At 36.3% G+C, this 144179-nt stretch overlaps 4 pseudogenes across 4 annotated transcripts; 2 read left to right on the forward strand and 2 right to left on the reverse strand.

The window, feature by feature from the left end:
* Nucleotides 1–33142: 33142 nt before the first annotated feature.
* LOC309657763 (nucleophosmin pseudogene) lies at nucleotides 33143–36708 on the reverse strand (annotated as a pseudogene). Its single transcript has one exon. The product of its transcript is annotated as a nucleophosmin pseudogene (transcript).
* An 812-nt stretch (nucleotides 36709–37520) lies between these two features.
* Nucleotides 37521–61197, forward strand: LOC309658004 (cytoskeleton-associated protein 2 pseudogene; annotated as a pseudogene). The gene has a single exon. The product of its transcript is annotated as a cytoskeleton-associated protein 2 pseudogene (transcript).
* A 2989-nt stretch (nucleotides 61198–64186) lies between these two features.
* LOC309657706 (bolA-like protein 2 pseudogene) lies at nucleotides 64187–68757 on the forward strand (annotated as a pseudogene). Its single transcript has 2 exons — nucleotides 64187–64214; nucleotides 64783–68757. The product of its transcript is annotated as a bolA-like protein 2 pseudogene (transcript).
* A 17976-nt stretch (nucleotides 68758–86733) lies between these two features.
* On the reverse strand, nucleotides 86734–99357 carry LOC309658859 (putative large ribosomal subunit protein eL32' pseudogene; annotated as a pseudogene). Its single transcript has one exon. The product of its transcript is annotated as a putative large ribosomal subunit protein eL32' pseudogene (transcript).
* Nucleotides 99358–144179: the final 44822 nt, after the last annotated feature.

A 144179-nucleotide genomic window follows, 5' to 3' on the forward strand; every position in this document is an offset into this window, starting at 1 on the left:
TGGTAAGAAGTGTTGTACTAGACAAAATCCTGCCTTGTGTAACAATACCTATATTACTAAGTAATATTCCTGAGTTTCTCTTCTGTCTGGGAAATTGGAATATATATTTAAGATCCAACCTAAATATCTGAAACATCACAAGTAACTTCTGAGCCATTGGTGCCTCTAGCTATCATAACCATAGGGGAAACGGGAAAAAAATGACCATAATTTCACAATCTAAAGGAACCAAAAAATTAAACATTCATTTGTGAGTAGTCCATTCCCAAATGTGCTTTCTTATCTACATTAGATTCATCTGTTCCATTTTTCTGTTATTTTGCCTCAATTATGCTTCAGAACATAAGTTGGCAATTTTTTTTCTGTGAATTTGCAGATATTTTAGAATTTGCAGATCACATACATTTTAGAATTTGCAGATATTTTAGAATATTTTAGAATTTGCAGATCACATACATTCTATCTCATATTTTTATTTATTTTTTTTTAATAAGGCTTTAAAAATGTGAAAACAATTCTTACCTCGAGGGCTGAATAGAAACAAGCCACAGGCCACAGTCTGCAAATCCCTGCTTTAGAATAAACCGTTTATTTACGTTCTTTGGGAACTCATCAATTGCTACGGACATTAAGCACTGCAAAGGCAGACATACAATATTGGGTATGGTAATATACACTCAGCATGTTTCCTTCTTACATTTCACCCAAATACATATGAGGTAAATATTCGAAATCTTTTGCGTCTATTCAGTTGGCAGAGAGTGTGAATTGACACGTTAACATTTTAGAGGCTTACTTGAGTTCTAGGCTCGGCTTTTAAGTATTTGTAAGTTAATGGAAACCTTGAGAAACCTTGAACTAAGCTAAAAAAAAGTCAGCCATTGTATATGCAGACATACTTGTAAGCTAAATGGAAACATTAGATTTGCATAGTTTTCTTGTAAATTAAAATCCATTACTTCGTCAATATAAATGAGGTATAGTAAGTCCTCTTTTCTTTCGGAAGCTACATGATTTTTTAAAATTTGCATTAAGGGTGTATTTGCAAAGGCTAACAAAAATATGTAAAACATTTATTCCTATAGTGCACAAGTATTTTTAAAACTGTCTCACTCAACCTCATTTTATTTGGGTAAATGTGTCAGCGTTATTATTCATACATTCAGCAGATGTTTATTGACCATCTAACTTGTCTACTTAGAGGAGACTGGAAAATAAGATAGGCATGGGTCTTACCATGATGGAGTCCTTTTTTTTCTGTAAGACTGAGGTGATTAAAAAGATGTAAATAACCAAAATAATTACAGACTATGAAAAGTGAAGGAAATATACATGACAACCTTGCATATATAGAGTAACCTCCAATATGAAGGAGGTTACCTACCAAGGAGGTAAAGTTGGAAGAAAAGGCAAATTTTGAAGACATAACCCTAACCCCAAGACTGAGGAAAGCCAGTGAAACGACATCAAATGGAAATATTTTAGTGTGTTTAAGGAATCATTAAGAGGTCAATTGTCTGACGTAGGTGACCAGGAACAAGGGCATGAAATAAGGCTGTGGTAATTGGGAATAAGTCTCACATTGCTACTTGGAGACAAGACTGGAGGAGGAAACAGTGGAAGCAAAAGGACTAGTAAAGACTCAATATGCCCCCTTCCCCTTAGGGAAATTATTCCTCAGATGAGAGACAACAGTGGTTTAGAATATGTTAGTGGCAGAGGGATGAAAAGGAGTGAATGGACATACAGACATGGAGCAAAGGCAAGATTGATACCCCAGTCCATTTGCATATCTGTAGCAATGATCCAACAGAGACAGAGAGAAACTAAGGAGGCAAAAAAAAAGAAGAAATAAAGATTCAAAGTGCTTTAGAATTTAAATTACACTATTTTATTTAGCATATGTTTTTAGAATAATGAAAATGAGGGGGAAAGTTGCTAGCTAGTTGTTTAAACTCATGAAAAATTTAGAAGTGGTGTTTAAAACTTAAACCATAAACTCATCCTATTCATCAAATATAAGTATTTGCCATGTGCCAGGTCATATGCCAGATACTGAGAATACAAATACAGAGATACATGACCTTGACATCTCTGAGCTTATATTTCTGACATTACTTAGTTATCTTCAGTGAAACTATTTAATATTTTTCCTGTATGTTTTCTATTGTATATTAACCAAGTAAAGAAATAAGATGCTTTAAAACCGTGCAACGACACTTCCTCTTCTTCCTCTTCCTCTTTCTTTCCTTTCCTTTCATGAATTATTCACTTGTCCAACTGTTAAGTGAAGCAGGACAAGGCATATCTGTAGTTGGGGTGGGGATGCTGTGTTTTTCCAGCACAAGATGTTGGAATTAGAGCAGGATGACAAAGACATCTACCTAAGAGTGAGGGTGGAGCTGGGCAGCTTGACATGGGAAGTCAGAGCTGGAGGAGGCAGAGGAGGGTACCCATGCACTGGGGCAGTCCAGTGCAGAGGGTCAGATCTCAAGCAGGATGAAGACAGAGTCTGCACTTGAGAGTAGCCCCGTACAGGGTTTTGAAGCCCAAGTGTAGAAGATGAAGTGACAGAGGTATCCACACAGGGAATAGCCCTGTGTGTGCAATCAGAGCCCAAGCAGAATATGGATGGCATCCATTCCAGGGTCAGCCTAGCTGGGCGTGTCTAGGAAGGGTAAGGAAGGATTCCACGTTTGGGGGCAGCCAGATGTAGAGATTCAGAGCCCAAATGGGGCAAGGCAGTCTGGTATGAGGTTTCAGAGCCTGAGAGGAGTAGGGAAAGCATCTTCATAAGGCAATACAGCCCAATGCAGTGAGGGCCAAAGCCATGGGAAACTAGCCAAAGCCTAGTTCAGATAGGGTTCAGAGGGGATGAAATGACCATGGAGATGGGAGACTCATTATATACATGGGAACTGACTGAGTAAAGGGTAATGGGAGCCAAGATTCTCACTCTTAGAGAAGAAATGGAAAGAGAAAAAAACTAGAATGAACACTGAGGTGTTGAATTAGAAGTAGGAATACCACTGTGAACTCATGCCATACAATCTTTATAGATAGACATAGAATACATATAAAAGTACATATAATTTGCCCCAAGCAAACTGTAGCACAAGAAAGGGAGTGCTTACAAAGTGCATGCGCCCATCCACACACCCACACCCACACATATACACACACTAGCTTTGTCTATTGAAAGAACCTGAAAGTAGGAACACCCTACACAGCTAGCATACCAATTGTGGCTTTTGAATATATTCTCCTCTAAAAGGAACTAGGGTTCCTTGGAGACATGGCTAATTCCACTTCTGGACCAGGGAAAGTATGAAATAAACTTGGAATCCACTGCTGTGTCAGAAAGCAAACAAGTGCTTAAAGAAAGACACAGTCATGCCGGAAGGACATAGAAGCCAATTTCAAGGGGTTTCCACTGGACAGTTCAACAACCACATGACTATCATTTAAAAAATTAAGCATGGGATTATGAACCACTTAAAATGTCATAAATCTATACAGATATAAACAAAAATGTATAAATTTAAAGTTTGAAAAGGAAAGAGATATTTATATAGTTTCAAAGTACCTCCCCACAAAACTCATACTGTTTTAAAAGGAGGAAAGAGACCCTTTATAATAGAGAAACCAGGCAAATATCCCCTTAATAATCAAGTGTTATTATTTTAAGTAATAGGGCAAATCAAAATTATGCACCATCTGGTAGGTTGAAATAATAAGAGCAGAGCATCACTCCTTGTGATATTCCTCCCAAAGGTACATAATCTGAATCCAGTCATAAGGAAACATCACAAAAACAAAAATTGAAGGACATTCTAAAAAAGAACAAATAAACTGGTCTGTAATCTTCAAAAGGGTCAAAGTCACCAAAGCCAGAGAAATGGTAAGAAACTATTCCAGACTGAAGGAAACTAAAGAAACATTACAACTAAATGCACTACTTGATTCTAAACTGGATCTTTTTTTTGCCATAAATGTGTTTTTATTGAAATAACTGATGAAATTTGAATGGCATTTGTGGGTTGGATGGAAGTAATGAATCAATGTAAATTTCCCTGATTTTGGTGGTAGTAGTGTGGTTTCATAGGAGTATTCTGGGATGGCAGAGCATCAGAACAGTAGTTACTTTCAAATGGTTCAGGAAGCAAATATTCTTGTACAATACTTACAACTTCTCTGTAAGTTTAAGCATATTTCAAAATTTAAAAAAAATAGTACCAAATGCAGTGTTGGGGTTTTGATTTCAAATCATGATCCCAACCCTGTACATATACTATTTAAAAATTTTTTTAATTAAAAAGTGAAACAGCCTATTTTGATTAATTCATTTATTTATTTATCTTTATTTTACCTATTAATGCAGTAATTTAACACCTACTCTGTGTGGCACAGTGTGGGATGGGCGTTCAGACATTTTATATACATTTTTCATTTAGTAATTATAATATCCCTGCAAGTTATGAACTATTATTATAATTTGTACATGGAAATAATGCTCAGAGAGTTAATTTGACTAATGCCACATACAATATAGGAGAGCCTGAGTTTAAGTCCAAGCCTTATATATGCCACTCAACAGTTAACACTTGACTCAATTAAAGACATTTAAAGACAAATCATTTATCCTTTTGATTAAATGGCCAATTAACTAATAATTGTGGTGTTATATAAACAAACCTTAAAACCATAGAAACATTAATCTTCTTTACTCAGTATTACTGCTTCACAGTAACTCCCAGCAAAGAAATGTGACCAGAAAAAAACATGGAAGAAGCTGAAATGCTTATTATTATGTGAAAGTATACAATCTGAAAAGTCTACATAGTTTATGATACCAACTTGATGACATTGTGGAAAATGCAACAACATGGAGACAGTAAAAATGATCAGTGGTTGCCAAGGGTTAGTGGGGAGGGAAGAATGAATAGATGGGGCAAAGAGGATTTTTAGGGTGGTGAAACTACTCTGTATGATACTGTCATCAGAGATACATGTTATTATTCATTTGTCCAAACCTATAAGACGTACAACACCAAGAGTGAACCGTAATGTAAATGATGGCCTTTGGGTGGTAACAATTTGTCAGGTGTGGGTTCATCGATTGTACTAAAATGTACCACTCTGGTGAGAGATGTTGATAATGGGGGAGGCTACGCATGGGGGTGGGCAGAGGGTATATGGGAAATCTCTGTACCTTCCACTCACTTTTACTGTGATCCTAAAACTTCTCTAAAATTAAGTCTCTTAAAAAAAAATTGTGATCAGAAACCCAACACAGAACTTCTGTAAGGTCACCCGAACACTGTTAAATCCTGATACTTTGGCCTCATATCTGCTGCTAGCTGCTAAGTCCCAAAAATTCTGAAAACACTACCAATATGAACCAGGCAAAGACACCGACAGAGATAAGGAGAAGATTCCCAACCAACTTCCCAGGAAAATTAGGAAAGGATCAGGGTCATACTGTGAGCCAAAGGAAACTCAGCTACAACAAATAAATGTCCTTAATGACTTTTTGCCTCTCCTCTGAGAAAGAAGTTATTGTGATATCAATTTTTTTCAGGAGATAAAACGGATTGATTGCCACTGAAAACACCAAGAATATAAGAATGACTACAATTCCCAGGCAGTATATGCAGCAATATGACTGAGCTAGAGCTCAGAGACAGAAAGAATAGATGGAGGGCCTGGGGATGAGGGTGAAGTGCTGTGTGGGGCTGTGAACAGATCTCTCCCTTGTCACCCACTGACATTCAGTAAGCTGGCAAGAGAGATCACGGTGCTATTGTTGTTTAAGTTCTTGGGGAAGCTGAAAAGAGACAAAGAATGGTACCAATCTGTTCTTGGGGCAGAGATTATAGGAAGGTACTAAATTCACACAGGGTGGGAAATTGTGTCTCCCTAAATCTCCAAAGGTCAGGAAAGCCTCAAGGATCCTTGGGTTGTATAAAAAAATGGTCCATACACATCATCAGATGACCATATCAACACATATTTAATGGATGAGGGCAGGGGAGAAGCTAAAAGTAAAGCTTGCTCATTCAAATTTTCAGTTTTTCCAAATGTGCTTGAAGAATTGAAATTTTCCTCACATGCAATTTGTTCAATGAAGTTATTGATCATATGTGAATAATATTAATATGCCTATACATTTAACATGCCTATACTATCACAGATATATACTTATTTATTTTTATACATGTAATACATACCTATATGTAGTAGATACATACAGAGAACATAAAGTCTCATTTTATGATGAATTAGGTTCCACAAGAAGGAGTCAAAAGCTCTTGGAAAGGCAAGTGCCACATCATAAAACATACACCTATGCTCCTTCATTATTTATAAAACAATAAAGTTTCCTAAATTAAGAATAACTCATTATTTCTTCGATTTAGGACCATATGCAGTTGGCTGACATCTCTAAACTGGAGAATCACACTTACCATGGTGGGTTAAGAGAAAAAATGTCAGAAGAGAGACTGGCTAGGAGATAGCAGATTCCCAACTCCCATCCCTCCCTTATGAGCTACGAAGAGAATAATCTGTACTATTTAACTTCTAATCATTTTTCTTGTTGCGGGGAAAGTATGGAAATATAGATTCACATAAGTTTAATATACATGATAAAACTATATTCCATTAAAGTGTTTGTATGTATGGATTCTGTCATAAGTTAAAGTATATGTTATGAAAATCCATGAAGAAAACCTTTTAAAAATACAACAGGAGGACAATTGTTTTGAAAAAGAGTTTTACCCTGTCACTCACTTCAACAAATAATTATTTTGCACCAATACAATACTGCACACCTAGTACTGTGAAAAGTCTTTTTCCTAAAGAAGTGTTTTGATGTGAGAATAAATTAAGAGAAAGAGGGAGAGAGGGAGGGGAGAAAGGAGGGAGGAAAGCTAACTAAAGGAGAGAAGCTCTAGTTTATAATTTAAAAAATACTCCTTAACTTTGCTTTCATGGTATTTATAAATTATATTGTGTGTTTAAAATCACAGAATTGTTATTAATTCAATAAACCTGGAAATTCTGTAGGCTCATTAGGCATTAATATAAATAAGAATCTGAAAGAAAAACCACATTAGAAAATTGAAAACATAAGCGGTGGGTTAAATAGTGGGTTAAGTGGAATTAGATTGAGCATGTCTGAGTACAGAACTGAGGAACAAAGGAAGTTCCGTGCTCAAAATGTGTTTATGTGTGTAACAATATCCACAGTATCCATGCAGCTTTGCGTATTGGAAATATGTATCTTTTAAAATCAAACTCTAGGCACAAAAACCTTATTCCCTAATCAGAAAACAGACCAAACATAAAACACCAAACAAACAAAACTCCAACTTGGAGCGCTGCCTGCAATCAAATCCATTTCATTTCCCTTCCCCTGCAGCCCCACAGAGCAATTCCCCCAGGCAACAAGCCCATTGGTGAGGTCTGTGTGGCAGCAAGTGACATTATAATCCTGTATAAATTCTCCTAAGGGCAGATGAATGGTCATCAAATCACTGCTGAGTCATATCTATGTTCATCTTATAGAGATGCAGAGACAAGGGCTATGGCCAGTGACCGTAAGTTTCTGGCTCCAGTTCAGTAATTCAACAAAAGGCAAATCCATCTTGTTTATTGCAGACAATATCAGAGGGTAAGAGAAAACTCTGCCACAGCAGTTACGCCTACACACACATACAACCTAAATGTTAGCTGGGGCATTTCTGGCCCTCAAAAGCAAGGTAAGATTATTGTGAGACCCTGTGCAGAAAAATGTAAGCCTCATCAAATTTCTGCTAAGCTGTAAGAATAATCCCTATCCCCAATTTCTATAGTTACACATGTGTTTCTCTTTCACAGTACGGTTTTTCATTCATCTTAAATATGGGTGTCCTCACAAAGGATACATTTCAGTAAACTTTACTAGCAAAGATAAAGCATGGAGAAAGTGGCCTTACAGACACCTGCCCTCTGAATACATAGACCCCTCTCTCATCTCTCTCTTCCCTACACCTTTCTCCCACTCAGGATTCAAAACAAAAATTCTTATCACCTGGAGCACAGATTCATGCCCTTCCCCATAAATGCAGGTATTATCTGACACTCAGGCTCACAACGACTCAAATTCTATCTCAGTGAGCTTACCAAGAAATCACTCTCAAATAAATAGTGTGCACGGTAGGGGGATTTCTTGTAAGTGGAATGTTCTCCATCCTATTACCTGTAATACATATAGATGTCAAGTCACATGTACTTCGTGCAAGTATGAAAATCTGTACATGTATGACAACTATCAGGAATTTTTTTGGAAAACCAGTTGATCTCACAAAGGGCTGAGCAGAGTCAAGAAGTTTAACTCATGACTTCTGTCTCCAGTGAGCTTACTGACATGTTAGGGCGACAAAAGCGGCCTCAAGTTTGGTAGGCTGCTCTTCACACTGTATCTGTTCCTTTTGGAAGCTGAATTTAGTCAGCCTTTTATATCCAGAAATACTGTAGACTAAGTAATCCAAGAAATTCTCTTTGGACAACACCTATTTATCAGTATTGTTAATGCCTGGCTGAGTGCATGGGATATTAAAGGAAAACCTATAATAGCTACGATGTTCAAACATTCCAGTTGACAGTCAAGTGTTTATAAAATATGGTTCCAATTTGTCTCTTAGTGATGACCACTAAATAGAATTAGTGTCATGTTAGAGGGTGATAACCATTACTTTGGAATCATGCTTTCATTAGATTTTTCTAGAATAACACTACTGGCCTCTCTCTGCCCTGTTCCTAGACTCTGCTCCTGATGGGTAAGTTTGGAGAAGGAACTGAGTAAACCCTGAATGCAACTAAGAGCCCCTCTGTTTCTCCACTCTCCTCATTCTGGTTGGTGCAAATAGCTTGCCCCAGAAAAGACCTGAAATTATCCAGTTATGCAATAGTTTGAACATGTTTATGAGAGAAGTAAAGCATAAGGTGTCCATCTAATGCTTTTAGTGCCCATCTAAAATTATATTCTCCAGTTGGCTTCATATGTATAAAGTGGATAACGTTACACCTCTCTCCCTGTCTTTTTTATTGATGTGTTCGAAACTCTGAGAATCAGAGTAGAATATGAAGACAAGCTTACTGCTCTCTCCAAAATGCCAGCATGATAGAATGTAGATTCATGAAAAAAGACCAATTTACTGTGACTATCATCACTGAGCTGATGTCTGGTTCTAAGTATCCCAGAATTTTCGAAGTCTACAGGCTCAGTAAAATATATTTTATTTACAAGCCAGGCCTAGCTTCATACGCTCTCTAATCACAAACTACTCCTTTAGTGGATATTTGCCATGTTTAGCCATCCAGGGTACTTAGAAAATCCATTTTGTGTTTAGAGAATTTCCTAAATTCTAAGTTTCTGGGTTAGTAGGCTCTTCCTTGGTGAACCAATACCATCAGCCTCTAAGCCTGGTTTTTTAACTCTCCTGAAATGCTGTAACCTTTGCACTGTCCTTTAATTGAATCCTTTACTACTTGAACTACAGTAGATTCTGTTAAATACAGCAAGAACCAGAATAAATTCTAACTTTTTCTAGGTAGAGTTGGCCAGAACTACCCTATCCCTGCCAGCTATAGCAGTCTTCATTAACCTGTGGCTTTGCCCCTTATAATATCATTAAATTCAAGAGAGAAGCTTTTAACTAAATTTCAATATATGTTAGATGTTATTTTTACTTTTCAAGTCTTAGAAGAGTTTCCCATCTTCAAAAAGTTCTGCTAAATACATCGAACTCTCAAGTTTGTTTCTTATTTGAACTCTGAAAACACTAACTGCCTATACAATGCAATTGCCGTTGCTGAATATAAATTGCTTTTCCAAGTGAACAGAGGGAGCTAATCTTTACTCAGTATGCACTATGGGTTATAAATTGAGATAAATGCTTTATGTACATTATGCCCTTTGATTTTCCCATTTTAACTCCAAAAATAACATGAGTTTTCTATTTTTATTTTATAGATGAAGAAAGCAAGGCTCACAGAAATTATTTAATTTTTCACACAGCCAGGACTTGCACACAAGTCTGTGGGATTTCAGCTATTTTCATTCCTATACCGCACAATACAGATCTCATTTTTTAGATCCATCTTATAAAATATTGAGTACTATGTCAGATATGTTATATTTCAGGCAAAGCCTCAGGGCAAGATGGTTCCCATGGAAACATGGGACAGCAGAAAAAGAAAAACTCTGAAGCTTGAATGAGCTCACACATTGGAATAGGATAGGCCTGGTTGGTAGGTCCTTAGCAGCGGGCTCCTAGGGGTACCACCTGACACATAACAGCCTCATTCACAGGGCAGAAAATGGTTTGCATTATTCTAATGATGGCCACTAGAGCAATTTTTTCATTGCCTAGCAGCAAGAAACCAGAATTATAGCCAGCCATAAATAAGCCATAAATGGACCATGAGGTCACTTCTTCTCATTCATTAAACTATTATTAGGTACTGAGGATAGAGAATAATTGATGTTTGGGATTCTGACCATCAGTAGCAGAGATCAGCCACTGAGTCTTGAAATCATAGCAGAATAAAATTTCTAAAATAAGGGGAGATACAGAGAATCAGAGTAGAAAACAAGTTGTAACCTAGAGGTAGGAATTTAGGTACAATATAGGCAAGAATTGGGGATGATGGAACAAGTACTTGTAGCACAATGATAAGATTCAGTAGTCACCATCAACACCAGGCTCTACAGCTAGATATACACCTTATGGGAATTTCAGTAATGACCCCTTTACTTAGTTCCATGGTCTTAGATTTTAACAGAATTCCAGAGTCTCAGATTCCAGAAGAGAACATATGGTTCTCTGTAGTGTATTTCATAACTTTCCACTAAACTCACTATAAAAACATAGTACTGAATAATTTACTGTTCAATTCTGCTTCCAACTCTTAATGTACCTCCTAAGGCCAAGATTGTTCTTAAACAATATATAATAATATTATCTTATCAAACTACTGAATTTGGTCTTTTTTCTCGGTGGGGGAGAGTGAATATTTTATTTTAAATATTTTGAATATAGGTTTCATATTTGGAAGTGGTCACTTATCAGCATAACGACTGGTTATCATTAGAAGAGTAATCTTTTTGAAGACAACCTTTGTGCTTTTTAAAATAAACTTGGACCTACTATATTGCTGTTGTGTGTGAAATTTGAGAAGACTGTAGAGCTCCTTATGGGTAATAGGTATGTTTCTAATGGATTTTCACATACTTTTAGATTTTCGAAGTATCTATTAAATTTCCACACAGATAGAGGTGTCAAAATCTGGGAATCAAATTGAATGCTCAATCATCATCACATCAAATGGTTAAGATCTCTCTTAATTTATTCTTATCATCCCACCCCCAATATGCAAACACCCCTTATGTAGACAATGCCCAATCACTGATTTTATACTGGTCCCTTTTTTTTCTCTACTTCTTTCTGTAGTGTATAGTGATTTCTGCAAAAATTACCAACACAGATCCCACATCTAAGACACATGCGCCTTTCCTCGGTACATACAATACTCTAATTTTATGTTGTACTGAATTATAAAAGTGATAATAATAGTGAGAAATTCAATAACATGCAAAGAGAAATTATTTAGACCAGGGATCAGCAAACTTTGTTTATAGAGGTTCAGAAAAATAAACATATTAGGCTTTGCAAGCCATACAGTAACTGTCACAACTACTCAACTTTGTTGCTGTAGCTCAAAAGCAGCCACATACAATAAACAAACGAGGGTGGCCATGTTCCAATAAAAAGTTGTCAAGCAGATTTAGTCCGTGGGCCATAGTTTGCTGACTTCTGATTTAGACACCACCTACAAGAACATTGCAGTTTATTTAACTGTAATAACTAAAATTACAGGATGTTTTGACTAGAGATGAAAGAATGAAATCAAAAGTGCCAATTATTCCACATTTAAAGACTACTAAACATAATCGAGCCAGACACAGTCCCTGAGGGTCTAACAAGGGTCAATAAAATCTTCACTACTACAATTATCCACATCTTCCTCTCTCATGGCTCCCTGCCACCACTTTACACTCCACTTCCTGATTAACTTAAGAGGAGGGGGAATAAAAAAAAGGAGAGATATAACATAAATGTAAAAGCTTTCCACTTTATGGGAACTATGTCAGTGGTGAGAAAAAGTGTCCCTCTGGATAAAGTAAGGAAGCATTTCCCATCTCCTCAAGTCAAGTTTCATGGTAGGAAGGTCTAGCTTAACCCCTCACAAAGATTTGAGGTACTAAGAAGAAAGGAAAATGATCACTTCATCCCTGGCTGGGTAACTCATGTGCTGTAGAATCCTGAGTTCTAACCTGTACCACAATTACAGGGAGGTTGATCGTAAGGAGGTAGTTCTTAAGAGCACTTGACATATAACCATTGCAATTTGAGGCAGGATATAAACACTGAGCTCAGTATCCATTTCTAGTCTATGAATTTCTAGGACTTGAAACTTCTTGGAAATGCCTGGGTTAAAAAAAAAAAGAATAAAGGAACCAATTATAGTATTCTTGTGAAAAAGAACAATCTTCCTCCCCATCTCAATCTTAGTTATTGGAAGCCTTCCCTCAAAACCTGCAGAAAAGGAACTTGGCACTTTTGTAAAAGGGTCACAAACATCAGAAGAGGTGGCAAGCACTAGAAAACACCCAGGACCATCAAATCTATTGAGTAGACAATTTACCCAAGAATAAGCTGGAGACATGAAGGAGAATCAACCAATCCTCTCTGAAAAGTTCCTCAGTAATCAAAGGGAATTGGATGAAACGGAACACTATTCCCAAAGAAACTTGCAAACTTCCCACACAAAAACAATCACAGGGGGACTTCCCTGGTGGTCCACTGGTTAAGAATCCACCTTCCAATGCAGTGGACGAGGGTTCAATCCCTGGTCGGGGAACTAAGATCTCACATGCCACGGGACAAATAAGCCCACGCACTGCAACTACTGGGTCCACACACCACAACTACTGAGCCCATGTGCCATAACTACTTGAGCCCACGTGCTCTGGAGCCTACGCGCCACAACTAGAGGAGCCCGTGTACCAAAATGAAGCGAAGCCCAGCACAGCCAAAATAAAAAGCAAACAAACAAAAAAAACAAACAATCACATTGGTGGAGGTAGAATCTACCACAGAAGATGAACTCTGACAAATTGACACTTCCCCATGATCAATACAAATTCTCTTATATTAAGAACAATATTCTCTCATGTCTGTGTGATTCCAAATCTGGTAATAGCTGAAAGATATGAGGGATGTGTTTATCATAGGTGTCCATGCTTTCCCCCTTTACTCCAAGCAGACATACAACTCAAGCCTATGATTAGGAAGAGAAGGAAGATAAATTTAAATTCAGTTCAAGACTAAACTCTCATAATGACTTAGACTTTTATTGCTTAAAGAAGAAATGAAAATTCTTCTGTTAAGGGATATGAAAGGACATACTTTTTATGTCATGCTTGGAAACAAAAAAATTAATATTTCATATTTATTCCTAATAGACCAACGCAGTATAAAACCCACAGAATGATGGTCAGTTCATTCAGAATATTCAAAACAATTATGATGATCTACAGAATACTTGTTTTATAACAAGAAAAATTTCAGCTATAGTTAAGCTTAATATATATAATAGACATATATATTTTACCTAGACCACCAACGCATAACATGGATCTCAATTATGTACATTGCTTTAGTGTGTTCCTTCAAGAAAGGAAGAAAATTGTGAATGTATTTCTGTTCCACCCATTTATCATGATTTCTAGAATATCCAGGATAAATTCCCCTGAAAATATTTCATTTACATAAGTCACCTAAAACTCAAGTAAGAGTCAAGGAGCAGTCTTTGAGATCTGGACATGCTTGAAGTAGCACTGCATTCTCAAACTATAAAAGTAGCTTATTCTGTGACTATATAACTAAGGCAATAATACCATCATCATGTACCAAGGTGATGAGTATACCATAGCCATTGGTTATTCACTATTTGGTAGTTCACAATGAAGTTTCAATTACTATGGGATCAGTTACTCAATATGAGGGCAGTAAAGAAACCAGACCTTTTAAGTACCATGTGAGTATTAAGTACCTTGTCTCATAAAATCCTTTAACCAAACAGTTCTGCTTTTAAGAGCAATGTTAATTCCAAACACTGCAATTTATTGCCCTTAGGACATGATATAAAAATTATATATGGTACCCAGCAAGGAAATGAAAGATTTTTATAACACAATTTAATTCTTTCTATTAGTCAAGGGAACCATTTTAACATAAAGTATTATCCTGAAGGCATCTAGGAAAAAACAATCCTATGTTAAAAACTGAGAGGTACATAAAAGCAAAAATACAACCTTATTTTTCAACATACCTCAATATTGTATGACTCTATGACAAGTAAGGGTATTCTAGAGATTTGAGAAAAGATATAAGACTGAGTTCTAAGGTAAGAGTAAAAGACAATAATATATTGAGTAATCTGATAGATGAATGTCTTCTGAATACTTAGCATAGATATATAGAACACAAAGCAAGAAACAAAAAAGCAAACAACTTTAGCTACAAACGTAGATGCCATGTGATACAAAAACGTTGTGATGATAATATATGGCCATTAGCATGAAGCTTTCAATAAATGTGATTGGTTAAACTTCTGTTTATTTCTGTTTCTTTCCATATTTAAAAGATATAAAGTTACATAGACAAAACAACAAGAAGTTGACAAAATGACAGCAGGTTAAAGATATCAAAAAAAGATAGCAGACTAAAGTTTTAGAAAACAGGAAGCAGAATAGCTAGAGATAGCTGGCATGTCATAATAGAAAAAATATATATATAATTGCCTGCAGATCAGTAAGCCAATCAGAAGCAAACTCATAGCCACAGCATATTTTGAGGACTGGACACTCCAGTACCTCTGAAGAAAGGGTGTCAGGTTTGTCTCAAAACAGGAGAATTTTTTGAAAACTCATATACATATAAACATCTTAAGATTTTTTCCCCAATTCCACCCAACACAGGACTACTTATCATCCATCCTGGCAGACACTTAGAAACTCAATCTATGAAAGTTAGATCTAGGAATTTTCTGGACTTGGGGATACTGGGCACAACTGAGTATGAGGCAGCTATACTAAAATATGATAATTCATTGTAAATATAGATTGTAAAGAGGGAAATGTTCCAATTCCCTATGCAACTCCTAAAACAGATTTATCTCCCAGGCTGGAAAATGAAAGACTTCCAAAATATCTGAGTGACCCATAATAGAATTAAAAAATTAAAAATAGTGTGATTATGTTAGGACCTGGCATGAGAAATTGTACCTTGTCCACTGTGACCCTCCTTATACTGTAGATGGCAATACTCACTATGTGATTTGATTTGTTCAGTAAGAAGTAACCAGAGGTAGCACTTCCCAAAAGAAGTAGTTAAAGCCATTTCTTGATTTAGCATATTTCTTTTTCCTTTGTTGTGAGATCTGGCAGACTAGGTACCACAGTAAAGACAACATTGAGCAGAGCCACCCAAGAGCAGCTTTGGACAAGTGACATGAGTGAAAAAATAAGGATATGACTTGTAAAAACAAAAATCAAAATAAAAAAAAACCCAAAAACAAACAAAAAAACCCCCAAAAACACAGAGCCACACCAACTCACAGTACAATGGTATTTCAGAATCCAATGAAAAAATGAAAGGTATAAAAAATGTCCAGGGCTTCCCTGGTGGCGCAGTGGTTGAGAATCTGCCTGCCAATGCAGGGGACACGGGTTCGAGCCCTGGTCTGGGAAGATCCCACATGCCACAGAGCAACTGGGCCCGTGAGCCACAATTGCTGAGCCTGCGCGTCTGGAGCCTGTGCTCCGCAACAAGAGAGGCCGCGATGGTGAGAGGCCCGCGCACCGCGATGAAGAGTGGTCCCCACTTGCCACAACTAGAGAAAGCCCTCGCACAGAAACGAAGACTCAACACAGTCATAAATAAATAAATAAATAAATAAAAGAACGTGAATTTCTTTAAAAAAAAAAAAAATTTCCAGAGAGTAAAAAGGGGAAAGAGGTGACAGCTAAATATCATACTAATAATCAGTTTTGTGAAAGGCATCTGATTATTCAACTAACTGGAACATTGAAAGCTAGAAGACAGTGAATCAATGCTTTGAAAATCTTGGTGGGAAATTATTTCCAAACTTGATGTCTATACCCAGTCAAATTATCCATAAAATGTGAAAGAGAGATACATTTTCAGACAGTGTCTCAGAAAAACTCCATTCTTCGGCTATTGAATAAAGTTTGTGCTGTTCCAGTCTCAGAATCGGTTTTTGTCACTGGCTCCTATGAACCATGGAAAGCTTCTAGAAGATGCATTCCACCAAAATAATATAATAAACCAAGAAAGAGAAAGACATGGTGTTGTATAATAAAGAATTTGACCTTTATCTCTGGTTGCTGAAAGGGAGACTAAATCCTTGGAATTTCTCAAGTAATAGGAATGTCTTTGTTAATCATGAACCCTTAGATCACACCTCAGTTTATGTTAATGAGATGAGTGCTGGGGGCTAGTCAGTAAAAAGGCCAACCATGTAATCAGAGGGTTTGGATTTTGAGATAGCCCAAATTCCCGGGAGGGAAAGAGTACTGGAAAGTGAATTCAATCATGAGGCCAATTATTCAATCAATTATTCCTACATAATGAAACCAAAAAAAAAAAACACTGTACACCAATGCTTACTGGAATTTCCTGGTTGGTGAACACCTTGATGTGTTTGGAGAGTGATGCACCCTGATTCCATGGGGAGAAGACATGAAAGCTCTGGGTTTGGGACTCTCCCAGACCTTGCCCATTGTATCCTCTATAATTAAAATTTAATAGTAAACAAAATAAACAAACAAAAAAAAAAACCACTATCCTGAGTTCTCTGAGTCATTCTAGCAAATCATTGAATCTACTGAAATTGTAGACAGTTGGTCAAAGTTGCGAGTGGCCTGGGGACCCCCAAAGTGCAACTGTTGTCTGAAGTGAGGACAACTGGGAACCACGTCCTTTAACTTTGGGGGTCTGTGTTAACTTAGTGATTATCAGAATTGTATTATAGCACACCATTTGGTGTCACAATGGCACCACGGTTGTTGCCCCAGAGTCATACCCCTGCCCCTCCCTTGAGTGGAAACCAATTACTCTTATCTAAGATTCAGGAGGAAGCTGCAAAGAGAATAAAATAAGAACTGGTTAGAACCAACAAGGCCCAAGATGGCAGAATATGTGACTTCCAGTAATCTTTGAGCCTCATTAGATGCTCACTGTAATACACTGCCCTGCCAGATGACACACCCACCAGTACCACAACAGTTGACAATTGCCACGACAACAACTGGAAAATCCCATACAAGGACTAAAAAGGAGAGTTGCATCAGTTCTAGGTTCAAACTACGCCCCTGTTCTCAGACAACTCATGAATATTCCTCCCACTCTTTGCAATTCCCTCCCTTTTACTTTGACCCTCCTATATATTTGGTGTCTCCACCCGAATTGTGTTGAGAAGTTCATTTGTGAACTCACTTCCCACTTCTCCATTCTTCAGCCATTGAATAAAGCTTGTGCTGTTCCAGTCTCAGAATCAGTTTTTGTCACTGGCTGCATGAATATGATTGGAAAGAGAGGCTCCCTGGCCGAGACAAAGGGTCTTGGCCCAGGCTAGAACCTCAGTGCAGGTCTAGTCGATCAGTTTGGTAACAAGAATACAAAGAATTCAGGAAATACAAGAGACAACATAAGAATTCCAAGGTTGCTTATATGAGGAAGCTCTGGGGTTGGCAGCTTGAAAAGGGTTTAAAGAGAAACCATCCCAGAGCATAGGATGAAGGAGGGCTCCAAGAAAAACCAAACTGATAGATGACCTGATGGTTTGGATTATATACAGAGGATATTCTTGATTCCTTGATAAATTTTGATTGAATTGGTGAATGTTACATTAAAAAAATTAGCAAATAATAAAAGGCAATTATTTACTCCAGGTAAATCCTAAAATTATAGAGAATAAAAATCATAATATATTATGTGTCTCAGCACTAAATGACAAAGGCATTAAATTTAATAAGCTCCCAATCCGTTTTAGAAATATGGAGAGTAAAGTTTTGAAACGAGAGAAGTAAGTGCCCATCTTTCACCTCTTTATTAGTAAATCAATATGTATTGTCCAAAATTAAAAATTCTATAGTATAAAGCACATTATTTTGAAATATGAAGGTAAAAACCATAAATACTAAGTAAAAGAGCTGAAAACACCACCTCTGGGAAATGAGTCCCAGAACTGTGCTACAGTGATTTAGAGCATGGATCTCTGTAAAGATCCAAAATTCATTGGTGATTCAGAATTCAAAACTTAGAAATTTTCCATTTAGAGAAGCAACAAGGTACAAAAATAATAAATATTATGTAACACATCCAAAGGAGTTTTGGGCAGCATCCTATAACCATATATATTCAAACTTCTGAAGTAAAACATTTGAATGTTCACAGTTCATGGATTACAAAAAAAAAAAAAAAAAGGTTATAAATAGCTTCCTTATTCTTTAAGTAAGGTTTAGGTATGGAATTAGTTTTTAAACATCTTGCATTTTTCTAAGTTTTTTGAAAATTGGAATTGTAGAGAGGAATTTCTTACCTGTTTGGCTGAAACTTTTATTTTTAAAACCATGTATCAATACATCCTATCATTTGCTAACAATTCAGATCTTGAAAGACAAATGGGTAAAGAGTAAATAATGATACAATTAGAAAAAATGAAAATGGTGTGGCTACTCATTTTCAGATAAACATGCAGGCTTATAAAATAGGGTTGGTGAAGAAATGGAAGGAAAGGCAAAGAAAAGGCTTGAGTTTTGTGTCCTTGATGCTAAAGGAGCCAGATAAAGCGTCAGCCCATTTAGTGAGTATAAAGGATAGACAGATAAAATAATTTGAGTGTGTAAAGGTACATTTTTAGAATAATACAATAAGTTCTATTTATCTTCAAAGAAAATATTACAATAAGTTAATTGCATTATATATATTAAACTTATAAAAGATTCCAATGATCAATATGTACAGACCACTTGAACAACTTTACAATGGTTGAGAGGAACCTGGTTTCAAAGAATATTTCTTTAATGATTTTAGTGTTCCTACATTAGGATAGCATAGCGTGCAGGAAAGGGTTAACCTAGCAGGCCAGAGTTGCTCAAACCCTGCACATTCTCAAGAAAGGCTTTCTTTTCCCCCCAGGACTGGCCCTTAACTGGCTCATGACTGCTGAGCTTTGGAAGATTTTGCCTGAGAACGGTGTTTTTGTATGCTTGTAGCTTCAGGCTATTCTGTACAAATTTGACCAGAGAGTTTATGCTAACAATGTGATTTATGGTAAACACCTATTTTTCTTTGAGGTTCTGGAGTCTGAGTAGCAGACCAGCTGTATATGTAAGTCACAGGTAATGAATGCCTGTCCACCTGCCTGACCACTAATAAAAAAAGGCTGGGTACCAAGGCTCAGGTGAGCTTCCCTGGTTGGCAACACTTCCCACATGTTGTCATACATCATTGATGGGATATACATCATCGATGGGATGATTAAGTGATCCTGTGAGACTTCACTTGGAGGATACCTAGAAGTTTATACCTGGTTTCTCCCAGACCTTCCCCCATGTGCTTTTTCCCTTTGCTGATTTTCATCTGTATCCTTTCACTGTCATAAACTGTAACTATGAATACAAGAGCTTCTGAATCCTTTGCGTCCATCAAGTGAATCATTTAGTCTGAGGGTGATCTTGAGGGGCCCTGACACTTGGGGTGTTAGAGATTATCCTAAATAACAAAAATTTAGCCATGCTTAAGTGTGTGTTTGATTCCAGAAAACTAGGTTAATATGACCACTTTTTTTTGTTAAAGTTGCCAGCTACTGTTTCTCTTCCTATAAGTTTCTTTTAACTTTAGATATATTTTGCTGTTGCCTTACATACTAATAGCCTCCTTGGAGTCTAAAGCTCTGTCAGTAGAGCAGGAGTCATCCATGAGCTGTACCTCTAAGCAGATCCATTACCTCACCAATCTTCCAGATAAAATTTATTCCCGAGTTTTGCTATGATTGCTGATAAGTAATATGTACCATAAAGGAAAAACTATTAAGCCTTCCAGCTGGGTTCCAGCAGAATCTCATTTTTGCTACAAGTAAGGTAAAACTGGTAGCAACCAGTACCAAGAACAAATACACATTTCTTTTAACTCATAGTGCTGTTTAGAAGACTGACCAAAATGAAGTATATGAGAAGGGCTTTCGTAAACTCAATAATGTTGTTAGTTATTATCATTACTATGTGTCTATGGATTAAAGCAGTTGCCAACTTGTTCAATTGATTTCTTTCACTCACATTTGACTCCCTCTTTAGCTCTATAATGAAGAAAGGATCATCTGAGATTTGTGTCTGGATGATGTCCCAGTGACAAGGAAAAGGATTTTCAGAGTAATATCCTGCTTAACAAGGTAGCACGGGTTTCCACCTTGTGCTAACAAGGTCTGCAACGAGGTTTCCCAGAGTCAGGGTCAATAAATTCCTCCTAAGCTGTGTGTTATCCGATGGATGGAATGGCCCATGTTCTCAAAGGAATTTCTAATTGGAAGCGTAGTTAGAAAAAGATTCTGACTAATGAGCCTATGTTTTCAAGGTTGAGCCCAAAGTGTGGGGAGACTAAATTTGTGTGTGTAAACAAAGCTGCATCTGTGTGATCATTAATTGAAACCTTTCTCTAATACATAATTGATGGTTTATATTTTTTGTCTTTGAGCAGTTGTTTCTCCCAAGCATGCCCCGCCCCTTGCTGTGCTGTCTGGTCCTTCAACATCCTGTGACAGTAACAAGAAGCAAGCCTGCAGGGAGCGCATCCAGTCTTCCCGTCCTGCTGAGTTTTCAAAGCCAGCTTCTCTGAAAATGTATGTTACATGTAGAAAAAGATTATCGTAAACTGTGAAAATCATGCCTTGAAAATAATATTCTAAGTGAAATCACTGTTTTATTTTCCTGGATAAAAATAATAAATTGTAATTTGGAAAGGAAAACGATTCTAAGTTCTCTACAAAGCACCTACTTCTTTCTTTCTTTCTTTAGCTTGTATCTCACACATAGAAGCCTCTTAGCATTAAGGGGAGTAGAGTTCAGCCCACCTTCCTCAGCAGGACATAGAAAGGTATCCCTTATAAAGACAGATAAGAAAGTGCTGGCATGAGTAAAATAGAGCAACAAAGAGCATTGGTCTATCTTCCTCCTCTTCCCCGTATATTTTCTCCTTTCCTCTTCCTCTCCTCTTCTATTTGCATTCCGCAGGACTTAATTTAAAAAATGAAAGGTATTATTGTGGGAGACGCAGAGACTATTACCAATGCAAATTCAGTGAAGAAATATGATCGTGGATTGTTTACATCACCTAGGACTATCCTATTAACATGAAGAGTAGCCTAAGAAAAGCAAAACGAAATCAACTTTTTTCAACATGATTATACAAAGGTGAAAATCCAATGCTAAAAGCAATGTTACGGATTTTATTTTCCTCTGCCAATACTCTGTCATAAATTCAGCATCTTATTTTACTTCCAGAACAAATTCCATGTGTCAATTTGCATCCTATTTCTTCATTCAACAGTGGTGTTTTGTGTTGTGTCTACTACATGCCAGACACTCTTCTATGCACTAGGGATACAGCACTTAACAAAACAGAGAACATTCTGTCACGGTAGAATCTGTGTTCTAAGGGAAAGACTAGACAACACACAAAAGGAATAAACAGGTTAGATAGTTTACTTGAAAGTAACAAGTACTTTGCAAAGAAAGAAAGCAGGTTGATGTACTGGAGACAGGAAGGGAAAGAGCAACAGGACCTGAGTCAAAGAAGTAACGAAGCTCAGCTCACGGTGGGCTTTGCCAAGGAATCCTTAGGACTCTGGCTTTTACTGTGAATCAAAGGAGACATCCATTGGGCTATTAAACAGGTGAGTAACGTTATCTCAACTAAGAATTTTTAAAAGATCACTGTGACATGAAATTACAAGAATGAAAATTATTTATAACCACGAGTCGTTTATCCTTTTAGAAGCCTCAGGATCTAAATTCTTTATGGTGTTAAGTTGAATGTCACGGAATGGATCAGCAGACTGGATTCACAAAGTCTGGAGGCAAAAGTTTGGGTCCAAAACTAAAAAAGGCTGAGGCAAGCAAGTCATTTAGAAAAGTGTCCCTGCAGTATCAAAAATTTGCTTGAGGAAATAAAACACCAGTGGAATCATTCCATCTCTGCTTTCTTCCTACAAGAGTCTCCTGTATATTTTATTCCTCTCACCTCACACATCCCCCTAGTGGCTGTTGTTCATCCAGGCTTCATAGTCTGAACACACCTGTTATCAAGAACATTCTGTGGTCACGCCACCTTAGAAACACATTATCCCCTCGTCTCTGCTTCAGGCCAACTTAATTCATATACTGCAGTTCCCTTTGATGTAGTCATTTTTCTAAAATGCTGTTTTAGAGACTTCTCTCGCTTCTATTCCACAAGTGTTTTGAAGTACTTATTGTGCCTTAACCTCTTCATAGATACTCTTTAAAATAGAGGATCTTAAGAAGGCACAGTCTCAATTGCTAATATCTAGAATAAAGACATGCAGCACACTTTTCTACCCTTCCTAAAAATGTTATACGAAATAAAACTATTTTATTAATCAACTAATTAGGAAAGTTTTCATGTACTGCTTAATAAATCTACATGCAATCACTGTTCTAGAGTTTTAGACTTAAAAATGATGCACTTTTTTAAAAGCTCACAGTCCAGTGAAGTAGAAAGACAATAAACAGACAAATGCGGATCAGAGAGATACAGAGATGGGAACACATAGGATTAGTACAAGTTCCATGAGACATCAGACAGCTTAAAGAGTCTTTGGATTAAATTGTGCCCCTCTTCAAAATTTATAGGTTCAGTTCTAACCTCAAATATGACTGTAGTTGGAGATAAGGGCTTTTAAGGATGTAATTAAGGTTAAATGAGGTCATAAAGGTGGAACACAAATATAATAGGAGGGGTGTCCTTATAAAAATATGAAGAGACACCAGGCGCGTGTGCACAGAGAAAAGACAATGTGAGGACACAGAGAGAATGCATGTCCGCAAGCCCAGGAAAGAAGCCTCAGCAGAAACCTAACGTGCCAGCACCTTCACCTCAGACCTCCAGCCTCCCGAACTGTGAGAAAATAAATTTTTCTTCTTTAAGATACACAGTTTGTGGTATTTTGTTATGACAGCCTGAGCTGACTAAGACAAGGAGATCAAAGACAGCCAGGACTTCAGTAAATAAGACTAGAGCATAGGATGTGGGGAGACATTTGCAGAATGAGGACAGGCTAGCCTTAACTCTGGTAAGATTGGCAGTTGTCAAATCATGAAGATAGTCTGTAAGTTTGGGCTGAAGCCTTAGAGAGAAGTCAAACCAAAACAAGTTTAGGAAAAGAGTACTAGTTAGGTGCAACTGGTTATGGATTGCATGCTTGTGTCTCTCCAAAATTCATATGTTGAAACTCTAACCCCCAATGGCATATTAGGAGGTGGGGGATTTTAGGAGGTAATTAGGTTTAGAGGAGGTCATGAGGGTGAAACACTATGATGGGATTAGTGTCCTCTAAGAAGAGGAAAAAGAGACTAGAACTTGCTCTCCCAGCCCTGGGAGGAGACAACTAGAAGGCAGCTGTATGCTAGGCAGGAAGGGGGCCCTCACCCAACACCAGATCTGCTGGCATTTCCATCTTGGATTTCCAGCTTCCAGAACTGTGAGAAATAAAAGTGTTTTTTAAGGCCACCCAATGTGTGGTATTTTTGTTATAGCAGCCCCAAAATGCTATCGTTATGTGACCGAGACACAACTATTTATAAACATAATGTAAAAAAAGAAAAGTAGGCTTATTTTAGATAATTCAGTTCTATAACCTGTGCCCAAATAGACAAGATAATCAATTCCAGTGAAGTTTAACAGTATATAATAAATGCAGATTTTTCATTTATGAAGCAGGAAAGATACTTCATCTCTTTGAACTTCAATTTCTTCATCTACACTAGTTATCACAAAAGTGTCATTCTTTATCATCTCCATAACAACTAAGCAAATGAATGTATCTGTATGCAATGAACAGTATGATTAATATTTTGAAGAATCTGCATAAAGATACAGAAATAAACAACACTCAGACAAGATAGAAACGTTAGAGTCATCTGGCTCAACTCTCTCATTTTACAGACAAAAATAAGATTGATGTAAAATAAAAGGTTAAAGGACCTGCTTAAATGTTGTGAGGCAGTGCAGTGATTAGAACTTAAGGGGGCTTATGCTTACCATATCTGTGCTCTGCTTATGGACTCCATAAATGCACACACATTGCAACAATTCTTATAATTCTTACTGCTAAATGCTAAATTGTTGCATTTTAGAGACAATATTTTAGGAACTGTGTAATCTGACTCTATATCACAGATGCGAGAATTGAGACCTATAATATTTAACTGACGGGAGTAATCTCCTTATCAGTACAGAGCTAGAAGTGAGGTATATTGCCTAACAGCCCTGTTGGCTAATACAATGCCTGGTACCCAAACTAGTGGTATAGTAAGGACAGGTGGTTAGAATAAACAATCGTAGGATGCGTTGTCTGCAGAAAAATTAAGAAAAGTTAACTACAATTTGGTCTGTTTTTAATTATCACCATGTACCATTAATCCTAAACAATTTCAGTGATTAAAATATACTACCCTGAAAGAAATCTTATTTGTCAACATCCTAAATAATGTTGAAAATACCATTTAGTTTTTTATAATGTCTACATAAGCTTCAAATTTGCACATATTTATTATTTATCCTTTAATAGGCATCATGTTCTACATAGAAGGAATTTTGGAGAATTCCCAGTTATACACCTACAGAAGGAGTTTCTGATGCACCTGGAATCATTTTACGTATCAAAAGCACTTGAGGCTATGTTCAGCTATTAAGATGGTAATAATGCATCTTGGTTAACAACTCACCTATAAAGATAATTTGAGTATATTCCTTCCTGCTTTTATTTGGCTTTCATTATGTAGCATATATATTATACATTATATATATACATAATAAGTGAGGTTGGAAAAGGAAATTCAACAAAAAGTTCATCAAGCATTTTTGGGGATAGAACATTTTACTATAAAATATTGAAAAAAGATGCATTTTCGGAGATTAACCAAGATGGCGGAGTAGAAGGACGTGCTCTCACTCCCTCTTGCGAGAGCACCAGAATCACAACTAGCTGCTGGACAATCATCGACAGGAAGACCCTGGACTTCACCAAGGAGGATACCCCACGACCAAGGACAGAGGAGAAGCCACAATGAGACGGTAGGAGGGGCGCAATCAGAGTAAAATCAAATCCCATAACTGCTGGATGGGTGACTCACAGACTGGCGAACACTTATACCACAGAAGTCCACCCACTGGAGTGAAGGTTCTGAGCCCCACGTCAGGCTTCCCAACCTGGGGGTCTGGCAACGGGAGGAGGAATTCCTAGAGAATCAGACTTTGAAGCCTAGTGGGAATTGATTGCAGGACTTTGACAGGACTGGGGGAAACAGAGACCCCACTCTTGGAGGGCACACACAAAGTAATGTGTGCATCGGGACCCAGGGGAAGGAGCAGTGACCCTGGGGGAGACTGAACCAGACCTACCTGCTGGTGTTGGGGGGTCTCCTGCAGAGGCGAGTAGTGGCTCTGTTTCACCGTGGGGATAAGGACACTGGCAGCAGAGGTTCTGGGAAGTTCTCCTTGGTGTGAGCCCTCCCAGAGTCTGCCATGAACCCCACCAAAGAGCACGGGTAGGCTCCAGTGTTGGGTTGCCTCAGGCAAAACAACCAACAGGGAGGGAACCCAGCCCCACCCATCAACAGTCAAGTGGATTAAGGTTTTACTGAGCTCTGACCTCCACAGCAACAGTCAGCTCTACCCACCACCAGAGCCTCCCATCAAGCCTCTTAGATAGCCTCAACCACCAGAGGGCAGACAACAGAAGCAAGAAAAACTATAATCCTGCAGCCTGTGGACCAAAAACCACAGTTACAGAAAGATAGAGAAGATGAAAAGGCAGAGGGCTATGTACCAGATGAAGGAACAAGAAAAAACCCAGGAAAAACAACTAAATGAAGTGGAGATAGGCAACCTTCCAGAAAAAGAATTCAGAATAATGATAGTGAAGATGATCCAGGACCTCGGAATAAGAATGGAGGCAAAGATTGAGAAGATGCAAGAAATGATTAACAAAGACCTAGAAGAATTAAAGAACAAACAAACAGAGATGACCAATACAATAACTGAGATGAAAACTACACTAGAAGGAATCAATAGCAGAATAACTGAGGCAGAAGAACGGATAAGTGACCTGGAAGACAGAATGGTGGAATTCACCGCTGCGGAACAGACTAAAGAAAAAAGAATGAAAAGAAATGAAGACAGCCTAAGAGACCTCTGGGACAACATTAAACGCAACAACATTCGCATTATAGGGGTCCCAGAAGGAGAAGAGAGAGAGAAAGGACCAGAGAAAATATTTGAAGAGATTATAGTCGAAAACTTCCCTAACATGGGAAAGGAAATAGCCACTCAAGTCCAGGAAGCGCAGAGAGTCCCATACAGAATAAACCCAAGGAGAAACACGCCGAGACACATAGTAATCAAAGTGGCAAAAATTAAAGACAAGAAAAATTATTGAAAGCAGCAAGGGAAAAACGACAAATAACATACAAGGGAACTCCCATAAGGTTAACAGCTGATTTCTCAGCAGAAACTCTGCAAGCCAGAAGGGAGTGGCATGATATACTTAAAGTGATGAAAGGGAAGAACCTACAACCAAGATTACTCTAGCCGGCAAGGATCTCATTTAGATTTGATGGAGAAATCAAAAGCTTTGCAGACAAGCAAAAGCTAAGAGAATTCAGCACCACCAAACCAGCTCTACAACAAATGCTAAAGGAACTTCTCTAAGTGGGAAACACAAGAGAAGAAAAGGACCTACAAAAACAAACCCAAACCAATTAAGAAAATGGTCATAGGAACATACATATCGATAATTACCTTAAACATGAATGGATTAAATGCCCCAACCAAAAGACATAGACTGGCTGAATAGATACAAAAACAAGACCCATATATATGCTGTCTACAAGAGACCCACTTTAGACCTAGGGACACATACAGACTGAAAGTGAGGGGATGGAAAAAGATATTCCATGCAAATGGAAATCAAAAGAAAGCTGGAGTAGCTATACTCATATCAGATAAAATAGACCTTAAAATAAAGAATGTTACAAGAGACAAGGAAGGACACTACATAATGATCCAGGGATCAATCCAAGAAGAAGATATAACAATTATAAATATATATGCACCCAACATAGGAGCACCTCAATACATAAGGCAACTGCTAACAGCTATAAAAGAGGAAATCGACAGTAACACAATAATAGTGGGGGACTTTAACACCTCACTTACACCAATGGACAGATCATCCAAAATGAAAATAAATAAGGAAACAGAAGCTTTAAATGACACAATAGACCAGATAGATTTAATTGATATATATAGGACATTCCATCCAAAAACAGCAGATTACACGTTCTTCTCAAGTGCGCACGGAACATTCTCCAGGATAGATCACATCTTGGGTCACAAATCAAGCCTCAGTAAATTTAAGAAAATTGAAATCATATCAAGCATCTTTTCTGACCACAACGCTATGAGATTAGAAATGAATTACAGGGAAAAAAACATAAAAAGGACAAACACATGGAGGCTAAACAATACGTTACTAAATAACCAAGAGATCACTGAAGAAATCAAAGAGGAAATAAAAAAATACCTAGAGACAAATGACAATGAAAACACGACGACCCAAAACCTATGGGATGCAGCAAAAGCGGTTCTAAGAGGGAAGTTTATAGCTATACAAGCCTACCTAAAGAAACAAGAAAAATCTCAAGTAAACAATCTAACCTTACACCTAAAGGAACTAGAGAAAGAAGAACAAACAAAACCCAAAGTTAGCAGAAGGAAAGAAATCATTAAGATCAGAGCAGAAATAAATGAAATAGAAACAAAGAAAACAATAGCAAAGATCAATAAAACTAAAAGTTGGTTCTTTGAGAAGATAAACAAAATTGATAAGCCATTAGCCAGACTCATCAAGAAAAAGAGGGAGAGGACTCAAATCAATAAAATCAGAAATGAAAAAGGAGAAGTTACAACAGACACCGCAGAAATACAAAGCATCCTAAGAGACTACTACAAGCAACTTTATGCCAATAAAATGGACAACCTGGAAGAAATGGACAAATTCTTAGAAAGGTATAACCTTCCCAGACTGAATCAGGAAGAAACAGAAAATATGAACAGACCAATCACAAGTAATGAAATTGAAACTGTGATTAAAAATCTTCCAACAAACAAAAGACCAGGACCAGATGGCTTCACAGGTGAATTCTATCAAACATTTAGAGAAGAGCTAACACCCATCCTTCTCAAACTCTTCCAAAAAATTGCAGAGGAAGGAACACTCCCAAACTCATTCTATGAGGCCACCATCACCCTGATACCAAAACCAGACAAAGACACTACAAAAAAAGAAAATTACAGACCAATATCACTGATGAATATAGATGCAAAAATCCTCAACAAAATACTAGCAAACAGAATCCAGCAACACATTAAAAGAATCATACACCACGATCAAGTGGGATTTATCCCAGGGATGCAAGGATTCTTCAATATACGCAAATCAATCAATGTGATACACCATATTAACAAATTGAAGAATAAAAACCATATGATCATCTCAATAGATGCAGAAAAAGCTTTTGACAAAATTCAACACCCATTTCTGATAAAAACTCTCCAGAAAGTGGGCATAGAGGGAACCTACCTCAACATAATAAAGGCCATATATGACAAATCCACAGCAAACATCATTCTCAATGGTGAAAAACTGAAAGCATTTCCTCTAAGATCAGGAACGAGACAAGGATGTCCACTCTCACCACTATTATTCAACATAGTTCTGGAAGTCCTAGCCACGGCAATCAGAGAAGAAAGAGAAATAAAAGGAATACAAATTGGAAAAGAAGAAGTAAAACTGTCACTGTTTGCGGATGACATGATACTATACATAGAGAATCCTAAAACTGCCACCAGAAAACTGCTAGAGCTAATTAATGAATATGGTAAAGTTGCAGGATACAAAATTAATGCACAGAAATCTCTTGCATTCCTATACACTAATGATGAAAAATCTGAAAGAGAAATTATTGAAACACTCCCATTTACCATTGCAACAAAAAGAATAAAATACCTAGGAATAAACCTACCTAGGGAGACGAAAGACTTGTATGCAGAAAACTATAAGACACTGATGAAAGAAATTAAAGATGATACCAACAGATGGAGAGATATACCATGTTCTTGGATTGGAAGAATCAACATTGTGAAAATGAGTATACTACCCAAAGCAATCTACAGATTCAATGCAATCCCTATTAAATTACCAATGGCATTTTTTACGGAGCTAGAACAAATCATCTTAAAATTTGTATGGAGACACAAAAGACCCCGAATAGCCAAAGCAGTCTTGAGGCAAAAAAATGGAGCTGGAGGAATCAGACTCCCTGACTTCAGACTATACTACAAAGCTACAGTAATCAAGACAATATGGTACTGGCACAAAAACAGAAACATAGATCAATGGAACAAGATAGAAAGCCCAGAGATTAACCCACGCACCTATGGTCAACTAATCTATGACAAAGGAGGCAAAGATATACAATGGAGAAAAGACAGTCTCTTCAATAAGTGGTGCTGGGAAAACTGGACAGCTACATGTAAAAGAATGAAATTAGAATACTCCCTAACACCATACACAAATAAACTCAAAATGGATTAGAGACCTAAATATAAGACTGGACACTATAAAACTCTTAGAGGAAAACATAGGAAGAACACTCTTTGACATAAATCACAGCAAGATCTTTTTTGATCCACCTCCTAGAGTAATGGAAATAAAAACAAAAATAAACAAGTGGGACCTAATGAAACTTCAAAGCTTTTGCACAGCAAAGGAAACCATAAACAAGACGAAAAGACAACCCTCAGAATGGGAGAAAATATTTGCAAATGAATCAACGGACAAAGGATTAATCTCCTAAATATATAAACAGCTCATTCAGCTCAATATCAAAGAAACAAACACCCCAATCCAAAAATGGGCAGAAGACCTAAATAGACATTTCTCCAAAGAAGACATACAGACGGCCACGAAGCACATGAAAAGATGCTCAACATCACTAATTATTAGAGAAATGCAAATCAAAACTACAATGAGGTATCACCTCAATCCTGTTAGAATGGGCATCATCAGAAAATCTACAAACAACAAATGCTGGAGAGGGTGTGGAGAAAAGGGAAACCTCTTGCACTGTTGGTGGGAATGTAAATTGATACAGCCACTATGGAGAACAATATGGAGGGTCCTTAGAAAACTAAAAATAGAATTACCATATGACCCAGCAATCCCACTACTGGGCATATACCCAGAGAAAACCCTAATTCAAAAAGACACATGCACCCGAATGTTCATTGCAGCACTATTTACAATAGCCAGGTCATGGAAGCAACCTAAATGCCCATCAACAGAGGAATGGATAAAGACGATGTGGTACATATATACAATGGAATATTACTCAGCCATAAAAAGGAACGAAATTGAGTCATTTGTTGAGACGTGGATGGATCTAGAGACTGTCATACAGAGTGAAGTAAGTCAGAAAGAGAAAAACAAATATCGTATATTAATGCATGTATGCGGAACCTAGAAAAATGGTACAGATGAGCCAGTTTGCAGGGCAGAAGTTGAGACACAGATGTAGAGAATGGACATATGGACACCAAGGGGGGAAAACTGCGGTGAGGTGGGGATGGTGGTGTGCTGAATTGGGCGATTGGGATTGACATGTATACACTGATGTGTATAAAAATGATGCCTAATAAGAACCTGCAGTATAAAAAAACAAACAAAACAACTAATACTAAACTTTCATTGGGTTATTTGTATGGAAATATGTTAATATAAATGTTTCAGACATTACATGAAATTTCTAAAAATCTTATATTTGTATTTGTATGGAAATATGTATGGAAATATGTTAATATAAATGTTTCAGACATTACATGAAATTTCTAAAAATCTTATATTTGTATTTGTATGGAAATATGTATGGAAATATGTTAATATAAATGTTTCAGACATTACATGAAATTTCTAAAAATCTTATATGTTCTGGTATAATGTTATAAGTAATAATCCTAGTTATTACTTTAAAATGTATATCTCAGAAATAACTAATTTTCTTGTCAACTGCATTATTATGAACTTTCATCAAATCTTTAACCGTGGTCATTTTTAAGTCTTTTGTCATTTACAGACAGTTCTGGGTGTACTCTGATGATTTTGCAAATATGTTCCTATAAAAGGGTTTCATCTTCAAGAAATTCATGGAAAAGACTCTGACAAGTACAGGTTTCAGGTAACTGACTGTACTGCTGAACTGAATGAATAAGCATTTTCAGAACTCTAATGAAAAACTTATGAACTCATAAAAGTGCTAACAAAATATCAAGATGAAAAAAAAAATGAATTACATGGGACTGAGTGAACTGATGAGGATGAGTATAATTTTTGTGACTTTCTGTCTGAATTAAAAAAAAAAACAAAAAAAATCCCACAAGGACTCAGAGGCAAAGAATATACAAATCAATTTTCACTGCAAAGTAAAGGAGCTGTTACAGTGGAGGATTACTGGACTGAATGTCAATATTATGACATAGTACGAGTGTGTTTCATGTTTGGTAATTGCAATCATTGTTGCTTTTGTTGTGGTCATCCATGTACAATGCTTGGTGTCAGTCTATTTATCTCTTGTAAAAATAAAATACAGTGTGTGTGTGTGGGAAAAAAAAAAAAGAAAATGCATTTTCCCTCCATGGAAAGAAAGTGACATATTTGTGTAGATAATTAGAAGGTGCAGAAAAGAACCCAGAAGGAAATAAAGATCACCTACAATATGACCATGCAGAGATAACTATTGTTAAGATTTTGGTATGTATTCTTCCAGTTTTTTTAATGTACATATACACACAGGTTTGTGGATTCCTATAGTATATATTGTTTTATAAAATGTTTAACTTAAAATGTATCCTGCATATACTTTCAGTACATAAAGTAGCACTGTGTCTTGACTGCAAAAAAAAAAAAATTGAAAAAAAATTGAAAAAAATACTTGAAAGTTTTCATAAAAAATGGCACCTACTTTTTTTTCTTCTCTGTGTTTACCACAATGGCTTAGTATAGAAACCACAAGGGCTTATCTAAGCTGAGCATTGTGAAAGAAATGCCATGTCTAGCAACTTGTCCTCTCCCTTGCATTCTCCATATTCCATCAAAGGATAACCTGACATAATACACACACAACAGCCCCACCACATGCCTGCTGTGTATGAATGTTTGTGTATGCATATATATATATATAGGACAGTTTTTCATACCACTTGAAAAAAATTTCCAGTTTGACTGCAGGATCAATAACTTACTTTAAAACTTGTTTTAAAATTACCCCACTTGGGCTTCCCTGGTGGCACAGTGGTTGGGAATCTGCCTGCCAATGCGGGGGACACGGGTTCGAGCCCTGGTCTGGGAGGATCCCACGTGCCGCGGAGCGGCTAGGCCCATGAGCCACAGTTGCTGAGCCTGCGCGTCTGGAGCCTGTGCTCCGCAACAAGAGAGGCCGCGATAGTGAGAGGCCCGCGCACCGCGATGAAGAGTGGCCCCCACTTCCACAGCTGGAGAAAGCTCTCGCACAGAAACGAAGACCCAGCACAGCCATAAATAAATAAACAAATAAATTTTAAAAAGCCAGACCCTTAGCTCTTAAAAAAAAAAAAAAAAAATTACCCCACTTATTAAAAATCCCTAAGTTTGAATCTAAACAGCCCAGCGGTCTTATGTTATTACGGATTCACCCAAATTTTAACTATCTGTGTCAATGGACATCCCAAAGTCTATTCACAATGGATTATCCAGACTGGCTCTTTATCGCAGGAGTTTTTAACTTAGACTTTGTAAAAGTCCATAAGTGCTCTAACGCTGGATATAAAATGTTATATATGTGCAAATCTTTCTGAGAGACAATCCATAGCTTTCACCAAATTCTCAGAGGCTGGCAATCTGGATGAGTTGAGAAGTCAAAACTACATAAGAACCATTTACTCCTAGATTCAAAGAGTAAGGAAAGTTTCATTTATTAAATCTAGGTGTTAGACACATAGGATTTGAAGTATTTTCTCTAGTTGTCTGTTCAAAATAGTTCATAAGCAAGTTTCTACAGAATGAATTTCTTAAAGACAAAGGCAATACATCAAATTTTCTTTAAATCAAACCTATCAGTGTTTCAGGGTGAGGAGCTGGGGTTTTTTTTGTTTTTTGTTTTGTTTTTACTGTATTAAAATACTGAGTTTATTTCACATGTATATCTTTGTCTCCACACCATTTCCATTTGTCTGACCACCACTACTACTATGTCCTATCATAACATTCCATACATACTTAAAACCAAGCAAAGGGTGGAGTTCCATCTTTAAAAACTAAACAGGCATTTTGGACAACACATTCTTGGCAATGGAACCTGGACAACATTTATCAGACATGGTAGGGAAAGTTCTCACTCCGCATTATAAAAAGGACCGCCAGATATCAACTGTTACAGAAATGAAATAAGACAGAAAATTTTAACAAACTTTTTAAACTATTTTCTTAAAGAGACTTCCTCCACTGCCAGAGATCTTGAACAGCCTCCTGGTCAGTCATCCAGAAACAATTCACATAATTGATGAATTTGGCTTCCACTTTGGGAAGGGAACCACCTTTTTCTATACTTGCTTGCATTTTTGCTTTAATGTCTTCTACAGAGCTCGGTCCTTTTGGTGCTTTAGGAGTTTTTTCCTGTTTTTTTTGAAGGATTCTTGACCTTTTGATCTTGGTGTTGATGGTTTTGAGTCTTTTCCATTTTGGTTTGGTTTTTGCGCATTTTTGGCTGGAGTATCTTGTACAGATTTCTTTACTGTAGCTTTTTCTTCAGCTTCCTTATCATCAAAGTCATCATCATCATCATCTTCATCATCATCATCATCTTCATCTTCATCATCATCTTCATCTTCATCAGCAGCAAGTTTTACTTTTTTCTGTGGAATCTTTCTACCACTTCCAGGGGCAGAACGCTTTCCAGATATACTTAGGAGTTTCACATCTTCCTCCTCTCCACCTTCTGTTTCTGCATCTTCCTCCATAGCTACTAAGTGCTGTCCACTAATATTCACAGGCCCTGAACCATACTTCAACCGTAAGACCACAGGTGGTGTTATTTCAAAGCCCCCAAGGGAAAAAATTGGCTGCACATTTTCAAAGTTGCTAGTGTTACTTTAATTGGACCGCCTTCATAATTCATCGCCTCTGCTTCGACAATGTGCAATTCATCCTTTGCGCCGGCCCCTAAACTGACCGTTCTTAAAGATAATGGGTGCTCACTTTCATCATTATCCACCTTAAAGTGATAATCTTTGTCGGCCTTTAGTTCACAACTGAAAAGATAGTTCTTGGGCCTCAGGGAGCTCATGTCCATGTCCATCGAATCTTCCATGGGTTGGTGGCACGCACTTAGGTGGGAGAGAAGGTGGATGGAGATAAAAGACTACCGTTCCAGGGAACAGTTGCGCAGGACGGAATCACACCAGGGCGAGGAGCTGTTTATTACGTAGAGTTAATTAGACAGGCAGACAGATGCAAGTGCAAAAGATTTGTACTAAATTAAGTCCTGATCTGTATGTTAACCCCTTAAGAATACAAAAGACAAGTGAAAAAGCTTTGACTATTTTATCATGGCAAGAGCTGTCGTTAACCCCTGAGACACTGAGTGTGGCTTTTGAGATCATTGTGAAGACTCCATTTCAACCCAGGGTAGAATTTGTGTTCTAGAGGCAGTGCTGACTGAGAGTCAGTTCAAACTCTTCAAATTAAAGATATGTTTTTTTTTGTAATTAATAAAAATTAGAACCATTCTTCCTCTTGTTTGAGTAAATATGCTACCGTCATTTACTTAGTACCTGGACAATTTCATTTTGTTTCTCTAAATGACTGGAAGTCAAAATAAAAGAAGGAAGAAAGGAAAGAAGGAAGGAAGACTATCACATGATTTTTTGATTAAGGGAAGCAAAATTAAATACCCTACACAATACAATCACCCTTACTGTTCTACATTTAATCTAATCACCATAAGTCAATTTACCAATGACTAGGTTCATACCAATTAGAGAAATATAAAAAGGTGTCCCAAATGTCAAAATCACTTAAATTATTATAAATCTCAAATCCACAACTTAAGGACCTTCCAATTCAATACAGCATCCTACATTTGAAAATCTCTGGTTTAAATAAGGGGAATAATGCAAAAGTGAATAAGGCATCATCTCTTCCCCCTAAAAGATTATGTTCTAGTGAGAAAAAGCAACAGGCAAGATAAAAGTTTGTTTTTTTCTTTTTTTGAACATGGAAAAAATGCAAATAATACAATATTCAATCTATCACTCAGATTTAACAGAGGTTAACTTCTTTCTAAATGTAATTTATTTTTAAGAAATAAGATGTTAGATATTTTTAAGTCTCCCCCTCCACCCTCTGCTTCCTCCAACTCAATGCCTCCCACCAAATCATCATCCCGAAGCTGTGCATATCCTTCTACAAATGTACCTATAGCAATATATAGTATTGCTTTCTGCAGGTTTAAATGTACAATGAAAAGTATAGCTCCATTTATTTTCTAGAGAAAGCATTCTAGCCTTTTGTTTCAGCCATTATCACTTACCTATTATCAAAATTTCAGTATTTATTAAAATTTTCTATTTTAGAAAATGAGTTCTTTATTGTCTGAATAATTGGTATGGATAAAAGTTAATCCACATAAAATAGAGAAAAATGATTAAATAGTGAATAAAAAGCTCGATTAGGATATTACCTTTACAAATTAAACTAAAATTATAAAAATTATGAATTTTAGGTTGTGATTATGATTCTTTAATGTTTTAGAGTAATTATGGTTCAAATGTTTCCAGGGTGTATTTTTCTGACAAATTTTATGATAAGGTAAATCTACACTCATCATTTTGCATTTGACTTTATCCTCTTTATGTTTTTGTTATTGACTTTTTATCAAATTTTCAATAAGTCTTCCTTAATCTATTGATACTCAAATCATTCTCTGTTGAAACTCAGTTATATCAATACCTATGCAGATTTTCTTTTTCAATTATTAATTGCCCCACCTCTGCTATAATTTTATCAGTTTTGTTTGTAATTTACACTTAATACCACTTTCATTAATTTTCTAAAATTTTTCAATTTACAATTAGTTCCCATTGTTTTTTGTGTTCTACACAAAGTATTACCACGCTGAATTATGAGGAAATGAATAAACGCAGATTATGACAGAATATATGATTGAAATTAGACTTACTTTATAATCATGGAATTCATCATTAAATAATTTCACAAAATTTTAAGTTATCAAATACCAAGACAGCCTAATGCTCCCCTCAGCTTGACTAAATTTTAGACAAATTCCTTTCTGACCATAGGTCCCCTGACCTCCCTTTACTTAGAGCATTTACTTTAAAAAACTTATCATGGCAAATATTTACTCTGCCACCTCTGTAATGTATACATCTGCTTCAAAAGTCTCTCGTCAGCTTTAAGACTGGGAAAAGTCTTTTGCAAGTACTTGGAAACCATCTGTTTAGAATGTAATCATCCAGGAAGATAACACCTCTATCTAACAGTCTTTGGGAGAGGGTAGGAACCTAACTTCAAGGGACACCTTGCTCCAGTTTGTAAAACTCCTGCTACCATGAAGATACCAGAAAGTACAGCTTACCTATGGGCAAGGCCAATTAGCAAACTCAGGTGGCCTGTATTCTCCACACCCCACTCCAGCTCTTAAAAAGTCTCCAGCCCTCAATGGAGTTAAGTTCAAACTCTCCCATACTGTACCAGTTTTGAACAAAACCTTCCTTGCCTGTTTAACTTGTGTGGTCCAATTTTTCTCTGACAATGTTTTTTCCATTTCATTCTCTTAATTGCTAGGACTCATATACATAATGAATACTCAACCACCCACAAATTTCTCTATTTCAGTATTAGGCAATTTGGGAGGGTCCCACTGGTTTTTTTTGTTGTTTTTTTTTTTACAAGGCAGTCAAGAAACTTTGGTGCATTTTGATCATTCAAATTGCAATGTTGGATTTTTAAGAGCAAGGGCCCTGCTTTACATTTTTGTTCTCCATAATGCTTCACACAATACTGACTGTGTAAAATGTATCTCAAAAATGTGGTGATGTTATATGATTATGGCCGTTCGATTCCTAAATTTCTATCTCTGAAAAACAGCTAAAATGTAATCACAAGTAATATTAAATTCAATGTATTTACTTGTGTTTCAGACAACACAGCTGCACAAGAAGTGAAAAAACCTAAATGGCTAATTGCAGAGAACCTAAATGCCCAATTGTAGAGAATTGTTCAGTAAATTATAATAACAAATATATATTCAGTGGGATAACCTGCAATATGTAGGTCAATATATTTGATTGGAGAAATGGTAATTACAGACTTGGGGTAGGAAATATACAAGATGAGAATGTGTTATTACAACTGAAAACAGAAGCCACCAATGAATTTGGGTCTTATCCAAATGGCATAGAGCCAAGATGAAGGGGCCAAAGATGGAACAACTTGAGTACACAAATAATACATTAATTAATGCAAATGATCCAACACACTAGTATTAAAACAAACTTATTAGTTCATAGTGATTTTTCTAAAAAGGATAAGGAAAGACAGAAATCCAAAACTCCAACTAATTTTACAAAGAGTAAACAGCACCAACTCCTTATTCTGAAAATTGACATGTAAAAGGAAATAATTAAACATTTATCCTGACTTTCTTGCACAAATTATTTCAGTGTAACCAAATCAACTTAGTTTATAATAGAAAATGATTCTTTACAGATAAATTCCAACCAATAAATGTGCAATGATCAAAGTTTTAAAATCATAATTTTATAACCACTAATGGAATAATTGATCCAGGCAATGTTTATCAGTAGATTATACTAGTACATTATACCAATAGATAAAATGTTAGCTGGGATCAAGACACCACCACCTGAACCCAGTGATGAATCTTAGTTAAAACAAGCAGACGTTGCACGTTGGATGACTACACACAATATGAAGTTTAAAACACCACCACTTAAGTATTTTGCCACAGAGAAAAAAGTCTAACCTAAATGTAGTTAAGACTCTAGCTGAATTATATTACAATAAATACAAAGGATAGGAAAAGTTAAATTACACCACAAAGAATCAAACAAACAAACCCAGAATGTAAATGCTCTGCAAGACAACAATATTAATTTTCTATGGCTGGTGTAACAAGCTATAAAAAAAAAAAAAAAAAAAATTAGTGGCTTAAAACAACACAAAATTCTTACCTTTCAGTTCTGTAGGTTAGAAGTCCCACACAGGTCTCACCAGGATAAAATCTAAGTATGGTCAGAGCTGCATTTCTCTTTGGAGGCTCGGTGGAGAATCCATTTCTTTGCCTCTTTCGGCTCATAGAAGTCATCCACATTCCTTGGTTTGTGGTCCCCTGCCTCTATCTTCAAAGCTAGCAATATTCCATCTCTCTGACCACTCTCTTGCAACCACATTTCCCTCTGAACCTCCTCTCTCGTCTCTTTCTTCCATTTTAAGTACCCTTGTGATTACATTGGTCACACCTGGATAACCTAGGTAACTCCTCCCACCTCAATGTCCTTAACTTAATCACATCAGCAAATACCCCTTTTCCCTGTGAGGTAACATTCACAGGTTCTGGGGATTAGGGTGTGATCATCTCTGGGGGCCATTATTCTGTCTACCTCAACAACTGACTCATTTTCTTTATTGAATCAATGGCATTAAAAAAAAAAATGACAGTAGAAATTGTTCTAAGTATATTTAAGAGACATAACAATAAAATATTACGTATGGTCCTTTTAAATACTAATTCAAATTTTAAAAGATAATTTTGGTAGGTGTGATGGTTGCATTGTGCAAATATGAGAAAATGTCCCTATATTTTAGAAATATATACTTTATATATAATACAGATACTGAAGTATATAGGAGATTATACAATGTCTGGATTGGCTTCAAAAATACCTCAACAACAAGCCCCTCCACCCCAAAAAAGTGAGAGGTTGATACCATGATCTCCATAAGGTAAAGGTAAGGTAAATTCCTCAGCATCATACTGTGAGCAAATAATAAATTGAGATTTAAATCCATATCTGTCAGGTTTTGAATCCAACTGGTTTTTGAAATGCTGTGCTAACACTACTCCTTTTTCCCCAGGCTTAGCACAAACAGGCTTATGTATATATAGATCGAAGAGAAAGAGTTCAAGTAACTTGTTCCAGCTGTTTGTTGATCTGGAAAATTGGGTCGCTTCACTTTGAACCCCACTTGCACTACGGCTCTCATAAGCTTTAACAAAATTGCCATCCACGTGAGAAATAACTATTATTTAAATGAGATTGCCAAACTTGCTCCTTTTTATTCTAGAGCAACTGCACTCCTGGGATTATTCACAATTCCCTCAGCCCTGCTTAATCACTGTGGCTACATTCTATACAGCTGTAGACGCTAAGAGAAATGGACAGCAAAAGCCCTCTGCTCCCTACAAGGCATCACACCTGGCTCCCTAAAGGTCTTTTTGGATGCAGAGCATCTAGGTCAATTTCATTTGTCATCACGTTGCTCAAAAGAAAAAATGGCGTCCAGTCCATTTTACATAATCATAAGAGAAAGGATGGACACTGCATGAAAAAGAAATGTTAATTACAGAAAGAAAGCAGATTGCTTCTACTTATTTCAATGAAGCTGACCACCCTGCCTTACAAAAGCAGCTCCTATCCCCAGATTTCCATGACATGGCCCCTCCACATAGCAATACCTTTTAAAAATTGAGTCTATCAACATAAAGTAAGCATCAAGCCCTACCCATTAAAAGCTAAAATTTAATAGGTGTATGAAAAAAATTAATAGCAGTTGTGTACTCTGATTTAAAGATCTATTACAGAATTTATCTGATGTGTTCTTGACCTCTTAAAATATAATAAATTCATGCCATTTGAAATCCAAATTTTCAATGAGCCTGATGTCTTTCACACTGATTGTACAATAGGAGACCATTTCCTTAGCAATGAACACATTTAGCACACTCACAAATTTCTAACCTTTTAGTCTCTAAGATCTATTTTTTCTTTTTTTGGCATCACAACATTTCCTGAATCCACCCACCTCCTTTGCAACCCTCCTACCAGAATTCCAGTCTCATCATTTCTCACTAGAGCTATCAAATTAGATCCCTGACCTGTCCACCCGCTTCCAGCCTTACCCTCCTTCAAATCACCTTCCACAGTAAAACCAGAGTGGTTTTCCAAAAAGCAAAACTGCCCATAAACTTTTCATTAACCAACAGATATGATCTCAGTGATTTAGCATGACATCTACGGTCCTTTATGATTTTAGCTTTGCCAACTTTTCAAATTCACCTACTACTCCTCAGCTTATACTCTGCATTGCAATTATCCAAAACCCCTTCTATTTTCCTGAGAAAACTAGGTTGTCTAAAGTCTCATAAATTACTCCTTTCTGCCCACTTTTGCAGCTTTCTCCCTACCCATAGACACAAAAACTGATCTGTTTTCACTTAGCAATGCCCCTTGGGACTCTCTCTAGACACCACTACATTCTGTTTGTTCTCCCAAATCTACCACTGTTAATGACCCTGAAATAAGTCTTTGATTCTCATCCTACTTTGCTTCTCTATTCTACCTTCTTTCTTCAAATCAGACCCTGCCTTATTCCCAAATTCTGTCCAAGTTAAAGTGTGATCTAGTTAAGATTCTCCAAAGAAAACTGTTATTGCCTGTCTCAAGAATTCTCACCCCTTTCCACCATCATTGGAAGCTACAGGAACTCCTACAACACATTAAGTCTCGACCCAGAAATCATCTTCTCTGCGGCAAAGCCCTTGATTCTCTCTGCCTCCAAAGCACTGTTTTTATACTTTTATAATTTAGGTATGTGTTTTCTTGTCTGTCCTTGCTAGACTGTGAACACCTAGAGGTCAAAGGCCCTCTTTTATAGTTGCAGAGAGTGGAACGTAAGTGGTGCTTTGCAAGTATTTCTGGAATTAACTTGAAAAAAATTATGACCATCTTTTGCTCACCATTCTCCTTCTCATCTTCACCTCAAGTCCTGTGTTAATAGTACCTTTGGTTCCAACATGAAGAACTATATTTAAATGAAAAGATATATTGAAGAAATCTCTCTGGACTGAGAGGAAGTCAGAGATTGGACAGTATTTGTTTTATAAATGACAATAAAGAGATGATTTCAGTAATTTCTATCATTATAAAAAAATATTACTTTAGCATAAACGAAGTTTCCCCCTCTATGTCTCATATATGACAGAAGCTGTCCAAAATGTGGGTATTACCGATATAGAAATGTAAGAAGCATTGCATTGAACTACACACAGTTAACTCAATCCTATAAATGCATAGCCCTGAACTGATGCATTATAGTATTTGCACAAGAGGTTTTTGTTGTTGTGTTGTCGTTGCATGTACAAACCTTGCCTCCTTAAAATGTATACACTGGTAATGTGAGAAACAAATATTTACACAATCAGTTAGCAATTTTTAAATTGCTAGACTCCAGCTGAAGAATGTTTTTCATCTGTGGCATCTGTAAATTAGAGCCTGATTCTTTACCAAAAGGAAAACACTTAGGAAAGAAACATGTAAGAGCACACACCACGAAAGCTGAAAGTTTTAAAGGGCTACTAATAACATCTTCACCACTTTGTTTCTAGTCATTCTATATCCCAAACAAAGCAACATAAAAGTTTTCAACATTATGTCAAATAAAGCAGCGGTGCAACCTTTTTGGCACCCGGGACCAGTTTCATGGAAGACAATTTTTCCACGGACGGGTGGTGGGAGGATGGTTCAGGCGGTAATGCGAGCGATGGGGAGCGATGGGGAGGGCAGATGAAGCTTCACTCGCCTGCCACTCACCTCCTGCTGTGCGGCCCCGTTCCTAACAGGCCGGTCCACAGCCCGGGGGTTGGGGACCCCTGAAATAAAGGGCTTAACTTTGAATTCAAACATTGGTTTGAAATTTAGTATAATTAACAAGACTTTTAAATTCCCAAAAGCCAAGCCAAGAGGCTAACTTGTTAAAGTTTCCTTAGATTAAATGATCTCTTCCTTTTATTCACTGATGTGCTTTTTCCACTCTAAGTAAAATTGTTATCTACCTCTGGAACTCTTGGGAAACACATGCTGTATACTCTCAAATTGACAATAATGGGTTTTGATCTTCTGATGAAACAGGCTAAGTGAAAGTGCACTCTGGAAGCAAAATGTTCCCATATGTGAGGATCACCTATACTGGGGTTATAGAGGTAGATTAGATGCAGACAGATGGAAGCATCTCTTTTCACTGTATACTCCTGACATTCTTCTGCTCTGGTAGTTTTACTCATGCTGTTATTTCTACCAATTCCATTTCTGTGATTTCTGGGTTCTTAAGTCTCATCCATTCTACAAAATGCATCATAAATGTCACTTTCATGGGTCTGCCACTCCCAGAAATGTTTCACACCTTTCACAGGACTGGAATCTAAATTTAGCAGATATGATCAAAGTACTCATAGTCAAAATTATACTTAAAATACCTCAGGAGGGCACCACTTTAGAGAATGAGATCATCTTTCATAATTCTTCTCCCACGGTAACTCTTGAACTGAGCATGAGTGTAGGGGTTTCTAGTACCGCTGCCCAATACAGGAGTCACTAGTCACATGTGATTACTGAGCACTTAAAATGAGGCGAGTGGTACAGGTTGAAATGATAATGTCTTGGATATATTTGATTCAATGAAATAAATTATTAAAATTAATTGTACCACTTCCAGTTTCCAGCCTGGCATGGAAGGAGCTCAGAAGTCACAAATCTGTCCCGACAAGTAAAAATCTGTTAAACTAAAATATCAACAACTCTTCTTAGATATATCAGAGAAGTGAGTTCACAGAACGAACCACTGCCCTCCAAACTGGAGAGACAAACAGGCAAATATAGAGACTCACACCTATTTGAACAGAAACCCCTGAGCAGTAACCTTTGCAGGAATCAGCACCGGATAGGAAAACCTAAACTGTAATTGATGAAATGTTGAAGCTCACTGTGGATAAACCTGAGTTAAAAGCTTCAGGGGGAACAGTCATGGGGAGGCCCTCACACTTGGAGTTTGACCTTCCGGGCTTGACCAGGTTCTCATAGTGAATATCTGAGAAAAATCTCCTCATGCTTCCAGCAAGGAGAGGGGAAAAAGAACAATTTAAAAATACTCCAGAGCATTCTGTTCTTACAAGGCCTGTCCTTAGGAGAGATTATTCTACCAGAACCTAACCTACTAGGGTTTTATTAGAATCTAACCTACCTGGAAGGAAGGAAATAGCCAATTCCAGACAGCTCTAGCTTTCCACATATGGGTAAAAGGAAATATCCAACTCCTAGCTCCTTTTAGCCATCCTGTCCCACCTAAAGTAGTGTGTGTGTGTTGGGGGGGTGGATATAGAGAAGTACAGATGAAGTTCACAGTCCAGAAGCACAGGCTTATCAAAAGCCTAAAACCTAATCATAGGACTACAGAATGTTTTCCCTCCACTCACATCTTACCACTACAATACTAAAGGCCAATTACCCTTTTACTCAGTACATTATGTCCACCTTTCCACAAAAGTTACAAGGCATACTAAAAGGCAAAAACAGTTTAAAGAGACTGAACAAGCATGAGAACCAGAGTTAAATACGGCAAGAATGTTTTAATTATCAAACCAGAAATTTTAAAAAATATATTATTAATATGCTAAGGGTTTTAATGGAAAAAGTAGTTAATGTGCAAGATAAATGATGTAATAAGAGAGATGGGAATTCTAAGCAAGAACAAAAATGAAATGCTGGAGATCAAAAAACAGAGTAGAGCCATGAAGGATACTTTTGATGGGCTCAATAGTAGACTGGATACGGCTAAAGAGAGAATCTCTGAGTTTCTGGATGTAACATTAGAAACTTCCAAAACCGAAAAACATATTAATCATCGTTTTTTTTAAAAGTATAAGTTCCTGGTTTAGAATGGCTATTATCAAAATCACAAGAAATAACAAATGCTGGGAAGGATGTGGAGAAAAGGGAACCCTTGTGTACTGTTGGTAGGAATGTAAAACCTGCATTGGTAAAACCAGTGTGGAAAACAGTATGGAGGTTTCAAAAAAATTAAAAGTAGAATTACTATATGATCCAGCAATCCCATTTCTGGGTATATATCCAAAGGAAATGAAATCACTATCTCAAAGAGATAGTACACTCCCAAAACACTCTCATGTTCATTGTAGCATTACTCACAATAGCCAAAACATGGCTATCAAGCAAGAAATGGTTAAAGAGTGTGATATAATATAATATATAAATATAAATAAATAGATAAATAAATAAATAAATAAATATATATATATATATATATATCTAACTCAAATATTATTCTGGTATAAAAAAGAAGGAAATTCTGCCATTTGCAACAACATGGATGAAGCTTTAGGACACTACTCTAGGTGCAAGTCAGACAAAAATAAATACCGTATGATCTCACTTATAAGTGGAATCTAAAAATGTCAAGCTTATAGAAACAGAGAGTAGATTGATGGTTAACAGAGGCTAGGAGCTAGGGGAAATGTGGAGATTTGGGTCAAAAGGTGCAAACTTCCAGATATATGATGAATAAGTTCTGAGGATCTAATGTATAGCATGGTGACTACAGTTAAAAATATTTTATAATATACTTGAAAAAAGAGCACAGAACATTAAGGAATGCAGGGGGAAATTTTTAGATGGTAGATGTATACCCAAATATAAGAGTACTTTGCTCATTTAAGGGCTAAGGTTTCCAATTATTTGGCAGTCCCTGCTAAAGCTGAACATAAGGATATTCTACAAACTAGTAATTATTCTCATAGTCATAGCCACATATAGCCCAAAGAAATGTATATATGTACCCTTGTCAAAAGACACAAAAAAGAAGCTTTATAACAGCATTATTTGCAATAGCTGAAAACTGGAAACAATCCAAATAGTCATCAACAATGAATTAGATAAACTGTGTATAAAAATCTTAAATGAATTACTATGCTGCAGATAAAATGAACAAGCCACTGCTAGAGGAATCACACAGCTGAATCTCATAAATAAAATGCTAACTAAAAAAAAAAAGACATAAAAGAATATATAATGTATAATTATACTTACTTCAGAAAAAGAGTTGAAACTAATATAAGGTGTTTAAAATCAGGATAATGGTTAATTTGAGGAGGAAGGAACGGTATTAATGGGGAAAGGTATCAGGAAGTTTCTGGTGTGCTGGTAATGCTCGTTCTTGATCTGGGTGGTGGTCATGTGAGGATCCCTTTATGAAAATCTGTTGATCCCTTTATGAAAATACATATGATTTATGGTCTTTTCTGAATGATGTTATAATTGAATATATGAATTCATCTTTCAATGTAAATAGGTAATGAGAGGCTCTCAATGTAAAGCCAATTTCAATAACTGGAATTTTAGAAGTTAAATAAAATGAATTTAAAACTTTTAGCCAATATGTGAACCTCCTTATTCCTAAAATATTATTTTCTTACTTGTCATCAAAATAATAAAAAAATTAGTCAGGTCTAGTTTTCTAACATGTATGTTTTCCACCAAAATAAATGTGTAAATAACTTTCTTTTCATCTATTCCTTTAGCAAGTATTATGTTTTCTGTGGGAAACTTTAGGGGCTTCACAGAATACAAAAATGTAAATAGCATAATGACACTCCAGTTTATGTGAAATGGACATGAGAGAAAAATGTGCTCCCAGGTTTTCTGTTCCAGTCTAGTTTAATATCTTATCAAGCAACTCCTCCAAGGATGATACATCATGTCAGTCTAGGAACTTATATTCAAGGGGGTCAGCAAATTTTATGTTAGCTGTTCTTGAGTTATAAAATCACTTTTGGAGGTGTAAAAAAAAGTATAAAATTCAAAATTTATTTTCTATATTTTAAACGAATTTACTGAACCAAATCTATTATGTCTTCCTGCTAATAACATTTGAGAAGAAGAAATAAAACAAATTCATATGGTGAAGAGCTCACATGTCAGGAGAACAATCCAGAACATTCTTCATGAACTGCTTAGCCAGATTTCACCTCAGACTTCAGGGGCTGGTGCACATTTGAGTTCAAGACTAACACCTGGATGACTATTTAATGGCAGCCTGCAGGGTCTCCTGAGAGGTTGGAAGAAGTGAGGCTGCATTTTGATTGCACCATCTTTCACAGCAGATGTTAAATCCAAAACATCCTAGGGAAACATTAAGGTCACTTGTTCCACAGTTAGTAAAGAGAAAAGGTGTACGTTCCATATCTTACCAATACCCTCTCCAAAGCTCAAGGTCAACTTTTAACCCTTGCTAAGTATTAAAGTACAGCTATATCTGCTTTCAAATCCCTCCAATCATATAATGTGTCTCTTTATAGAGTGAGAAAAACACTATGGGTTTGTAGAAGAGAAAATGTGCTGGCTTGAAACTTAAAATCTCTTTGAAATTGATTTGAAATGCTTACCAAATGATTCCTGAAGTGAACTCAAATCTGGAAATGGGTATTTATGAAAATTTGAGGATTCATTTAGAAAAGAGGTTCTGTTACATTTAGGAAAGCATATGCTCTCACATCCTACACTATACTCTGCAAAAGTTTTTACATTTCATACCTAAAGTTACTATCTTATTTTCAATAAGTTAATTGAACAACATTGGTTGAAGGCCCATTCTGTGCTGCCTCCTGGCTGTTGTATCATTTAAGGAGCTCACAAAATTTGTGGAAGTTATAAAACAATAAAGGCATTAAAGCATCTTAATATCAGTACAATCAATATAGAACCAAATGGTAGACAATAATCACCAAGGAAACCTTGGTTAAGGTAAATTCTTGGCAAGATAAAGAGAACACCAAAAGATCAAAAAATAAAAACGTATCTGTAGTATTTGGGAGATAGTGATATAAAAGGCTGTTGGGAGTGAAAGTTATATGTTTGGGAACTAAGTTGTAAAGTATAATGAAAGCATCAAGGTACAAGGGATGGCAAACCTTGAATGCTGGAATAAGTATCATGGGCTCACTCTGCACTCACTTCTTTGGACAAGGCTGGCAGCAAAGTATTAAACAGACTAACAAGAGATGAAAGAAGCTGAGAATGGATGAGCCAACTGGAGTTGTTGAGTTGATTCAGGCATGCAGTCTAGAATACTATTAATAAGAATGAAGATAGAGACCTGTGGAAAATTTAAGACAAACTGCACAGCAGCTGAAAGGAAAGACAGGGATCACAGCCAAATTTACTAAAAATGCATAATTGCCCTTCATTTGTGTTCAATAATATGAATATAATTCATAATATCACAAAGGGTAATTTTTAATTCTAATGACTAATTCAAAGCACTTAACTGAGAAGACTTAGTTGTTCATGTAATTCTGTCTCTATGACTGGACATTCTAAATTACACAGATCAATAGGAAATCTCAACAGGGATAAGAAAGCAGAGAGAAACTAAATGTCTTAACTTCAGTTCTTTCACAGAGATAAATGATTTTTAAAGGCACACATTGAAATTTTAGAATGTTCTGATGATAAACAATAATAAACAATAACAAATAATATTTATGCTGTACTTACCATGTGTCTATCACATGTTAAGCATTTGCATAAATCATTTCATCTATTCTTCAAAAAACCCATTTGGGATAAAATCTGTAATTATCTCCATATTATAGGGTACACAATTGACACTAAGAGAGGAAACTACCATGGTCATAGCGTTACTAAGTGGCAAAACCTGAAGAGACAGAAACAGGTCTGCCTATTGACAAACTCTGCCCTTAACTATAGACATGGTCCTAAAACAATCTTTTGTTGCACTCCTTGCTTGGTACACTTCAAAGACCACAAGACAGGATTTAAATACCTGAGTATTAAACTCTGGTCTTTACTACTGTTTCTGTGACTTTGGGCAAGTCAATTCATCTTGATGGCTCACAATCTCCCCATATATAAAATGAGGAGATTGGGGGAACTCAGATTCCTTTAAGCAATAAAATTATATGATTAAATGATATTTACCATATAATTAAGTTTTCAGAACTGCAAGGATTTATAAATTGTTCTTATTCTGATTTTGGTATTCAGATCAATAATGATTCCTTGTTTCCATTTATAGTCAGAGAGTTAAGGATACTTGCTGCTTGATGGCAACCTCAATTTTAATTACTCAGCTTTGTAGTTGTAGAAAAGTACTTATTTGTTTTTGAAGCATATTATTTTGCCCTGCTCATTCTGTCTGTTGTATTTTTATTCTGGATGGCATTATGTAGAAGAGCTTAGCATCTTTACTTCAGCATTAATACTCAATCATGAGTTATCAGTGAAGCTTCTGAGAGTACAACAGTAAACCCATTTAGTGCATAAATACATTTAGAAAGAACATATTTAGCCTGGATTACACTTGCACTCTACAATTAAGATTCAATCCCTTCCAGAAAATTATAACTATGAGAAAAGTGCATGGTGAGGTTGGAAAAAGAGTTTAAATTATGGTTTTTAATTTTAAAATCACAGATATGCATACATACACACATATATAAAAGATATTTTTGCTACTCCACTTCTGGTAGTAATCTGAGTCACAACTTGCACTTGTTTGAGTTTAGTAGTAACTGTTTTCTTAAAATGTTAAGCATAAGCTCTCTGGATATATTCCAAAAGCTAATAGCAAATATACTTAGATAAATTAATGCGTAAATAAATTACTAAGATTAAAGCAAATCTCATGGGATTCTGTTAGTTATAATAAAAGTAAGAACTAATATATTTTACATGTACTGATTTTTCCTTTAAGAAGAAAACAAATGCAACAACGAAAAACCATACATCTGGTTCAGGTTTTCCCAAAATATCAGGAATAACAATATTTGATTCTTTCCAAAATATGAGTATCCAACTGGTCTCATTATGATACCCCACAACACTTGTATATCTTCTTCTATTACATATAAGTTGATAGAAAGAAATTTTTTTAATCTCCTTCTTTGAAACATGGGAAGCAAAGTGACATCAAGGTGAACATACATTTCACTGGCACTAATTCAACTCTGTGTGTTTCAAAAAGTTACCAGCAAGCTAAAAATATCAATTTCAATAGTTGGAACAACTTTTCTCTCTTTACTTAAGCTTAGGCATGAGAGGGGAGACACAAATTTTCTGTTTCTCCTGAGTCTTCATCCCACTGTGCCCCTAAGCAGGAGCACCTCACTGGGTTTAACGTATTGTGCATGTATAAAGGTATATATTGTACAACATGTGTTCAAATAGTAGCCTAATGACTTCAACATAGTGTCAACCAAAACAAAGAAACAAACAAAGCAATCTGATCCCGTGGTGAAGAAATAACTGGCTTTGTTGGAGTCACTAAAACTCTTTGTATCTCCAGTGCAGTGCTCTCCCAAGGAGGTTTCAGTGGTAAGCTTGCTAATATGCCATTTTTTGTTTTTGTCTACTGGACTTTAGAATAAAATTTGTACTAATGTGTAACTCACCTAGATTGTGTTCTTCAATTAGGCATGCATTTCAATTGCCACTGTATATAGCAATCTGAGCACACATTGCTGTTGATTTTTTTCCCCATTCTTTGCTACAATCCCATACAACTAAAATAATCTTTCTGATAAATTCTGAAGATAATATGTGTAGATCTGAAGACAGGAATTCTCCAGGATACAGGTGCCAGATTATCTAGTCCATTTGGATGGAGAAATATGAAATGTGGATTAGATCCTGAGGTGAAGACCACAGACTCTGTGGTTGCCTGGGAATTCCCAGCCTGTGCGTGCCAGAGGACATCTTATGTGTACAGAAAATTAAAGAACTAGTCTCTCTCCTGCATTCAGTCCTTTGGAAGGCTTTGGGGAGACCTACTGGGTGTCAGGAGCTCTGATGGGCAAAATTTCCACCAGATCAAGTGGTTGAGAAAGAGTGGACTCTCCTCTTGATTTCACCCAGAGACCCGGACAACAAAGATCTCCATGTCTCTCCACCACTTTCACAACCAACCCACACCTAGTCTTTGCTTCTATGTAACTGAAAATTAACCAAATGGACATCAAGACTCTTCCAAGTAACTCATGACTGAAGATGAAATCAAAACAAATTGCAGATTACTTAAAATTAACACAAATAAACCTATTTCATATCAAAACATAAGAACGCTTTGCTCTATGTATTTATTAAGAACATTGTTCTATGTATTTGTTAAGAACTTTGGAACTCAGCAACTGGAGCCAGTGGGTACCTCTAAAGACAAGCATCCAGAACAGAGTTCAAAGGTGAAGATTTTCATAGTCCTGAATCTGGAATATTTTAACCCTTCTTGGACTCCAAAGGAATTCTAGAACAATGTTTGCTCTCTCTAGAGATGCTGACCAAAAGAGCTTTGAACATGGGGATACCAGGCAAAGCTGATGGAGAAGGTGGAGTGCACTATGGAAGAAGATTAGGTCTCTGCATATCGAATGGTAGTCACCAAACAAGACAAGAAAAATAAATTACATACAATATGTTATATATTATAATACGTATGTGAATTTTACATTTTATAACTTTTTACTAATATGGCTAGAGCATCAACATGTTAAATAATATTTCAATACAGTCATCTTTGGCATTTTGATGACTTTTAGTCATATAAAATTAGGCTTTACATATAGTTTTCATTTTGTCAGTATAAAGGTATTTTTGTTGAGAGAGAAGAATATAACTTTTTAATTTAGCAATTTATTAGCTAGATCTGTAACTTTTAAATATTTAGATTTTGAAATGTGGCCCTCTGTTTGTATTTTTGTAGCAGGCCTTGCAAATATGAGTGGCAGGCTTGTTTTTCTCATGTTATTTTTCACTCAAAATGTATTCAGAGAAAAGAAAAATACATGTGCTTTACACATGTATTTAAACTGAAGTAAGAACTTTTTTGACCCAGCACCATTACCAGAACACAACTCAGGATATAAAGCCAGTAACAGATATAATAATGAAGACAGCAGAAATCAGTACGTCATCTTTATTTTTATTTAAATGTCTATTTTTAGAGTTTGTTCATATTGATGAGCTTTTTCCTATAGTTATGAATGCAGGAGGAATATTTTTAACTTAAACATGTATTTCTTCAAAAGAGAATTTATATGAATGAAACTTAATATTGGCAAATAGGCTTTATTCAATATAGATTTCTAAAATGAGATAGTAATGTTATGTATTACTCATAAAAACAATTTTACATCTACAAATAGTGTTTAGAGAAGCTGTTGTTATAATTGCACAGTAATTTTACTGTAATTGTGATACTGGTAATTTTTTAGGAAGCTGAAGGCACACTATAAAACTGTGTAATGCTCTCTGTGAAAATGTGTGTGGTAGATCCCCTTGATATATAATTAAATGTGTCCATAAAAATAAAATCATAAAGACCTTCCTCTCCTTTAAAATCAGGATAGGCCCATATGCCAGAAGTACAATGCTTTTCTAAGCCACATGTGGAAATAACATCTGCCCCACAAATTGTTTAACATTTCTTAAGACATCAGAAATTGCCTATGGTAAGGAGTTCAGTACACCGGCACCCGTATCCACCAGAGAACATTTCAAAAAGTGTAGTGACCAAGCAACTATTATATATGTTCAACAATTCTGCTCCTAGAAATTTCAACTAAACTCAGAATTTAAGGCGGAGACAAATTCAAATCAATTTGTGTATAATTCAACTATTAATGGATATATTAAAAAAAAACTTTGGTTTCTTTTCATCATCACTCACTTGAGTAGTAAGAATGTGGCTCAGAATTAAGTGACATGATGAATATCAAATGTTAGTTCAGGAATTTGCCTAATCACAGATTCCTTTGTGGAGCACAAATATTACCTTAGGATTTTGCCCATAATTGGATGGCAATTTTTTAAGAGCTACTTCATTAAAAATACTCTTTTCTTTAAAATGTTTTAGTCAAACTGGAAGCTGCATTGTTCCACTATCTAACTGTAGTATCTCCGTAATAGCATAAGGTCGAGAGAATACAGCACGCCTGGTGCACCTAAACAATAACTTTCTGTTTCTGTATTTATAGAGAGAAAGTCTCTGCAGTAGCTCCTTGATAAAAAACAATTTGGAAGATAAATAATGGTTACTTGTTTTGGGAAAGATGGCTTTCCAGCAATACATTTATATGAAATTCTAGAAAATGAATGTGACCAATTTATAATTATATACATATAGCAATCGGAAAAAACTATGAGTAAAGCCACATACAGGGACATATCTCATATTGAAATAGTGAAAAGCAACATAAAGTCCAATGTGAACACCTCATACTTCTGGAGAAGCTGATTCAATTTGAATTAACTTTTAATATCTAGAAAGTGTTTGCTCTCTTCCCAACCAGTTTCCTAGAGGCTGCAAAACGATGAGTGCTATGCTCGTGTAAATGTGCACACAGTTCATTCTGTCTTCACTAAGTTCATTCTTATATTCCTGTAAATTGCTGGTAGTGTCTTTATTCTGGGTATATTTTAGTTAAGGGAATAACATATAGTTAGAGTTTTATGTGTGCCATTGTTATAGGTTATAGCACTGTATGCTTAAAAAAAAAGAAAAAAGAAAAAAGACAGTGAATATACTTGGATACTTGGACATAAGTGAACAAATATTTAAACACAGAATGAAAACATCCTTGACTTGAATCTATTTTTTAATGTAACAGAAATAAAATGGACAATTATCACATGCAAATAATAGCTCAGGCCACACTCATGATTCTGCCTGAGAAGAAGAGCCTGTGCCTCTGGCACGAAAGATGCAACTACACAGTGAAAAGGCTCGTGGCTGTTAGATTAATACTCTTGCCACAGATAACCTGCGAGACCCAGGAAGAGAGTGAAGCCAGGACAGGACACCACAGTCAATCCTATGAGCCTTCCTGTGAGAGGAAAATATTGGCAAGAATTATAGAAATTGTTCAAAAATAACTGGGGTTGATAGAAAAAGAAAACCGAGTGAGCTGAGACAATGTAGTATGGTTGAAAGGAAGTATTTGTATGGGGTGTGGAGCATGTATGTGTGTGTTTGGGTCTGTGTCTCTGTTTATGGGCATGGTATGTGAGTCTGTCAGATGTGTGTTTTCTGTGAATTTTCTACCTTACTGTTAAATACATATTGGGAATATGTGGTCATGCTGCTTTTGGTAATACCGAACTAGTCTTAATGTTTAAGCACATATCTTTGAAGTCATTCATTATGACTACATGCTACCTGGAAATGAATTTCTTTCAAAAGTATTTATAAAGAAAACATAAATTTTCTTATTTCACTGCATCTGCTGAGATTTTCTCTACTGTAGTCAACAAAATCACATATGCTTTCTTCAAACATCTGGAACAATTTTTTTTCCTTTCAATTTGTTCCATTTCAATTAAAAAAAAACTAAACTAAAAGTACTGTGTTCAGGATTTTCTTTTTTAGGGTTGGCATTTTCTTAGAATGGACATGAATATTCTTCAATTAAAGTTCATGCAATTAAAGTATGTGCAAAAAAAAGACCTGAATCGATGCATTTCCAAAGTGAAACTAAAGGAAGAAAAAGAAATGGAATTTTGTGTGGTTATGCAATTTGGAAGGCAGGAACTGGATCAGAGTATCCTAACAGAGAAAGAGGTCAGAAAGGCATTCTGGGAAGAAATGGAGACAGACCATGTTGCTGGGCACTGTGTAGAAACTGAGCTAACATAAGGAAGTGCCTGGGAACAGCAGAGGCAAAAAGGAATACAGGGAAAGTAAAATGTCTCATACAATTTTTAAGTCGATATATAATTTTCTCCCCCATTTCCTCTGTGAAACGAGTAACACTTACACACCACTATGATGCTTTTAGAGTGAACTCACTGGGGGAAACTTAAACTGGTCCTAAATTTGAAATATGAGTTTGTAGAGGATGAAAGGCAGAAAAAGGACAAGCAAATAGCAAATATCTAGAATACATATGTTCTTTTACATATGTTCTTTCCAGGTTTATTGAGGTATAATTGACTTAAAGTATTATGTAAGTTTAAGGTATACAATGAGATGATTTCATACATACATATATATAAATATATATATATATATTTACATATATATAGCAAAATATTACCACAATAAGGTTAGTTAGCACACCCTTCAACTCACAAGACTACCATTTTGTGATTGCAATTGTTATGGTGAGAACATTTAAGTCCGACTCTCATAGCAACTTTCAAAGATGTTACCAGAAAACTACTAGAGCTTATCAAAGAATTTGGTAAAGTTGCAGGATACAAAATTAATAAAGAAATCTCTTGCATTCCCATACACTAACAACAAAAGATCAGAAAGAGTAATTAAGGAAACAATCCCAGTAACTGTTGTATCAAAAAGAATAAAATACCTAGGAATAAACCTACCTAAGGAGGCAAAAGACCTGTACTCAAAAAACTATGAAATACTGATGAAAGAAATCAAAGATGACACAAACAGATGGAGAGAAATACCATGTTCTTGGATTAGAAGAATCAATATTGTCAAAATGACTATACTACCAAAAGCAATCTACAGATTCAATGTAATCCCTATCAAATTAACAATGACATTTTTCATAGAACTAGAACAAATAATTTAAAATTTTGTATGGAAACACAAAAGAATCTGAATAGCCAAAGCAATCTTGAGAAAGAAAAACGGAGCTGGAGGAGTCAGGCACCCTGGCTTCAGACTATACTATAAAGCTACAATCATCAAAACAGTATGGTACTGGCACAAAAGGAGACATATAAATCAATGGACCAGGATAGAAAGCCCAGAAATAAAACCATGAACTTATGGTCAATTAATCTATGAAAAAACAGGCAAGAATATACAATGGAGAAAGGATAGTCTCTTCAATAAGTGGTGCTGGGAAAACTGGACAGCTATATGTAAAAGAATGAAATTAGAACCCTCCCTGACACCATACACAAAAATAAACTCAAAATGGATTAAAGACCTAAATGAAAGACCAGATACTATAAAAGTCCTAGAGGAAAACACAGGCAGAACACTCTTTGACATAAATCACATCAATACTTTTTTGGATCCCTCTCCTAGAGTAACAGAAACAAAAACAAAAATAAACAAATGGGACCTAATTAAACTTAAAAGCTTTTCCACAACAAAGGAAACCATAAACAAAATGAAAAGACAACCCACAGAATGGGAGAAAATATTTGCAAATGATGCTACTGACAAGGGATTAATTTTCAAACTATACAAACAGTTCATACAGCTTAATAAAATTTTTAAAAAATCAAAAAATTGGCCGAAGACCTAAATAGACAAAGAAGACATACAGATGGCCAACAATCACACGAAAAGATGCTCAATGTCACTAATTATTAGAGAAATGCAAACTTCTTTATACATTTTATCTATAGATGTACACCTTAGGTTGTTTCCATCTCTTGGCTATTGTAAATAATGCTGCTATGAATATGGGAGGAAAGATATCTTTTGAGTTAGAGTTTTTATTTTCTTCATATATATTCTCAGAAGTGGAATTGCTGGATAATATGACAATTCTATTTTTAATTTTTTGAGGATCATCCATATTGTTTTGCAGTGGCTATACCAATTTACAATCCCACCAAACCCTTATCTCCTCATCCATACCAGCACTTGTTATCTCTTTTCTTTTTTATTATGGTTATTCTAACAAGTGTGAGGTGATGTCCTATTGTGGTTTTAATATGCATTTCCTTACTTATTAGTAATGTTGAGCATTTTTCCATGTGCCTGTTGGCCTTTCTTATATCTTCTTTGGAGAAATGTCTATTCAGGTTCTTTGCCCATTTTTTAATTGTTTGGTTAATTTGCTACTGATTTGTATGAGTTCTTTATATATTTGGGGTATTATTCTCTAATCAGATATATGGTTTATATATATTTTTTTCCCATTCCATAGGTTGTCTTTTCACTTTGTTGATGATTTGCTGTGAAGAAGCTTTCTAGTTTGATGTAGTCTCACTAGTTTATTTTTGATTTTGTTGCTTGTGCTTTAAGTATCACATTCAAAAACATTACTGTGAAGACCCATGTCAATGAGCTATATTCCTATATTTTCTTCTAAAAGTTTTATGGTTTCAGGTCTTACATTAAAGTCTTTAATCCATTTCAAGTTAATTTTTGTGAGTGGTGTAAGATATGGGTCCAGTTTCACTCTTTTATATATGAATATCCAATTATCCCAGCATCGTTTATTGAAAAAACTGTCTTTTTGTTGTTTGTGTATAGAAATGCTACTGATTTTTATATGTTATTTTGTATCCTGAAAATTTACTGAATTCATTGATTAGATCTAACAGTTTTTTGGTTGAGTCTTTAGGATTTTTTATCTATAAAATCATGCCATCTGCAAATAGAGACAATTCTATTTCTTCCTTTCCAATTCTGATACTTTTATTTTTTATTTTTTCTTGCCTGATTGCTTTAGCTAGGACTTCCAATATTATGTTTAATAAGAGTGGTGAGAGTGGTTTCCCTACCTTAGGGGAAAAGTTTTCAACCTTTCACCACTGAGTATGACGTTAACTGTGGGCTTGTTATAGACAGCTTTTATTATGTTAAGATACGTCCCTTCTATGCCTAACTTGTTAAGAGTTTTTATTATGACTGGATGTTGAATTTTGTCAAATGCTTTCCCTGTATCTATTAAGATGATCATATAATTTTTGTATCAAGTTCAATATCAGGTCAGAGGAGATTGGACACAGACATAGAATGAGATCATTTGTGGTATTTACTCCACATAAAAATATCAGCTGGAGAATGGATAAATAACTTGTGGTATAGTCATATGCTACAATAATATACAGTATTGATATAAATAAATCATGCCTTAACATCAAAGTGGATGAATCTCAGGAACAGAATGGTGAGAGAAAAAAAGCAAGTTAGAAGATACAGTATGGGCAGTGTGCAGCCGTGCTGGCTTGAGGGAGTCTGCGGCGGTCGAGCTGGAGATGCGTTCCCCTGCCTGGAGCTGTGATGAGCACCCCAGCCGTGCCCCAGGACCTGCAGCTGCCCCTGAGTCAGAGGGCCCAGTCTGCATTCAGAGAGCAAAGAAGACAAAAACTCAAGGAGCATCTGTTAAAAAGAAAAACTTTTTGCATACAAACAGGAAAATCAGATATTATCCAGTGGTAGAGACCAGAGAGTGAAGACATCTGAAGGCCAGATCCAAGAAGAGACAAAAATTCTGAAACTTAAGGCAAAAATGGTTGATAAAGAGAATGTCGGCAGACCTACAGGGATCAAGAATAATATAACAGTGGAAAAAAACTGTATTCCTTTAAAACGTTCTAATGAATTAACCAATTCAACTACAGCAATTGATACACCTAATTTTGAGGATAATAATCAAACTCTGCCATTGTTACCAATTAAAGATGACCCCCAAAGTCAACATATGATGTGAAGTCAAGCATTTCACCTTAAAAACAACAGTAAAAGAAACAAATGACTACAGAAAAACCAAAGCAAGGTGCTAACATGCCCAAGAAACCTGTGCTTGGATCTTATCATAGCCAAATTGTTCAGTCTAAGATTAATTCCTTTAGAAAACCTCTACAAGTCAAAGATGAGAGTTCTGCAACAATGAAGAAACTTTCAGCTACTGTCTCTAAAGCCACAAAGTCTCAGCCTGTAGACACCAGCAGTGTACCAGTGAAAAGTGATAGAGCCTCACATATGACGACTGCCACTAAATTTGTGAGCACTACATCTCAGAGCAGTCAACTTGTATGAACTTCTATTAGCAGTCACCACAGTAATAACCAGGATGCCATGAAACAAGGCATCAGTCTGCCAGTGTTACAGTTTGGAAAGGACCTCGAGAGAAAGAATTATTACAGTTAAATACACTTTCGTCTATTATCAAAACCATTTCTTCTCAGGACATAAAGAGAAATAAGACACTATCAAGAAGCATGACATCTGAAATGGTAGCCAGGCTTGCTTTGTCTTCTAATACTAAACTGATAGAAAAGTCAAAAAGCATTGACCACCACAGACATACCATGGTGAAAGCAGCTATTGATAGTAGATGGACTCAGCCCAGAGAAACTGCAGAGGAGAGAAAGGCTCATCTGAGTGAGTGGAAAGCTGGCAAAGGAAGAGTAATGAAAAGGCCTATGAGCTCAGTGGTTACCCAGCCTGAGCCGGAAGCACAAAATGAAAAACTAGTTGGGTCCTTCTGGACTACCATGGCAGAAGAAGATGAACAACGATTGTTTACTGAAAAAGTAAACAAGACATTTTCTGAATGCCTACACCTGATTAATGAGGGATGTCCAAAAGAAGAAGTATTAGTTACACTGAATGACCTGATTAAAAATATTCCAGATGCCAAAAAACTTGTTAAATATTGGATATGCCTTGCGCATACTGAACCACTTACAAGTCTATTGAAAATATTTTCGCAATCTATGAGAAGGTCATTCTGGCAGGAGCTCAGCCTTCTGAAGAGATGCGACATGCAATTGTTGACATTCTGACAATGAAGAGTCAAGAAAAAGTTAAATTTGGAGAAAATATTGAGGAGGCTTGTGCAACCAAGGAACAAATCCAAGAAGCCACCATTGACGATATAAGTGTTAATCTGGGGTCAGAAAAACCAGAAATAGAAAATAAGCATCCTAGGAATGTGGTATTTCAAGGTTGTGAAAAAGAGCAAGATGACAAAACAAAAGATCCAACCAGTGATATTAAAACCCCCAATACAGAAACTAGGTCGGGTTGCTTAATTAAATATAATGTGTCTACTCCTCCTTACTTGCAAAGTGTGAAAAAGAAGATGCAGTTTAACGAAACAAATTCTGCATTGAAAGAGCTAAAGTTTCTCACACCAGTTAGATGTTCTCAAGGTCTTCAAGAGAAGACTTCTAAATTGCCAGATACGTTAAAAGACCATCATCCTTGTGTGTCTTCACTGGAACAGTTAACAGAGCTGGGAAGTGAAACTGACGCTTTTGTGTGCTGCATGTACTCAGAGACTGACAGGACAGAAGAGAAGTGAAGCTCTGATAGGAGTGGGGTTGTATTATTCCGAGGGCGTTTGGTTGGTTGGTTTGTTGTGGCTTTGCATGTCCCTTAGGTCAGGAGTTGCCAAGTACGTAAGTATTCACAGCAGTCAGCGCTCTTACTAATGTCCACTCTAAAGCAGGTGTTGCCTTCTGTGTGTCAGAAAGCTAATCCTACCTTGTCGATCTCAATAGACTGACTTTCTCTAACACAGGTAAATTTTGTGAAGACAGAGTTAGCTTGCTTTGTCACCCAATTCTAGTAGCCCAGACTGCTGTGGTCTCCTGTGTCCCTGGGACTCTGCCCCTGGTTCTTCATTGTCACTCTCCAGCAATGCCAGTGACTCTGCATCTGTGGTCTCTTGGCCTCTTTTTTATTGTAGCCGAGGTCCCCGAGAGGGATAGTTAACTAAATACTCCATTTCTAAGAGAAGATACTTTGTTGGAAGAAAGAAAATGTGCCAAACCTAGTGGGCATTCAGAACTTTAAATCTGAGTTCCTTTCTTTAGTTTCTTTTCTAACTTGACTATCTAAAATGTTAAAAATTTTAACTTCTATTGCTTTGTTTGATATAGTTTATAGACTAATAGAAGGGAGTTAGAGAAGGAATATATAATATTTCATAAATGTCATCCTAGTTTAGGTAGTATTTCTAAAATAACTAATACTTAAAAATTGATTTCTTCCTTGTAATATAAAAACTTCATCATGTTTCCTAAAACATGATAGTCATACACAATAAGTAGGTCTCTGCTCCCCACAATAAATACCACAAGTAAAATTGTTTTGTTAAGTCTCTGAACTAATACTTAAATGGCATACATCCTTTACCAACTCTACAGTTTCAAGTAAGGATTTAGTCATTGTAAAAGATTAGTTTTAAAACTGCATAATATGAATGTGGTTGAAAATCACATACTTATTTATGTTCATTAATTCCATTTGTATAATAGTGCCAATCTTTGTTCTATTTATTGTCTTATGTTCTAGAGAGTAGGGTTTTTATTCCTTTTAAACTGTGTACCTAATATGTATACAATAAATGAAAACATCTATATAATGATAAAAAAAAGAAGATACAATATGATTCCATTTTTGTGAACTTCAAAACCGTGCAAAACCAAAGAATATTCTGTTTAGAGATACAACCCTATGTGGTAGATGTTTCAAAAAGTATTAGTTAATACACTTAGTGAATTTTTATCACTGTGAGTAGAGGAGTAGGATGGGATCTGGAATGAACCCTTAGAAACCTCAACGTTTTGGATTATTTTCTGTGTTTCTTTTTTCCTTAAGGTAGATAGTGAATAAAAGGGTGTTTGTATTTTTATTCTTTATACTGAATCATATGTTATAAATACTATTTTGTATTTCAACTTTCATACTAGCAATTTTGAAAAAAGCAAAAGAAAAAATTAAGGATAATCATAACTAGAAAATAATATGTAGATTTTTAAAAAAATCATTGGAGAAGGGAGGAAGGTCAAAGAAAGAACTCAATCCAAATTCAAGAAAAGGAAAGCTAAAGGATGAATAGATAAATAAGATCTCAGCAAGTAGAAAAGGAAAATATACAAAGTTCCCTTTGGAGAAGGGAATAGCTGCCAGGGAATGGCAAGGAAACTGGTGGCTTTACTGTGAAACTGAGAAAGCCAAAGATGTGAGACAAGCCTGAAAATAAAGATAGTAACCCAAAAGGACTTCAGTGCTCAGTGAATGAGTTTGTGAGGTTTGTTTTTGTTTTCTTTTGTTTCATGTATAAGAAACATTGGAAGTCTGTTAAGATTTTTAAAATAGTATATCCTCAATATATTACATTTGAAAGCCAATTGGTTGTCCTGTGGAAGAAGAATTGGAAAGAGAAGTTCAGAAACAGGAAGAACTGTGAGGGGCTCAAAAGCACTGTGATTTGACTTACTTTTCACATTTAATGCAAGCACTCTTTTCTAGCATTTATGCTTAGATCTTCTACAGAAAATGCACTTCTGCAATGTGACTTGCTCAATACCCTGAGCTCTATGGCTCGAGGCATTTCCTCTGCATTTTAAATTTTTGCAGTCTAAAATGTTTACTGTAGTAAACATTGTTGGTTTCTTTCCTCAGAAAACACATAGGAAAAAAGCTAAGATGGAGAAACAAACAAACAAAAAAATCAGGTAAGAAAAAGAAGAAGAGTGAGTGATAGGTAACCCAGTAGGGAGGGCAAGAACAGGAGGGGACTGGGGACTACAAAACGTAGCTCAGAGAGGCTGGCTGGCCTTAAGTAAAGCACTTAACCTTTGCTCCCTTCAGTTTCTTCATCTGTAAAAAGAGAAGTTCAGCTAGATGACCCAAAGTCCCTCCAGAAAAATAAATGGATGATTTATTCTGTAATAGCATGATTCTATTACATCATATGATTCTACTGAAAAGGTACAAATTCATTCTTGAAGAGTTTTCCTTGTGTTTAAGATACTAAAGCAAGTATTAAAATAATGCTAAAAATATATTACATGATTATATGTTTGAATTTCAACTTTAGCTTCATAGTTTTATATTTTTCAGGGGTTTAATTTGGATCTAGGAACAAAATGAAACATTAATAACTGCCACAGCCTCCTGGCAAGTTACTGTTTTGTGATAGAGCACAAGAGGAGGAATGCAATGATCTGCCCAGCACTGCTCATCATCACATGTTGTTTTTGAGACCAGAATTCAATGATTTTTTTTCCCTTTGCTGCATTAAAATGATGACATTTTTCTTAAAACATACAGGGCTTTTAATTCTGTAAAGATTGGCCTATTTGAGGTACCAACTATTTCAAAAAGAACAGTCATTTTAAAAAGCAGCAGAGCAACTGGAAGATTTTATGAATTAAAAAAATACAAATCAATCAAAATGAATACCATTAATAAAATGGTAATAGAAAGAATTACTATTATAGTCATCACAAGTATAAAGGCTTGTGGAGTAAGAAAGCTATGCTTGGGAAGTATCTATTAAATTAATTTATTTTTATCTTTTCTTTTCAACTCGGAAGCAGAAAAATATTTGTTAATTGGCCTAGTGTGTTTTTGTTTTTATATTTTATGGGTCCTTACTGTAGTAAAGTCTTCTTTTGTACTGTGTCTTGCTAATAAAATTAAAACTTAAAATTGCTTTTAATTGAAATTTTAATTGCTTATAATTGCAAACAAACCTTAAAATTACAAAATAAAATTTAATTGCTAATAAAGTAAAACTGGCAAGTGTGATTTAAAATAGCTAATATTTGAGGTAGCTTATCTGTGTCAGACATTTAGGTACATTATTCTCTCCTTGAACAAACTCTAGCTAGGCTCCTCTGACCCCTTTCTCAACTAGACCTCAACCTTGATCTATAAAGACTTGAATACCAGCAGAGTTTCTAACAGCTCAAGGCCACATCCTTAGGATGATCCTGATTCCACTAATAGTTCATGCCTGCAAAAACTCAAAGCTGACAACAGAATTTAGTTTGTTCCAGCCAATACCTTAAGATAGGGCCCCTGTCTCCCAGTCTCCATGGGAGGATAGGAGCCTAACTTCTATAAACTCTGGTTAGCAAAACCATACCAGTTTCATATAGATCACCCCACCCCGCCCCGCTGCCACCCCCCCACTACCCCCCCCTACCCCCCACTTCCTGCTTTTTGTAATTTTACACTTCCCTGGCTCTACTGAACCCTGCCCACCTCCCTCCTTATTCCCTCATTCTCCCTTTAGAATCTTGGGTCACCTCTGTACAAATCAAAGTTGAGTTCAATTCACACTAGACTCTTCCCTATTTCCCTATTGCTGATTAAAATCTGTCCTTACCACTTTAGTATCTAACATTGTTTATTTTTGGCCCTAATAAATTCTTAGGGCCAAAAATAAACAAATTAGAAGAAATTAGGCCAGAAAAGTAACTTACCTGGCAAGACAACATAATTAGTAAGTGATAACACTGTAATTTCAATCCAGGCCTGTTTGATAATCACTGTTAATTACCTTGCTTCTCATTTGGACAAATATAGTCAACTTTTCTTAAAAATTGAGAATAAATCTTATATTGAAGGTTAATCAATTATATAATACTTAAAGTATGCAATATAGGCTTTTGAAAGTCCATTGTCATTAGAATTCACAATTGAGAAAGCTAACTTCTGTTAAAAATTGCATTAAAATAATTAATTCATAAAGGAAACTATAAAAGCCTATGTAAAATAAAGATAAAAAAGACAATATGTTAAATAAAAATAATATTGACATGTTTTATTTCTGGATTTATTAATGGAATTGATAATTATAGGAAATGTTTCTTTATAAAAGTTCAGCTAGATGTTTATAAATTCCTTCAGCAGAAGCTACAAACAGAAAGAATATAGGCTTGAGAATCAGAGAGACTGAAGTTCTAATCATAGTCCTGCGTTTACTGATTATGTAACTTGAGCAAATTACTTAATTCTCTGAGCCTCAGTTTCTTCAGCTACATAATAAAGACAACATTGTGGTAGACAGAATTCTAAGATGGTCTCCAAGATTTCTGGTTCATTCTGTACATACCCTATATGGTTTTCTGGTTGAATGTGCGTGAGACCTATAAACACGATGCATTCCCATAATTAGGTTCCATTATATGGTAAAACGATCATATTTTACAGATGTAATTAAGTGCCCTAATCAGCTGATTCTGATTTAATCAAAGGGGATATTATCCTAAGTAAGTGGGCAAGCTCTTAAAAGAGGGTATAGATGTCAGAGAGTTGTGCTTCTGTTGGCTTTGAAAAAGTAAATTGCTATGTTGTGCAAGGATAATAAGTAGGTGACCTCTTGGAGTTGACTGCAACCTCCAGCTGTCAGCCAGGAAGAAAATGAGAACCTCAGCCCTACAACCACAAGGAAATGAATTCTGCCAATATCTGACTCATCTTGTAAGAGGACCTCTAGCTTCTAAAGAGATCACATCACCAGCTGACAACTTGATTTTAGCCCGGTGATACTATAAACACAAGACCCATCTAACTCATACCCATTGCCCTTTGCATTGCTGCATCACTCCTCTGGTATAAATGCAATTCCAGATTATAAAGCATGAATTTTTTTTAAATGCCTCAGCTAGTAAGGGCGGAAGCAGTGTGGCAAAGGTCCGAGCTGGGCTGCACTCCCCCCACCCCAGGCTCCCGCAGTGGAACTCAGTGTTGAGTACCTCCCGGAAAAGCTGCAGTGGGACCTGGAGGCGGAGCACGTGGAAGTGGAGGACACGACTCCCACATTGCGTGTCCAGCTTCCGAGTCTTCGTGGTGTCAGCCAAGTTCGAGGGGAAGCCGCTGCTTCAGAGACACCGGCTTGTGAACACTTGCCTAGCAGAAGAGCTCCTGCACATCCATGCCTTTGAGCAGAAAACCCTGACCCCAGAGCAGCGGGCCCGTGAGCAGCAGAAATAAGGGACCCAGACCAGCATACCTATTAAATTATGAATCAGGCCCCCCCAAAATATAAATAAAATAAAATAAAATGCTTCAGCTATTTCTCTTATAACAGAGGCAAGAAGGAAATAATAAGGTACCACTTGACTCACTATCACTTCCTTTATTATTTTCAAGACTATTTGGGGAAAAATAAACCTTCACAATTGCTCTAAATTCCTCACTTTCTCTTTTTTCTCTATTCCAAATTTTCAAATCCAATTCCTAAATATGGGATAAAGGCTCCTATACAGTAATATTTTTTCTAAAACTGTAGTCACTGGGTGGGTTATCTTTGTTGTAAGGCAGTTATTTCAGTTAGAGTCTCTCAGTTACAGGTTAACGGATATTTGACTAAGGTGGTTTAAGCAAGAATCATGTTTCTTTATTCCATATAAAAAAAAGAAGTCCACAATAAACTTTGGTTTAGTGGTTGAACAATTGGAACCTAGATTCTTTCCAGTTTCTATTTTACCATTATCAGGTGTTAGTGATAGGTTTTCTGAGCAAAGCATAGCTGGTGTAGTACCAACCATCATATTCTTAACAGCACACAAAGCAGGAAGGAAGTAGATGATGTCATATAGGGCCTTTATCTTATACCATCCTTTCTTTTATTCATAAGATAAACCTTAATAAAAAGCACTCCAGTGAGACTCCTTTTTAGCTACCATGGGCTTCCATGACTGTTGGCAAAGGAGCATGGAATTGCTATGGTTGGCACAGACTAATACAGCTCATTCCCTGGTGATGGACACATCACCATCCAAACACACTAAGAAGTCTTTTAACACAAAAAGCCAGAGAAATGGCTAACAGGTAGCCTAGCAATGATGACTACCTTACTAGGGATCTTTTCTCAATATTGTGCAAGATGCTGCTGCTTTTGGTGACCATTTGTCTTACACTAGGACTTGGGACAAATTCCATAAGTCCTACAGTACGGATTAAGAAATGACTTAACTGGGAAAAGGGGAAATGTACAAAGCTATAGAGCTTATAAGAGAAGGTAATCATCTTCCATCTTCCAATTATTCCACAAAGAACAGTGCTGGGGTCTGGGAGATTTGCTGGAACAAAGTGTGTGTTTCTGTTTCAGTGAAGGGACCCCAATCCTCCAATACTTTTCATTTTTGCTTATCAGTTAAAGGATACACAAACTGCACGGACACCAAGATTTTAGTGCTTGGTTTTTACAGGAGCTTTATGGGAATAATAGCTGACTAACACCTGAAAACAATGGGTTCTATAAGAAGTTGCAATCTTCTTGCAAAGAAATGAAGGTCACTATTACCATGGAAACTTTTTGATACAGCCCTTCCACTAGAAAGAGTTGAGTGGACTTGTTCCAGCTGGCTTATTTCCCCAGCAATCCAGAATGAAAACATATAATCATTTTCAGAGAAGTCTTCCCCATGGTCTCATCAAGTAAAAATTTTCCATCTTGCGAATTAGCCTGTCCACATGCTGAATAGGGAAAGAGTGATATTATTTGTCATTCCTTCATCCTAATCTATTCCCTGTTTGACTTTGGCATCCAAACTGAAGTTTATCATTCTCCTTGGAGGTATGTCAAATTGCTCTATTTTAAGATTTTGTTCTGGCATTGCATAATAAGCTCTGTGAAGATAGAAAAGTTGAATTTTTTTTATCACTATTGTCCTCTCTAAGAACAGGGGAAGTGAGAACCACCCAATGCAATCCTAATTTCTACCTGGGTCCATTCAGATACAAACTACCATTTTCCCACTAAGGTTAAAGCAATAAAGAGAGATTTATCATGTCTTCTTATCCCTTACTCACAGATTTTCAAGTATCTGGGAGCCCTACAAAGACAGTTTTAGCTCCTCCCTCAATGGGCCCTCCCTTCAACTTATCAACTGGCAGAAATCATTAATTTGATCCACCTCAAAGTTTCACTTGTTGGTGACTACTGATATAGGGGATGATTTTCTCAAGTCACAATTAGTGCTGGTAGTTTCAAACACTGGTGACAGTGCTGTGTCAGGATCACCCCTACGCTCCTCAAGCATTGTAAGTACTGTGAGTATGGATGGTGACCCCAGCTCCTGAGATGCCAATGGCCACATTGCAGCTATACATGTAAGGTTCAGGTACTGATTTCTACACAAAAGCCAGTGACTCCACCTGCTACTGAATTTCCCCAAACAAATTCTACAAATTCACTGATGCCTTAAACTCTAAGTCTCTTTAGTTCTTGCTCTTCTTTTTTCCTACAATTCTACCGTCTTATGATTTTGTCATGTTGGGCAGGAAGCTAATGTGAGAGAAATTACTTTACTATAATTGTAATACTTTCTCTATATCACTGACCTATCTGCTTCAGTTAGCTTGCCTTATAATTAATTCTTTATTAGAAGTCTCCTCATTCTCCCACATAAATTGATAAACACCTGCCCTAAACCACTAGTTTTCCAGACATGCCTGAATGCTGGGATGAATACAGCATAGGCTCAAGCCAGTGACCCCCTCGCTTCCTCCAACTCCCAACATTGGAATCTTAAATATTTATGCCTTTCCAATATTTGCTATTTTTCATCTGTTTCCCTACGTAGGTTGTCAGTAAATTTCCTTAAGAGTAAATAAGCCCAAGTGACTATTTCTAACAACATCAATCAAAGAATAAATTTAATACTTTCCCATATGTATTTCTGCATTGCTCAAAGGTTTTTGAAGAGTACACTGTATTTCTATACTTTTAAAAAATATAAAAAATAAACAAAAGCTCAAAGATAGAATAGTTAGAAATAGGGAGGAAATGTATCTTCAGAAGATAGATAGATTGATGACAGATTCTGAGTGAAAAGAAAGGAGGCTGAACTTTGGGACTGAATATGGCAATCCCTATGGATCTGAGCAGAAGTCTGCAGTGATCGACGGAAATGAGCCTGCACCTTCCCCCACATCTCCTTCCCCCCCCACCCATAACCGTTTCACACTCTTTTCAGATCAAAATCCCTATATTCTGCATCTAGAAAGGATTAATTATTTCATTCTTTTCTGTTTAAACAAAAGGCCTGCATCTGTGTGAACCCTGAAAGCATATTTACAATGAAGAGAATGTAGTGCTCCAACCTCCTATGAGATTGTCCTTTAATATCGCCTTCTGGAACAATATGTTCATGGAGCGGCAAGATTAACATATAAAAAAATACAGAATGGCAAGATGACCTGAGTTTTCTGCCTCTCTGTGAAATCCTATTTGCCTTAGGCAACTTTTAAAACATTAAGAAAGTAAATGAGGAAAGAGTAAATGTAAACTGGAGGAAAATCACAACATGCTAGAGCTAAAAGCAATCTTAGCAGTTGAAGTACACAGCATTAATGTCCTCAGTTCTTTACCCTTCCCTTATCCACATCCATTACATATGACTTGGCAGTACCTTCTCCCAGGAAAGAGACAGAAGATACTTCCCTACCCCTTGCTTTCGGGTTTGCCACATGATCTGCTTGGGTTAATGGACTGTTAACAGAAAATAGTTTGTGCTATTGTGCCTGCTCTCTTTCACATCTGTTAGAGCAGGAGAGTAAGCCTGGGCTAGCTGAGGAGGAGGATTAGAGATCTACCTGGCTGAGCCAGCCAGGGATGTACCCAGACTAGAACAGGAGACCTTCAGGTGACCTACAGATCTGTGAACTGGTAAATGAATATTGCTGTGGGATACTGAGATTATGTGGTTGATTGTGCCATATATTAGTTGATACCATACCCAACAACTTCAATTCCTTCAATTTATAGAGGAGAAAGCCAGACCCCCAAAGTGGAAGCAGATGGATAATAGTGGAAACAGGGCTGGAAGTTAGGCCCTGAAACAACCTTGAAGATCTGAATATTTACTCAAGGTTCAGATATGAACTTGCCACATGGACATTGGGAAGTCAATTAGTTTCTCTGAATCTCAGTGTTTTGTTGGAAAATGAAGGTATCATGTACTCTAAATAAAACCTGGAAATTGTCTGGTCTAAATAAGGTATTCGATGTGAAGACACTTTGTGAAACAGAGAGAAAGAAGCTCAAGTGGTTAGTGCTTAATGAATGCCAAGTGCATGATGTAACCTTTGCTTACATCATGTCATTTTATCTCACTTTATCTTTTAAATACCTACCTATTGGGACTTCCCTGGTGGTGCAGTGGTTAAGAATCCGCCTGCCAATTCAGGGAACACAGGTTTGATCCCTGGTCCAGGAAGATCCCACATGCCATGAAGCAACTAAGCCCGTGTGCCTAGACTACTGAGTCTGCGCTCTAGAGCCCGCAAGCCACAACTACTGAACTTGCATGCCACAACTACTGAAGCCCACGTGCCTAGAGCCCATGCTCCGTGACAAGAAGCCACCGTAATGAGAAGCCCATGCACCACAACGAAGAGTAGCCCCTGCTCTCTGCAACTAGCGAAAGCCCGTGCACAGCAACAAAGACCCAACACAGCCAAAAATAAATAAATTAATAAATAAATTTATTTTTTAAAAAAACCCTACCTATTAATAAGGTAGGTGTGCACTTACTTGTTGAAAAACAGGTGATTACTGTGTGCTTACAGAGCCAGGTCTTATATACATTTAATGAATAAACAAATTCAGGCTGAGGGAACTTAAGTAACTTACCAAAATAACCTCAAAGAACTTGGCATGTTTTTATTAGTCAGTAGGGACTCTGCTGATTGTAGCTCAGGAAAACTGTTAACTACTGCAAAATAACTTTCTGCTACTGGTCACCCAGAAACATGTTATAAAGTTATTCAAATGAGAGTGTCTGCTTTTAGAGCTTTGATATGAAAATTTTATTAGAAACATCTTTGTTTTTACTATCCAAATGTCATGATATATATGACATGCCACCTGCCATTAACAGTCACCCTGGTCTCTAATTACAACAACATTCCATCTGCTCTGGAAGATGACTACCAAGGCCTTGTCACTGGCCACTGGTCCCTGGTGGTCTAGTGGCTAGGATTCAGTGCTCTCACTGCTGTGGCCTGACTTCAATCTCTGGCCAGGAACCGAAATCCTGCTTCAAGCCGCTGCAGGCCAAGACCACCTGAGACCATACCCATTTGCATTTTGTAAACTCTATGAAGTACGTGCTTATCCCCTGCCTGTATTTCAAACAACACGTAACAGTCACTGTGCCACATTTAAATCATAATTTACATTCACCAATACAAAAGTGCTCCTGAAAAACAAATCATATTTTTCAGCATAACTGAGGTATAATTGAGAGATAAAACTGTAAGATATTTCAAGTGTATAATGGGATGATTTGATTAAAAATATTTATTTTAAATGAAACTCATTTATGGGTAGGAAAGTATTTATTATGTTTAATCTCCACCCAAATCAACTTCCATTTTATTTGAGGTTAAGGAACCTCAAATAAAAAGTAAAGCATGGGCTTTTATATCTTCTAAGTGTGTTTCTACTTAAAGATAATAAAAGATAGCATCTACACCAAAACACCTTGTTCAGTCGGTATTTATGTCAATATGTATATGGCGGTACAATATTTTGAAATATCAGCAGAAGCTTCCATCTTTTAACCTTTTTTTTTCCTTTTCTTTTATAAGACTGTGGCCTTTTCACCATTCATGCACACATTGTGAGACATTCATTGCTCAATGAAAATAATTTTACAGCAAAAAAAGCCATTTGGGATTCTAAAGGCAAAAACCTGAGTCTGAATGGATTTGAAAAAAGAGAGTTACAGATAGATTTCCTACAATGATACCATAACAGCCAAAGATTCTCCTGATTTGATGGTGGGGGGCAGGGGACAGGAAGGGCAGTAAAGAGCCCAAATGGAGAGGAAATAGGGAGTAAGTAGAACTTACAATTCCCTAAGAAAGGTGAGTCCTTGTCCCTGGCCACAGTAAGCTGAATAATTGAAATCCAGATTGTTTGAGGATGGTTATAGATGCACCTGGAGATCATTAAATCTATTTCTAGTTACCATTAAAGGCAGGTGGGAAGGCAGCAAAGTATTCTAAGGAGCCTCTATTCCTGAGGCCAGCATGATATTGAGATCTACTTAGGTGAAACCTGAAGAAAGAAGCACACTAAGGCTTGGCTGTTAGCCTGCACTGCTCCAGAAATAGTTCTCAGCCACAGAGACCACAGCAAATAAAAAAGGAGAGGACATGGGGTAGAAAGTGAAAGGTTTTCAGTTCTTATTAAGGTTCTTGGAAACTGGTCTGCAATCCACAGAGACCCACCTTGGTGTGGGGGTGGGTGGAGGGATAATTTAATGAGAAAGGAAGAAGCAGGCATGAATCATCAAATATTAAAAGAGATATTTGCATTTTAAAGTGATACGTAGGGCAGCAAGCACAGAACTGAAATAGGTGGAAGCACTATAGGATGGTCTGTGTTATGCCTCCTTTGAGGGTGACTTGGAGACTCAAAAGTGCCTGACAAACGGGAATGTGCTGGTTACTTATGCTAATTCTTGGCAAGAGCTCAGAGTTCACTGCCCCAGAGAAGCTGCTGAATAAATACAGTTCCTTGCCTCTCATAAAGCACAGCTGTGTGAGGTAACCTGCAGAACCTGATAAAAGTTTGGGGAACTAAAAGGGAACAACTTTCTATTTTTCAATCTGCCCTTTGATAATAGTGTTTTTATATTTAAAAAAGAATCCACTGACTAAGCACATTTTAAATGATGCCAATAAGCAGAGGGCAGACAGCAGAAGCAAGAAGAACTACAATCCTGCAGGATGTGGAACGAAAACCACATTCACAGAAAGACAGACAAAATGAAAAGGCAGAGGATTATGTACCAGATGAAGGAACAAGATAAAACCCCAGAAAAACCACTAAATGAAGTGGAGATAGGCAACCTTCCAGAAAAAGAATTCAGAATAATGATAGTGGAGACGATCCAGGAGCTTGGGAAAAGAATGGAGGCAAAGATCGAGAAGATGTAATAAATGATTAACAAAGACCTAGAAGGATTAAAGAACAGACAGAGACGAACAATACAAAAAATGAGATGAAAAATACACTAGAAGGAATCAATAGCAGAAAAACTGAGGCAGAAGAACGGATGAGTGACCTGGAAGACAGAATGGTGGAATTCACTGCTGCGGAACAGACTAAAGAAAAAAGAATGAAAAGAAATGAAGACAGCCTAAGAGACCTCTGGGACAACATTAAATACACCAACATTTGCATTATAGGGGTCCCAGAAGGAGAAGAGAGAAAGGACCAAGAAAATATTTGAAGAGATTATAGTCGAAAACTTCCCTAACATGGGAAAGGAAATAGCCACCCAAGTCCAGGAAGTGAAAAGAGTCCGAGGCAGGAAAAACCCAAGGAGAAACGCACTGAGACACACAGTAATCAAACTGACAAAAATTAAAGAAAAAGAAAAATTATGAAAAGCAACACGGGAAAAATGACAAATAACATACAAGGGAACTCCCATAAGGTTAACAGCTGATCTCTCAGCAGAAACTCCACATCCAGAAACGAATGGCATGATATACTTAAAGTGATGAAAGGGAAGAAACTACAACCAAGATTACTCTACCCAGAAAGGATCTCATTCAGATTTGATGGATAAATCAAAAGCTTTACAGACAAACAAAAGCTAAGAGAACTCAGCACCACCAAACAAGCTCTACAATGAGTGCTAAAGGAACTTCTCTAAGTGGGAAACACAAGAAAAGGACCTAAAAAAAAAACAATCCCAAAACAATTAAGAAAATGGTAATAGGAATATACTTATAAATAATTACCTTAAATGTGAATGGATTAAATGTTCCAACCAAAATACACAGGCTCGCTGAATGGATACAAAAACAAGACCCATATACGTGCTGTCTACAAGAGACCCACTTCAGACCTAGGGACACATACAGACTGAAAGTGAGGGGATGGAAAAAGATATTCCATGCAAAGGGAAATCAAAAGAAAGCTGGAGTAGCAATTCTCATAACAGATAAAATAGACTTTAATATAAAGAACGTTACAAGAGACGAGGAAGGACACTACATAATGATCAAGGGATCAATCCAAGAAGAAGATATAAAAATTATAAATGTTTATGAACCCAACATAGGAGCACCGGAATACATAAGGCAAACGTTAACAACCATGAAAAGGGAAATCAATGGTAACACAATAATAGTGGGGGACTTTAACACCCCACTTACACAAATGGACAGATCATCCAGACAAAAAATTAATAAGGAAACACAACCTTTAAATGATACAACAGACCAGATAGACTTAATTGATATTTATAGGACATTCTATCTGAAAACAGCAGATTACACTTTCTTCTCAAGTGCAAATGGAACATTCTCCAGGATACATCACATCCTGGGTCACAAATCAAGCCTTGGGATATTTAAGAAAATTGAAATCATATCAAGCATCTTTTCCGACAATGCTATGAGATTAGATATAAATTACAGGGAAAAAAATGTAAAAAACACAAACACATGGAGGCTAAACAATATGTTACTAAAGAACCAAGAGATCATTGAAGAAATCAAAGAGGAAATCAAAAAAATAGATAGACATAAATGACAATGAAAACATGATGATCCAAAACCTATGGGATACAGCAAAAGCAGTTCTAAGAGAGAAGTTTATAGCAATACAATCCTACCTCAAGAAACAACAAAAATCTCAAATAAACAATCTAACCTTATACCTAAAGGAACTAGAGAAAGAAGAACAAACAAAACACAAATTTAGTAGAAGGAAAGAAATCATAAAGATTAGAGCAGAAATAAATGAAATAGAAAGAAAGAAAACAACAGCAAAGATCAATAAAACTAAAAGCTGTTTCTTTGAGAAGATAAACAAAATTGATAAACCATTAGCCAGACTCATCAAGAAAAAGAGGGAGAGGACTCAAATCAATAAAATTAGAAATGAAAAAGGAGAAGTTACAACAGACACCACAGAAATACAAAGCATCCTAAGAGACTACTACAAGCAACTCTGGACAACCTGGAAGAAATGGACAAATTCTTAGAAAGGTATAACCTTCCAAAACTGAACCAGAAAGAAATAGAAAATATGAACAGACCAATCACAAGTAATGAAATTGAAACTGTGATTAAAATCTTCCAACAAACAAAAGTCCAGAACAAGATGGCTTCACAGGTGAATTCTATCAAACATTTAGAGAAGAGCTAACACCCATCCTTCTCAAACTCTTCCAAAAATTTCAGAGGAAGGAACAATCCCAAACTCATTCTATGAGGCCACCATCACCCTGATACCAAAGCCAGACAAAGATACTACAAAAATGAAAAGTACAGACCAATATCACAGATGAATATAGATGCAAAAATCCTCAACAAAATACTAGCAAACAGAAACCAACAGCATATTAAAAGGATCATACACCATGATCAAGTGGGATTTATCCCATGGATGCAAGGATTCTTCAATATGCACAAATCAGTCAATGGGATACACCACATTAACAAGTTGGTGTTAAAATTTGTTAAAATACACCATATTAACAAAAAATAAAAACCATATGATCATCTCAATAGATACAGAGCAAGCTTTTGACAAAATTCAACACCCATTTATGAGGAAGACTCTCCAAAAAGTATGCACAGAGGGAACCTACCTCAACATAAAAAAGGCCGTATATGACAAACCCACAGCAAACATCATCCTCAATGGTGAAAAACTGAAAGCATTCCCTCTAAGATCAGGAAAAAGACAAGGTTGTCCACTCTCACCACTATTATTCAACATAGTTCTGGAAGTCCTAGCCATGGTAACCAGAGAAGAAAAAGAAATAAAAGGAATCCAAATTGGAAAAGAGAAGTAAAACTGTCACTGTTTGCAGATGACATGATACTATACATAGAGAATCCTAAAGAGGCCACCAGAAAACTACTAGAGCTAATCAATGAATTTGGGAAAGTTGCAGGATACAAAATTAATGCACAGAAATCTCTGGCATTCCTATACACTAACAACGAAAGATCAGAAAGAGAAATTAAGAAAACAATTCCATTCACCATTGCAACAAAAAGAATAAAATACCTAGGAATAAACCTACCTAAGGAGGTAAAAGACCTGTACTCAGAAAACTATAAGACACTGATGAAAGAAATCAAAAATGACACAAACAAATGGAGAGATATATCATGTTCTTGGATTAGAAGAATCAATATTGTGAAAATGACTATACTAATCAAAGCAATCTACAGATTCAATGCAATCCCTATCAAATTACCAATGGCATTTTTTACAGAACTAGAACAGAAAATCTTAAAATTTGTATGGAGACACAAAAGACTCCAAATAGCCAAAGCAATCTTGAGGGGAAAAAAATGGAGCTGGAGGAATCAGACTCCCTGATTTCAGACTATACTACAAAGCTACAGTAATCAAGACAGTATGGTACTGGCATAAAAACAGAAATCCAGATCAATGGAAGAGGATAGAAAGCCCATATATAAACCCACACACCTATGGTCAACTAATCTATGACAAAGGAGACAAGGATATACAATGGAGAAAAGACTGTCCCTTCAATAAGTGGTGCTGGGAAAACTGGACAGCTACATGTAAAAGAATGAAATTAGAATACTCCCTAACACCATACACAAAAATAAACTCAAAATGGATTAAAGACCTAAATGTAAGGCCAGACACTATAATACTAATACTCTTAGAGGAAAACATAGGAGGAACACTCTTTGACATAAATCACAGCAAGGTCTTTTTTGACCCACCTCCTAGAGTAATAGAAATAAAACCAAAAACAAACAATGGGACCTAATGAAAGTTAAAAGCTTTTGCACAGCAAAGAAAACTATAAACAAGACGAAAAGACAACCCTCAGAATGGGAGAAAATATTTGCAAATGAATCAACAAAGGATTAATCTCCAAAATAAATAAACAGCTCATGCAGCTCAATATTAAAAAAAAAACAACTCAATCAAAAAATGGGCAGAAGAACTAAATAGACATTTCCCCAAAGAAGACATAGAGATGGCCAAGAAGCACATGAAAAGCTGCACAATATCACTAATTATTAGAGAAATGCAAATCAAAACTACAATGAGGTATCACCTCACACCAGTTAGAATGGGCATCATCAGAAAATCTACAAACAACAAATGCTGGAGAGGGTGTGGAGGAAAGGAAACCCACTTGCACTGTTGGTGGGAATGTAAATTGATACAGCCACTATGGAGAACAGTTCGGAGGTTCCTTAAAAAACTAAAAATAGAATTACCATATGACCCAGCAATCCCACTATTGGACATATACCCAAAGAAAACCATAATTCAAAAAGACACATGCACCCCAATGTTCGTTGCAGCCCTATTTACAATAGACAGGTCATGGAGCCAACTTAAATGCCCATTAACAGATGAATGGATAAAGAAGATGTGGTAAATATATACAGTGGAATATTACTCAGCCATAAAAAGAATGAAACTGGGTCATTTGAAGTGACGTGGATGGACCTAGAGACTGTCATACAGAGTGAAGTAAATCAGAAAGAGGAAAACAAGTATTGTATATTAATGCATATATATGGAATCTAGAAAAATGGTACAGATGAACCGGTTTGCAAGTCAGAAATAGAGACACAGATGTAGAGAACAAATATATGGACACCAAGGGGGGGAAAGCGGAGGGGCAGAGGGCAGTGGTGGTGGTGGGATGAATTGGGAGATTGGGATTGACATATATACACTAACATGTATAAAATAGATAACTAATGATAACCTGCTGTATAAAAATAAAATAAAATAAAATTCAAAACAAATAAATAAATAGAAAGAGAATATTTTAAAAAATAAAATAAAATAAATGATGCCAATAAAATTTACCTGGGATTCTCTGTAAATATCAGACAACTTGCCTTTTTTTCTATCATAGAGACAAGATAAGGCAGACTATCTAATAAATGGTCAAAGAATTTGACAGCTCAGAGTCACCTGATGTTTGGAGCATGAAATATATGCTTTAAGAAGGTGTGAATACAGAATGATATTGCCAAAAAATTGGAATCGGGGCAGTGTCAAAGAAAAACTGCACTGATGGAGTTAAATAAGCAAGAAAGACTTCATTCAAGACTATTGCTTAGGGGTCAAGACTACTGCAGTCATGGAGATAAATTGAACTCAACTGTGGAAACAAAAGGCAGGAGAGAACATTAAGGCCACCTTGGTCAGAAGGTAGAGTTGGGTTTGGAGAGAATTTGGAAATACGTTCCCTTCCTAGCAGAAGGACAGTCATAGGGAAATGAGAATTCGGGACATGTAGTATCCTATTTTGTTATTTGGAAAAAGAAAAAAGGCTTTTCTCTCAATCTCTGCCTGGATTCTTGGCACTAATGTGCTAGTAAAGGGTTAACAATTTTTTTTTTCCCCTCCAGAAGAAAACAGAGCCTTTTATTGTAGGGTTTGTTCATTTCCATGCTGTAAATTTTCCCAATATGACCTATTTCAAGCTATCAATTTAATGGTATTGCAATGTGAATTTGGGAAGAAAGGCTCATAGTCAGGTTTTCAGAGGTAGAAGCAGCCAACTCAAGCACATCACACTGCTTTTAAGCCATACACACTGGCATAAAATGAGAAGCATCTAGAAATAATAATAATATATGCTAAGGATCCAACTCCTCATTAATGAGGTTTTAGACACGTATATAAAGAGAAGAAATTTAGGGCAGGAATAGCTTAAGAATTATAACACAGACATTAACTCATAACACCTTACAAATTGCATCTGACTTAATTCCCATTACTGAATTCTGATGAGGAAACCAAGGGTCTCAGCTTCACATAACTAGTAAATGGCCAAGCTGGGAATGGACCAGAGGACTAACTGCTTCCCAAACCCTCTCTCTCCATGAGCTCAACTCTGAACAACATTCACAAACCCTTTTCTCAAGACCTACATCTTCAAAAATATGTCTCACCTACAGCCCACAGTTCTTACAGGTCGATACATCTTTTAAGCATAAACACAACCCAGGATGTTGTAAATATGAAAATTTGTCTGTGAGGGACATCCTTATTCCATTAGCATCCCTTGCATATAAATGGGAGATATTCTGACATGATCCAATGGAAGAAGAAAGGAATAACTTTTTGATTTGGAAGGAGACAGTTACAGAAACTTCAATAGTTTGAAGCCCTATTGTGATAGATGGGAAAGCAAATGTTAAGTCTAAAATGAGAAGAGAGGCAAAAATAAAGGCCCCTGGAAACAATAATTGGCTGACTTATTCACCTTTTTACCTCTCCAGGTCAGAATGTGGTTGAACTCAGAGCAGGTGCTGGATACTAGTTTGAAGGAGAGAGAATTGGAGGGAAAGCCAGATGGAAGGAAAGGTAGAAAGAAAGACAAAAGGGAAAGAGAAAATTCAGGAGGGAGCGAGGGGCACCTGGTGGGTGTACTTTTAAAAATGTGAAGAGTGTCCAAAAATGGAGTAGAAAGGCTGTCGTCACAGCTGGGAAACGTGGCCTGACTTTGACATTCACCTGAGCACTGACTTCTGCAGGCCCACAATTGACTAAATGTTATTTGTAATCTTCACCTTGCCCACCTTGTCACAACATGGAACTCTCTTGGTCACACCCATTTATAGGACATAGTTATTAAATACTGTTCAGGACAAAGTAGGTTCTCATGTCTTTTTTTTTTAATTTTTTATTTTTTTGTGTGTTAGTTTTGCTAAATTGTATCTGTCCATTCCATAACTTTCCAAATTTGTTGGCATAAAGTTACTCATAATATCCTATAAATTTTTTTAGTAGATCTTTATTGGAGTATAATTGCTTCACAATACTGTGTTAGTTTCTGTTGCACAACAAAGCGAATCAGCCATATACTTACATATGTTCCCATATCCCCTCCCTCTTGAGCCTCCCTCCCATCCTCCCTATCCCACCCCTCTAGGTCATCGCAAAGCACCGAGCTGATCTCCCTGTGCTATGCTGCTGCTTCCCACTAGCCAACTATTTTACATTTGGTAGTGTATATATGTCAACGCTACCCTCACTTCACCCCAGCTTCGCCCTCCCATCCCATGTCCTCAAGTCCATTCTCTATATGTCTCCCTCTTTATTCCTGCCCTCCAACTAGGTTCATCAGTACCTTTTTTTTTTTCTTTTAGATTCCATATATATGTGTTAGTATATGGTATTTGTTTTTCTCTTTCTGACTTCCTTCACTCTGTATGACAGACTCTAGGTCCATCCACCTCACTACAAATAACTCAATTTCATTTCTTTTTATGGCTGAGTAATATGCCATTGTATATATGTGCCATATCTTCTTTATCCATTCATCTGTCAATGGACACTTAGGTGGCTTCCATGTGCTGGCTACTGTAAATAGTGCCGCAGTGAACATTGTGGTACATGTCTCTTTTTGAATTATGGTTTTCTCAGGATTTATGCCCAGTAGTGGGATTGCTGCATCATATGGTAGTTCTATTTTTAGTTTTTTAAAGAATCTCCATACTGTTTTCCATAGTGGTTGTATCAATTTACATTCCCACCAACAGTGCATGAGGATTCTCTCTTCACCACACCCTTTCCAGCATTTATTGTTTCTAGATTTTTTGATAATGGCCATTCTGACCAGCATGAGGTGATTCCTATACACCAACAACAAAAAATCAGAACGAGAAATTAAGGAAACACTCCCATTTACCACTGCAACAAAAAGAATAAAATACCTAGGAATAAACCTGCCTAAGGAGTCAAAAGACTTGTACTCAGAAAACTATAAAACACTGATGAAAGAAATCAAAGATGGCATAAACAGATGGAGAAATATACCATGTTCTTTGATTGGAAGAATCAATATTGTGAAAATGACTATACTATGCAAAGCAATCTATAGATTCAATGCAATCCCTATGAAACTACCAATGGCATTCTTCACAGAATTAGAACAAAAAAATCTTACAATTTGTGTGGAAACGCAAAAGACCCCGAATAGCCAAAGCAGTCTTGAGAAAGAAAAACTGAGTTGGAGGAATCAGGCTCCCTGACTCCAGACTATACTACAAAGCTACAGTAATCAAGACAGTATAGCACTGGCACAAAAACAGAAATATAGATCAGTGGTACAGGATAGAATGCCCAGAGATAAACCCACACACATATGGGCACCTAATTAATGACAAAGGAGGCAAGAACATACAGTGGAGAAAAGACAGCCTCTTCAATAAGTGGTGATGGCAAAACTGTACAGCTACATGTAAAACAATGAAATTAGAACACTCCCTAACACCATACACAAAAAGAAACTCCAAAGGATTAAAGACTTAAATGTAAGACCAGACACTTTCAAGCTTTTAGAGGAAGACATAGGAAAAACACCCTTTGACATAAACCACAGCAAGATCTTTTTTGACCCACCTCCTAGAGTAATGGAAATAAAAACAAAAATATACAAATGGGACTTAATTAATCTTAAAAGCTTTTGCACAGCAAAGGAAACCATAAACAAGATGAAAAGACAACCCTCAGAATGGGAGAAAATATTTGCAAATGAAACAACTGAAAAAGGATTAATCTCCAAAATATACAAACAGCTCATGGAGCTCAGTATCAAAAAACAAACAATCCAGTTAAACGTGGGTGGAAGACCTAAAGAGACATTTCACCAAGGAAGACATACAGATGGTCAAGAGGCACATGAAAAGATGCTTAACATCATTAATTATTAGATAAACACAAATCATGTCATGTCTTTATATTTGTATATTTAACAATTAAGAAAATGAAATCAATAAAATATGTATTTATTTGTATTGCATAGGTAATGTACATGTATTTTTTATTTTCTATGAAAAATAAGGGAGATTGTTTTATTCAAAGTACATAGCAATAAGAAATGAAATAAAAATGCTAGAAAATGCTCCCTTTTTATTCAGTTAAATGAACTTTCTACCTGGAAGATGATACTCTCCTTGGCATCAGTGTCATAGATTAATGGCAGCTTTTTGGATGCAACCATTAATAAAAGATTTTTTCTGGTCTTTAATAAGTTACTATTCCATGAAGGATATTATAATCTCCCAACATGGTTCTTTTGTACAGTGGTTCAATTTTTTTCCACTTGCATAATTTTCTTTTGTTATCCAAACAATAATACTCTCTGAAGTACACCTAGATAGCAGTGTAGACTTAGGATTGTTAATGGATTTTTAATTGTCAACGTTTTTTTTTTAACTTAGTAATTATCAAGGGTTAAGTATTTCTCCATTAGTAAGTATTCCTTGACCAGAGGAAAACAGTTATGTTATGAACACTTTTATTATAAAAGAATGTAATACCTCCCAATTCCCTGTACGACTTAATGTTATTAGTTGATCATTTTTCCAAACCCTCAGTAAACCATGCTCTACTACAATTGAAATCATCAGAATCAGCTGCTCATCAAGTTTGAGAAACTTATTTTTAAAAGCAGAGCTATTTTGATTGTATAAGGTGGACAATGTCATTTGTTCTTTAGTTTAAAATCAGTAAAAAGTATTTTTCATGCTCTTTTGCCTTCTTTCTCTCTCTTTATCTGTTCAGAAGAAAAATGATTATTGTCAGTAGGTGCTAAGTACCATCAGGAAAAGTAGAATCCCTTGACAGAATGTGCTTCAGCCGGATAAGGGGAGATGATGGACTAAACTCATTTTACAGGGTGAAGCTCCCAAAATAAACCAAAGGAAGACATCTGGGATCTGTTGAATGAGCTGCTGTGAAGATAAGGCCACAGCCCTGTGCCTTAAAGGAATGAGACCTGGTAGCAGCAGGCAGTTGCCAAGAGAATTTAACGAATTTAATCACCTCCTACTTTAGTAACCCCGAATTCACTGAAAGGACACTAAAATTGATTTATTCTATTAAAATTTAATTTAATAAAATTTCTGAGGTTTTTGCTGCTTACAGAGAGAAGATATATTTAAATATTCATGCACATCAGAGGTGATGATCAGTATGACACTCATCAATCAGGAAGAACACTAGTGACAGCATTGATTCAGAGTCCTGGAGGTGCCCTGAATCATACCAGGCACTAATCCTTCAGATACTGAATCATGGAGACTTGGGAGATCCCTAATAGAAAAGGTTAGTGAATATCTACCAAGTCCAGTGTTTATTATCAGTGTCTTCTAAATGAATATAAGCTCCATACAGCTTTTAATTTTGTGTATATTTATTCCTTCTAATAGATAGTATTCCTGTTCTTTTTGACTAATGCCTATTCCTTCCTATCCTCTAACCCTGATACATTTTTAATCAGGCAATATTTCATCCTTCTATCCAATCACAGTTTTTAGATACTCTGCCCTTACGTTTTCCTCTCACTTCATATTTTGAGAGTAACTCGCACAATGACACAGTTGTCATGGAATATAAAGTGATCCCCCTGTAGGTTGCATTTTCATCCCTCATTTCACTTTTTCTCACCATGGAGTTTGCAGATCACCCCCATTCTTCCTCCTGCAAATGCTGATTATTAAACTCTCAGGAAATGTTTAATCAACTTACTTCACAAGCCAGAAATTGACTGCCATATGCAGAAATACATACAATGGCCACAAAATATCAATATGAATATTTACACTCCCATCCTCTTCCCACACTCACCTTACCTCACGGAACATTTTGCTCAGAATACTTCTCCCCTCATCTGCTTAATTGCAAATAAAATTAATGGGGATAGTATTTGGGGGCAGGGAAGAGAACCAGAATGTGAATACTCACATCATAATTCCTGTTACACACATACATCTTGAATGTGATTATCTAAACTGACTGAGATAGTCATCCCTGAAGGGGTCTTGCATGTCATAGATGTTGAACGTGGACTTGTGAAAAAAAAAAAAATGAACAGAAAATAGTTCTGTCTAGGAAGAGCTCTCCATTCACTAGACACCTCTGCCTTTCCCAAGTTATCTGTGCTACGTCACACTGTGTAGTCAGCCATGACTATAGCCAACTATCAGAACTGGAAAAGAAACATTAATGAACCAAATTCCTTTAGACTCGCAGATGTTTGTTGCATACATTCTAGAATGGCAGTATCTTTTCCTCTTTTAACTGAATCTCCTAGGATGATAGAGTTAGTGCAAAGCTAGAGAAAGAAAAGAGCATTATTAAATTCACTCAGTAAACACTTTTCAATACCTACGATGTGCTGACACTAATTCACTAAAAATCCGTTTGAGAAGTAGGTAAAGAAGGATGCACCAGGCACTGGTCAGCCATTAGAGATGCTAGACAGGCAACGACGACTATAATACAGTATTGATAAGTACCAAGATGGGGATAAATGTTTGGGTATTAGCTATCGGAGCAACACAGCATGACAGTGCATGCAAGGATAGGGGACAACTTTGGAAGTTTTTTGGATTTACTGATGTTGAGCTGAGTGAGTACCAGTGAGCCCCTCAAAGAGAAGGGGGAAAGGGTGCTCCAGGCAGTGGTGGTTTAAACTAGTTATAAAGGAAACAGGCTGTAAAGTTATAAAGGGCAAAGGAGGATCAGAGTCTGAACTCCCTGGTTTAATAACTATTGGGTCTGGGCAGATGACTTTTCTTCTACGCATCTATCTACTCATAGGGAGCCTTAGAGAGAATGAGAGAGTAAAAAAGAAAAACAAAACAAAAAAGAGTACTTGGGGACTTCCCTTGTGGCACAAGGGTTAAGAGTCCGCCTGCCAGTGCAGGGGACATGGGTTCGATACCTGGTCCAGGAAGATACCACATGCCGCAGAGCAACTAAGCCTGTGTGCCACAACTACTGAGCCTGCGCTCTAGAGCCCGCGTGCCACAACTGCTGAGCCCATGCACCACAACTACTGAAGCCTACGCGCCTAGAGCCCGTGCTCTGCAACAAGAGAAGCCACCACAATGAGAAGCCCGTGCACCACAATGAACAGTAGCCCCCGCTCTCCACAACTAGAGAAAGCCCGCGCGCAGCAACGAAGACCCAACACAACCAAAAATAAATAAATAAAATAAATAAATTTATTTTTAAAAAAGCACTTGGCAGCATGTAATTACTTAATAAATTGTATTTTATCTGCAAAATTTTGGTGATGCATTCAGGTAACTGTATTTCTATAAATCTGGAGTGAAAATTTTTCAACTTAGATAATGATCATTGAGGCAGAAAAGAGAGTTGAGGGTTAAAGGACTTTCTGCTAGAAATTACTAGTTGTTGCAGGTTGTAATTTCCAGAAGCAGATACCATGTAGAGTATGGGGTACAAGATGTTCATAAAGGATCAAAACATATGAAAGAAACGGTGAAACAAGATAGAGAAGAGGAAGCAGTCAAACTGTGAAGCAAGCACAAGGAAGCCCTGGCCACCCCAGCTGGGAGTCCTCGAGTGAGCAGCGCCTCTCGGAGTTAGGTGCATGGGCCAAAACGGCCATGTCTTTATCCCTCTGCCTCACTCAGTTACAAGTGGGCTACCCCAGGAAAGTCGTGACCTCAGACAAAGCAGCTCTCAGCCACTGAGACAGACAAATTCTCTGAAACTGGGCAGCAAGCCCTTCCTTGAAGGGGGATCTGGGAGGCACATCTCTGGATCTATTACAATAGTGTTCCCTAAAAGTATGTCCTCCTCCCCTTCTGGGTGAATGCAAGATGGTGCTTCTCAGCCCCTTACAGATGGGCTGGGCACCTTACTCTTCGTGGACAATGGAGACCCTACTTGGGAGTCTTCTGTTTCTCTCCTCCTGCACCAAGGGGACTGTATGTTCCATACGGCAGAGCTGAAGGACAGAGGAGCCTCCCTCCACCTGCACTGAAGAACAACTACATGGACATGATTCTGAAGAGTTCAACCTTCAGATGTAATGCAATGAGGAACTGTGATAAGCTCTTAAGGAAGATGGTGACATGATTAGATCTGCCTTTAGAAAGATCAGTTTGGCTACAATATGCAAAATTTTTGAAAATCGATGAGGCTGGAGGCAGACAACTCATTAGCTACTACTTTTTGAGACAAACAGGACGACAAGGGAAAAGAATTTACAGTCAAGGAAAGAAAGTAAAGCTACAGCTAAGGGTTAACTGTACTATTTGATGACAGATTGGACGGAGGTCAGAGTACATAGTCGGGGGTGTGAGGCTGGGGTCTTCTATTGTGTTTCCCATAAGAGCGGCTTGATAGGACAATAATAGCAGCTAATATTTACTAAATGCATTTGTGCACCAGCCACTTTGCTCATCACTGTGCATGCATTGCCCCCTCTTCTCAGCGGTCACAGTTATCCTCTCTGCTCTGCTGGCAGAAACCCAGCTCTATTTAGGAACTAGTTTTTTGTGTATCTTTAAGGGGCTTCCCTACCCCCAGGGGTAGATGCTCATCAGTCTATGCCAGCCATCATAATTTCATTTCCCTTATCAGTGATTTGTTAGACATGGTCAAGTATTAGAAAAACAAGACAAAGAGGAAAGTCTAGTGAGAGGCCTCAGGGATTGTTTTCCTCATAATTAAAAAAGGAGAAATAAAATAGGGACTCGCTTGTTCCTGCCTTTGACACTGCCACGTGAGGCCTCTGTGTTAGGAGCTACTTGTATTCTTTTTGTGCCCAAAAGGGGAAAGTCAAGAGACTCCCAGAGAGAGTGACCAGGAGCCCTCACATCATGGAGCTGAGGAGGTAACCAACTCTGATAGCGCCGACCTTGGGACTTCCTGTTATGCGAGGTAGCGAATTATTCTCGCTGTTGAAGCCACTTTTCATTTATTCAGTGACTTGAACCTAAAGGATCCTCACTGATACACCTGTTTTAGTGTTGTTATCTATGTTTGAAGGAGGTAGGAGAAGGAGTGAGGGGATAGCCCAAGCTCCACAGATCTACCAGCAAGAGTAGGAGATCCTCTCACGATCTTGGTGGTCACCCCCGTGGAAGTACTAAAAGCTTAAATGCCAGTATTTGGGAAAATAATTTGCTTTTTTCACTTTTTCCCTGAGACCTGACCTCAGGCTTTCACAATCTCAAGTTTTCGTCTCATTTGTAAGACATCCTTTGTTTCAAGGGATTTTGAAGCCACAGCTTTTTGCTTCACTTCTTGCTCTGGCCCTTAAATATTTCAATAGCTCCATTCACCACATTAGATGAAGAATGTCATTAGCTCCGAATGATTGTTAGTGGCTGTTCAAGAACTGACTATAGAAATTCAACCTTTCCCTAGTGACTGGTGTGCAATTTTGTGACACCTAACAGGGTCCTATGCTCTGCAGATCATAGGACTGGGAATGGCTGTTACTGTGGCTGCAGATTTTTCAAGAACTGTATTCTTTTGAACAGAAGACCCTGCAACCAAATTCTCAGATTCTGTCTTTTGTTTCCATAGTCTTATTTGTGGCTCAGGTGAAACTATGTTTTCCAACAGGATAAAATTGTTTATATGTTTTCTTCCTTCAATAAATACAACCTCAAATAATATAACCTTTAGAAAATGCATTCTTTTCATTTTAACTTTATAGTAGTTATCTAATGAAGGCAAGATATTCCTGAAGGATAGACAAAACAGGGAAAATTGTGTGTTCCAAACCAAAAAAGAAATCAGAGAATGTTAACCAAATCTTAAATTGATTGAAATCTTATTTTGCTGAGTTTTATTTTTTTTAGTTCTAAATTGAGTATTAAAGCATAGAGCACAATGACATCATTACATTCTCTTAGCATAATGCTATGTATCCCAAAATGAAGCATGGTATTAAATACGAATTCCTCCACTTGGGGTTTGCATCCCATGTTTTCTCAAAGACTTTCCTCAAACACTCCCTCTCCTGCATCAACCAATTCTCAGTTCTTGATGGAATATTACCACCAGCATACAAACAAGCACTAATATTGGGTTTTTAAAACAAATCAAATAAAACCTTCCATGACCTTGACCTGAATCATCTTCCTACCACTGTTCCATTCCTTCCCAGTTCATTGTAAATTTTCTTGACAAATAAAGAGTCATGTCATATGATCTTCTACATCAGTCCAATCAAGTTTCCATCCCTTCTATCCCACAGAAAAATCTTGTCAGGGTCACAAAAAAAAGTATGCAGTGGTCACCGTTCTTTCCTCAACCAGACCTTTCCATTGCTTTCAACATAGCTGCTCACTTTTCTTCCTAAAACTCTCTCATCTCTTAATGTCTAGGACCCCATGTGCTTGTAACTGAGTGCCTGCATTGTTAGCTCCTTCATTGCAGTCTCCTTTGCTGGTTCCTTTTCTCCTCCTCCACCACTAAATGTCCTGGGCTCTCTAGGCGACATTTTTTTAAGCTTCAGCTTAAATAGAACTTGTTTGCTATGACTTCCACATCTGTACCTTAAGATCCAAACATGCCCTGCAACTCCAGGATCATATATCTAACACCCTGCTGGATATTTGTCTTCAGGTGTTTTAAAAAGCATCTTAAAATTAACACAGCCAAGATAGAACTCTTGATTCTCATAGAACTCAACTACCAAACTAGCTCCTTTCAGATTAACTTTTTTGAATAAATAACTCCATCCAATTTCTTAAGCCGAACTTTCAGGGATTTTCCTTATTTCTCATTGTCCATCAGAATCCCCACTCCCAAATGTACACATATAAATTATCCACGTATCATGTAAAATTTGCCTTTAAAACATATCCTAAATCTGTCTTCTTCTTTTCCATTTCTACTATTTAAACCATAATTGCTCAGATTATTCATGGCACTTTAGCTAGTCCCCTGCTTCCATTCTTCTCCCAACACAATAATTTTTTTTGTTTTGTTTTGTTTTTACTTATTAAGTTTATTGAAGTGTGATTTACATGCAATAAAATAGCATCTATTTTAAATTTACAGTTTGGTGAGTTTGTCAAATGTATACACCCATATGATCATCAACCCTATCAAGATACAGAATATTTCCATCACCCCCCCTCACCAAATTTTCCTTGTATCCATTTGTATTTTACCCACCCTCACCTCTGGCCTAGGCAACAACTGACATGCCATTACTATAGATTAGGTTTACCTATTCTATTATAGTATATACATGGGTTCATATAGCGTGTGTTCTTTTGTGTCCTAGGTAGCTCAGCACATTTTTTGAGATTCGTAAACGTTGTGTCTAGTAGTTTGTTTCATTTTATCGTTTGGATACACAACAATTTGTTTAAGAAAATATCAAAGAAAATCTTTGTGATCTTAGAGGATAAAACTACTAAATAGGCTATAATAAAAAACTAACACCATCACGATGAACTGCCCAAAATTAAAGTTAACTTACAGCCCAGGGCGATGTTGTTAGGGAGTATACAAAACAAACATTCTAAAAATCACATAATCAAGAGGATGTATATGTCTAAGCCTGTTCTTCAGTGGGGAAGTAGTAAGGTATAGTAATTAGTTTAAACATAATTAGTAGATAAACAGTGAGTTTTGGGGAAAAGAGATTATGTTTTCTGGGATAATCACACACAGGTGACAAGCTAAAAATGGCACAAAATCCCTTGAAATTCTTACATACAAATACAAGGTATCCGAGGCATCCACAGTGGAGACAATATGCTCCTCCAGTTAAGGAATGGAAAATTAATTATAGGGCATTTCCAAGTAATGTAGTCAATACTACTGTAGTATTAAGTAGACAGAAAGTCTTGCTTTCAAACTGAAATTGCTTTCTATTATCTTTAATAAGTGATGTGTGTACTTGATAGTCTGGATAACCACTAAGGAGTCATTTCCACAATACGCCTCCATTTAATATGAAATCATATGGAAGGTGTCCCAAAAAACTGTTCAGTTTCTTTTTATCAGTTAAGCATTAATTAATTTTATTTTATATTCCACTTGTTGAATGCGCTCTTGGAAAAGACTTTGTATGTTCCGTTGTTGGGTGAATTATTCTATGATTTCAGTTATGTCCTGCTGATTGATATTTTATTCAAGTCTTTTATCTCCTTAGTAATTTCCTGCAGAAATTTCAACTATAATTGTGGATTTATCTAATTTTGTTTACAGTATTTTTCAGTTTTTGCTTCATAGATTTATGAATCTGTTATTAGATACATATTCAGAATTATTATATTTTCATGTTGAACTGACACTTTTATTATGAAATGCTTCTTCTCATCTTTGTTAATATTCCTGGTTGTGAGGACTTCTCTGTATATTTTCCTGTCATTTTACTGTTAGACAATCCGTAACTTCATATTTAAAATGTACTTCCTCTAGATGACATACAATTGGATTTAGCTTTTAAATCCAGTGTAATATTCTTTGGCTTTTATTTGGAAAGTTTAGAGCATTTATAATTAATCTAATAATTTACATGGTTGTTTTAAAGTATGATTTGGCTATTTGTTTTCAATTTGTCCCATATACATTTTTTTTGAGTTTTATGGTTTTATTAAAACAAATACAATGTGCACACAAGCTGTCTATTCATTTTCTTTGCTGTGCAGCCTGGCATTGGATTTGGTGACTCTGATGACCAGCTAGGCTGCTCTTTCCACAATGGCTCTGTGGTTCTTGGAGGAGACGTTGTGAGCAATCTCAGCACAGTAAGATTTGTTGCACATCAGCAGCATTTCAATCTTCTTTGCATTGTGGACCAGGAACTCCCAGAAGCCACTGGACAGCATGTGCTTTGTTTTCTTGTTTCTCCGATAACCAATATTGGGCATCAAGATCTGGCCCCTGAATCTTCTGCACGTCCTATTGTCAATGCCCCCTGTGTTTCTGCCAGTTCCATATAATCTTGACATATAGGTCTGACTGGTGCTAGATGGACTTCTTGGTCCTCTTTTTGATTATCTTTGGCTTCGTGAGAGGTCTGAGGGCAGTCATGATGCCAAGGAGATGGGTGCCACCTTCGTAGGCAGCACCAAGAAAGAGAGTGGCCCATATTTTTTGTTCTTTGTCCCTGCATTCTTTTTGACTATTTAAATATTTTCATTATTCAGTTTTTCTCTACCATGGTCTTACTAGCTATAACTTTTAAGTTTATACAGTAAGAGCTCTAGGATTTGCAATATGCATCTTATCACAGTCTTTCTTCAAGTAATATTATGCCTCTTCAGTTTTAATGTAAGAAATGTATAACAGTACATTTCTATTATACCCTCCTCTTCTTTATACTTTTATTGTCAAATAATCTACATCTATGTATGTCATAAACCCCACAAATATATTATTTTTTAATTTAAACAATAAAATATATTTAAAAGAAATTTAAAAATGAAAGAATTTTTTTTATTTACCCACAGTTACTATTCACAGTATTTTTTATTTATTAGTGAAACTCTGGTTTACTGTTTCTTCAGCCTGAAGAATCTTTGTTTTCTTCAGATATTTGGGTGATGAATTATCCAGGTTTTTATTTTCCTGAACATATTTTTATTTTAGCTTCATTTCTGAGGGATTTTTCTGGATATAGAATTCTAGGCTGACAGATTTTTCAACTTTTTAAAGATATTGTTCCAATATATTTTGGTTTGCATTGTTTCTGATACAAAGCCAACAACTTTCTTATGTTTATTCCCCTGAATTTAATCTTTTCTCTGACTGCTTTTCAAATTTTAGTTTTAACAATGATTTTATAAAATTTGAATTACATGTTTTTGCTTTTCTTTTTTTACTGGAACTTTTTGAGCTTCTAGGGCATGTGGCCTTATAATTTTGAACAAGTTTGGAAAATGTTAGTCCATTATCTCTTCGATTTCCCTCTACCTCCTTTCTGGAACTGTAATAACACTATTGTTAGAGTTCTTAGGGTCATCCTACTGTTCACCAAAGCTACATATGTATTTGTTTCAGTATCTTTTTTCCCTCTGCGTTTCCGTACGGATAAGTTCTATTATGTCTGTAAGCTCACTGATATTTTTTTCTGTGGTGTTTAATCTGCAGAAAAGTTTAGCAATACACATAATGTATTTTGGGTTCTAGACATTCTATTTGGCTCCTTTTAATATATTGTATTTCACTCCTCTCTATGTTCACGTTTACATCAACTCTTGAATGATCTGGGTATTTCCTACTTCCCAGTGCTGAGGTACCTGAATTAAAGGTCAGGGGTCGCTTAGGTAAAGTACTGAGGAATTACTGTTGTACATTTGTCACCATAAAAAATGATACTTCATCATAGGCCTCTCTTTTAGTCAGTGGGTTCATGGTCTGAGGATTGGATCACATCTGGAATCTAGGGAAAAAAATTGTGACTTTTCTTTACTGTCATTTTTTTTAATTTTATTTTTTTATTAGAGTATAGTTACTTTACAATATTGTGTTAGTTTATACTGTAGATGCCAGAGTGTTAAATTTTGTTTCACAGGATAATGCTCTCATATTGATAAACTCTCTCATCTCCAACTTTCTTTTTGGTTCTGTTCCCCTTCATTTAGCATCCTCAACATCCAATCCTGTGCATCTACTCATGTCGCCTCATGGATATTGGTACGTTTTAGCCAAATCCTGCAGCAATGGCAGCACATAATTTTCCTCATTCCTTAGCAAGCCTAATAGTTCTCCATATGGATGTTCTGGGATTGGTGCTGGTACTATCTTAGATCGGGTTTCCTGAAAATGGAATTTTTAATGGGAAAGTTGATGGACAATGTTCTTAGGAAGTTCACCTGTAAGAATGTGAGAAAGGCAGGATCTGGCAGAATGAGAAGTTGAATCACAATGTACAGTTGACCCTTGAACAATGAGAGAGTTGTTGAACAACCCTCCACACAGTTGAAAGTCTAACTTCAGTTGGCCCTCCCTCTATGTGGTTCCTCCTCATATGCGGTTCTGCATCCATGGATTCAACAACCACAGATCATGTAGTACTGTAGTATTTATGACTGAAACATATTTAAATATAAGTGGAACCGTACAGTTCAAACCCACATTGTTCACGGGTCAACAGTAGTTGCAATTGAGACTTCAGCTGATTTACAGAAAACCCTGGAGCTTGGGGGGCCCTTTAGAGTTGTCCCAAAAAAAGATAAGGATGCCAGGTGTTTGAATCTCTGCATTTATAATCACTATCCACTAGCTTCCTTTATCCACTGCTTACCCAACCACAGGAAGGAATGTAATTTGAACAAATCAGCTCCTTGGTACCAAAGAAAAATCCCACTGAATGACTTAACTTTAACTTTTCCATCAGCAGTTGGTCAATAGATGTTTTGGTCCTAAAGAGGTGACCTGGGCAGAAAACCCAATATCCACTATAGACACAAAATGTTGAAAGCAGTTCCTTCGTTCTTTCTCTCTGATTTCCACACTTATATTTGCAATTGCTTAGCGCTAACTTAGACAGCCATCTTGTTCAAACTTAGCATTGTGTTCCTTCATTCTATTTAGTAAAATCCAGTTGTTGTTGTTTTTTTTTTTCTATTTCTTATCTCAGTTTTTAGCATCACTATTTACCTTGTTAAATAAAATGGAACTCTGGAATTCATCCTTAGACCTTCCCCCCCTTTTTTCTGTCCTTAAATATTTTTCTGATCAAAATGCCCTTTCATTCTCTTCTCTACATAGTGAAATTTTATGTATCCTTTAACATTGAGCTCAAATATCACTTCCTTTGGAGCCACCTTTGTTGCTCTAAGCAAAATTAATTATTCTTTCCTCTAACCACCAATTTAGTTTGTATATTCTATTAGTCCTCTAGGCTGCCACACAAAATACCACAGACAAAGTGACTTAAACAACAGGTATTTCTCCCAGTTCTAGAGTCTAGAAATCCAAGATCAGGATGCTGGCATGGTCAGGTTCTGGTGAAAGCTCTCTTCCTGGCTTGCAGATGGCTACCTACTTGCTGTGTCCTCACATGGCAGAAAGAAAGCATCTAAGCAAGCTCTCTGATGTCTCTTCTTATAAGGGCACTGATCCCATCATGAGAGTCCCACACTCATTACCTCATCTTATCCTAATTACCTCCCAAAGGTCCCATCTCTAAATGCCATCACACTGGGGTTTCAAGTTTAAACATACAAATTGAGGGGGAGGTAACATACATTTAGTCCATAGCATACATTATTCTATCAAAGGACTTACCACATTGTAATAGTATAATCAGTGTATATGTATAACTTCTCTTTATACCATGAATTTCTAAAAGGCAGGCACAGTCTCATTTCCTTTTGATTTTCAGTGACTAGCACAGGGACAGCTATCAGGTTATGTTTAAGACTTATTTGCTGAACTTTGAATAAATCTGTGTTATTCATGTGCCACATTTAATATAAAATGACAAGTCTGGGTTTCTAATCCTATGTTTTTTATATGCTGGTAGCTTGCCAATATCAAGATTCTGGTAGTGATGAATTAGTCATTCTTAGATGGCAGACCCTATTTTGCACTCACAGAACACTAGAACTTTATAGCACATTCCACAAATGTAATGAATTAGATGTATATTTAGCTCCTTACTATTTTTTACTCTAGTTCCACAAGGATAGAGACTATGTATATTCTATCGATCACTACATATCTTATGCCTAATACAATGCCTTGCATTAAGAAGACAGTCAATAAATTTTTAAGAAATTATAGACATGAATACATTGCACTTGCAGATCTGGAAAACACTGCTATGGAAAAAATACAACATTTCAATTATTCACCAAGGAAGAATTTTAGGCAGATTAGCTTGAGTATTAACTGCTGATAAAAAAACAAAAAAAAAAACAACAAAACCATCAGTGATTCACACAGAAGTAGCACTTTAAAATGATAGAACCAGCCTTCTCTGAGAAAAATCATGTAGATTTTGAGGGTAAAATCCTGAGCTAAAAGAACAGCCTTCGTGAGGACTAGCTGTAGTTACTGACCAGTTTATTAAAACTTCTAAATATTCCAGATATTGAAAGCCCTGAATGCCTTAAGTCAGAGTTTAGTCACATACAAGCACATGCCTAGAAAACATTAGATCCCAAGGAAATAAATGTGACCTTGATAAGCATAGTATTTTCTGAAACAAATACCAGCTCTGTCCACACTGAAGAAAAGAGGCAAAGCCCTGTGGAGGATTTTTAAGGAAATATATTTGGTGAAAAGGAAACAAGAGTTGCTTACTAACTTACACAGTGAATTATAAAAATGTTAAAATGTCAGTGGGTAAGAAAGTGGTAAGGATTATTATATACATTAATATGTTATGTTAAATATTTTATATTTACATGTATTTTCAAAAATGTGAAAGAAAAATTTTATATGAATTAATTTCAAAGACTTAGTAAACTTTTTATTGTTAATCATGAAAATCAGCTGAGCTCAGAATTGTCCATTCACCCATCTCTGTTCATCCCTCAGTTGAGTCTCTCCTTCAGTTGACTACTAATGAAGCTATGTAATATTGGTTCCTACTAAGAGCATATTTGATGTAGGAAACTGGGTCTTATAAACTAAAATCAATGTTCGACTTAATTATGATAGGAACTCAAATCCCCATTAGCCAAAGGACAGTTATAAATTCAACAAGCCCATCAGGGCCTCTGAAAATTGATGACTCAATAGGCTGATTTAAATAGGGATGACTCACATTCCAGTAAATCATCATTACTGTGAGTAAACCAGGTTGTAACCTTTCAGTGATCTTAGAAGAAACTGGTTATTGATCATAAACAAAAGTCATAGAATTTGATACAAATGTAATGAAATGAGAAAGAGGGAAGCATCCTTCATGTTAATAGCAGTTGACACTACCATGGACCTTATTTTGAAGTAATTCTATCTACTTTAATGGGATTTTCTCCCACAAACATTTTCCAAACCCTGAAATTTACTTTGTTCATTCCCTGTGATGTGTGGCAGGATTTATTTTCTAGAATAATGGCTTTAAGCCCATAGAGCTTTCTTCAGTTTTGAACTTATAACCTGTTTTTATTTCTTTCTTAGTTATGATTAAATGGAATAGCACATATCAATCTTCACAATTAATCATTAATTTCTTGTAGGCATTTTTCCTATGTAGTCTCAAAGTAATTTTCAGACATGTAATTTTAAGTGTAACAGCAACTTGTCTTTAAAAAACACTAAGCAAAATTTGTCCTTTGCTCTATCTCCAAACGTCTGGATTATAGTTTGTTTTTGTTTTTTTCTTGAAATTTCTTTTTACATTAGAAGTTCATATCAAGTAACAATAAATGTTTTAGTATTAAAACAAGGAGTTGGAAAAAGGCTTTTTAAAAAAACTTCTTTTTAATAATGACTATACATGGCTCAGTATAGGCTGAGATACGAATGGGAGTCTCCCCTTTACTACCTCGAAACACAGAAATTTTGAATAAAACAAAATCCTTAGTAGGAAAAAATAATTATTTTATCAATGAATTTCCTTCTAGTTAAGGTTTAATTACAGACTCTGTGTGTCAGCTTAAAAATAGTTTATATTTTAGGCAGAAATGCATCCATATGAATATGTAATTTGAGCTCAAGTTTTTGTGTTTAATAAAAATATAGAAATATTATTATCATGTCATGTATTAATAAATATTAACACTGTAAGGAAGATATCTGTTTAAGCTCATAAATTCTAAAAATGGGTCAACAATTAGTCATTATTTTGTAAATCTTGAATAATAAACATATTAGAATTAGCGCTTTTTTTTTTTTTTGCCATGACACATATGGTATCTCTGATTTAACCTTAAGTATATTTGTAGGATAAATACAGTACTTGATAATTTAAATATGTTATTTTAAAATGTAATTGGAAATAGTACAGAGAGCATTTGATCAGAATGAAATAAACACAATTAAAATTTGTATAACCTTAGTAAAACCAATCAAGGAAAAGGAGAGAAAGATAAAATTATCAAAATTCACAATGCCAGAGGAATAGTTTTATATTCTTTTGACTTAAAGTAAGAGACTGTTAGGATCAACTTTATGCCAGTAAATTTGACAACATAGATAAAAGGGAAAATTTCTGTGTAAAACCTACTTACCAAAATTGACATAAGAAGATATAGAAAGTTTTGATATCACTGTAAATACTACAGAAATTGAATTAATTAACGAAATCTTTCCACAAACCTCAAAGCATTCCACTGGTGAATTCTATCAAACTTATAAAAAATAAATAAATAAATACTACAATTTTATACAAAAACATGTTTAAGGATTGTAGAGGAGGAAACACTTCCCAATTTAATTTATGTGGCCATCATAACCCTAATACAAAAATCTGATAAATATACTATAAGAAAAGATTACATAGATTGAAAAAAATCCTTAGATGTAAATTGAATCCAACATTTAAAAAGAAAATATGTCATGATCAAGCTGGGTTTATTCCTGGAATTCAAACTTAGTTTAACATTTTAAAATCAACCGATGTAAGATAAGATATTAATAGAATAAATATTATATATTTATCTCAATAGTCACAAAAAAACCCATTCAACTCACATTCATAATGAAAAAGATGAATAAAAGATAATCTATTCACTCTGCAAAAAGTCATTTAAAAATGTAGCTAAGACCACATATAATGGTGAAGTATTGAACTTTCCCTCCTAAAGATCAGTAACACGGCATGCATGTCACATATACTGTGGGTTCTAGGCAGTGAGATAAGGTGATAAAAAATAAATAAAAGGAATAAAGATCAGAAAGGAAGAAAGAAAACTGTCTCTATATTTGTAAATGACATGATTGCCTGTGCAGATAATTCTAATTTCCAAAGCAATTACCTCAATTAATAAGTTAGAAAGGTTTCCAGGTACAAAGTCAATATACAAAAAATCAATTATATTTCTATATAATTGCAGAAAACAAATGAAAAAATAATTTTATGAGTTGTATTAACAATAGTGTCAAATAATATAACATAGGTAATTTTCCTTCAAAAAAATGCAGGAACTTTGCAGTGAAAACATTGCTAAGACAAATTAAGACAAAAAGAAATGGAGAGATACATCTTTTTTATGTATTAGAAGGCTCAGGATAGTTAAAAACACAATATATGCCAAAATGCAATACAAATCCAATCAATATTCTAGCTGTTTTGTAAAACTTGACAAGCTAATTCTAAAATTTAAATGAAAATATGAAGGGCTTACAATGGCCTAAACAATTTTAGAAAAAAAAAAATAGCAAAGTTAGAGAACTTAACAACCTGAATTTAAAGCTTAGTATAGCACTATAATAATCAAGACAATGAGGCATTGGCCTAAAGACGGGCAAATAGATCAATGGAACAGAAAAGAGACCAGAAATGGACTTATACTTGAAATGCCAATTGAATCAAAGTAACTCAGTGGTGGGTGAAAGTAAAATCTTTGAAACAAATTATGCTGAAACAACTAGATATCAATATTCGGGGAGAGGGGACAAAGATCTTGACTCAACTCCGACTGATCAAATTCAAAACCACAAATTTAAGTGTACTACAGTCCTAAACATAAAAGCTAAAATTGTAATGCTCTAGATGAAATGATGGGGAAATATACTTATGACATGAGAGTAGGTAAATATATCTTTGACAGGACACAGAAAAAGAATAATTCTAAAAGAAAGAAAATAGACTAACAATCAACATTTTTAAAACCCTGTTCATCAAAGGACACTATACAGACAGAAAAAGTAACCACAGACTAGGAAAAAATATGGCAAGGATATATCTGACAAAATACTTGTATCCATAATACATAAAATAATGCTACAACTTGGTAATTAAAACAATCCAATAAAAAGCAGGAAAACTACTTGAGTAGACACTTCACAAGGGAAGGTATATGAATACCAAATAATCCTATGAAAGCATGTTCAATGTTTTTAGTCATCATGGAAATTCAGATTAAAACTGTAAAAAAAAAAATACCACTACATACCCACTAAAATGGTAGGGCTAAATTTATTAAAAATTAAAAAGACCAACAACTCAAGTGTTGTCAAAAATAGGGAGTACCTGAACTCTCACACATTTCTAGTAAAAGTAAAATAATACAAGAATTTTGAAAAACTGCAGTTACTTTAAAAGTTAAATATATACCTACTTTATGACCCAGAAATTCCAATCCTAGGTATTTATCCAAGAGAAATGAAAATGTATGTTTACAAAAAAACTTGTACAAAATATGCATAGAAATGCCCATAACCAAAATCTAGAAACAACAGAAATGACCATCAACAGAAAAATACATAAACAAACTGATTATGGTAGAGTTGTATTATGGAATACTACCCAGCAACAAAAGGGAACAAATTACTTATACATAAAACAACATGGTTGAATCTCACAGACATTCTGAGGAAAAGATGTTGAATACAGAAGAGTACATACTTGATGCTTCTATTTATATAAACTTCTAGAAGAGTCAAAACTAATCTATAGTGAAAAATGTCAGAAAAGTGGCCATTCCTAGGTGAGTGGATATTGAATGTTAGGGACACATGAAAATTTCTGAAGTACTGGAAATGTTATATATCTTGACAAGGTTGTACATTTATCAAACTCATCAAATTAAACACTTTTAATTTGTGCATTTGCTACAATTGATGAACCTACAATGACACATCACCATCACCCAAAGTTCATTAGAGTTAACTCTTGTACATTCTATGGGTTTGGACAAATGTATAATGACATCCATCCGTCATTATAGTATCATACAGAGTATTTTTACTGCCCTAAAAATTCCCTGTGCTCCACCTATTCACCTCTACCCCCCAACCCATAACAACCACAAATCTTTTTATTATCTCTATAGTTGTGCCTTTTTCTTTTCTTTTTTTAATACAAGAAATAATAGAAAATTTTTTATGTTTATGGGAATTTTCCAACAAATAAGAAAAACAAAATAATGATAAAGGGCAGAGAGGAGACAGCTCCTGGAGTGATATCCTTAAGTAGAAAGGCAAGATGTAGTCTAGCTCATAAGTAGAGGAATTACCTTTGGACATAAATAAGCACTGATGGATCATCCATGATAACAGATGGGAAGGCAGACTATGCAGGTGTAGATACCTGTAGATGGGTAAGGCTAGGGGTGGGAATCTGTGGAAGTTTTCTCCTGATAGCTTCAGTTTGCACAGTGAAGTAGGAATCAAAGTCATCCAATGAAAATGAGGATTGAGAGGAGACATTTTAATGATCTGAAGAGAAGGAGACTATATAGCATGAGTGGAACAGTGAAATAAAGTAAGATGTCCAGAAAGTACTAAACACTCATTTGCTCTTCTTGTTCATGAATTTATAGTGGGACGAAGGTGTGTAGTTGCGTGTTCTTTCCAGTCCTATCCAATTTCATGGAGATATATATATATATTTGAAGAGTTAGATTTAACCATAGCTGTAGCTGAGCTCAGCTATCTAATGAAGCAAGAAGAGAGGGACAAGGGACTTGAGGGTTTATCAGAAGTGCTTAAAATGATTGAGTAATTTAAGCAATGCAAGTTGGGGAAAGATATTAAGAGTGTGAATTACTATAATCTCAACTGATTAGAGTGTAATGAATGGGTTGTTCGAGTGGGGTATGGGATACTAAAAGAAGAGCCAGAGAAAGATAAGTGATATTCAAAGTGAAATGCAGGAAATAAGGATAATGAAAATTTTAGTTTGGGGTAATAATGAGGTCTAGAATAGGACTAGGGAATAGCTGAGGAAAGACAGAGGTCAAGAGGAGACGTGCTCAGGAAATTGAGGGCGCAAGGTGCTGGAAGTTTCATCTGCGTGAATATTGACATTGCCACAAATTGACAGGAGAGGTGTTGAAGGTCATGACAAAGAGCTGAGAGCTAAAGTCTCTGAGAAATGAAAGTAGAATGATCAGGCATAGGTAAATGACAGAAACAATGAGAGGTAGTGGGTAATCAGTCTGTTATCATGAGATTCAAATCTGGATGGTGGGGATGATTAGAGAGAAACAAAAGAGAACGGTCTGAAATGGTCTTGAAAATAACCCTGAAGAGTATAGATAAAGCCAGCCCTACCATAAACCCCAGTGATAAGGCTGAGATGAAAAAGCAGCCATTGATGGAAAGCTGCAAAGGAAGTATTATCTTGGAAAGAGAGACTAGTTTTTTTTTTAAGTGCTAGAAAGTGAAAGCATGTTCAGAGAAGATAACAGATTGTGAGTTCCAGTGGAAGGATTTTGGAAATTAAGGAAGAGTTTGAGAAAGAGATAGAATAGCAGGTAGAAAGGGTGATTAGAGTGAGTGAGGTGACCCTGACTGGGAAGCCTGAGTTCCTGGTGGCAACAATAAAGGGGAATACAGGGTTTAATAAAATTACTTGTTTTGGATTTAAGCCAACCGGAGACAGCAAGACTGTGAGAATAGCGGGGGTGGGGGGCGGTGTTAAAAGGTGTGGCCATCTGGTTCATTATCTTGACCTCTGCTGATTGAGGAAAGATATCTGGGAACTCAGGGCTAACTCAGTGTGAAGACATTTTTATGGTTGGAATGATGGCCATAGAAGGCCTGGAGACATAGGCCTTGACCATTACATGGGTTTACTCTTGACTTCTATTAACAAAGGGGTATTTTACACCAAGTTTAATCCAACTTAGATTTTTCTATCATTTGTAAAGAAAAGTTACACATTTTTAGCTAATATATATTAAGCATTTAGTAGATGCCAGGCAATGTAAGTGTGTAAGTGTATACATGTTTTAACTCAATTAATTCAAACAACATTATGAAGTTAATGTGATTTTCATCCCTATCTTATAGATGACAAAACTGACAGAGAAGGTTAAACATTTTGCCTAAGATTACAAAACTGGTAAGTGTTTAAAGCCAGGATTTCATCCCAGAGAATCCGGCTCTATAGACCTTGTATTTACCTAAATGCCAATAAATGAGACAACAGTGTTTGTGTGTGTGTATATGTGTGGTCTGTCTTAATAAGAGTTTCATTTTCATATGTTAAATGCTCACCTAAAATAAATTTAAAACAAAAAAAACAAATTTTAGAAGTAAAAAAGGAAAAGCAAAAAAAAAGAAAGGAAAAAAATGATCACCTAGAGAACTTCCAGAACAGTGCACAGAACGAGAAAATTATGCTGCTCTGTTTTAATTCTTAGCCTTTAACTGAACACCTGGATTTATCACCTTTTACATTTGAGGATGAAAATGATGTGTTTAATGAATTCAATTATTTCCTCTTTGCAGATTTTAACAATTGAACTATTGAAGGCATTCATTTCCACCTGTTAATTATAGCTATTAGACAGAATAGAAACACTTTCCACCTCAGAAATAGAAATTTAAGGAGTACTTTTGACAACAATGCTCCCAAGAACATTCCTGGTATTTGGTTAGAGCGCAGTCATCAAAGATACACACATGGGCTGTGAAAGCAGCATAGAAGTGGAAGCATCACTAGAAAAAAACTGAGAATAACTCCTCAAGGAACAAGGTGATAGAAAGGTCAAATATTTGGAAAGCCATTAGACAAGACCCTGTTTTTATTTTTATGCCCAAAACTCTGCATTTGGGATTCAAGGTTGATGTGTTTCATCAATCATTATTTTAAGATGCAGCCAGATGGATGCTCAAATTGTATGCTTTGGCTCTAAGTATGTGGCCGGTAGATTTTCAGGATAGGTAGATTTCTTACATGCCTTAATGTTCAATTTGACAACTAGCTAGTGGTCATTAAACCAGCCGAATCATTGTTTTGGATTAATATTTTCTATAAATTAAATATTATTTTGCAAATTTAGTTAATTATAAAACAAATCCCCAATTTCGAAAATTCAAAATGTGTTAATTTACGGATTTTTTTTGAGGGGGCACATATGTACATTGTTCTATTTTATCAAATTTTATTTTTCCTTTCTATGGCTTATTATTAACTATGAACAGAAACAGTTCATAAATGTCTGCAATTTGTTCTCCTGCTTCTGGATGGGAGAAACCACACTGAAGAAAAAAAAAAAGAAAGAAATCAATACAAGACTGAAGTCAATAAATGGAGGCTTAGCACAGTACCTACCACAGGGAACATTTCTCCTTTTTTCAAAAATCTATTTAATAAAGTTTAATTATACCAATTTCTTTTTACTTTGTCCACATGGAAACTAACTACTTAATAGTCTTTCTTGTAAGGATTATTCACACATTTGAAAATTATTTTTCAATTTTTCCTTAACCTGTTCCTTCTCCAACTTAAAGCATGTGCAATTCTTTTTGTATTGGTTTTATTATCTAACCCTTTAATCATCTCTGTATGTCTTGCTACATAATTAACAAGATCTGCAACGTTCTTCAGAGTGAGATTTCAACATATGAGGAATCCACATTTCAAAAAACTAAATAGAAGGTGGAAAATACATTAACTACTTCCATTATCTATCATCCTGCCAATGGTCCCAGGACTGTCTCCCAATTCTTAAAATATAATCAATACCAGATGAAATTCCCATATGAATATAGTATTCTCAGTACTCAAGACTAAGAATATTTCCTTGCTGTTTACCAGTAGTGATGATAAACTTCAACCAAACAAACTTATTTCCTTGCAGTCTCTTTTGAGATCAATACTAAGCATTGCTGGGAGAGCTGAAAGGAACTCTGGGACCATGGACACTTGCATTTTAAAGTGTCTTTTTTTTTGTCTCAGTAACCTCATGGCTTTCTGCTATTCATATCCTAGATAATGCCTTATGCAGTACCCAGAACAGCCGCCTTACTCAATACTTCCAAGCTCTTCAGGGGTAGGAAAGCTGGAGGAAGATCTGACCATGCCTCAACCAGCTGAGCACTGCCCTAGCCAGCCTGACTCCTAGACATTTTGCAAAGAAATAAAGGGGACCAACTAGGACAGAAAGATAGGCTCAGGAAAGGCAATACCATTTATGGGGCCTGGAGGAAGAATCAGCACCAAAGCAACATGGTTGAGTTGTTCAAGTTTGTTCCAACAAAGAATCTTGTTTGATCATCCATTATCAATCCACCCTGGTGAAAGGGTCCTTACAATCCACTCCATTAACATACTGTCCCCAAATTTTTACCCAAATTGATCAGACAACCTTTCACTTGGAACCCTAAACTCTGGACCTGACACACCACCTTTACTTTTTATTTTACCAATTACCCTCTCTCCGGCCTTCCCACTGTGTAGATAAGCACCACAAACATTAGCCCTGCAAAGAGGACTTTATTCCCTGGGTAACCTCACCCCAACTACCAATTACTGGGTGCTTCTTCCTGTGCCTTCATACTTTGCCTTTTATAATTAATCATGTTTAGTTGCTTCTTTTAAGTTAAACAGTATAATCTCTGCTCCATTTTTAACAGCAATATGGGCAACCTGGATGCCTTTTTACTCTTCCAATGTTGGTACAATATGAATCATAATAGAGTAGCTCATAAATATCACTTAAATTGAACTGGTTGGGGTTTGCGGAGGCTGAGGAATTTGAAGGTGATCATTTACTAGATCATAGTCTCAGACCAGCATCATTATTCCATAGCCAGATTGAATATGGGCCATCATGATCACCACATGTAGTCTACCCTTGTGGTCTTGCCAATGAGAAGCTGTCTAGTGTCTCCCTAACACATAAGTGAGCATAAAGGATACAAGTAGATTGCCTTTAGATTGGCCACTATGCTTTCTGCTAAAATGAGTACAGTCATTTTCATGTCATTTGCAGTTTGACCTCTTAACATATATATTTTTGTCATTTTAAATTTCTCTTTGTTTTCTTCTATTTTACAAGCCCGATATTTACATATTCCTTTGTTGTTTCCTCCTCATCCTCTTGATTTCTAAATACTGGAGCACACACAACTCCATCTTTGAACTTCTTTATTTATACTCCTTCCCTAAATGATCTCATCTAGTCCCATGGATTTACTCATAATCTACATTATGATGTGATGAGTCACAAATGTATATCCCTATCCTATATCTTACTTGGAATTCTAGCTGCCCCTCTTGACATGTCCATATAGACATCTATTATGCATCTTAGACTTACCGTATTCCCAAACCAAATCCTCATTCCCCCTCTCAAACCTGCTTTTCCTTCCACTTCAGTCTTACTCATCTGAATAAATAGCAATTTCATTATTCTACTTGCTCAGAATCCAAAGAACCAAAAACTTGGAGTTAATTTTGACATCTCTATTTCTCTCCTAACCCATAATCTAGCAATCTATAAGCAAATGTGGATGGCTAAACTTTCAAAATATATCCCAACACTGAATACCTCTCACCACCTTCACTATGATCCACCTTGGTCCAGGACAATGTATTCTCTCTTCAGGATTATTCCAGTATTCTACTAAACTGTCTCAAACCCTGTCCTAAGTCTCATCTACATATCAGAGTAATATGTTTTAAAGATAAATCATCTTGCTCCTTAGATTTTGCCACTTCTCAGATATAATCTGTTTAATAACTTCTCATTTTACTCATAGTAAAATCCAAAGTCCTAAAATCACTACAAGATTCCACAAAACCTGACACCACCCTTACTATATTGTATCTCATCTCCACTGCTCTTCTCTCACTCACTCTACTCTAAGCTAAATGTCTTTTCCTCCGACACTCTAAGCATGTTCTTGACCCAGGGCCCTTGCTCATATTCTTTTCTTTCCTGAAACCCTTTTCTCACAGATCACACAAGGTTGGCTCCCGAAGTTCCTTTGGGTCTACGTTCAAATGTCACCTTATCAAAAAAGCCTTGCCCAACTGCTCTAAATAAAATAGCACTTTTACAACCCTGACTTTCCTAACCTCCATCATTTCCTATTCCCCTTTACACCGCTGTATTTTTCCCCAAATTTTTTTATTAACATCAGATATACTCTATATTTGATGTTAAATTTGTGTTTACTTGTCATCTGCCTACTCCCATTAGAATGCAAGCACTGGTTTTTTCTGTGTATTATTGTACCCCAGTTCTTAGAATAGTAACTTAGCCTAGAAACACTGATTAAATATTTGTTGAATCCATTAATTAATTTTATAGGAATGCTAGCATGGCTTCTTGGAATGCTAACAGATTTGTTTCTTGTAAAATTAATATACTTCTAAAGTAATCAAACATACTGTATTCTCTCAAATGATTTCTGCCCCATCTAATTAATAGAATTGTATGAACATTTGGTTATTGTATCTTTGTCACTCCCAGTAAACATCGTAATTTAAGCCATGAAAATAAACAGAACATAGATATTCAAATACTTTGTTTTTTCCTCAAATAAAACACAGGAATTAAAAACAAAAGCAAGGTTAATGTTCTGGTTAATCATCTTACCATAAGAGGTCATAAATTCAGTAATAAAAATGTATTTAATTGAGTGCTAATGTAATTGGAGGAAAACACACAAACGAAACAGAACACCAACAACAAAATCATCACTCCCAGTTCCACAACTTCTGAGGAGTTATTCTGAGTAAATAGAAGATAATATTTTTACTGCAATCCTACCAGGTGCCTAAAAATCTCTTTGGGTTAACAAGCACTCTCTTAACTTCTAAGTTTTAGTAGGAAGCTTAGTATAGATGGGTCTTTATTGAAGAAAATATCTCAAAAAGAGGTCTTAAAGGTCAACTGCTCTGTGTCATAAAGTGACAGTAATTGGGGGTTGAAGGCAGCTAGAAGGGGAGAATAAAGGTCCTAAAGCAGGGCTGGCTGAGGAGATGGCTGTAATTTGGATAAGGAAGGCAGAAGAGGTGTGGGATGTAATCAAAGAGAAATCTCCCCTTGTGCATTACCATATGTGAAATTTTAGGTTAGTATTATCTAATGTACAAATTAAAATGAGTGCTGACACTTGAACTAGACCATAATCCTCTACTATCCCTCCTTAGTTTTAGTAAAACATTCTAGACTTGGAAAAGTCTTATGTTGCTTCTGCTTTGGCAAGAAGAGAATAGGTGCAGTGTTCAGCCTGAGGAGAAACGCCGTGAAGAAGAACATCAGGTAGAGGGGACAAGATGCAGAATTAACATATCAGTGGAAGTGGGCAAGGGGAGCACCTGGGAATGGGAAGAAACACACACTCCACAGAGACTCTGAGAAGAAGCTGGTTTATCCCACAGTGTGTAGGAGGCAAGAGTGAGGTTATTCAGGGTGACAAAACAGAAGTTTGGCTTATACAGAAGACAGGCTCACACATCTAGTCCTCTAGTTATTCCAAGGTTCGGTCTTGGAAAAATAAGAAACAACAAACAGACCGCATCAGCTTACTAACCACAAAACTCCTTTTACTGAAATGCACAGTACTTCCTTGTTAAGCGCCTGGCTTTTATTTAATTTCTTGACACTTTGTCTTCCTCTTTCTACAAATTATGCAGCTCTCCTTTTCAGTTTTGCCTGAACTTCCAGGAAGTGCCAAGTTAAATTTTAGGCTGAAGTAATGAAAATGTGGGACATAATATCCACTCAATATTTGTTGAATGAGTAAAGGAGAATAGTTAATAGCAAGACATTAAACCGGATCTACCCTAAATTTGAGGATTATGGCTTTGCAGGAAAAAGTACTGATGGCCTGAAAGTTTTGGATTATATGAAGACTCAGGGAAGTCATTTCCCTCAAGTTGGGATAATTGCCCCCAGAAGAGACTGAGAGGGAATACCTTAGGGCATCTTCCAGTAATTTAATACCTAGGTTATCTCAGCCAGTATCTCCAGCAGGTAATGTTGACAGATCTTTTCTGCTCTGAAAGATTTAAATCTAAAAGAGCTTCCTCACAAAAAAGGAGGCTGCTTTTCAAACCTTTGTTGAAAGCAACACTTTTTCTGCTTCTTTCTTTTGTTTTTTGCTTTGCTCCAGTTATTCTAATTTTCTCAGTAAAATTGCATTATTTTACTCAAGAAAGCATTTGAGTGTCCAGTTCATATCACACATGCTGGAGAAAATAGATGTGCAGAGGTAAATCTATTGGCAAAGGCCATTTCTACTTCAGCATGCCTCTTGGTCTCCTCTCAAATGGCCTTCTGCTTTGATGGAGGAGTTTAGGAGTTTAGAAAGGAAACTTTTTCTCTTTTCTCTTTTCTCTTTTTGGTGGGGAAAGGGTAGTTAGGATGGATTTTTATCTGACAAAATTAGACGGTTTTAATTTTGCAACCATCTGTTTTTCATCATAATTTTAATACCTACCTAGGTAGTCATTATTTGGGAGATCATTAATATAGAACATTAATAATTTAAATGTACAAATAAAATCTTCTGGCATTTGAAGTTCAAATACATTATATATTTTCATTTAAAAGAAGTGTTAGGCTACCTAAGTGGATATGTTAGTTTTGTAAAAAACAAATAAACAAATAAAAAACAAACAAAAACCTCAATTAAATAGAGAGGCCTCAGATTTGGGAGACCAGAAGGGGGACCTCTCATGCCTGACAAGGATAGCAGAGCCCAACAGGAAGAAGAAAGTCTCCTCTTCTTTCCTGGCAAGAACTTAACCAATAAAAAGCCATGGATTCTTTGTTTACTACAGCCCTCCCAACTACCCCTTCCTCTCCAAGAAAGCATTCTTCTTCCCTTGCCATGGAGGGACCTGTACATGGCTCACCAAGGTTGCAGACCCCTAACTGCAATTCTCTGCTGAACCCAAATAAACCCATCTTTGCTGGAGGAATAACTGGCAGTCTATTTGTTTCAGGTCAATTGTTTGTTCTTCATTAATTATTATGTATATTCTCCTGTTGAAAATGATGATTTCTAAGGGAGGCAATTTTGTGACTAAAACGGTGATCGTAAGTTGTCATGCAGAAGAACACGTCTCCAATTTTATACTATAACCAAACCACTGTTTCATCTCAAAAGCATGATTTCATTCCAGAAAATTTTAATGGCATCTTGAAAAGATTCAACATTAACTGAAACCACACGGCAAGTACCAGTTAACAAACACAGTAGTTTTCAATGTTTTGTAAGCATAATTAAGGATCATGTTTTGTTTATTGAAATATATCTATGTTCTATCCTCATGTTTCCTAAACTAATGCTGACATTGGTACTTTTGGAAAATAATAATTACTACATGAATGGCACATTTCCAGTGAAATCTCCTATTACCTCCCAAATAATTGAGTAGAATTTCCTGATATGAAAAAGAGCCTTTTCACATACCACTACTACTAATATCAAATAATAATAATAAAATTTAAAAACCTGTAGCATTTCTAAATGCTATAACATTGACCACGTGTTTTCATAAAGAAGAAATGAATCTCAATTTCCACTTTAGGGTGTGCACATGTGCACAGGAAATCACCTACAACAGGTGCTGCATACAGAATTGATTATCAGAGCAAAAAATAAGTAACCTAAACATGCAAACACAAAGAAGTGAATAGTTAAATTGTATAGGGAATTACCAGGAGATACAAGTAGCAATGTGTAAAGATCTTCAAGATTTATTCTTGAGTAGAACAAATTCAGGTTGTAGAACATTATATAAATTATGATGTCATTCATAGAAATCACACACATATCAATATGCATATCAACACAATATTTTTCTATTGGTATAGGTATCATGCCAAAGGTTACAGTGGTTTCCTTTGGAGATGGGGTGGACGGGCAAATGGTGGCAAATGGGGAGATTTTCTTATACATCTTCTTTTTATTTTTATGATAGTGAATTAAGCATATATTTTAAAATAAAGTGAAAACTGTGTACTTCCTCATTTCATGCCCAAGTTCCTTTCCCTCAATTTCTAAGTATTCAAAATTAAAGTGTTAAGAGTGTTTCTTTAAGGCAAATCAAACCCACAATAAGGTACCACCTCACACCAGTCAGAAAGGCTGTCATCAAAAAGTCTACAAAAAACAAATGCTGGAGAGGGTGTGAAGAAAAGGGAACCCTCCTACACTGCTGCTGGAAATGTAAGTTGGTGCAGCCACTTTGGAAAACAGTATGGAGGTTCCTCAGAAAACTAAAAATACAATTACCATATGATCCAGCAATCCCACTCCTGGGCATATACCTGGACAAAACTATAATTGAAAAAGATATATGCACCCCAATATTCATAGCAGCACTATTCACAATAGCCAAGACACGGAGACAACCTAAATGTCCATCGACAGAAGAATGGATAAAGAAGACGTGGTACATATATACAATGGAATACTACTCAGCCATAAAAAGGAACAAAACAATGCCATTTGCAGCAACATGGATGCAACTGGAGATTATCATACTGAATGAAGTAAGTCAGAAAGAGAAAGACAAATACCATATGATACCACTTATATGTGGAATGTAAAATATGGCACAAATGAACTTCTCTACAAAACAGAAACAGACTCACAAACATAGAAAGCAGACTTGTGATTGCCAAGGGAGAGGGGGGAGGGGAGAAGGAGAGGGATGGACTAGGAATTTGGGGTTGGTAGATGCAAACTATTACATTTAGAATGGATAAACAACAAGGGCCTATTGTATAGCACAGGGAACTATATCCAATCTCTTGGGATAAACCATAACAGAAAAGAATATTAAAAAAGAATATACGTGTATAACTGAGTCACTGTGCTGTACAGCAGAGATTGGCACAGCATGGTAAATCAACTCGACTTCAGTTTAAAAATAGAGTGTTTCTTTAGATTATGGTAAAATATTACATATTTCCTTCTTGATAATCTTGCAAAGGAATTGTTAACGCACTGTTATTCACTTTTGTAGTCTCATCTTCATGTTTCATTAAAAAATTACTCTATATTTTATTGGCATTCAATACAGAAACAAAAAATTATTCAGAAGAATATATCAGGCTAGCAAATTGCTGATTCAATCTGTACATTAGGTAATAAAGAATAAACACTTTTGAAATATTTAAATACTTCCCTAGAAAAACTGAAGGGAGCTTACAGAGCATACGTCTCCATGCTGTGCTTGGTTAAATTGTCATTCATGGATTAGTTTTATTTTATGATTAAAAAGACTGAAGTAACTTGAAAAGTGTGGACTACCCTTTCTCTGACAGATGACACTGCATGCCACAATATGCTCTACTTTTCACCTCTAAATTTTAAATAATCTCAAACACATTTAGCTGTTATTGTGCGCATTTGAATTGGCACAGGGCCAAAGAAAGTCTGGTTAGGCAAGTGCACACATCTGTGTGGACCCGCATTTTCTATGGGAACCTTTGTCCTTGTGCTGCAAGGACAGCACATTTACTTTTTAATTTTTAATTTTACTTTTTAATTTTATGGTGTATTGGTTTCCTCTTTTAATTTACTTTTTTACTTTACTTGTACTTTTTAATTTTAATTTACTTTTTACTTTTTAATTTTATGGTGTATTGGTTTCCTCTACCAAAGTCTCTGAAATACCTGGATTTTGTCACCACAACCAATGAACAAACATCTTTTTAGCTATAATCAAACAAACAAAAAAAAAGTAAGAAATGTTTTCTTAGAGTGAACATAAAATGAGCTCCCAAACTTAGGTACCTATTAAGTAAAAAGATGTTGGACAATTCTAATACTCCTTTTGCCCCAAAAACAATTGATAAAACACTCCATTAAGGCATGCACAAATGAGTTATCGAAATATTGTATTTACCAACACATTAGAATATCACAATGATGAAGTGTGAAAGCCCAAGAGTCAAAATGTCCTGTGAAAATCTCCTATATCATCTGTACATGCACAGTGCCTTCTGGACCAGAATCACAGTCAGTGTGATGAGATGTTCACAACAGGAGACACATAGAGGTTTTCCATGTCATTACTAATGTTGGGTATAAATGTTCATGGAAAGGGATAGACATGAGTATAGTAGAATCCATAAAAATTAAATGTTCACAGGATATGACTCCACTGTGTTAGTTTGCTCCCAAAGATATGAGTTGAAAATCTTTTTCCCTAAGGTTTGCACATAATTTAGTATCTAAAATCTCCAACAATAAGCTCATGGCATGATGAATCGGTGCTACATTTTTAAAGTCTTGTGGCAGAATTAGATAGTTTTGTACAACATCATTCATTCTCCCTAGCTTCTGTAGTGTCAGAATACCAAGTTTATTTAAGGTGGCAATGTACCCAGCCCAGGGACTATATTCCTTAGTCCTCCTTATGCTGGTGTGGCCAGTTTGAACAACAACAAATATACTAAAATATCGTGTGAACATGTTTTAGCAAGTTTCCTTAAAAAGGAGGAAGTGAGCTGTTTCTTAATCATGCTGCCTGGAATATGCATGTAATGCCTGGAGCTCTGGTAACTGTTTTGCAGCACAAGGACAAAGGTCATATTCTAAGGATGTCAGAGCAGAGAATTTAAAAAAGCCTGGATCCCTTTTAATTTTAGAGAGTCGTCAGGTCTGACACGTATAGGCAAACCTAGTTTTATAGAAATTGGTGTCAACATATTTCTAAATGTCTGTTGTTAGTCTACCTGTAGTTGCTCAAGTCTTTATGAATTCACAGGTGTCTAGTTAAGCATTTTTTTATACCTTCATTGAGAAGTATACCTTATATAAACAAAAAATGTTCCCAGTGTCATTCTTAATTTTTTATTTGTAATTCTGCTCTTTGATATTCATCTTGAACCCCTTTTTCTTATGGTTTGCATTCAATCAGATATAATTTCACCCACTGTTTTATTATGTAACTGTCTGCATTATTTTGTTTGGAAGTAGAAGTAAAACATTTGTGTGGCAGGGAAGGAGTGGGATCAGCCTTGGTCTTTTCAGAAATTAAAGCCACATTTGTTATATCAGAGAGACTTGCTATTACCTCTGTTATTTCTGTATACTTACTACTTTTACCTTTCAGGGATGCTTGTTCTCTGTTTTACTAGGTAAGATCTTGCTTCCACCTCACCAGTTTTCTATGCGCTATGCTTTTTACTCTCATTGCTCCAAGCTAATTAGGTTTGTTTTCAGGTGGTCTGACATCCTATTTTCTTTCCTTTTTGCATGGCTTTTCACATGATTTTGCCCCGTTTATCAACTAGTTACCCTTAAGATCTCAGCCAAAGTTTACTTCCCTCACTGAGTTAGATCCACTGGATATATGGTCTGGGCATACCATATAACTTTCTTCATAGCATTTAGTACAGTTGTATTTTTTGTTAACTGGTGAAATTACATGTTTAATGTATTTCTCTCCAACTAGATTATAAAGTCCATCAGAATAGGATCTGTAACCTGTTTCTTCCTACTGCCCAAGACAGTTCATGTTCCAGAGTGGGCACTCAGTAAATAAAGAGAATTATCTTACCCATGTCAATAAACCTGATAATTTCGTGAATTGGGGTCAGCAGGGAGAGAGGTGCATGTAAATAACACACCTGTACTCTAAAAGCAAATGTAAGAAAGTAGAGATTAACTTCACTGGCATTCTAAGTTCTAAAACTATGTATAAATATAATAGTACTTCTCAATGGGAACTGAATATTGTTTAATAGACTTTGCAAAAGTAATACTGAATTGTGAAGATAGCAAAGCTATCCTCTTAAAGAGGATGAAAGAAGATCCAGTGATGGACAAGTGAAATTACTTGAAAAGTAAATGTAATTAAAGTGGAAGAGAATAAATAAACTAAATCCAAGGAAATTTTTAAACTTTTTTTCTGGTCTGTGCCCCACCTTCCCTAGCCTCACTCCAACTCCCTTTATAAATTACTATGAGTTATCCTGCTGAATAGCAGGCCTGATAATGTCACATCTTTGCAAAATCTTTTAGACAGTCTCCACAGACTACAGCAGATATAGTACTGCTTATTGCTAAGAATACTCATAAAATGAAGAACTGTAATTTTTTATCATTTATTCTTGATGGATTTTGTTGTTAGATGTTTGGAGAACAGTTGACTTTCCTATTTATGAACTTAAATAATTCACAGTTTGAAGCAATCAGCATGGGTTTTAAAAGAATTTGAATGAGTCCAGGTATCCATACTTCAATGCCTCACATCCCACAGGAATTGGCAATTTGATTCCTAGCTGAGTTATTTTCATGTACAATGTCTTAATTTTAATGGGTTCAAATCATGCGTAACAAACTAATTTTCTTCATCATGTTACAGGACACTCTAAGTACTACCAAGAGAGATTGCAGAGAGTAAATCAATTTAAGTGTGAAGAACAATATAATGGGAATTTGGTTTCAGATCATAGTTTGGGAATAAACCTAAAGACCTATTTTAATTTGTTGAACATAATTTGTTTGTGGGGTTTCCAGTATAAGATGGTGACTTAGGAGGATCTTGGACTCATCTCTTTCCACAAACACACCGAATCTGTAGCTACATATTGAAAAATTTCCTCTGAAGAAAACCTAAAACCCGAGCAACTCATTTGCACCAGGCTAATGAGAGGAAGCCCACAGTGAAGCGGGTGGGGGAGGGTGGAACACAAGGTCACCATAAACCCCACATGCAGTGCAGAGACCCACAGTCTGGAGGGAACGCAACCATGAGCTTCTCCCTGAGGAGCAAAGGGTTTGAACCCCACATTGGGCACCTCAACTTTTAAGACCTGTGCCTGAGAAACGAGGCCCCAAGACATCTAGCTTTGAAAATGATGACCGCGAGACCCACAAACGGAGGAACGCTCTTAAAGGGCTCTCTGACTCACCTGGCCCAGGGCGCCCAACGCAGAGGTAGCCGATCCAGAAGCTCGGAGACTTTTAAGTGAACGAGGCTTAAAGCATCAGCCTAGCGGGCAGGCGTCTAAATTCACATCCCCGACTCGCTGGAGCCAGCAGGCGCCATCTTTGTTTTTTTTTTTTTTTTTCCCCAGCAGGAGCCGCTTACATGCTCCGCCCCTGGCTCCTTTTAACCGGCAGACCCCATCTTTTTTTTTTTTTCTCCCCAATTCTAAGCTTTTTTCCTTTCTTTTCTGCCCGTGGGCGCCGTCTATACACTGCCCCTCTGCCTCCCTCCAGAGCACCAGTATCTCTCTGAGGGGAGGTTTTACACGTCTAGTGCCCTCGGTTTTGGGGGCTGCTGCTCAGGGGACGCCCCTTATTTGCCTGGCTCTGGAGGCTGGGGGCCTTGTGATCCTGGGCGCTATGGGATTGCAACAATCAGAGAGTCAGTTCTTGTCAGACCTCACCCCCAGGGCGCTGCACAAAGACCAGACTGAAACACACCCCCGGTCTTTCTGAGAAAGGGGCCTACTTACTTGTCCTGGAGCTTTGGCTTGAGGCGCAGGCTTCTGGTCCGGCACACAGTTTAGGGGTCTAGGAAGGGCCTGGGGGTAGGTGGGTGGGTATGGAGGCTGGTACTTGCAGTCTTTCCTCTCTCCTTCCCCCTCGCTCCGTCTCACTGGTGTGTCCCAGAAAGGAGTTTATTGTATCCTTGTCTGACAACCCAATTTTTGCGGCTGCTGCCAGGGAACACTTCCACATTGCCTGGCTCTGGTGGCCAGTGGGGTTTGTGCTTGTGGGTCCTGCAGGACTTGAACCAAGGGAGAACAAGTCCTTAAAGGGCTACTACCCCCCGCCCCCACACCCCGGCACAGCAAGAGGAAACAGACCCAGGAGATCAGTCTTTCTATGAAAGAAACCTGTTAACTGATTATCATAGCTTCAGCCTGAGGGTCTCTAATTAAAGCACTTATCTAAAGGCTGAGTGCATCTTTTCCAGAGACCTCAGAGGGCTGGCACTATCTTCCTGCTCTCCCCTGGCCACACTCCAGAGCATCACAAACATAACTATAGTTAATAATACTCTATTGCAGGGCTTCCCTGGTGGCGCAGTGGTTGAGAATCTGCCTGCTAATGCAGGGGACACGAGTTCCAGCCGTGGTCTAGGAAGATCCCACGTGCCGCGGAGCGGCTGGGCCCGTGAGCCACAATTACTGAGCCTGCGCTGCTGGAGCCTGTGCTCCGCAACGAGAGAGGCCGCGATAGTGGGAGGCCCGCGCACCGCGATGAAGAGTGGCCCCCGCTTGCCGCAACTAGAGAAGGCCCTCGCACAGAAACGAAGACCCAACACAGCCATAAATAAATAAATAAATTAATTAATTAATTTAAATAATAATAATAATAATACTCTATTGCATATTTGAAAGTAGCTGGGAGAAGGGGTATTGAAAGTTCTCATCACAAGAAAAAAAAATGTGTAACTATGTGTGCTGACAAATGTTACCTGGACTTATTGTGGTAATTATTTTGCAATATATACAAATATCAAGTCATTACGCTTGTACATCTGAAATTAACATAATGGTGTCAATTATACTCCAGTTGAAAAAAGAATAATTTGTTGGAGCTGTGCACTACTTACTGGTGGTAGCAATGATCAAGGCTCCAGCTGATGAGTCTCAAGTAAGGGTGAGAACTTTGTGAGCACTCAATAAGCCCTTGTTGACTGAGAATTCTGTTTTTGCTCCAGTAGGATTGCCTAGTCATTTTTATACGCACTGATGGAAGTTCTCAGCGGATCTCTGGGTGGGACTGAGGACTCATTAGGTATAATTAATGGCCTAAAACAAAAATCTAATTTTTATCTTCTTTTAGAGCAGATTTCCAAGAAGACAACTTAGAGGAAATTCTTATTGATATAATACTCAAATTTTCTGTTTTGAATGTCCCCAATATATTAAAACTGCAGATAGTTAGCGTAACTAGAATATTAAAATAACTCTTGACAAGAAGGTTCTAGTGAAAAATATATCACTTCTTCTTCAGAGTTTAGGGAATAGAAAGCGCAATTTTATACCACAAAAATATTTGAAATTTCAGTCTTCCATTTGTTCTGAATTAGTATGATAAAAGCTTGCCAATGACCAAAGAAAATGTCTTCCAGGTAATGAAAACCAAATCGAATAAGCAACTACAAATAATACAAACAACACATTTATTTAGAAAAATAAACTGAAAATGCTGTTTGTCTAGTACATTTTCCCATGAAGCATAGATAAATGGCTATAAAAATCTCTTATATGTCAAATACAAATTACAAATGGTTTTGTTAATTAAGAGAACAAATAGATGTTCAACACAGATGTTTAGTGTACAGTTCACTGTATTTGACTTCTTGGCTGTTAATGATATAAAATGATCCTCACTAAAAAAACTTTTGATTCCTTTTTCATCCATTCGACCACACTGATTTTTTTTCATTATTATTTTGTAGTTGTTCTTTAATCTGAGACAAGTCCATTTTTTATTAGATAACTGATTTTTTATAGAAGAAAGAGAAATCAATGTCTGGAGAATTCTTCAATGTTTCCTTTTTGGGCTCCTGCAAGAAACTTTGTTGTGGTCTCAAAACTCATGGGACCATCTGTGCAAGTAACAGCACACATCATTACCCTGAATGGAAATGACAGTGCAAATAGTAGAAGTGCATTGAGAAGTAATCAGCAAGAACTGACCCCTCCTCTCTCAACCAATATGGGGTGAAGGATTGAATGCAGAAAATTTTCAAGCAATTGACAATACTCTTATTCCATTATGGCTTTGAATGTGTACAGAAGATGGCAAACGTCCTCTCTCTTTGCAAACAGCAACATTCTGTTCTAATACTGTTCATTGCTGCAGTGTTCCATCGTTTGTTCAGTTTTGTTTGTTTGTTTGTTTTTGTCTACATATTTTGAAATGCTGAGTAGTTCTGGCTATAGATACATATTTCTATACTTTCACCTTCCCAAATGATAAATTAAATTATAATTTACTGGCTAAATTACTGAATATAAATTTTTTGGTGTTCACATCTGGGAATAATTTCAATGGTAAAATAAGTTGGATTTTGTTTGTTTCCTTTTTGGTTTTTTGTAAGTTTGCTTGTTTAGTCCTTTTCATCTTTTTTTTTTTTTTTTTTTTTTTTTAATCTTCTTGGTAATATCTGAGTAAAGAGATTTAAGGCTGTGGCTTTTTTTGCCCCCAGGGCTCTGCTCATGGCTGTCAGACAAGAGGCAGGTGGTTTTATGTAGACCATATCAGTGATCATTTGTGCTCCAAGTTGAGGGGTTTGCTGCTCCAAGATGGACAGGTTTCTGGTTACTTCAAAAATAGATCTGGCCTCAAGAAGTCATAATGATGAATCTGAAGTGACAAAAATGAACTGACATGCCTCCAAATAAAGGTATTCCTTCCAACCTGAAGGAGCTGTTAGAAAATAGAAAACAAAAGACAAAAGATCAGTTTAAACAGCAAGTATAGTTTAACAAAAACACATAAAAATTAAGAAGAAATCATTTGTTAATAGTGTGCATAATTTAAAATTCTGTGAATTATCAAGAATTTTACTTTAAATGTATAAACATATTTTGAACATATATTCCATTTAAATTTTATATATAAAAAAAATTTGATAACTCACTCATCAAAATTTAGTAGTAGCATGCTTATATTTCACTTAAAAGATCTTCTCTGACAGTTTTTAAAACTTCAGATAAATTTGTCCATTTATAAACATGCCAAGTTTTCAAAATATTTCATATTTTGACTATAAACTTTTCAATATTTATCACCCTCAAAAAAGAGTTAATCGAGAAATCATATTTATTAAGGCAGAACCTTCATTTTAAACAACAAAAGAAAAGTATTTTCAAAACATTTTGCCTAATGTAATGTTTCATTGCAATTTATATAGTCTAAATGTATTATCAAATTGCCAAAAAGACACCCTTTTCCATGATGCAGCAGAACTGCCCGAGAATTAGTCTTCCTTTACTTTATGCTTATCTGCAATACTTTCAAATTAGCACCTTAAAATAATTTATATCCACATTTGTAATTAATGAATACATTTTTCTGAAAACAATAGGAAATAAAACCTAGCCATAATTTTCACTCTGCCCACCTGACATCAGACACCAGTCAGCTCTACCCACCACCAGTCCCTCCCATCAGGAAACGTACACAAGCCTCTTAGATAGCCTCATCCACCAGAGGGCAGACAGCAGAAGCAAGAAGAACTACAATCCTGCAGCCTGTGGAACAAAAACCACACTCACAGAAAGACAGACAAGATGAAAAGGCAGAGGGCTATATACCAGATGAAGGAACAAGATAAAACCCCAGAAAAACAACTAAATGAAGTGGAGATAGGCAACCTTCCAGAAAAAGAATTCAGAATAATGATAGTAAAGATGATCCAGGACCTTGGAAAAACAATGGAGACAGAGATCGAGAAGATGCAAGAAATGTTTAACAAAGACCTAGAAGAATTAAAGAACAAACAGAGATGAACAATACAATAACTGAAATGAAAACTACACTAGAAGGAATCAATAGCAGAATAACTGAGGCAGAAGGATGGATAAGTGACCTGGAAGACAGAATGGTGGAATTCACTGCTGCGGAACAGAATAAAGAAAAAAGAATGAAAAGAAATGAAGACAGCCTAAGAGACCTCTGGGACAACATTAAACACAACAACATTCGCATTATAGGGGTCCCAGAAGGAGAAAAGAGAGAGAAAGGACCAGAGAAAATATTTGAAGAGATTATAGTCAAAAACTTCCCTAACATGGGAAAGGAAATAGCCACCCAAGTCCAGGAAGAACAGAGAGTTCCATACAGGATAAACACGCTGGGACACATAGTAATCAAATTGCAAAAAATTAAAGACAAAGAAAAATTATTGAAAGCAGCAAGGGAAAAATGACAAATAACATACAAGGGAACTCCCATAAGGTTAACAGCTGATTTCTCAGCAGAAACTCTACAAGCCAGAAGGGAGTGGCATGATATACTTAAAGTGATGAAAGGGAAGAAACTACAACCAAGATTACTCTACCCAGCAAGGATCTCATTCAGATTCGATGGAAAAATCAAAAGCTTTACAGACAAGCAAAAGCTAAGAGAATTCAGCACCACCAAACCAGCTCTACAACAAATGCTAAAGGAACTTCTCTAAGTGGGAAACACAAGAGAAGAAAAGGACCTACAAAAACAAACCCAAAACAATTAAGAAAATGGTCATAGGAACATACATATTGATAATTACCTTAAACATGAATAGATGAAATGCTCCAACCAAAAGACACAGGCTTGCTGAATGGATACAAAAACAAAACCCATATATAAGCTGTCTACAAGAGACCCACTTCAGACCTAGGGACACATACAGACTGAAAGAGAGGGGATGGAAAAAGATATTCCATGCCAATGGAAATCAAAAGAAAGCTGGAGTAGCAATACTCAGATTAGATAAAATAGACTTTAAAAAAAAGAATGTTACAAGAGACAAGGAAGGACACTACTTAATGATCAAGGGATCAATCCAAGAAGAAGATACAACAATTATAAATATATATGCACCCAACATAGGAGCACCTCAATACATAAGGCAACTGCTAACAGCTCTAAAAGAGGAAATTGACAGTAACATAATAATAGTGGGGGACTTTAACACCTCACTTACACCAATGGACAGATCATCCAAAATGAAAATAAATAAGAAAACAGAAGCTTTAAATGACACAATAGACCAGATAGATTTCATTGATATTTATAGGACAGTCCATCCAAAACCAGCAGATTACACTTTCTTCTCAAGTGCACACAGAACATTCTCCAGGAGAGATCACATCTTGGGTCACAAATCAAGCCTCAGTAAATTTAAGAAAACTGAAATCATATCAAGCATCTTTTCTGACCACAACGCTATGAGATTAGAAATGAATTACAGGGAAAAAAACGTAAAGAACACAAACACATGGAGGCTAAACAATACGTTACTAAATAACCAAGAGACCACTGAAGAAATCAAAGAGGAAATCAAAAAATACCTAGAGACAAATGACAATGAAAACACAACAATCCAAAACAGCTATACAAGCTATACAAGCCTACCTCAAGAAACAAGATAAATCTCAAATAAACAATCTAACCTTACACCTAAAGGAACTAGAGAAAGAAGAACAAACAAAACCCAAAGTTAGCAGAAGGAAAGAAATCATAAAGATCAGAGCGGAAATAAATGAAATAGAAACAAAGAAAACAATAGCAAAGATCAATAAAACTAAAAGCTGGTTCTTGGAGAAGATAAACAAAATTGATAAACCATTAGCCAGACTCATCAAGAAAAAGAGGGAGAGGACTCAAATCAATAAAATTAGAAATGAAAAAGGAGAAGTTACAACAGACACCACAGAAATACAAAGCATCCTAAAAGACTACTACAAGCAACTCTGCCAATAAAATGGACAACCTGGAAGAAATGGACAAATTCTTAGAAATGTATAACCTTCCAAGACTGAACCAGGAAGAAACAGAAAATATGAACAGACCAATCACAAGTAATGAAATTGAAACTGTGATTAAAAATCTTCCAACAAACAAAAATCCAGGACCAGATGGCTTCATAGATGAATTCTATCAAACATTTAGAGAAGAGCTAACACCCATCCTTCTCAAATTCTTCCAAAAAATTGCAGAGGAAGGAACACTCCCAAACACATTCTATGAGGCCACCATCACCCTGATACCAAAACCAGACAAAGATACTACAAAAAAAGAAAAGTACAGACCAATATCACTGATGAATATAGATGCAAAAATCCTCAACAAAATACTAGCAAACAGAATCCAACAACACATTAGAAGGATCATACACCATGATCATGTGAGATTTATCCCAGGGATGCAAGGATTCTTCAATATACGCAAATCAATCAATGTGATACACCATATTAACAAATTGAAGATAAACCATATGATCATCTCAATAGATGCAGAAAAAGCTTTTGACAAAATTCAACACCCATTTATGATAAAAAAAACTCTCCAGAAAGTGGGCATAGAGGGAACCTACCTCAACATAATAAAGGCCATATATGACAAACCCACAGCAAACATCATCCTCAATGGTGAAAAACTGAAAGCATTCCCTCTAAGATCAGGAAAAAGACAAGGTTGTCCACTCTCACCACTATTATTCAACATAGTTCTGGAAGTCCTAGCCATGGCAACCAGAGAAGAAAAAGAAATAAAAGGAATCCAAATTGGAAAAGAGAAGTAAAACTCTCACTGTTTGCAGATGACATGATAGTATACATAGAGAATCCTAAAGAGGCCACCAGAAAACTACTAGAGCTAATCAATGAATTTGGGAAAGTTGCAGGATACAAAATTAATGCACAGAAATCTCTTGCATTCCTATACACTAATGATGAAAAATCTGAAAGAGAAATTATGGAAACACTCCCATTTACCACTGCAACAAAAAGAATAAAATACCTAGGAATAAACCTACCTAGGGAGACAAAAGACCTGTATGCAGAAAACTATAAGACACTGATGAAAGAAATTAAAGATGATACCAACGGATGGAGAGATATACCATGTTCTTGGATTGGAAGAATCAATATTGTGAAAATGACTATACTACCCAAAGCAATCTACAGATTCAATGCAATACCTATCAAATTACCAATGGCATTTTTTACGGAACTAGAACAAATCATCTTAAAATTTGTATGGAGACAAAAAAGACCCCGAATAGCCAAAGCAATCTTGAGGGGGAAAAAACGGAGCTGGAGGAATCAGACTCCCTGACTTCAGACTATACTACAAAGCTACAGTAATCAAGACAATATGATACTGGCACAAAAACAGAAACATAGATCAATGGAACAAGATAGAAAGCCCAGAGATAAACCCACGCACCTATGGTCAACTAATCTATGACAAAGGAGGCAGGGATATACAATGGAGAAAAGACAGTCTCTTCAATAAGTGTTGCTGGGAAAACTGGACAGCTACATGTAAAAGAATGAAATTAGAACACTCCCTAACACCATACACAAAAATAAACTCAAAATGGATTTGAGACCTAAAAAAAAAAAAAAAAAAAAGGCTTAGCACCACTTAATATGGAGCATGTATGGTCTTCTCTTTACATTATGATGTAATAGAGAATATTCATGCAATGACTTATGATAATAGATCCAGAAAGTTATTAAAATAAACCTCATGCCATAATTAATTGATTAGTAAATTATTAGAAAACTCAGAGACAAAGAGTAATGGTTTTACGTGTATTTTTAATTCCTTAAATCCATCTGAGAACACCCTGTTTTAACCCTTTCATTTGAGGGTAAGTGAACCCCAAGTTCAAGGTACTTTCTCCAAAACACACAAACATACATAAAGACAACAGAGTAAATCATTTAGTCCTTCTGTGACAAACCCAGTCATTACCATTCTATTGGATGAATTAGAATTATTTTCATTTTTACTCTCAACTACCAAGATAAAGTCCCAGAATGAAATAATTTAAATAAAATAATGAAAATGAAAAAAAAAATTCTCTCTCTGAACTCCAAATCACTCAATGCATTTAGTCAATGTGTGTTGAGGGCTTAATCTGGCTCATCATTAAAGGTGTTTTATGAAAGATAGGGACATTGTAGAAGACAAGCTTTTGTCATGTAGTTAAAAAGATGCAAGACTGTATCAGTACAGAGGAGTAGAGAAGGCTGCACCAAACTGGCCTAACCTGTACTCAATCAAACAGCATTGCTTGTACCTGCCTGTGCCATTTCTGTATCACCTAGAAATATAAACCTCTTTTATGTATATTTTTCTTTTACTTATATAAAGGAAATTGGCATTCAAGTGGTTACTAATGTATCAGCAGTCCTACAATAATTAATCTTTTAGTTTTACTATTAAAAAGTATGAAAAACACACAAAGGGGACTTTGTACAATTATATGGGAATATAATTCATGTACTTGGGGCCAAGACAATTAAATGTACAATTACAGTTTCATAGATCTGTGATATAGGACTCTTTAGCAGGCTACATCATTATTTATTACAGCTTATTGAAACTGGTAAAACAACCTATTATTCATTCAAAAATATGTATTCACCAACTATTGTATACCAGATACTGCTCTAGGAACCAGAGATACAAAAAAGTAATCTCCTACCCCCCAAAGAGATTAGTACCCAGAAGGTAATATTCATATTAAAGATTTGTGCCATAATATCAATATATGTAAGTATAAAATAAAGAATGAGCATGCGAGAAGAAGCCTACAGAAGAAGGCATTTGAATTAAGACTTGAGGGATGGGTTGGAGTTTGCAAAAGTAATACATTGCTATTGGTTATGAAATATGAGTATTTCAAATGGAGAGAACTGCATGGGCAAAGGTGCAGAAGCAGGGGAGAGTGTTGTACATTCAATATTGTACAGCATCAAAGTGAAGGGAGAAAATACATTTGTTTCTCAAGAGGCTGGCAGGGGCCAAAGTGCCCTTTTATACCATGTAAAAAAAATTAGATTTTTATCTTAAATGTAATGGGAACTACTGAAGAATTCTGATGAGAAGAGTGTCTGGAGGAAATGTGGAAAGTACCACTCAGGGGAAGAGGGGATACATATGGCAGACATTTACAGCAAAAGAATGTCAAAGCCATCGGCTGAAAGCAATAACTAATTATTCCAGTTGCAGATGTTTTCTTAGTGGCAAACTGAAGAGAGAAAAATAACCCATTCTTTTTTATTTCATTGGGAGAGAGTTTCATTCATTTTCTATCCAAGATAAGAGCAAACATTATTTATGAAGCTTTTCCTATTCCACCCGATTTTTAAGTATCTCATGGAAGAATATATTGCCTCTGAGCTCTCAGTGATCATACATTTAAAGCAGAGAATAAAATCTTCTAAATAGTACATGTCTATGTCCACTGATTGGATTCTAAGATTGGGTATTAAGGAATGCATTTAAGTCTTACTGAGTTTTGAAGATGCATTACAGATATCTAGGCTTCTCACTGTGTGGTATCAGATATCACAATCAATCTGTTAACCTCAGGCTCAAATATTTTTTCCCACTAAAGAAAAGACCCAAATAACTTTTTGTATGTAATTTGCCAATTAAAAAATTTCATGAATTTTCATTATTACAGGTTTTAAAATACAAACATTTTTAAACCTCCACATTCTCTCTTTTTTTGTATGTTTGCTTCAAATACAGAAACATGTAATGCACCATCATAATTATACAAGTTAAATAAATTTACTCAGCATAGAAATAATGAAACATAAATCATATACACCAAGATTTTGTATAACCAACAGTGAGTTGAAGTACTCAGGGCAATGCTTTCTGACCCATTCTTCAGATCAGTGAGTTAATTGCTTCATTCTGTTTTAAAAGGCTTTGCTTAAAACTAATTAAAATGTTCTTCACTTTTTGAATGGAATAGGTTAAGGTTTTCAAGGTTTCAAGGGTCATTTTTTCATTTTTGTAAATTTTTCCAGACCCAAATGTGATAAGCAAAATATGAATGGTACTAATTTTTAGGCTTTGAGTCATCAAATTGCCAAGTTTAATTTATGTAAGTAACATCTTAAGTGACTGAGAGCATTTCTACACAGTAAGGGCAACATGATTTCAAAATGTCAAAGACAGCAAATAATGCTAAGAAAAAGCTAAAAATATTACAAAAAATTTGTCCAAACAGAAGTGTCTCATAATTCTATATTTATTTGAACCTTGGTGTAACTTTTGTGATTCTCTTCTTTATAATCTATATTTATTAAGTAAAATATATAAATTTGTATATATAAATTATATGTTATAAAATATATATTTTATAAAAGAAATAAGTATATATAAATATATATTAGATACACATATAATTTAAAATATTTTAAACTATGGGACAATGTGTCATGTTTCATGAGTCTGCTTCATTTTAAGAAGTAGTGACTATGAAGAGATCAAAGTCATTTCAATAAAATCTCTCTCAGTTCCCCCAAACTGTTAAAGTAATAGCAGCAAGAAGTTTTCACTTAATTTAGTTAAATAAAAATATATGGAGTACCTGCTATAAGCCAGGCATTATGTCAAGCATGGAAAAAGTACAGAAAAAAACTTAGATTCCTATTATATCTAAACACAAGAGCCAAATACTTCACACATTATTTAATTGTTATATCAAGCTATGAGGTAGATATTCTAACCTATTTCCAAGTATGGAAATTCTGGTGAGATTAAATCAATGTCAGCACTACCACCTGAAGCCAAAGCCAAATTTTCTACCCCCCATATCACTCATTTGGCACTATCACTATAAAGATGACTATTTGTAACAAAGACTAGAGCCCACATAGACTAAAATATTTACTATCTGACCCTTTACAGAAAAAGTTTGTCAATCCTGGTTGGATCGATCTATCTAACTTGTTTGTCGTAGTATTACTTGTGAACCTAACTTTGTATTTTTCCAAATGGATTGACAATTATTTTAACAGTGTGTACTGAATTATCTATATTTTGTTGTATTTTGATGTGCTATTATTATCATGGAACAGGTCACATACATACGTGGTGTATTTCTGGACACTAGTCATTTATTTCCTCTCCAGTATACATTTCACCTTCAGGTTTTTTGGGTATTCTTTTTTTTTTTTTTTTTAGCAAAATTTAAAAATTCTATGGGTCGGCATGGAATTTATAAACTAGTGGGGGCAGAACTGGCATCTGTACAATATTAAGTATTCATATGAGAAATGTGAAAGATCATCACTATTATTTAGACCTTCATTTTAGGTTGCTCAGTACTCTTATTTTTTCTTCACAGACATCTCTAACATTTCTTGTTAGGGTTATTCCTAGATAGTATATAGCTTTCATTGCTATTTTAGTAGAATATCTTAAAATTACATTTTTGTGTTTCTTACTGGTATAGAGGAATATATTGACTTTTTAATATTCTTATATCTAGCTAATTAACTACTTGTTTTATTGGCACTAATAAGCTTTTGTCAATTCTCAGTTTTGTCAATTCAATTTACCTTGATAAGTAATCATATTGTCTATAAGTACTGAGTTCCATCTTCTTTTTTTCCAAAATTTAGACTATCTGTGGTTTTTATTTTTGTCTTATTTCGTTGTTTAGTTTCTCTAGTAAAATGTTGAATAGTGTCAGTGATAAGAAATGGTCCATAAAATTATTTCATTATGTTGCCTTATTTTAGTGGGAAAGTCTTGACTGCTTTCTATTTTCTTCTCTTGTTACTGGTTGTTTAAATGTTTCTTGAAGCTTTTAGTCATTTATATTTTTTCTATAAAATTAACTATTTTATCCACACTGAAACACAGAAGTCCCTTTAGTCAGCGGTCCCCAACCTTTTTGGCACCGGGGACCAGTTTTCGTGGAAGACAATTTTTCCACTGACAGGGGTTGGGAGGGTGGTGGTTCAGGAGGTAATGAGAGTGATGGGGAGCGATGGGGAATGGCAGATGAAGCTTCACTCGCTCATCCACCGCTCACCTCCTGCTGTGCAGCCTGGTTCCTAACAGGCCGTAGACCAGTACCGATTCACGGCCCAGGGGTTGGGGACCCCTTCCTTAAGTGTTTTCCTTTCTGATTCCTAAAGTTCCTCATTTGTTTCTTCTCTATTTTTTTCCCCTCATCTTCAGTGGCGCTATAGGCTGAATATTTGTGTCCCTCCAAAATTCATATATTAAAACCTAATCCTCAATGTGATAGCATTTGGAGGTGTGGCCTTTTGGAGGTGAATAGGTCATGAGGGCAGAATCCTCATGAATCAGATTAGTACTCTTATAAGGGGAAACCAAAGAGCTCTCACCCATTCTGCCATTTAAGAATACAAGGAGAAGAAGGAAGAAAATAGGTTTTTACCAGACACCGAATGTGCAGGTGCCTTGATCTTGGACTTCCCAGCCTCCAGCTGTAAGAAAGAAATGGGTTTTTTTAGGCTATCCAGTCTATGGTGTTTTTGTTACAGCAGCCCTAACAAATTTAGACACTTGGGAAAAAAAATTATTTTGACATTCTTTTCAAAATAAAAATTTAATTTTTAATCAAATTTTCCTTTTTTATACTTTGATAAGTTTTACTTGTTAACTTGCTTTTTATCTTTATTAGTTTTTCTTATCTACTTTTTTTGAGAACATTTTATTTTTTTTCAGTTTTTTGAGTTACATTATAGCTGTCATTTTGAATTTTATTGCTTTATAAGTCAGAGAATAAGACCTGTTTGGTAATCCAAATTCCCAAATATTCGTGTTTCCTAAAGTGAATAGAGGGATAGAAAAATATTTTCTCCTTCTCTATGAAAAGAAAAATGACGTTGAGTTAACCTTCTAGCTTTGTTTCCATGGAAATCTAATACTGGTAGAATGTCAGCTGTACTACTAGGCTACATTGCGTATGATAAAAATAAACCCTGATTTGTAAACTGCATCTGGTCTGGGGGGACTGTGAATGACTATAAATACCTTGTGGGATTTCTTGAGTGAGGTACAAGAAAACCTTTTTATAACTGGTAATTTTTATAACTGGTAAATTTTTTTGCTTACGGGATGTTATAAAAGATACCGATTCCTATTTGGGACATGGGAAATGTTAGAGTAGGTCTCACACTTACGGATGATCTCAGATTTATACCTGAGCTGTCACTTTGCAGTGTTGGCGAAAGACGTTAGCCCTGGATACTTGTGGGAGCTGACATGTTAAAGAATCACCTGATTCTGCCTGATGGACATGCTTTGTTTATTGTATTGTATCCTTCTAATGAAACCATTGTCAAGTGTGGCCTATTGGGGTCATGTGCGATTAATTGTCCAGTTGAGCCTAAAACTAGTAGGAGTGGGTGTTATACATATGGAGTTTATTTTTCATCCATGCATTTATCAAAGTGTAATTGGTTTCAATATTCTGTGACGTAGAAGACTAAGCATGGTCAGGAGGAGGTTTAAGGGAAAATTGTGCACCCCCTGCAACTTTTTATATAGCCTGTAGATGTAACTAACTCCTGAGTCCCCTCTGAACATTGCTACGCCCGTCTTGGTCATGATATGTCTGCAACAGCAAAGTCTGATGAGAGTGAGAATTTTGAATGAGAGTTAAAAACACCCTTACAGAAAGAATGAACAAAAAAGAACAAACCACTATAGTGGAAGAAGTTGGGCAGAGTTTTTTCAAGACATGTAAAAAAATGTTTCAAAGACCTTTCAATGATAAAAATTCTGAGGTAACCTTGTTCTCCAAAGATAGTTAAGCAATGTGTTACCAGTCTGAAAGAGAATGTAGGTGAAGCATTCTAGGTAGACAGATAAAAAGACCTAGGTGCATTTTTTAAAAAGTTGTGTACTATTTCCTTTCACCCACATAGTATGTTTTATATTCTGCCCATGTATCGGGTCCAAGTTATAAGAAGTTTAATTGTTTGAGTTATTATACAGATACACATAGAACTCGGTACATATGATTAAATTAGGAAAAGACAGTTATGGATGCATTTCATTGTAATCTTTAAGTTACATTAAACATCTAGCTAGTTTGGCATAACATTTTATTTCATGCTTCACAAACTATGAATACTGAGAAAATTACTTTGAAAATGATTATTTTGATATGAGGAAAATGATACTGCTAATTCTAGCATCATGTTCTATGTTGACACAACTAATTTCTTCTTATGAATTATCTATGACATTTTCTAAAATATAAGTGTGATTCTCTGATAGCTGCCCTGTTTTCCGGAGCCCAGCAGCAGTGCAGGTACTTCCTAAGGAATCTGTACTTCCATGAGCAAGACACACTGAACAAACTTATAGGGAATGTTTGATGTATTGAGGATATTTAGTAAGTGCATATGTGCCTGACAAAGTAACAATTTAGAGAGATGATATTTAAGTCTTTAAGGCCAGATGGTTATTTTGTAAAATAAGTACCCGATACCCTAAAATATCATGCACCTCAGAATTGCCCTTCTCACCTGAGCTAGTATGTCAGACATGACCATTCAATAATATTAGTTCCAAATTACGAAGTCTAGCTCCAAATCTTACAGGGTCCAGTGAAAAAGTAAAATGCGTGGCCCCTGTTCAAAAAGCAGGAAAAAAAAGTTCTGTCCTTTCTTACCCAGTCTTTATTGTTTTTAATTTGCTATTTAATGTAATGCTCTCTGGCACACGTTGAGTGCAGACCCCCACAGCCCCTGGGGCACTGCCCCCGCAAGTCAGAGCACATCACAGGGCTGCCAGTGTTTGGGTCTCCACCGAGCTAGAGGGCAGCAGTGGTCTCGGTATGCGAGGGGAAGTAGGTGGCCTGGAGCTCACCCAGGTGGGTGGTGAATGTGGAACAACACCTGAGGGAAAGCTTCAAGCGCCAAGTACATTCTCCCTTATCCCATCAGACTTTACTTATGCAACACAAATTCAAAGATAAAAATATCAAGACAATGACTGCAGAGCATTAAACCCCAAGCATAAGAGGGTGTGGGCATGGTGGGGGAGGGTGATACTTCTGAAGACAGGACCCTGTGCAATTGCAATGGTCACACACCCATGAAGCTGACCCTGTAAGTCTGTCCCAAATACACTGTTTCATCAGCCCCACTCCAAGTCTTAACTGTGAAATTCAGAACAGCCCCAAACACACGTTCAGCTTTGTCTATTACTATGCTCTATTGTGTTTGGTTTTTCATTCAAAAGTAACTACATAAGAACAATGCACATGAACTATAAGAAGTAACATAAAATCAGTATAAGGAATGCCTTAAAACATACATGACAAATCAATATTTTTATTCCTTTTTATATGTAAATTACTAGTGTCCACTTGTTAAAATGTTGACATTTTTTCATAGAAAAATAGAATCTTTATCTAGTGTAAACTAGGCATGAAAACTTTACCTTCTGAAATAAGGACATAGTTTGTAAAATCCATGTATGATATATAAGTACTGGACAATTGAATTTGGGGAAATTCTCTAAGAAAATTAGCAATAAATATAAATAAAAATAAAGAAGTTCTCTTACTCATGGAACATTTGCATTCACAAGCAGAAAGTACTTTATTATTATCTTGAACTGTATCTTTTATTTTTTTTTACATGTGTATATCTATGTAGAATCATATCAGTTTGAAAAGGGTGTTTTTAATTATTTTCCAATTTAATTCAGTTGAAATCAGTTTGATGACATAATTTTTAACAATGATGGAAATCATGTTTTACAAAAGATGTTATTTCTAATAGTGAAGTTATTATGATGTCGTAATATTGTAAGATATTGATAATACATTTATAATTATTTCAATATATGTATATCATAAAAGACTATTTAAAAGCATACCTTAGACGCTTACCTCAGACTGGGGATATTTCGTCAACCTTTCGAAAAAATTTTATTATTTCTACATAAATGATATGATTAAATATCATAATTAAAGTCTTCCATAGAAAAGAAGTAAATAATGTGAAAAAAAGTAATTTTGTTTCATGTTTTAGAGTTCAAGTTGAAACTATTATCTCAAAGAATACTTTCTAGAAATCTTGTTCTGCTGCTCATTATGGGCACAAATGAATCGCTAAATTAGTCAAGACTACCACCAACTTCTTATGATTAAATACGTATGTAATTACTTACAAAATGTTCCTTCCACAGGATACGTGCAATGTATGCTTGCTTGCTTCATTCATTCATTCATTTATCTAAATTATCTGCAATCCTATGGTGTTTCCTTACTATTGGCTAATGCTCAACTCTACATGGATTGATCAGTTAGCAAATTCTTGAAAATTCTAAACACAGTGTCTAGTGTGATGTTATGGTTATGGAGTCTGAGGCTCAAAATTAAGTTCCATCCCACAGTACTTATAAGGACAAGAAAGATTTTGAGACTCAGTTTCCTCAACTGTTAAAAAAAATGGAACAACATTATTCCTTTTTTTTTAATAATGCCATTTGCAGCAACATGGATGGATCTACAGATTATCATACTAAGTGAAGTCAGTAAGACAGAGAAAGACAAATATTATATGATATCATTCATATGTGGAATTTAATTTAAAAAAATGATACAGGGACCTTCAAGATGGCAGAAGAGTAAGACACGGAGATCACCCTCCTCCCCACAAATACATCAGAAATACATCTACATGTGTAACAACTCTACAGAACACCCACTGAACACAGGCAAAAGACGTCAGACCTCCCAAAAGGCAAGACACTCCCCACGTACCTGGGTAGGGCAAAAGAAAAAAGAAAAAACAGAGACAAAAGAATAGGGATGGGACCTGCACCAGTGGGAGGGAGCTGTGAAGGAGGAAAGGTTTCCACACACTAGGAAGCCCCTTCGCGGGCAGAGACTGCGGGTGGCAGAGGGGGGAAGCTTCGGAGCCATGGAGGAGAGCGCAGCAACAGGGGTGCGGAGGGCAAAGCGGAGAGATTCCCACACATAGAATCAGTGCCGACCAGCACTCAACAGCCCGAGAGGCTTGTCTGCCCACCCACCGGGGCAGGTGGGGGCTGGGAGTTGATGCTCGGGCTTCGGAGGTCAGATCCCAGGGAGAGGACTGGGGTTGGCTGCATGAACACAGCCTGAAGCGGCTAGTGCACCACAGCTAGCCAGAAGGGAGTCCAGGAAAAAGTCTGGAGCTGCCAAAGAGACAAGAGACATTTTCTTGCCTCTTTGTTTCCTGTTGCGCGACTAGAGGATATTAAGAGCGCCGCTTAAAGGAGCTCCAGAGATGGGCGTGAGCCGCGGCTATCAGCACAGACCCCAGAGACCAGTATGAAATGCTAACACTGCTGCTGCCGCCACCAAGAAGCCTGTGTGCAAGCACAGGTCACTATCCACACCGGCCCTCCCGGGAGCCTGTGCAGCCTGCCACTGCCAGGCTCCCGTGATCCAGGGACAACTTCCCCAGGAGAACACACGGCACGCCTCAGGCTGGTGCAACGTCACGCCAGCCTCTGCCGCTGCAGGATCACCCCACATCCGTACCCCTCCCTCCACCCGGCCTGAGTGAGCCAGAGCCCCTGAAGCAGCTGCTCCTTTAACCCCGTCCTGTCTGAGCAAAGAACAGATGCCCTCAGGCGACCTACATGCAGAGGCGGGGCCAAATCCAAAGCTGAACCCCAGGAGCTGTGCGAACAAAGAAGAGAAAGGGAAATCTCCCCCAGCAGCCTCAGGAGCAGTGGATTAAATCTCCACAATCAACTTGATGTACGCTGCATCTGTGGAATACCTGAACAGACAACTAATCATCCCAAATTGAGGAGGTGGTCTTTGGGAGCTATGATATATATATTTTTTTCACTTTTTCTTTTTTTGTGAGTGTGTATATGTATGCTTCTGTGTGTGATTTTTGTCTGTATAGCTTTGCTTTTACCATTTGTCCTAGGGTTCTGCCTGTCCGTTTTTTTTTTGTTTTTGTTTTTATTTTTTTATTACATTAAAAATTCTTTTTCTACAAAAAAACTTTTTTTCTTAATAATTATTTTTTTAATAACATTATTTTATTTTATTTACTTTATTTTATTTCTTTCATTCTTTTATTTCTCCATTTTATTCTGAGCCATGTGGATGACAGGCTCTTGGTGCTCCAGCCAGGCATCAGGTCTGTGCCTCTGAGGTGGGAGAGCCTCAGGACACTGGTCCGCAAGAGACCTCCCAGCTCCACATAATATCAAACGGCAAAAGTATCCCAGAGATCTCCATCTCAACACCAAGACCCAGCTCCACTCGATGACCACCAAGCTACAGTGCTGGACACCATGCCAAACAACTAGCAAGACAGGAAGACAACCCCATCCATTAGCAGAGTGGCTGCCTAAAATCATAATAAGGCCACAGACACCCCAAAACACACCACCGGACGTGGTCCTGCCCACCAGAAAGACAAGATCCAGTCTCATCCACCAGAACACAGGCACTAGTCCCCTCCACCAGGAAGCCTACACAACCCACTGAACCAACCTTAGCCACTGGGGACAGACACCAAAAACAACGGGAACTACGAACCTGAAGCCTGCGAAAAGGAGACCCCAAACACAGTAAGTTAAGCAAAAGGAGAAGACAGAAAAACACACTGCAGATGAAGGAGCAAGGCAAAAACCCACCAGACCTAACAAATGAAGAGGAAATAGGCAGTCTACCTGAAAAAGAATTCAGAATAATGATAGTAAGGATGATCCAAAATCTTGGAAATAGAATGCAGAAAATACAAGAAACGTTTAACGAGGACCTAGAGGAACTAAAGAGCAAACAAACAGTGATGAACAACACAACAAATGAAATTAAAAATTCTCTAGACGGAATCAATAGCAGAATAAACGAGGCAGAAGAATGGATAAGTGACCTGGAAGATAAAATAGTGAAAATAAATGCTGCAGAGCAGAATAAAGAAAAAAGAATGAAAAGAATTGAGGACAGTCTCAGAGACCTCTGGGACAACATGAAACACACTAACATTCGAATTACAGGGGTCCCAGAAGAAGAAGAGAAAAAGAAAGGGACTGAGAAAATATTTGAAGAGATTATAGTTGAAAACTTCCCTAGTATGGCAAAGGAAATAGTTAATCAAGTCCAGGAATCACAGAGAGTCCCATCCAGGATAAATCCAAGGAGAAACACTCCAAGACACGTATTAATCAAACTATCAAAAATTAAATACAAAGAACTAATATTGAAAGCAGCAAGGGAAAAACAACAAATTACATACAAGGGAATCCCCATAAGGTTAACAGCTGATCTTTCAGCAGAAACTCTGCAAGCTAGAAGGGAGTGGCAGGACATATTTAAAATGATGCAGGAGAAAAAACTACAACCGAGATTACTCTACCCAGCAAGGATCTCATTCAGATTCGATGGAGAAATTAAAACCTTTACAGACAAGCAAAAGATAAGAGAATTCAGCACCACCAAACCAGCTATAAAACTAATGCTAAAGGAACTTATTTAGGCAGGAAAAACAAGAGAAGGAAAAGGCCTACAATAACAAACCCAAAACAATTAAGAAAATGGTAATAGGAACATACATATCGATAATTACCTTAAATGTAAATGGATTAAATGCTCTAACCAAAAGACATAGACTGGCTGAATGGATACAAAAACAAGACCCGTATATATACTGTCTACAAGAGACCCACTTCAGACCTAGGGAAACATACAGACTGAAAGTGAGGGGATGGAAAAAGATGTTCCATGCAAATGGAAATCAAAAGAAAGCTCTACTAGCAATTCTCATATCAGACAAAAGAGACTTTAAAATAAAGACTATTACAAGAGACAAAGAAGGACAGTATATAATGATCAAGGGATCAATCTAAGAAAAAGATATAACAATTGTAAATATTTATGGACCCAACATAGGAGCACCTCAATACATAAGGCAAATACTAACAGCCATAACAGGGGAAATTGACAGTAACACAATCATAATACGGGAATTTAACACCCCACCTTCACCAATGGACAGATCATCCAGAATGAAAATAAATAAGGAAACACAAGCTTTAAATTATACATTAAACAAGATGGACTTGATTGATATTTATAGGACATTCCATCCAAAAACAACAGAATACACATTCTTCTCAAGTGCTCATGGAACATTCTCCAGGATAGATCATATCTTGGGTCACAAATCAAGCCTTGGTAAATTTAAGAGAATTGAAATCATATCAAGTATCTTTTCCGACCACAACACTATAAGACTAGATATCAATTACGGGAAAAAATCTGTAAAAAATACAAACACATGGAGGCTAAAAAACACACTTCTTAATAACCAAGATATCACTGAAGAAATCAAAGAGGAAGTCAAAAAATACCTAGAAAAATATGACAATGAAAACACGATGACCCAAAACCTATGGGATGCAGCAAAAGCAGTTCTAAGAGGGAAGTTTATAGCAATACAATCCTACCTTAAGAAACAAGAAATATCTCAAATTAACAACCTAATCTTACACCTAATGCAATTAGAGAAAGAAGAACAAAAAACCCCAAAGTTAGCAGAAGAAAAGAAATCATAAAGATCAGATCAGAAATGAATGAAAAAGAAATGAATGAAACGATAGCAAAGATCAATAAAACTAAAAGCTGGTTCTTTGAGAAGATAAACAAAATTGATAAGCCATTAGCCAGATATATCAAGAAAAACAGGGAGAAGACTCAAATCAATAGAATTAGAAATGAAAAAGGAGAAGTAACAACTGACACTGCAGAAATACAAAGGATCATGAGAGATTCCTACATGCAACTATATGCCAATAAAATGGACAACCTGGAAGAAATGGACAAATTCTTAGAAATGCACAACCTTCCAAGACTGAACCAGGAAGAAATAGAAAACATGAACAGACCAATCACAAGCACTGAAATTGAAACTGTGATGAAAAATCTTCCAACAAACAAAAGCCCAGGACCAGATGGCTTCACAGGCAAATTCTATCAAACATTTAGAGAAGAGTTAACACCCATCCTTCGCAAAGTCTTCCAAAATATAGCAGAGGGAGGAACACTCCCAAACTCATTCTACGAGGCCACCATCACTCTGATACCAAAACCAGACAAAGATGTCACAAAGAAAGAAAACTACAGGCCAATATCACTGATGAACACAGATGCAAAAATCCTCAACAAAATACTAGCAAACAGAATCCAATAGCACATTAAAAGGATCATACACCATGGTCAAGTGGGGTTTATTCCAGGAATGCAAGGATTCTTCAATATTCACAAGTCATCAATGTGATACAGCATACTAACAAATTGAAGGAAAAAAAAACCATATGATCATCTCAATCCATGCAGAGAACTCTTTCGACAAAATTCAACACCATTTATGATAAAAACTCTCCAGAAAGTAGGCACAGAGGGAAATTTCCTCAACATAATAAAGGCCACATATGACAAACCCACAGTCAACATCGTCCTCAATGGTGAAAAACTGAAACCATTTCCACTAAGATCAGGAACAAGACAAGTTTGCCCACTCTCACCACTATTATTCAACATAGTTTTGGAAGTTTTAGTCACAGCAATCAGACATGAAAGAGAAATAAAAGGAATCCAAATCGGAAAAGAAGAAGTAAAGCTCTCACTCTTTGCAGATGGCATGATACTATACATAGAGAATCCTAAAGATGTTCCCAGAAAACTACTGGAGCTAATCAATGAATTTGGTAAAGTAACAGGATACAAAATTAATGCACAGAAATATCTTGCATTCGTATACACTAATGATGAAAAATCTGAAAGTGAAATTAAGAAAACACTCCCATTTACCATTGCAACAAAAAGAATAAAATATCTAGGAATAAACCTACCTAAGGAGACAAAAGACCTGTATGCAGAAAACTATAAGACACTGATGAAAGAAATTAAAGATGATACAAACAGATGGAGAGATATACCATGTTCTTGTATTTGAAGAATCAACATTGTGAACATGACTATACTACCCAAAGCAATCTACAGATTCAATGCAATCCCTACCAAAGTACCACTGGCATTTTTCACAGAACTGGAACAAAAAATTTCATAATTTGTGTGGAAACACAAAAGACCCCGAATAGCCAAAGCAATCTTGAGAAAGAAAAATGGAGCTGAAGGAATCAGGCTCCCTGACTTCAGACTATATTACAAAGCTACAGACAGTAATCATGACAGTATGGTCCTGGCATAAAAACAGAAGTATAGATCAATGGAACAGGATAGAAAGCCCAGCAATAAACACACGCACATATGGTCACCTTATCTTTGATAAAGGAGGCAAGAATATACAGTGGAGAAAAGACAGACTCTTCAGTAAGTGGTGCTTGGAAAACTGGACAGCTACATGTAAAAGAATGAAATTAGAACACTCCCTAACACCATACACAACAATAAACTCAAAATGGATTAAAGACCTAAATGTAAGGCCAGACACTATCAAACTCTTAGAGGAAAACCTAGGCAGGACACTCTATGACGTAAATCACAGCAAGACCCTTTTTGACCCACCTCCTAGGGAAATGGAAATAAAACCAAAAATAAACAAATGGGACCTAATGAAACTTAAATGCTTTTGCACAGCAAAGGAAATCATAAACAAGACGAAAAGACAATCCTCAGAATGGGAGAAAATATTTGCAAATGAAGCAACTGACAAAGGATTAATCTTCAAGATTTACAAGCAGCTCATGCAGCTCAATAACAAAAAACCGAACAACCCAATCCAAAAATGGGCAGAAGACCTAAATAGACATTTCTCCAAAGAAGATATACAGATTGCCAACAAACACATGAAAGAATGCTCAACACCATTAATCATTAGAGAAATGCAAATCAAAACTACAATGAGATATCATCTCACACCGGTCAGAATGGCCATTATCAAAAAATCTACAAACAATAAATGCTGGAGATCGTGTGGAGAAAAGGGAACCCTCTTGCTCTGTTGATTGGAATTTAAATTGATACAGCCACTATGGAGGACAGTATGGAGGTTCCTTTAAAAACTAAAAATAGAACTACCATATGACCCAGCAATCCCACTACTGGGCATATACCCTGAGAAAACCATAATTCGAAAAGAGTCATGTACCACAATGTTCATTGCAGCTCTATGTACAATAGTCAGGCCATGGAAGGAACCTAAGTGTCCATCAACAGATGAATGGATAAAGAAGATGTGTCACGTGTATACAATGGAATATTACTCAGAATATTACTCAATGGTGTTACTAAAAAGAAACGAAACTGAGTTATTTGTAGTGAGGTGGATGGACCTAGAGTCTGTCATACAGAGTGACGTAAGTCAGAAAGAGAAAAACAAATACAGTATGCTAACACATATACATGGAATTAAAAAAAAAATAATGCTCATGAAGAACCTAGGGGCAAGACGGGAATAAAGATGCAGACCTACTAGAGAATGGACTTGAGGATATGGGGAGGGGGAAGTGTAAGCTGTGACAAAGTGAGAGAGTGGCATGGACATATATACACTACCAAATGTAAAATAGATAGCTTGTGGGAAGCAGCCGCATAGCACAGGGATCAGCTCGGTGCTTTGTGACCACCTAGAGGGGTGGGATTGGGAGGGTGGGAGGGAGAAGCAAGAATGAAGAGATATGGGGACAGATGTATATGTATAACTGATTCACTTTGTTATAAAGCAGAAACTAACACACCATTGTAAAGCCATTATACTCCAATAAAGATTTTTAAAAATTAAAAAAAAAATTTATTAGAACCAAAAAAAAAAGAAAAAATGATACAAATGAACTTATTTACAAAGCAGAAGCAGACTTACGATATCGAAAACAAGCTTGTTGCCAAAGGGGAAATGTGGAGGGGAGGGATAAGTCAGGAACTTGGGATTAACATACACACACTACTGTATATAAGATAGATAACTAACAATGACCTACTATATAGCACAGGGAACTCTACTCAATATTCTGTGATAACCTATATGAGAAAAGAATCTGAAAAAGAATGCATATATGTATATGTTTAAGTGAATCACTTTGCTGTGCACCTGAAACTAACACAATATTTTAAATCAACCATACTCCAATAAATTTTTTTAAAAAATGGAATAGACATTAGTATGTACCTCCTAGGATTGATGAAGAAAATAAATGAGAACATAGTTAAAAATGATTTTGCAATGTTTACATATTTCCTTTTTACAAAGAGAGTCATTGAACCAACACATTTTTGGAGTAGATAATTCCACAGGAGAACTGCCATCATTCTGTGCCCCATCTCCCACAGGCGGAGGAGGCCACAGTAGTGGATTCGTCAGGAAATAAAACCAGAGTGAAAAGAAGTGCCTTGCTCTCTTCCTTTATTAACAATATAAACATTGGCCATTTTTGTAACCAAAGGGTTATAGTTTCTAATATGTAATTACTTTAGGACAACAAAGTGCATGGTAAAAAATACAGAAGTGTAAACAAATGGTAAAAGAACCAATTTAGCAAAACAGTCAGCAGGACACAGTCTTTTTCTATGAACATAAAAAAGCACACTAAATGAGGATATTCACTTCATAATCTGAGAAAGTTGAGGGGGCAGGATTCAACTATGAAATGTGGATGTTTACTTACCCTGGTTCCCCTTAATCTTCACTAATGGTGTTCAGAGGATAGTTTTGTTTTTGTGTTTGTTTCATTTTGTTTCTGAAAAATCTTCGCTTTCATAATGTTTTCATTAGCCTAGGCTAAACAGCAATTTTACTCATGCTAATGATTGTGAATTGTTTTCTCTAAAGCCAAAAATGTTTTAAAACCCCCTTCCTCCTAAATCCCTTTTCTCCTGCCCCTCCTTTGAATTTCCTTTTTTATTCACTGACATGCTGCTTAGGGAAACAGTTGCAGCCAGATTGGAGAGCACTGTGAAATGAATGGCTGTGATATTTATCCCTCCTTTTGGCAAAACTCCTTTGTGTAACTGCATTAAAGCCTGCCGAATCTAATGTTAACACGTGCACATTTTACTGAGTTCCACTGGAAATGAGGTACGCTGGGAAAATGGCATGAGTTTTTCATGGTGGAACGAAAGTATCTTCAATGAAAACAAAATTAAAATGCTAACACTGCTCCCTCCTCCTTGCTTAAACATTCTGTCAAATCACATTCATTTTAGGTTTTTAATTTATTACATGAAACAAGTGATGCCCATACTTCCCCCTCTAATATCCACTGATGTTTTTCAACAATTAAATTGTCTAGACAAGCAATAAAATGCTGCTCTTATCTTTATGGAATGACATTTCTTTCTTCTGGCTTTTAAATAAATGATAGAATGCCTTCTGTGAAACAGCAAGTGGGACTTTATGGGCTGCATTTTTATTAACCTAATATAATCAGTTAACTAGTCTTCTTTCCCCAAGCATAGGTAGGGTTAGAAGTCGAGGACAAGGAGGTTAGACATTACAAATCTGCTGAATAAAGCAATTTTATAGTCCTTTTAAGTCTGAAAAGGAAATCAGAAGTCTCTTGAGTTATTAACATCTCTGAAGTCACTAGACTATGAAAAACTTCTACTTGCCCATGCCCAGGGATTATCTCTAGTTTCCACTTCCTTTTTTTAAAACATGGTACTCAAAAGGAATTAGAAGTAAAGCAAAATAAAATATATTCTACTTAAATGTTATTTTTCTTCTTCCAAAATGCTTTGCTTTTTAGGCACACATGACTGAATAATATAAGCTCAAGGATGGGAAAAACGTCTTGCATCAATTACAATAAAATGGTATTTCTGGAAAGTCTTTGCAAAATGCAGCATATGGAAGGTCTCCTAAAATTGTTCTGTTTAACTTGAAAGAAGTAAGACAATGTTACAAGTTTAATTGGCAGGTGTCTAGGATATTTTTTACTTAACCTGAGAAAGGGTCAATTTCCTATCACCTTTACTTCAATCTTGCCACCATTGTGAACTAGAAAATGTGAGTATCCATATGTATACACCCACATTACCAAGAGAAAACAGATGATCCTTTGTAAATTAGACAAGTAACTGAATAATAAGCAGTCTTCACTGCCGTTAAACTTAGAATTAATCAGAAAGAGGTCCCAGGTACCCTAACAATATTTGCCATGATACTTCGGAAATGCCATTCAATGACATATCCCTTCAACTCCAAAAGAAGTAAATTGTACTATCAAAGTACCACTATTGTATTATATTCAGAATTCAGTAACTCCTTCAATAATGGCTAAACCAAAGATAGTCTCAGTGTTTGGCTGTCAAGGCACTTTTTGTTCAGGTGGTATCTAATATATTCTACTTTAATGTTCCCTCTTTTACTTCAGGAAAAATGTATAAACAATATGTATGATTTCTACATTTTCAATTCTGCATTATCAGGGGACTTCTAACTTTAATAGAGCCCCAAAAACCAGTGTGCTTCTGGATAAACTGGATTCAGGGGGGTATAATCTTAAAAAGGCATCATTGTATGTACAATAAAAACCTAGAGGCTTGGGGCCATTTAGTGTGAATAAAAACAGCCACATACATTTCAACAGCCTCCAGGTTCATCTCTTTAAAAATATATGCAGTGTTTCGTATCCTTGGCAGAAGTAACATTCTGGTCCAGATAATTATTTCTTGATGGGCCGGGGGCTGTGCCATGCATTGTAAACCATTCAGCATCATCCTTGGACTCAGGGTCATTCAGTGTCTTAAATGAAAAGTTGAATGGTGTTACTTTGTTAATTCATTCACCTTAAACTTGTGAACTCCTACCCTTCTGCAATTATCTGCAATTCAGCTACTGTATATTCCTTCATTAACAGCAATAAGAATTATGGTTAAAGAAATAGAGAGAGTAACACTTGTTCTATGCAAGAACAATGTTCTATACTCCTAATAATAGTATTTTAGAAAGCTAAAGTGCAGTTTGCAATTTTTAAGAGCTGATAGCAAAATTTTCATTTCATTCCCCCCATGAATTCATCATCTCTCTATTATTTAGCTTGGCCAACAAAGACAATGTTTGTCCATGATGGTCCAGTACCGAGCAAAGTCTTAAATTTACATAGTGTTGTCAATCTCATCACAGAAACATTTACTGGAAATGTACATAGGTACATGAACTGCTCAAGGTGCTTGGAAAACAAAGGTGATACGATATTAAACGAAGTACCAAATGATTTTTGAACAAGAATTAGAGAAAATGACCTCTGCCTGAGAGAATTAGAAAAGACTTTGAAACCAGCTTCTTCATGAAAGATGAATAAGATTTCAACAAGAGAGGGAACATTATTCAAGCAAAGCAGAGCAGAGTCAGAAAAGCATATATCCAGGGATGGTGAGAAATGAATGCAGTTAGAGCCTAGCCTCTAGAGAGGGTAGCAGTAGCAGGAGACAAGGCCAGAAAGGGGGGCGTTAGCATGGAGGTAACAGGGAGATCGTCAATGTTTTTAACTGAAATGTGACCTGGTCAGATTCGCAGTTTAGAAAGATGGCTCTGCAGCTGTATGAAGAATGAAATGGAGTAGAGCGGACCTAAAATCAGGGATAGCAGTTAGCAGTCTATAAAGGCGATATTTCAATTGAAAGAGAGTGAGATACTGAGCTGAAAAAAATAGCATGAGGGATTGAGAAAAGGGAAGGGACTCAAACAAAATTTAGGATATAGAATGTATAGAACTGCAAAATAATTGGAATTGAAAGGGAAGAGATGAGGGAGATTTTCCTTTGTTTCTGGTGTGGTGACTTGGATGGATAGTAATAGCATTTCCTGAGACAGGGCAAGAGACAAGGAACAGAACTTAAGGAAATACATTGTTAACTGTAGAGGGTATACTATTATCCTAAACAGCAAAGCAACATGTATCACAAAGGATATTTAACGTATTCAAGTGTAAATTATAGAAATGTTGGTTAAAGTGGGAAATCTGGTTTCTTAAATCACAAGTTCTCCAAAAGGAACTTTGCTTGTCGATACTATTTCTATTAATTAAAGAGGATTCGATTGGGAATCTTTAAACTTCATTTCCATGAATGTCATGTCTTAATACAGTAAGGTTAAAGAATGTGCTGAGAAACAGTGCTTGAAAGAGCAGCTTGGCTCACTGGAGGGAAGAACACTGCTGATTAATACACTAGAATTCTTTGGCATTCTAAATAAATTTAGTGGCTGGCTTTGTGAGGTCATAAATCCCTTAGACAATTAGATAAACGGTATGGGCTTCCCTTTAAAAATATGCAGATGTACACCTACATAATATTTTGCTTATGATCTCAAGATTCATAGACACCCTTGCATTGCATGGAATTCAGCTTAAGAGCTCTTGTATTAGAGTTGTACAAATTTAATTATAGTAGGTGTGGTGTTATTTTTTAAAAAATCAAATATATATTTTGAGGTATATCATTAATGCTAATAGGGAGTATTCTTCATTCTATATAAACTCATATAGTTCAGGGTTGTCCAACTCAGTACTATTGACATTTGGGCTGGATAATTCTTTGTTGGGGACAGGGAAGGGGGAACTGGCAGGTGCACTGTGGAATGGTTAACATCACCTTGGCCTCTACGCACTAAGTGCCATTAGCAACCCCTAGTTCTGACAACCAAAAATGACTTCAGACATTGTCAAATGTCTACTGGGAGGCACGCTTTCTCCATTTGAGAACCATAGAAATAGATAATGACTTTTATAAAACTCCCACCTAAGAAATAAAGTTCGGTGCAGTCGGCCCTCTGCATCGGCAGGTTCTGCATTCTCTGATTCAACTAACCTCAGATTGGAAAAAAAAAAAAAATTCAAGAAAATTCCAAAACTTGAATTTGCCACACTTGCAACTACTTACATAGCATTTACATTGTATTAGGTATTCTAAGTAATCTAGAGATGTATTAGGTATCATAAGTAATCTAGAGTAATCTAGAGTACATGGAAGACATGCCTAGGTTATATGCAAATACTCTCCCATTTTCTATGAGGGTCGTGGACCTCCTTGAATTTCGGTATCCTTGGTGGAAGGGACAGGTGTCCTGGAACCAATCTCCTGCACAGACACTAAGGGACGACTGGATTATCTCTCTGAAGAAAAATATTTTCATGGGAAAATTTTCTAGAACAGAATCACAAAGTCAGCAACTAAGGCAGGTGTTTACATTTCCTATTTTGGGGGGGTAACTCAATCTTTTCTCCTGCATCCCTACTCTTAGTGTAAGAGTGAAAATTATCTATTCTTCATAGATGGCTGAGAATTAGACAATAAAGTTATTATATCATAGCAGCTCCTTTTTATCTATTTGTTTTCCTCTTCCTTTTTACAAACTTAACTTTCTCTTTAAGAAATCAAATACTCAAACTTGAGTAAGGAAGAAACTGATATTTTCATAGCAAGAGGAAATGCATCAACTAAAAAATAAGTGAAACACTGTAGAACCTAGTTAGTAATTGAATATCGTTCCATCTGCAATATGAACAAGTCTGTGCTCTTATGGAAAATGTTAACTTGATTTAGTACTGTAATGGGAAATCTGTAACTTATGGGCAAGTTATGGGATATATTGACATCAGATACAAAAATCTGCTAATACCCATATAATACAGATACTGAAAATTTAATATAAAGCCTATCTTACCCTTCTCTGCCATTCCTTTGTCCCCAATCTTGCTCTGTAAAACCATGCATTTCATCTCTTTGTTATCATTTATATTTCTTCTTATTCTTATTTTCAGTATACTAGACATTTGTATTTACTCTGTGTATTTATTTCCATGTTTCCTGATATATTCTCCATTTCATTCTGGGGGCCACTCCCTGCCTAACTCTTAACCAACCTGTTTCAGGTAGTCTGATACAAACAGCATTTTTCCCTTAAAAATAGAACATATAATTTTTTAGCTAAGTAGTTAGTTATGCAGAATAAATACTATCTTGATGGTATTTGTGACCATCTAACAAAATTGGAAAAGGATGGAAGTGAAAGTATTGAGTGGCAGCTTCTGGAAA

This window comes from Balaenoptera physalus, assembly GCF_965194825.1.
Source record: "Balaenoptera physalus genome assembly, chromosome: 3".
Classification (NCBI taxonomy): Eukaryota; Metazoa; Chordata; class Mammalia; order Artiodactyla; family Balaenopteridae; genus Balaenoptera; species Balaenoptera physalus.